The sequence below is a fragment of the Ochotona princeps genome, chromosome 25 (genome assembly GCF_030435755.1).
Source record: "Ochotona princeps isolate mOchPri1 chromosome 25, mOchPri1.hap1, whole genome shotgun sequence".
Classification (NCBI taxonomy): domain Eukaryota; kingdom Metazoa; phylum Chordata; class Mammalia; order Lagomorpha; family Ochotonidae; genus Ochotona; species Ochotona princeps.
The window spans coordinates 6753475-6897653 of NC_080856.1; the positions used below are offsets into that span (position 1 = coordinate 6753475).

The 144179-nt window shown below is 38.2% G+C and overlaps 1 protein-coding gene across 1 annotated transcript; it reads left to right on the top strand.

Moving 5' to 3' along the window:
* Positions 1–50815: 50815 nt before the first annotated feature.
* On the top strand, positions 50816–112181 carry SLC13A1 (solute carrier family 13 member 1). Its single transcript, XM_058681407.1, has 15 exons — positions 50816–50970; positions 63937–64065; positions 71983–72119; positions 74599–74786; positions 75378–75429; positions 75511–75562; positions 85704–85855; positions 90138–90257; positions 98142–98240; positions 98656–98757; positions 102942–103048; positions 104053–104162; positions 108209–108370; positions 109735–109872; positions 111913–112181. Exons 1-15 carry the CDS (start codon positions 50872–50874, stop codon positions 112048–112050), a joined length of 1785 nt encoding a protein of 594 aa, XP_058537390.1. The 5' UTR covers positions 50816–50871; the 3' UTR covers positions 112051–112181.
* The last annotated feature ends 31998 nt before the right edge of the window (positions 112182–144179 follow it).

Here is a 144179-nt window from a genome sequence, read left to right on the forward strand (position 1 = left end):
GAACTCTTTGTTTCAAAGAAGTGATGTCCCAAACATCAGACACCTGGTAATAACTTATCAGATGCTGTAGCAACACATAATGTGTTGTCTGGCAATAACTTCTAATTCTAATTGGAGTTGTACTGTCTACAACAGACCTTTAGATTATTTTCTTCATAAATTGTATACACATATTCATCTAGAGAAACTGCGTAATGGAGACTAGCGTGCCGAGAGGTGAAGAAACATTGCAGTGTGCATTTCTGCTCCTGAGTGACAAATGCACTCCCAATAAAACTGTTGAATGTGTCTTGACAATGGGATGGTGAATTTTCTACCGCTGTCTATACACACCATGTCATGACACACTTAAATGGAGGAATGATGGACTTGTGACTGTTGTTGAAGGGCTGTACTGTTGTAATGATATGAGGAAGGTCACTGAGGGGAGGGAGAATGGGGAGGGTGTAAGGGGTAGTCCCTGAATCTGTGTAATTGTATTATGAATAATAACAAAAAACTGACCAAAAAAGCTTCAACCTTACTTTTTCATTTAACAGAAATTTAATTGTCAGATTTTTTTGAAGTTTTATGAGAAACATAACAATTGTCCAGGGTAGTATCATTCTCATCTGTGTTGGCCAATAGTTACCTGCTAAATGGGACAATGTGGTGAGGACTCCAGTGCACTGATGGTGCTGGTAGAACTTATGAGCTATCACATGTGTGGAAATGATTCTGTACGGAAACCATGGTCTAAAGAGCTAATGTTCAGGTGAACCAGGGCAGAAGTAGATAGGGCTCCTTTGCTGAGGGAGAGCGTTAGCTCAAAGGAAAGACATACACTTTAATCAAGCGCTTCAATAATTTTGTGGTCATAATTGTGATAAATTCCTCAAAAGGGAGGAGTTACTTGCAAAGGAACTTTGTAAACGAATGAGCTGGTTGGTTGTTCCACTTCCAATTTAGCTCTCTGCTTAGAGTCTGGGAAAACTGCAAAGCAAAGCTCAAGTCCTTAGTCTCCAGCATAGATGTAGGTGGTCTGGGTGAAGCTCCTGGCTCCTGGCTTCCAATCAGCTCAGCTCTGGCCATTGTGACCATTTGGAGAATGAATTAACAGATAGAAGATACCTCTCTGTGTCTTGCTTTTTCTCTGTAAGCTGATCTTCCTTTGCTATGACCAACCTTTGCTTGGTAATCTTTTTTTTCCCCTCTTTCAATGGAATGTTTTTCCCTAGTTGAACTTCCCTTGAATAAATCCCACTCTGTTCTTCTAAGACCCTTTATCTCCTTCACTTGATGAACATTTAATATTTAGATCTCTGGCCTTAACCTTCACTTGCAAAGAACATGGAACCCACTAGTACCTATGTTTGGGTTACTGTTGCTTTCTAGGTTTTTGCTCACTGAATACCTTTGCTTAATACTGTTCACTTTTAGAGGACTACACATCTCCTTCCTGTTTTTATAAATTAAATCTCATTTTTGTTCATTTCTATCCTCATTTCTAAATATTTGGGGACATTTACATTTTCTTTCTTGCTGTATTAAGTTTATTTAACAACTTCAAATTTGCAATCACTGGCCAGTACAGATTTCAAAAAGTTTGTTTACTATTTCAGAACAGCAATAAAGACAAAGTCTGTTCTCTCCTCTTACCTCCTGCAAAATGTTGTTTACAGTTCTCTCGTCACTCCCAGACAAGCTTGCATATGTCAAGTTCTGTTCCTTTTCCCTAGCAGATCTGAGTGCCTGCAGGACAGAGAATGTGCAACTCTGTGTTTTCGATGGGGAGGAACATAATACTGGACACACACCAGTAGGCTGATCAATATGCCGAGTCCATCATTATGGGTATGTGCAGCGGGCTGTGCAGACAACTCCATAGAATCAGAAACATCCAACCCGAAGTGTAGCTTGTGGTTTTGAATTTTCTTCTTAATGTCTTTTAGCTGATGTTCACCACATGTGCAGATGAATTGGAACTGCCATCGCTCTCATAGACGAAGATGCTGTACTATGCCTTCTTTTAAGATTTATTTATTAGAAAGTCAGCTTTACAGAGAGACAGAAAGATCTTCTCACTCTAAGTGGTTTCAATAGCCAGAGCTGAGCCGATCCAAAGCCAGGAGCCAGGAACTTCTGGATTTCCCACAGATCCAGAAGGTTTTGGGTCCCAAGGCTTTGGGCCGTCCTTCACTGCTTTTCCCAGGCCACAAACAGGAAGCTGGATGGGAAGTGGAGCAGCTGGAACACAAACCAGCACCCATATGGGATCCTAGCACATGCAAGGTGAGGACTTTAGCTACCGTGCTAGGCTGGTACTGTGGCTTTTTAAAGTCCAGGCACAAGCTAAGTGCTACACCTGTTGTAATCATAACATGAACTTCCACGGGGAAGCATTTCTCACTTTTTGGTTGTGGATTTTTTTTCCCTAACTGGACAGATCTACCCTTGTGTTTAAGACTCTGATTCTTGTTGTTTCAAGCTATTTAAGTGTTTTCCCTTGGCATTTTCTAATTATTACATGAAACAACAGAAGCAGGTGTACAGGAGCAGTTTCCATCTTCTGTCTCATTTTGTCAGGAAGCCCAAAGGGACCGTGTTAGCCTAGAGGGATTTTTAATTTTCCACTCGTTTTCTGTGATAATGTGTTCTCTGATTTTGAACTAAAAGAATTGTGATGCAAAAAAGTAGAAAATATAAAAGATAAACAAAGAAGTAAAGATAGCTGTCACTTTTAATGTAGGGAATATAGTAATTATTTTAGGATCCCTTCCTTTTTAAATATAACAAATTACCTTATAAATTTTGTTTTAATTTCAAGTGATTAAATATTCTTCTATATATAATGCTCAATATTTGATTGTGTTTTGTTATTTTGATAGATAATGATATATTGCTGCAATTTGCTGGTTTTGGACATGAAGGACTTCTCTAAAATTCAGAGTCACATAAATATCTGTGCATACGTTCAAGCAAACTTTATCATTAGCAACTGAATGAACTAGCTTACGAATATGCACAGGGAACTTGGCTGGTGTGAATGGACTACTATGAGGTTTAAATGTTTGAAGATCTGCTGTTTCATTTATGTTTATGCTGTCCATTTGAAACTTCAAGAGTCTCTCCATCATTCTCTCTGGTGAGCTTTGATCTCACCCAGAAGCTTTTAGGCACCAAAACAATGACCCCATTTTGCACAACACCATGGTTAGGACTGTTCAAAGGACAGCTCTGTGCTAAGTTGTTGTTAGTGTGCCCAGAAAGGAAATGAACAAACCCCAATTGTGCAGATAGTGCTGTTGTAAGAGTGCCATAGCCATGATGTCTTTAGCACTAGATCCTGGTTGTGTATAAGATAAAAAGACAGAAGAAGACTAGGATAGATAAGGCACAGACTTACTTCCTTTGGAGACGCAGTATACAGAACTGCCCTGGAAGCTGTTACGAAATCAGGATTTTAGCACCTTTCACAATAATGTTCTTTCCTCTGTATATTCCCTTCATCCTCAAACCCAAGTGGCTGCTGGACTCTATCCACAATATTCACATTGTCAGAAGCAAGAAAGGAGGGGACTAGTTCTCCTTATTTTTTTGTTTTATAACTGAATTTAATGCTCATACAGAAAAGTGGCAATTCATGAATATGGATCAGTGCCATATGGCAAATGGAAGGAGCCACTTTGATAACTCACGGAACAGGACACGGCCAGGGACAGAAGCATTTCCTATGTCGCACTCAATCCACAGAACCCTTCATGCTTCCACTATGCCCACATTTACCATCAAACATCAAGTTTTCCTATTTCTTTTTTTAAAGATTTATTTATCGTTATTGGAAAGTTAGATATACAGAGAATAGCAGAGACAGACAGGAAGATTTTCTGTCCGATCCCTCACTCCCAAGCGGTCGCAAAGACTGGAGCTGAGCCAATACGAAGCCAGGAGCCAGGAGCTTCTTCTGGGTCTCCCATGTGAGTGCAGGGTCCCAAGGCTTTGGGCCGTCCTCAACTGCTTTCCCAGGCCACAAGGAGGGAGGTGGATGAGAAACAGGTGCACCAGGACACGAACCGGCACTCATATGTGATCCTGGCTCATTCAAAGAGAGAACTTTAACCACCAGGCTATGGCACCAGGCCCAAGTTTTCCTATTTGATTTTTTTTTAACATAAAACAGAAATGCAGAGTACATTTGGTATTAAATTTTTCATTATTTCTGTATGGTAATTCATGTTCTTTTATGGGGTTATTGTCCAAGGACTTTGAAAATGTCATTTTATTCTCTCCCAGATCCTGTTGTTCCTACTGAGACATCATGTCCAAATCTATTGCTGTAATTTTGAGATAATCTGCCACACTCCTGTAAAAACCCATTGTAATTCTGAAATAATGTGCCACCCTTCTCTTTGTTTTTGCTGTTGCACACTCTTATTACGAAATGTTCAGGATCTTTTAAATTGACCTTAGTCAAGTTTTGATTAATGAACTTTGAGTCTATGAACTGATAACTTTCCATTAGTTTTAGAAATTATGAGTTTTTATTTCTTTAAGATCGTTTCTACACATTCCTTCTCTCCTGCCCCATCTGTGTCTCCCATCAGTACACCTACTCTTCTTCCTTGTCTTCCTCACTTTTGTCCTTCTTTGTCTTCACCCATCTCCTCCATCTCGCCCTTACTCCCTTTCTTCTCTTCTCCTTTTTCGTCTTGTTTGCTGGCCATTCTACTGCATGCATTTAGTCTTTAGCTATGCACGAAACTATGCACAAAATTGTATTACTTCTCTTTAAAAAAATTTATTTTAAGTGTAAAGTTTCTGAGAGAAGGCAGAGGTTTTCTATCCACTGGTTCAATTCTCCAAAAAGCCACAATGGCCAGAGTTGAGTCACTCAAAAGCCAGGAGCTTCTTCTGGGTCTGCAAAGTGGGTGCTGAGGTGCAAGGACTTGAGCCATCCCCCACTCCCCTCACAGGCCACTACCACAGAACTGGACTGGAGGTGAAGCAGCCAGGACAACAACCTTTGCCCAGACAGAATCCAAGAACCTCAAATGGAGGCTTAGGCTACTATGCCACAGTGCCAGCCCCGCTGTTAATTCTTCAATTAAGGATTTAATATCAGTTATTTGACTTTCAGTTTAATATATTTTATTTGGTTATTTGTAGTAGCCTTTAGTTCAATTTCTTTACATTGTTTTTTATTTTGACATACTATGCATGGCTAATTTGTCAAAATAATTTGAATACTAGGATAATGTTATTTTGAGAAACACTATTTTCTTTTGCCAGGCAGCTAAGATTCTTAGACATCCTGCATCATTTACCAGTGAACAGTGGGGTGATCGGAAGCTTCGTTTCCTGTAACATCTGCTCTATTTTGTGCTCTTCTGTTCTCCTAAGGTGCCATTCTTTACTTTCCAAAACTAAGCTACAATGATTTACCAGAAATTCTCTTTTCAGAAGATCTTGCATTTCCATATTTATTCCTTTGTCTTGTAAGCGTGTTAAAACTCTGCTCGGCTTCTCAGCCAACTTTGCTTGAATGTACTGGGTCCAGTTCTAGATATCCGTCTGTTCTCCTACTGTCATGGTTTGGATGTGATTTATCTGCCCAAAGAATTATGTGTTGGAGGTACGATTCCCTGAGTTTCAAGTAACAGGATGCTTAAGCGGGGAGGCCTAGTGCAGGGGCCTCAAATCCTTCAGTGGCTCTGCCATTAAAAGGAATACCAGTCTCCTACCAGTCTCCTACCAGTCTCCGGAGTGTGTTCCGGAGAGAATGAATTGTTACAAAAGCCAGAAACTGACTCCTGAGTCACTCCTGCCACACCTGCCTCTGCTACCCTTGCCAGAGCCTGCACATTCCTTTTGGACTTTTTGCCTCCAAAACAGTGAGTTAAATAAAACTCTTTCTATAAAAAGTTACAATGCCTCAGGTGTGTCATTATTGTAATGAGTCTGATTCTGCTTCTCTTTCCTGTTCCCCTTCTTCATCCTTCAGTCCTAGCGACACTGGTGGTTTCCTATGCTTTATAACCATGAGGACTTAGCCATGCCCTTCTTATTGTCTTTCCTTAACCATCCTCCCAGTTTGGCAAGCATCCCCTTTCGTTACATACACAATCACTCCTTTGAATGTGCCGTCCGTTTCTTGCCATACGATACCCTGATAGAAAAAAGAGCCACAAGTGCTGTGCTCACTTGTTTTAGTTTCCTTCTTCTCTTGAATGTTGGCCTCATAAGTTCTTAACTGTCTTGTTCAATCTCCAGTGTCTCTGTTTTGTGAAACATGTTCATCTTCTCTGATTGCTTTCAGTGCCAGAGTTGTTTTGAACTACTTAGCCTATTTGTTTCCATGAATGGAATTCTACCAAGCCTGCTTTCTTCATAAAGGTTTATATTTATTTATTGGAAAGGTGAGTGCCCCCTCCCACCACACATACACACACACACACACACACACAGGGAAAAAGAGAGGGAGAGAGAGAGAGAGAGCGAGTGAGCGCTGGTCGGCTCTAGAGTCACCTCTGGAACCTTGGCCATCCAACAATGGGTGTACATTTACAGTGTTTCTCCTCTCTCTGGGGTTTTGGTGATCCTGGAAAAAGCCTTGGGGCAGGCACAGTTGTATGCATAGCAAGAGAGTCTACCACCACAAGACCCATGTTCTCACTACCAGACCATTTATACCGTTTTTTATACCCTCTCTCTCAAGCTTTCATTCCTCTCCAGGTGACACCCATCTCTTCAGATCCACATCAAATCCATATATTTAATTAAAAAATTCTTATTTTCCATACAAAATTGGAAGTTATCACTCTTTTTAAATATGTAAGCAATGACCCTTACTTCTGGAGTTCCAATTCCTGACATTGCCTAATACCTCTTACCTCAAGTTGGAATTCTAAGAAAGCCTTAATAAAATGAACAAGAAATAGGTGGCTTAGGCAAAACAAATTTGCTGTCTGGAGGTGATGAGCTAAAAATCCACCAGTTGGCAGGTGATTCCTCTTAAAGGTTATGAGAGAAGATGCTTTCCGGACTTGTCAGGGGCCCAGTTGTGTGTGTGTGTGTGTGTGTGTGTGTGTGTGTGCATCAAGGGACTTATTAATTGTGGCAAACCTAAAACTCAACAAATATCTAATGGATGTTTGCTACAAGCCAGAAACTTTGCTAGATATCACATATAAAATAATGAGTAAAACAAACAGAACACCTTGTATGATTTATACTTGCATTATAGAACTTTTTTTTAGCTCTGTCCTAAGCTTTTCTGTTTTTTTCTTTAAAATACTTACTGGCAAATAGAAAAGGAAAATACACTATAAACATAATTGAATTTCATGAATTGCCTTGAACAGCAATCATTACTCCTCAGTTATCTCTGTGTGAAAACTGCAAGGTAGGATCAGCACTTTAAATAACACGTGAACATAGTGGTCACTTAAAAACTGTTAGAAGATTGAAGAGTACACTGACAATATCAGAAAACAGCAATTAGCCAGGAGATTGAAAAGTGTGTACTGAATTAAGGGGAGCTGGAGTAAGTTGAAAGGATATAAGATATTTGGATATAAGTGCCAATATTTAAAGTTAGTTTATGAGGGCCTCCGGATTCATCTCTAAGTTGGGAAAATAAGAACACGTGTTCCTGTGTCACTGCCTGCTGTCTGGATTAAGAATTGTGATAAAAGCTTCTAATTACAGTGGTCAATGATACTTATGTTGCATTTAAATCAAAGTATTCACAGAGCCATCCTCTAACATAACTAATATTTTATTAAGAAATACAACATGTGTAACAGCCCATCTCTAATAGTAGGTGGAACAAGTGAGATCTATATTTATTCTTCAGAATGGAACCACAAAAAATATCTGATCCAGGCATAGGTTTCTTTAATGGGAGGAAGAGATGCTTAGTTGTTTGGAAAATGGTCCTTGCTGCTGAATTTGTGCCATCTCTGTCATCTCCATGGCAACAAACTCTGATGTGACCAACAGAGAAACTGGATGTAGACATCAAAAATAGCACAGATATATGGTCTTTGGAATTCAGAAAGTTACTAGCAGGAAGAAAAAAATGTGTTTCTGTGAGTATTTCTTCCTTCTCTGCTCTTAATGGGAAATTCTTCTGTGAAAGTTTCTTGTAACCATGACCCTTACATCTTTAATATTGCTTTTTTTGCTTATTAAAAAGTTGGTTCAGTGCAGAATAAAGTATTTTTAAGAAAGCAAAGTAGTGTAAGCTCATAATCCTTGACCCTGTTAAAGGAGGCAGGTGGATTTTCATTCAAGCCAGCATTCATAGGGCCCCACTTGCTTCTAAGACCACAAGACAGTAGCAGGTCTCACTAACCCTCAGGATTTGACTACCAAAGTCAGAGAACAAGGTCTTGTTGCGTCATTACCAAGTTGTTAATTCACTATTATAGTGTTTCCTGATTCATAGTGAAATAGAGTTAGCAGTCATTATGTACAGCTTATGGCATGCAATGTATTGTGTAAATATGCATGTGTATGTGTTTTCATTCATTTCATCATCACAAAAGTTGATAACGTAGCTTTTTAAAATTTATTCACTTTTAAAACAGGTATTTGTTTATTTTTTTGAAATTCAAAGCGACAAGAAAGAATGACAAAGAGGGTCAGGGACAAGGAGATCATCTATCCACTGGTTTGCTTCTTAAATGCCCACAACAGCCCAGGCTAGAGCAGAAGGAAGCCAGGACCGTGGGACTCCATCTGGGTCTCCCACACGAACGCCAGGGACTCAGGTCTTTGAGCCACCACCTACTTACTGCCTCCCAGCGAGTGCAGTAGCAAGACGTTTGTGTAGACAGTATTCAAACCAGGCACTCTGATATGGAATGTCCTAACTAGCAACTTAACTTGCATGTCATAATGCTCACATTAAAATACATATTATTATTATCCCCAAATTATGGATGAAAGAATTAAGATACAGAGTTCTGAAATGTGGCCCAAAATCACACAGAGGGAAATGTAAACCACTCCATTTGTATCCTTAAGCAGTTAATTTGGCTTCATCTCTGGATGGACAGCATCTAAGAGTTACTATACACAACACTGTAGCAATGTAATACAGTTCTATAATGCATGATAGACATAAATAATACACATAGAACTAGCACAGAGAACTTAAATGTAGAACTAGCTCAGAGAATGGGGATGAGAAATAGTTTTCTTGACTAGGAACAAGCAGGAACAGCAATGCATTATATTATGTTATAGCTCAGCTGGATTCCTCTGAAGTACTTTGCAAAAGCATTGGTGGCTAAATTCTTCAAAGCATGTTCTTGTGATAGGAAACACATGGATATGTTTACTCTTTTTATTTAGTTCTCACAATAAGCCCTTTCTGCTGAGCAAATGTGAATTTATGGAATTGTCCAGTAACTTTTATTTTAGACATTTGAATTAAGTTTGCAATATTAATAACCTAACACTTAATTCCTAGACTAATTACAAAGCCTACAAAGTGATAAAATAAAACTGAAGTTTACTTACACAAGTGCATAAATACTTCTGCAAACTCAAGCAACTTCATCTAATAGAGTAGCAAGTGATGGCGAAAATCAATCATGTGTGATACTGGTCCTGCCTCTGCTATATGACCTGGGGAGATAATTCACTCATTCCTGTGCATTTTGCTGCATCTATATATCAGAATTCACACAACTGGCAAACTATATCCATTTTCCATCTTACCTTTGGGTATTCATGGAGGAAAATCTCTAAGGAAGGCAGACACCACTCAAACACATGCCAAGTAACAGAGTCGGGAAAAGAATACAAAGTCTACCTCAGCTCCTGTGCAAGCACTTATAAACGGCGAGTGAATACTAACCTTTTTTCAGAGGACTTTCACCAATTGCTCTCCTGACTGCTGAGAAACTGACTAGTCCAATCATTCCAAGCTGTTCAGTCTTGCAGAGAGGATTACTTAAACTCATAAACTACCACGATTGATGACATCGTATACAATCAAGTTTCCTCATGAGCACTAGTTTTCTTATGAGCATGGGTGAGCTGATAACAAATATTTTTGTTGTTGTTAAGAATTTATTTGAAAGCTAATACTATAAAGAGACTGAATGAAAGAAATCTTCCACCTGCTGATTGACTTCACAAATGATGGCAAAAATATGCTGAGTCAGGAACTGCATTCTGTTCTCCACAGGTGTGGCAGGGACCCAAATGCTTGAATCATTTTTCCATGGCTTTCCCAGGCACATTAGCAAGGAGCTGGTTTACTGGTGGGACTAACAGAATTCCCACTGACACTCAAATATGATGCCAACATCATGCGCAGAAATTTAACCCACTGAATCACAAATTTTAAGCATGATAGAATCTTCAAATTTCAGAGCCAAAAAGAAAACTTAGAGATAATTTAGTCCAATCCCTCATTTTTTTTTCTCATGAGCAAAGTGAAGCACGGCATCCCATGGCAAATAAGGGAAAGATGAGAGGCAGCGTCAGAGAGGCTCCGTGCCATCTCACAGTGCCCGGAGCGCCCAGAGAAGAGCTGTGCAAAGAAAGGGAGCATGGCCTCTTAAAAAATGTGTTTTTCTTTTCTTTTTTTCATGTTTAGGCTTGGAAGACACTCTTCTGGCTGATGCATGATAGGGTCTCTTTTAGAGATGATTATTGTTCTGGAACTCAAGGAACTAGGAGATTACATTTCAGTTTGTTTCCTGGGGCCACATACCCAGAGATTGAGTCCTTACAAGAAATTTCCAAGTTGTTTCTTCACATGATTTGATTGCTTGGAAGGGAAAGGGGAATGTGCAAGAAATTTCGCTAAGGAATATCCTTTCTGTTTGCTTGTTTTGATCCTTTGATCTGACAATTGATACAGGCGCTTAGAGAGTGAAATTCTGCATGATTGGATTTACACAGATTCTCAAGCTTAGATCTCATTTGTGTAGATGTTTATTTTGTTTCTTTATAAGTTACTTGTGATGGAGAGGGGGGAGGAAGAGAGGGAGGAAGAGAGGGAGGAAGGGAGGGAGGGAAGAAGGGAAGGAGGGAGAGAGAGAGAGAAATCTTTCATCTGCTGCTTGACTCCCCCAAAGCATGTAATAGTAATAGCCAGGGCTAAGTCAGGAACCAAAAACTCAATCCTGGCTTCCCATGAGGGTAGAAAGGACCCACGTCCTTGAGTTACCACCTGTTGCCTCTCAGAGTGTGCATCAGCAGGAAGATGCAGTCAAATAGAGCCTGGGCTCAAACCAAGGATGCAGGTGCTCCAAGTGGCTCTTATCCACTGCATTAAACCCTTGTCTTAAGATAATGTTTACTTTGCTTTTTAAGTCCTTGTAATTCATGCCAGAAATTAGAGGTCATTTCATCTTGTTCTTATAAGTGTTCTGTGGTTTTTTTTAAAATAATTTCAAGACAAAATTGAGTCCCCAGAGTGTCATGCATTTTTGGTTATAAAAGTGTTAGCTAGAATTCTTGCATATTCTGCCTTTGGAACACACCACAATATGGCCTCTTCATTGGTTCCTTTGGCTTTCGCTCTATGCCCACTCCACCCTCTGCAGCCTTGGTGTTTCTGACATGGGTAAGCTGGGTTCTTTCCTTCCTCTGCCACCCCAACAGAGCATGTAATTGTACTTGACGTTTGCCACAGTGATTTCTCTGAGGCATACAATTTCATTCCTGATATTTGGGCAGTAATGAGGGATTTGGGCCCCTCTTTCAGAATCCATAGTACACTATCTTACAGGAGGATGAAGAAGAAATGAGTCCCACATTTAATGTTATGTACCAACTGCAGTGGAAAGAGTAAGAGTGAGACAATCCAGGGGAGAGACTCAATTTTAAGTTTGTTCACTTGCCTGCTGCTAGGTAAACAGGGCATGAGTCTAATTGCAACCTTAACTTTTTGGAAGCGCCCCAGAAAATGTATCCTAGGCTATTAAAGCACACCTGGAACTCATGAAATCAACCGCAATGCATTCATTTAGCTGCCTTGAAGGAGGTGGGGCTGAGTAAGAAGTGCTGCTAAATGTCTTTTCTTATTTTTCCAGAGTTCACTAGGTGTGTAATGCATATGTATGAGCAGAAATACATACATACACCTGTCCCCAAGTAATTGTATGGTCAGTTTGTAATTTGCTGTCTTTCTGCAGAAAGGAGCTTTTGGAATGAAGGTGTTAGCTATTTTCCATCTTAAGACAAGGTACTGGATGGAGTGCATCTCTTAACACAAAACTATTCAGCAGAGGTTTGCAGAAAGAAATCTGTACAAAGCTTGTAACCTCAGCATGTCCTTGACTCATTTGGAGCGTTTTTTATGGACTTTACAGAATGCCCACTTAAAGGCAAGATTTTCTATTTTTTTTATTTGATTTCGTTTTATGACATAGTTTCATAGGCTCTGGGATTCCCCCATCCCCTCCCTATGCCCTTCCCCATGGTGGATTCCTCCACATTGTTGCAGTAGTACAGTTCAGGACAAGGACTTTAGCCACTAGGCTATCACGTTGGGCCCTAATTTCTTTTTTTGTTTTTGTTTGCTGTAAGATTTATTTATGTATGTATTTATTGTAAAGCCAGAGAGAGGGAAGGATAGAGAGATCTCATATCTGTTTGTTCACTCCCCAGATGGCAGCAGTGTCCAGGGTTGGGCCAGGCTGAAGCCAGAAATCAGGAGCTCCGAGCTTTCCCAGGTCAGTTCAGGAATTTAAAGCCCTGAGTCATCCTTGACTGTTTCCCAAGCCATGTTAGCAGGAAGCTGGATTGAAAGTCGAGCTGCAGAGTCTCGAACCAGAGCCTATATGGGATGCTGGTGTTGCAACCAACAGCTTTATGCACTATGCCATATCACAAGACCCAAGAACTGAACTTCTGATGTACTAAACCAAATGAACCTGGCCCATTTTATTTTTTAGGTTCTTTGTCTTTTCGTACTTGTTATTTTTGCTGCTATTTAAAGTTTCTACATGTTGCCCCTTAATGTTTCTTAAAGTCCGTTTATAATCAAACTTGCTAGAAATTAGATTTAAAGTTAAAACTAACTGGTGGCTTAAATTAGAACTGACAGAATTCAGAAAATGTGCTCTGAATGTTTTCTATATTTTAAAAAATTCATGCAAAATTTTTCTTAGGACAGAAAATATTATGAGCAAAATAATTTTTAGTATTTCAGTATATATCTCTTATAGACCAAAATCAAGCCATTGCCAGGGCTACAGGCTTCTTTGGAATCTGCATAAATGAATTAACTCCAAAATTCCTTCAGGTTGCTCGCAGAAATTGGTTTCCTGGATTCACTCAGGGGAAAACTTGGCAGCCTTACTGTGAGGACACAGTAAGAAGTTGAAGTTTCCAGTTAACGGCTCTATGTGCCATCTTGGAAACACATCTTCCAGTTCTCCTTAAGCCTTCAGATGCCCTCAACAATGCTGAAATGTTGGTTGCTGTCTCCTCAGAGAATTCAAGTTAGAACCATTCGACAAAGCTTCTCTCACATTTATGATACTCACCCCTGCTCCAATATGAAAAACAAAATTTGTGGTGTTAATTTTTTAGGTTTGGTAATAATTTCTGGCTTAACAACAAATGTGACACTAGATGAAAAAATGGGCCAAAAAACCCCTCCTAAGCACACGGGAAAGCAAATCTGAAGATTAAGTGGTGGCAAGTCTAATTTAAGACACTCACAGAAGGTCTATATAGCTGAGAAGTGGAAGAGAAAGTTGCAAATCAAGCTGGTGAAGAAGGCAGGGCTGTGGTAAAGAGTCTGGGTATTATTCTTCAAGGACAGAATGGAAAGAGGAAATGCAATCAGAGAGTGAAGTTGACTTGACCACCATATAGAAAACAGATTGGGTATGGGTGGAGAGGACAGCAGACCAGAGTAAGGAAGCTACATTTTACCTAGATATCAAGGAACATATTACTAATATTGTGTTGGCTAACTATTCAGGTATGAGTCTATTGGAAGAGCAAATAACCAATATCACCAACGTTTGGTTCAAGTTTGATATCCAGCCTTAGTATTAGCAGCTTAAACTTGGGCTCCTGAGGAGGGCGGGGAGCGGTCCAACACTCAGCAGCTCAGTCCCTCAGAACATCATTTCCTCTGCTACCTCAGCGTCGGCCTCTGAACTTGGAATGACCACTCAGGTCACTGGGTTGTGGTGCATGTCTGTAGGCTTCATGCTAGCCACACACATTTTTACCTGTGATATTTTCTAGGAAAAGCTCAGAAAACCAGTACAAAGACTTATATGCAAACTGTGACTTTTACAAAAATCCAAGTTTTCATTGAACTTATTCTGCACTCGAAGATTTGAGTGATCCAATTGGAAGTCTAGAAAAATAGACACAAGGTGTGGTTCAGATAAGCAAAATATACATCCTAGAATGAACTTCAGTTTGTAGAAAGGATTCTAATGGTTTTAATCAAGAAACAATCTAGATAACAAAATAATAACTTGAAGTTACTTGACATGAGCAGCCAAAGCTTTTCAAATAGAACTGGCATTTTTCTATTGTCTAGTAACATTTATCGTTCAAATTTAATATTCATTTCTACAGGAATACCTGAATATTAGGCCCTTTTCCAAACCATCAGTTGTTTACATGAGGTAAAGATTCCTTGAGCTCTACATAAAATCATGGTTTTCTATTCCCCTGAAAATCATGATTTAAAGCCCCACCTCTAGAATCAACTGAGGAAGATGTCACCCATTTGCTAAGCAGTTTTGGAATAAGAACACTAGACCAATTGAGGGAATTCTTCATTTTTGTATATCAGAGATATTCTATCTGTTAACCTACAGAAAATAGCTTTGTTTGGGCACTAAACGTGATGATAACAGCAAGTGATTCTGGAAAGCCGTGGATGTCCTTTCCTTTCTAAATCTCTTTCAAATAAACCTAGATTGATTTTTTAATGCAAATAAAAATCAAGTCTTTTGCCCTATAGCAGTCTTCTTCAACAAGCTGACATTCACAGAGAATGCTTTGCTGTGCCCTTAGAATTTCAAACAAGTTATTAAGTCAGTGAAGTCAGCCCACAGGTGGAAGATAACATCCAATGGCCAGAAAATGATTTCTGCACTGAACTCCTATTGGTTAAGTGGTTTCTAACCCTCTGACCTGAAAGAGCTCAACTCTAGCTGCACATTAGAATCACCTAAGAAGCTCTGAAATATACTGACTCTCTGTCCAAATCCCAAATTAATTGGGTGGCATCTCTGGAAGAGGGCCTGGGAATAATTGTTTGGATACTCCTCAGATCATCCCCACGTCTGCTGCATGACCAACATGTTTCTACATTCAGGCACATAAATGTTATCTGCACGTTGTCTTCCAACCTGACCTGAGTCTTACAGATTCTGGAATTGGGAAATTTTGATGTAAGAAGGCTTCTATAAAGGGCACAAGGAAGTTGGAATTATCACTGCAATAAGCAGGTGCGTGCCCTGTGACTCCTTTGACAAACTAACGGAAACCACTCATCACATCTGAACAAAGCTGTCTCCTCAATAAGTGAAAGCTGCTTAGTTGTTATTCAGTGCTTCTTAACTGTGAAGACGCAGGACAGCCTCCTCAGAGGGACAGTGAGAGAGGAAACTCAGTAATTGCTTCCATTTGTGCCAGGTGCTGAGACACCTATGAATCACAGAAAGTGGGTGAATAAATAACAGCCACTCGGGAACTTGGCTTTTATTCAAAATCAGTTGTTCTGTAAACCATAATTGTGGGACAAAAGCAAGAGGCTGGAATTGTTGAGAGTCATCCTATACATCCCAATAGGAAGACACAGTTCCCCTAGTTGATGCAAGTACACACACACACACACACACACACACACACACACACACACACACTTTCCTATTTCTCTCTCACTCTAATATCTTCCTTCTTCCAGAACATTTCCATCTGAACAAATGATATAAATAACAGATAAAATATTCCTCTCCAAAGGAATACTTGAAACTAGTTGAGAATAAAAGTCACAACCAAATTGTATTTCCTGTCTGCCTGCTGTAACACAAATTAACATATGCAAATTGAGTAAAGATGAATTGGTTTTAACACATGGATGAAATAATATTCCTCCTCCTCCACCATCTTTTAATGCCTATTCTGTAACCGCCTAACACTTCTCAAAGTTATCATTTAAAGCAAGTTTTGCCTGGCTGAACCTGGTAAACGTCAGTGAATGTAAATGCTCAACATTTAGAATTTCTTGTACAGAAATATTCCTTCATTATATAAAACCATCACATTGTTATTTTGCCCGATGATACCATCATTCTCAAATACACTTGAGTGACAAAATGGTAGATTCATGCCCATCAATTTTTTTCCCGTATCTTTCCAAATCAAAGAGCTTTATGTGTTTACGTCTATCCAGGTAACACAGTAGGCTCAGACATTAGGTGAACATGCAAATATTATTTGTCATCTTGGTTTATCCCTGTAATCCATGCATTAAATTTAGTATTACCAAGATTTAACCACTTAGGTTGCACTGATCTGAATTTAATGTGTGCATCAAAGCCAATATTAAAGTGTAAAACTTTCAGTCACAAAAATAATGAGAAAAAAGTAAACCCAATGTAGAGAGGAGGGATAAAATATTCTTTTTTGACAAGCTGCTAATACATCTAGTTGTAATTTATTTGAATTAATTAAAAGAACACATCCAAATTGCAAGTACTTAAAATGATATTTTATCTACACACATTTTAAAGCAAGTATAGTTGGTGGGAACAACATGAAATATGGAATAGTAGTTTTAAGTATTCAAATGAATTTTTGAAAAGCGAGGTACTTCAAATGTTAGCAGCTTTAGGTCAAGATGCAATTATGAGTTAAATATTTTATCAGCCACTTATACAGAAACTGAGAAAGTCACTTAACATTTCAAAAGCCTCAGTACTCTAATACATTTGAAATAGATAGTACATGGTAGGTGTTGAAAACTGGCTAGTTATTATTAATGGCAGGGATTATTATGTCACATTCTATTGTTATAAAGTGATTTGATTTCCTATTGTAAGCCTGAGGGATAAGAAGTATGAACAGACAGGAGTCTAGATCTCAGCTGACATTTGAAAGATTCCTTAATAGTATTCATATGAATAAAATCTAAATTTGCCAGATACAAGTTCAGCATATCCAACTTAGAGCCAGTTGAGCGAGCATTAGACAACTGGCTAAAGCCAGTGAAGTTGAACTCACTGGTCAGGGTCTGCCTCACCCCAGCTTAAGGCACCATTCTACCATCCACCCAGTTACACAAGTAGAAACCTCCTGGGTCTTTCACTGTTTCTCACTCCTATCATTAACTCAGTTGTCATTGGTTACGTCTCTTCAACACATCTGCATGTTCTTCTCTCCCATCGTCTTATCCACATCATAGAAGGAATCCAGCATATCTTAGAACCACATGTACTTCTTTGCCTATCTTTCATTCTTCTACCCAAGTAGTTTCTTACATTTCTGACTGAAGAGTTACCTTACTTTCCTAGCAGTCTTCCCTTTAAGGCAGCAATGGCCCTTATCTTCCATTTCTTTAGAGGATGACTGCCAAATGATATCCTAGCACATCAGTTAGTTAGGTAAGCCTGTTTTGAGTACACTTTCATTGAATTCCAAAATTATTTGGGTTCCTGGTTAAATGTGTATGCAGTTAAACTGGTTTCACTCAAAACTAGTGGGGCCAATAATCATCCCATGTTGAAGTGCAGTTTCTAGTACTGGTTACTCCACTTACAGTGCAGCTTCCTGTTAATGTTCCTGAAAAGGTGCCAGAAGATTGCACAAGTACTAAGGTCCCTGCCACCCATGTGGGAGAAGCAGATGGAATACCTTGTCCTTCAGCTTCACCCCAGCTTGACTGTTAAGGCCATTTGGAGGAATGAATTAATGAATTGTAGCACTCTCTCTATATATCTCTCTTGTTCTTTCAAAGAAACAAATAATTAAAAAATTGAAAAATAGCAAAAAATTCTTAAAAAGACTATCTTTTATTTTTGGTGAGAAATCGGTAAGGGTGCTGAGGGAAGGAGGGAAATGATCAGCCTGAGGTTGTTAGAAGCTCCCTGAAAGGTCCTGCAGACAAAATCAAAACTCTCTGAGGTGGCTTCCCAGTCTCAGCTTCATTGGGTGTCAGTCAATTGATGCGATCACAGCTCTGCCTCCACATTCACACCACACACACACACACACACTCACACAAAACACACATAAACACCACACATGCATACATCACACCACACACGCTCACACATAACACATATTCATACCATACACACACATATACACACCATACACAACACAGAACAGACACATATACACACACCACACACAAACACGTACCCACACATTCAAAACACGCCACACACCATGCACACACATACACCACACTACACACACACATACACACAAACGGCACACACGTTCACACCACACACACACAGTTACTTGCACTCTGCTGGGTGCAACTCCCAAATTAACACAATGCAAGAGTGTACTTTTTGATCTGGGAGGATAAACAGGACAAAATACAGCACTGGGGAAAAACAAAAAAAAACATTAAACTCTCAGAAAACAGTTAAGGGACAAGCGACATCCTAAAGTTGTATTTTTGGGTAGATCGTCTTTGCCTCTCTTTTTTATTTGTACCACATCTCTGGAATAGGACTGGTGGGGATGTGTGTGTGAGGGAGATGGGGAAACAGGGAGGTTTTGAAGCAGACAAGTTAATTCCTTGAGCACAATTAGAATTTTAACAGCATCATGCTATTTTCTTCTCAGTCTCACGGCTGCGGCATAATGAAAATGAACAGCATCTCCCTAAGATCAAACAGTGAATGATTCAAGCTTAGTGCCTTATAAAATCAAGCTAATTTCCAACCCTGAGAAAAAAACAGGCCCTCCAAGGCTTGTGAATGAAAACTCGGTTCTGCTCACTTTAGCCCCTGTCTGCACTCGTACAAAAGCAAACAGTGTGGAAGGGGTAACTGTTTACTCTCCAGACAGCTGTCCAGCTCTCTGGGGCTCGGTGGCTCTGATGTGCCCGTGACGAGGATCACAGAGAGCTGCTCTCAAGCTTGGAGCCTGGCACGCGGGATGGTTTTCTCCCTGAGCTGTCATGGCAGCAGGCAAGGCAATTTGGCTGGATTGATTTCATCAGGAATTAGGCTATAATGCTGTTGAGTATCCTCACTCCCACAGAGAATGGGAGAGCATCCCAGCTCTTAATGGTTATTATCTTCATGGATGACTCTCAGTTTGTTCATTTCCTTTTCTGTACAATGAATCTGAGGGGTTGGCTTGAAGTTACATAGGAGAAGGCCATGCACAAGTTTCCCCAGCATTCAGCTCTCTGCTTTTTCCAAAAGGCAGTCAAATGCATTATGTGACTCTAGTTTTCTATTATTATTTGATGCATACAGAATTCACTTATGAAAGGGGCAAGTATTACATTACTGCTAATCAGTGTAATGATTTGCCATATCAATGGTTCTGCAGTGATAATTTAGACAGGAAGCTATAATTGTGACCTTCTGGGTGGAATCCAATAAAATAGTCTATAACAAATGGGTTGGGATGGGGATATGGTTAGTCAATTACTGAAAAGAAGTATTCATAGTCTGTAGCAATTACTTGAGTGGCTTTTGTTTATTCATAATAACACGCTTTACAAATGCAAACATTTCCCAGTAGGATAACATGTTAAGCTATTGATGACCACAGTAATTGTCACAGATTAATTTGTATTAAAAATATTTACATACTGTATGTTACCTGCTTCAGACTCTCGGTGGACAGATAATAACTCCACACCCTTTGATTTTTGGCACAGTTATGGACATTGATTTGGCTGGAGAACTCTTACATGTTTTCAGACTGAAATTATTTATGAGAGTGAATCAATCGTTAAGAACTAGCTGGCCCTTGTTTTCATGACTGGCCTCTTACGTCTTTTGTATTCAAACAGATCAACCTGATTACAATAAAGTAGCTTTCTTTCTATGATTTTTTTACTTTCATGCCTCCCTTCTTGTTTTTCTGAGTCATTATCATGATTTACAGTTATTTATGTGCTTGTTTTCTGTATGTCTCTGTTACCAAATTCAATTTCATGACATTCTAGGCACATTCATTTTGATAACTTCTGGATCCCAATCAGCTAGCACCATGTCTGGCACATAGTAGGTAGTCAATGAATATTTGTAGAATAGGTAAATAAACATATCAGAAGCAGAAATGTACTCTGTGGTAGAGATGTCACTTAGAACACTCACATGTGATGGTTAGGTTCTCACAGAACACTTAGAATCCACTCCTCACTCAGTTTCTTATACAGCTTCCCAATAACAAACACCCAGGAAGACAGCACGGGAAGGCATGAGTATCTGCTTCCCTTCCATCCACATGGGATATCTGGATTGTGTTCCTAGCTTCTAGATTTGGACTGACCCAGTCCAGCTTTTGCAGGCATTTGGGGAGTGAACCAGCAGGTAGGAAGGTAGAAAACCTCTCTCTCTTTTTTCTCCTCTCCCCCACCCTCTGTGTGTGTGTGTGTGTGTGTGTGTGTGTGTGTGTGTGTGTAGCTTTGCCTTTACCAACAAATTTTTAAGAATAACCAGATGAGTGAATAGGTGAGGGGGAGTTGAGAACAGCTAATAAGTGGGTAACTGTAAACCTCTGTTGGCCATTGAGGGAGGAACCCTAGAGTGGATAGTGTCAGGATAGTGTACAGCATGTTTAGGATTAAAACAGACATCTAAATCTGTACAATGATGTAGAATAGATATATGAGGATTATATTTTATAATAAACTATTACCTAGGTGTCCAAGATACAAATTGCTTATTCCAACATGTTGTAGTATGTTTGAAAAGGGATTAGCTAAGAACCATGGGTTTTTTCCTGTTTTCTCAGCCCAAGAAAAAGTTTTATATTTCTTGAGCTAATTAATTTATTAATTGGTCCAACAAATAATATTAAGCTTTCACTATCTTAGGTTCTAAAATATATGATGCTGAATAAAGGAATAAAGATTCCTAAATTTACTAGTTGCATTGCTGTATCCACAGGGAGAATAGATTTTTACCATCCTAAGAAAAGGGAAAAAAATCTACAATATTTCATTACACTTTTCTCTGAGAGTGAATTAATAATGCCAGTAATACGATGCAATATAACAACATACCATGAAAACTTACAAGGAAAAGTAAGAACAAAACATGGTATTTTCAAGTCTGCTTATGACTATCTTAAAGTATGAGAAATACATGTTTATACTCATGCGCCAGTTCTAAACCTCCACTTACTTATTTCTTCCTCATAGCAATGGCCTTGAGAGAATGGTATTATTATCATGCCTGTATCATAGAAAAACCAAGTGAAATACAAAAACTTAAGGAAACGTCCCATGTCACTGAGCCACTAAAGTCCAGGATTCCAACCAGGACAAGCTGGTTGCAGAATGTGCATTATACCAAGTCAGGAATCAGCTATGCCCTAAAGAACAGTGCTGTTCAGATCTGTATGAGAAATTCCAGTATTTCAGATGTGAACTCAGAACTTGGCTTCCTTCCTCTCCCATACATGGAAATCCAACCGAAGGGTTGTCCACCTCCAAGCCTCCTTGCCAGGATTAATGTCCAGGAATGCTCCGTTCCTTCTCTGGCTTGCACTATACACCCCATCCTATTACCTTTCTGTGAAACCCTGTTTGCCTCTTCTGCTTTCTTGCAGGATAAACTATCAAGGTATTCATGTGTGTTTTCTTTTTGTGAGTATAGGAAAACCCAAACCATTTGAACTTATATACTTCATTCACTTTATTTTTGTCACCCAGGCTTTTGGAAGATCTAGTTTTGAGGAGATTGCAATGTAGCTTATCCCAGGGACAGAAAAAGAGAAATTTTTGACCATGACATCAGGCTGGGAAGATGGAATAGGGTAATGCTAAACGCTGGAGAAGCTACAGAAGAATGAGTCCATAATGGACAGGGCTCCAGAGTTGATCCCTAGGAATATAGGACACGCCAAACCAAACAGAATGCCTCAACTGAGTCTTGTGTTCAAGTGTCATTATGTAGCAGCAAGCCTGAAGAGTTGCTTGTCTCCATCCAGAGATTCCAGCCAACCAGGATTTGGAGGTATCTCTTTTATACTTTTCTAATGAAAACATTTTGTTGAAATCAATGAAAATATACTGACATTAGTATATCATGCTTTTACTTTGCTTTGTTTTAATGGATATCTAATATATGCACATATTTATGAATAAAATATAATAATGTAACACATATGTAGAATATATAACAATGAAACTTAGGGTAATTTATCATTTCTGTATGTTGGAAAGCTTCAGACTTCTTCAGATATTTTGAAGTATATAATGAGTGGTTGTAGATCCCAGTTATTCTATCTGGCTGTAAAAAATCACATATTTAATGGGACTTTTAAGGATAGTTAAAATTTGAAGCTAAGCTTCTTTCTCTCCTCTCTCTGCTCTGTGGACTTATGTTGCTTGCATCTTTAACATGTTCTTAATCTTTTTAGTACATAATCTTATCCCACAAACACACATTTTTATACAAGAATATCCTTGAATTCAAAAAAGAGAATCTAAAAACCAAATGGTGGAGGTTGAAAAAGATTCATATGTGTACTCTGGGGTTCAAGATTGCTTGTATCTTAGATGTCTAAACTATAATATCCCTAGGTCCCTAAGTAGTTACAGATATGGGAAATAGGCTTATCAGAGATGCAACATTTTAGCTCAAGTTGGCATGATGAACTAAAGGAAGTCAGGAAGAGGATGAGAACTTGGCTGAAGTTGTGTTGAGGGATTGGCCTCCAGGGTGGTGGTCAGTTCTCATTTCAATTCCTTATATATTTATAAAGACCTTACTGTATATCATAATCTACATACAATGTTAATAATACAATATTAAATAATAAGGGTTGTCACTCCTATCCAAATATTGTATATTGATGGAAAATTCATAGTCTTCAAGATGGAAAGTTGGGGAATGTGACTATTTCAGTTGCTTTTTTTTGTTTGTTTGCTTATTTCTCCTGGATTTTTGGTTGTTTTCAGTATCACCTGCCTGGGTGTTTTTTCCTTCAAAAATCATTACAGCATTTAAACATTCAAGTCTGAGTAGAAACTGTGAATATAGTGTGTTATAAGCTAGATCTGTAATAGTGTGATTGGCTTTTTGAAGATTGGTCTTATAACCTGCCCATATTGGGCCCAGCGGTGTGGCCTAGCAGCTAAAGTTCTCGCCTTGAACGCACCAGCATCCCATATGGGCGCCGGTTCTAATCCCGGCAGCTCCACTTCCCATCCAGCTCCCTGCTTGTGGCCTGAGAAAGCAGTCGAGGACAGCCCAAAGCTTTGGGACCCTGCACCCGCGTGGGAGACCCAGAAGAGGTTCCAGGTTCCCGGCATCGGATTGGCGCGCACCGGCCTGTTGCGGCTCACTTGGGGAGTGAATCAACAGACAGAAGATCTTCCTCTCTGTCTCTCCTCCTCTCTGTATATTTGACTTTGTAATAAATAAATAAATCTTTAAAAAAAATAACCTGCCAATATCCTTGGAAGCTGCATAATTAAACAAAAGGGAAGTTCAAAAAGAAGTTGTTGATGAAGGACCACAATATAATAAAGACAATTCAGACAATGTAGCTGTTCTACTTAATTCTGTGTGTTCATGAGAGAATATTAGAGGCTAGACAATTTATTCAGAAAAAATGTTGGTTCACAGGTTTTAGTCTGGAATATCCAAGATCAAGAAGCTTCATCTGCTAAACATTATCTCACTACATCATCCCACAAGCATGAGTGTGAGACAACAGACTAGCCACCTCAAGCTTTTTCTTAACTGGGTTTAATCCATTTATGAAGAAGGAACACGCACAAACTAAACACGCCCCATTTGGGGCCATTTGGATAACTTGCTGCCATGAGGATTAAGTCTGGAACACATGCTTCTTAGTGAACAAGTCAAACCACAGCATCAGCTCTACAACTCTCCGATTGGTGGGCTTATTTATCCAGACCAAAAAATATTTTGTTACTAATTTAAAAACCTGGAGGCTTACATTTGGTCTTGATGATAATTCCCAACACTGGTAGCAAAGTTTAGATGGATTTTTACAAGAAGCTAACGAAAACACATGTCAGTCCTATCAAATTTTCCTTATGTTGTGATTGTGACAAATTTTTTGCCCCACTGAAAGCTTTAACTATCCCCACAGGCAACATTGATCGTGAGTGGGAAAATTGCAATTCCAACATGTTTTAGCAGGGATGACAGGGATAGGAATGGGGAGGCACAACAAAAGCTGTAGCTCATTTACTCTCATTATTGTTGATTTCATAGTAGGGGGATTGGAGTCAGGGCAGAACGGAGATGTGGAGAGAGGTAAGACATTTTTCAAAATTTAAAAGTTACTAGCTAAAAGTAAATGGCCTTTTGGCATTCTCTGAAGTAGACCGTTGTAAAAGAAAGATCATTTGTTTTCCTTTCACTTTTGGCATTATAAATGAATGCTCCCGTTAGGGAAATTGTATATGGAAACTCACGGAATTCATTGTTCTGCTCATTCTATGTGACAGGAATGAAAATGACTCTACAGAAAACAAGGCAGAATGAGTGGATTGTGTTTCTTAATGTTCCCAAGGAAAGTTTTTTCAAATGCCAATTTGATGGTCTATTAACAAAAAACTTTTTAAGCCCACATTGTGTTCTCGTAAAGCAATATGGTTGGAGAGTGAAAGACAAAGCTAATGATTCTTTGACACAAAAATGCCTGTTTTACTCTAAGTAGAGAACACAAGTCAATGACATTATTTTTCTAGATCTGATTTTTAACATCAAGGAGAAATTTAATATAAAAGGAATGACAGAAATAGAGGCAGGAGGAATATGAAGTTGGGATGCACATGCATTGATGCTTACAGACAGAAGCAAGTATGAGTAATGATCACAATCTGGACCTCCTAATACTGGATGAGAAGTTCACCTTTGATTTCCTAGACACTCTAGGAAGGTGTTTCACTTGTGAATAAATGCATATGAACCCATTATAACAGCACCAGTGAGCAAGTAACAATCACTAAATTCAGAATTAATAATTTGACATTACCATTTATGCTAGATAATGTAATTACAGACAATGTTAAGCTCTGGTCAGCTGTTAAGTGGTTTTATATTTCAAATCAATCTGGAAAAGGAGGAACACAGGCCTGTTAAATTGAACTGTTGAAAAACAGTTCACTAGAGAATTTCCTATGATAAATACAGATTTTGGTTATCAGTGGGCAAACACAGCCGAAGCCTGCTATTAGAACATATATTTTGTTTTACGTTGATTTTGACTGTATTTGGAAGACACACTCACATACATACACACGAGAGGGGTGGGGAGAGAGATACCACACTTTCCGATGCACCTCTCAAACGTTCACAGCAGCAGGTGCAGGGATAGGCCAAAGTGAGGAGCCAGGAATTCCATTCAGCTTGCTGATGTAAATGGCAGGGATCCAAACCCTTTAATTATCGTCCTTGCCTCCCAGAGTGCATAGTGCATAGATATAGGTTATCATTAGCAGGAAGCTGAATAAAAAATAGAGGCAGAACTCAATCCCAAGCCCCCTGTATGAGATCAGGTATCCACCAAAACTGGCTTCACCCACTATGCTACAACATCTGCCTTCCAGCACAAATATTAAAGGATACACTCTGGGTCACAAAAAAATGCTATGTTTTTGAATAAAAACAATTATATATACTCACAGGTAATTATAGAACTGCCCAGATTTGAGAGGAGTAGACAATTTTGCATTTCAGCTTGGCTGTATTTATTGAGCAGCCATTACTGTCTCACAACACTAATAGCAGAGAGCTTTTACTAGGAAATATCTATTTGGTGATTATTATGATGATTTTTATGCATTAGCTCATATAATTTTCCCAACAACCTTATAGGGTAAATGCTCGTATTATTGTTATTATGTTGCTTTTTAGGTTAGAAAAAATGCAACAAAAAAGTAGTTAAATATTTTGCATATTAAGACAGTAAGTGGTAAATTCCATGTTTAAACAAAAACATGTTGATTTCAGAACCTATTTTGTTCCATGATCAAGGATCCTACCTTATTACAGGTGAAGAACTCTAAGACAAGCAAATGGATTAGAAAAGTTGAGCCAATTAATAGCCAACTAAATAAATTCTATTGCCCATTTCCAGTTTTTATTCATATTAGGAACACAGAGTTATTGCAAAGAGTTTTAAAAATCATGTAAAACATAGAATGTTGTCTATTGGTTGACTAAATAATATGCTTCATAAATGTTCTGCTATAACAAATATACCTTAAAATTAAACTTTGTATAAAAAGTATACAATTCAAAATAGTTTATTTTCTCAATCCAAGAATATTTTTCTTGAAACTCTACTACTTTTTAAAAAAGATTTATTTATTTTTATTGAAAAGGTGGATGGATACACAGAGAGGAGGATCTTCCGTCTGATGGTTCACTCCCCAAGTGGCTGCAATGGCTGGAGCTGAGCCAATCCAAAGCCAGGAGCCAGGAGCTCTTATGGGTTTCCAACGCGGGTGCAGGGTCCCAAGGCCCTGGGCCATCCTCGACTGCTTTCCCAGGCCACAAGCAGGGAGCTGGATGGGAAGCGGGGCTGCCGGGACCAGAACCAGCGCCCATATGGGATCCCGGTGCGTTCAAGGTGAACACCTTAACCACTATGCTATCGCGCCGGGCCCGAAACTCTACTACTTTTGACTTCACGTGTGGCCAAGGGCAAGGAGAATACTAGGAAATCAATAAAAACTAGATGAATGGAATGCCAAGCAATAGAAAGAACACAGTTGAGGTTGACAAGAGTTGAGAAGACGTGTATGTTATTTTTGCACAGGGCTTCAGGTCTGCCCAGCTGATATGTGATTTTACAATAACACTCATGGTGGGAAAATAAGAACAGACCATTTCGGTGAGAAAAGAACTGTAGGAACCAACTGTGGAGTAACATGTCATCCAACCTGAGTAGGCGGATCACAAAAGAGATAATGACTGAAACATGAAAGGGCTGAAAATCAGAGAATAAAAATGGATGTTAAGAAAAACTACATAAGGAGTTAATAGCAGTCCAAACTGATAAAACATTATATTTGTGATGCTCTGGATAAAACATACCAACCATGGTAGGATCTGGCATTTACCTAGAGTGGGAACTATATAGGAAAGGGCAACTTCATTTTGAAGAGAGGAAATTGGAATGGTTTGTACAAAGAAAGAAAGAATTTTCTATAGAGACATACACTTTACCTAAGTTGTATATTCCCATCAATCATTTACAAGAAGCAAGAAGATGAGTAACCCTAAATATGCTTTCAAATAGCTTTGGGAAACTAGGGAACATAAATATGTTAGATTGTAATTTCTATTGTCAGTGGACAAAATGATGAAAAAAAAAGGATTAGCTCTGGGATATAACATTCTCAATTCATGCATCACATACATAACTTAAAAGCTTTTAAATGTGCCCTTAAGATAAGATTTATTTTTTATAGGTTTGGGGCTGAATCTGTGGAAAATCAAATGCAATATCTCATGGTGAGTCGTGAAACAATCTTAACTCTCGACATTAAGATAATGAGAAAGGAACTGAGGGGAAAAAATGAAGACATTGTTTGGGAAAACATGGGACCCTAAATACTAAGATGACACCATGTGGGAAGACCTTGTTAAACTTGGGGTCATTGAGCCCTTGAATGTTACTGTCTTTTGGTTAGTGGTATAGATATTTCAAGTCCCCAGTGTGTCTGCTCAGCTAAAGCAGCCCCATCCCTAATGACCTTTTGGTCCTGGTGGAAGTAGCCTCCTCGGTGCTACATATGTTCCCATCTCTGCGGGGATTGAAACTGCCTAAGAAAACAGCTTTCAGGGAAAATACTACTTCTCCCCAAAACTCACTCCTTTTACCCTTTTTTCCTTTGAAACATATAAGTAGACTTGGGCTCCAATGGACTTTTTTTAAATGCTTGTTTTATTTATTTAATAGGCCAAGTGACAGAGAAGCACTCTGGAAAAAAAATTAATTCCATCTGTTGGTTCACTTCCCAAACAGCCTTGTCTGGTAAGAATTGGGCCAGGCTTAGGGAGACTGCTGTTAGGAAGAGATTGTCATTTAAAATAACCTTACCCATTTTTGGTGGCCCAAAATGCGTATCTTTCACTAATAATTAAAAAATAAATGTACAAAGGAAGCTCCAGAATTCTCTTTTTCTAAGATTTCTTTAATTATAACAGAGAGAAAAGGAGAGACACAAAGAGAGAGATTTTCCATGTACCAATTCACTCCCCTGAATGCCTGTAACACTCAGGTTGAGACTAGGCCAAGCCCAAGTCCAGAACTCACCCACATGGGGGACAGGGATCTGAGTGCTTTGGCTCTGTTAGCTGCTTCCTCCCTGATGCGTTAGCAGGGCCCTGAATTGAAAGCTCACAGGGCTTAAACCAAATATTTCAATTAATGGGTACACCTACTGCATTATGTGCCTGCCTCATACCATCGATCTGTGAGGTATATACCCCATGGTAGTTCTTCTCTACAAGCTAGACCTTACAATGGAAACTGCAATAGCAAAATTGGAGAACTCAAATACAATGAAGGTAATTGAATCCTGGGTTGGCAAGAGTGAAGTGATAGCCCTCAACAGACAGAAGAAATGTGGAGGTAATTACTGTATAGACTTCTGATGTTGGTTAGTAATTATGTGGTTCAAGAAAGTGAAGTGAAATAAACAGTCAATTTCCTATTTGATCTGTGTAAGTAGTAAGTCCAGGTCAAGTGATCAGGTTGAGCTCAAACCATAAAAATAGAAAACACAGCTGACAGAAAATGTAGCTGACTGGAAAGCCTTGATGGGTGGGTGGCAATGCAAGCCTGTGGAAAGCTGGTCCTGCCATTATCTGAAGATAAATGTTCCCCTTTGGAAAGATAACTCTTGGTTTGTTACTGAGCCTTGGTAGAAACTGAATTCTTAACTGTGGATCACCATGGTACCATGAAACCTGAGCAATCTATCATGATCTGAGTGTTATCTGACTATCCATATGGTTTGTCATTAAAGGAAGCACTTAATCATCAAATGGCAGAAGTGTATATCTGATCAGGCCTGAGCAGGCTATGAAGGTCAAGTTGTTACATGAAGAAGTGGCATAAATTCCCACAAAGTCTTCTCTTGCTGTGTTGACTTCTCCCTCCCAGTCTGTGTGGGAGTTCCCTACTGCAATTGACAAAGGAAAGAAAGACACAGCCTGGTTGACAAGTGGTTTTGTGTGACATGCAGGCGCTATCTGAAAGTGGAAAGCTGCAGAAATACAGCCCCTTAGAGCATCCCTGAAAACCAGTGATGAAGGGAAGTTTTAAAGTAGTTGGGTGGAACTTCAGACAGTGACCCTGATTGTGTTCTTTATTTGGAAATAGAAACAGCCAAATATTTTATTATATACTGATTTATGTTTAAATAGATGTTTAAGAACCTGGGATGAACATTGATAGAAAAATTGGTGAAAAAGAAATTTGGGGAAGAAGTATGTGGATAGGCCTCTCTGAATGGGAAATACATTACAAAGATATTTGTGTTTCATGTGTGCACACTGAATAAGGAACTTGGCAGAAGAGGATTTTAATAATCGGGGATACTGAGCAGCGTATTTCCACAGCCTGATGAGCTCATGAACATGGTGGCTATGATGTAGGGATGAAATTTATGCATGAGCTCAGCAGTATGAATTCCACTCATCAAGTCTGATCTGCCACTGCAGAAAACACGGACTTCCAGTGAAGAGACCTACATGGTGTCTCCTGTGTGGCACCTTTACCTGGAGTCATCACCTGGCTACCTGGACTAGTTCCATCTTGAAAAGGGAACTGCTCTGTCTTTACTGTGATAGACGATCATTCTGAATATGAATTTGCCTTTCCCGCATGTAGTGCTTTTGACAAAACCACCATTCATGACGTATTACAGAAATGCTAACCACCGTTACCACATTCCACAGAACATTCAATGAGATCATCGAGCTCACTCACAACCAGGTGGAGGTAGCACTGGATGCATAGAATTCACTAGTCTTACCATTTTCAGCACTACGAAGTAGTTGTTTTGATAGAATGAGGGGATGGTTTCTTAAAACCTCAGTTATAAGTGTTAACACATTTCACAGCAATATAAATTTTAAAATGTTACCTCAAAAGCTTAAAAAGGGAAGGAAGAAGCGGAAAGGAAAGCAGAAGAGAATGATAGAGAAAGAGGGAGGTAGTGCAATTATATTGATAGAATTGTACATTGAATCTGTTAAAATTAATTTAAAAAATCATAACAAAAAACAAGAAATTAAGAAAGCTTAGTTACACTATTAGCAAGCTGGCAATAGCTTGCAAGATTGAGACAAGTTCCTACAGAAGGCTGACTATTCTTTGAATTCTTTTCCAACACATGATTCTATTTTTCTGATAACCAGAATGTATGGTCCAGCAACCAAGTAGCAGAAATGGGAGCAGTGCTACTTTCTACTGCAATGCCACTATCAAACATTTTGCTTTTTCCCTCCGAAAGTTTTTGCTTCGTTGGCCTGCAGACAAAGGACTGCTTCCACTGGTAAACATATTGAAACGGAACTCACAGCTTCTAAGCAGCCCTTGGGATTCCTCAGACCTGAGCCAAGAGGATGAGGAAGGAATTATGGTGTTTATTGAGGTTCTTAGTCTGATTTATCAAAAGAAAACTGGACTACAGCTGCAGAAAGGAGAAAAGGAAGAACATTCTGGAATACTGGAGATTCCTAGAGAGTCTCTTGGCTTCATCGTGGCCTGTGTTCAAACTCTGTGGAAAAGTGCAATGACAGAATCAAGGCAGAACTAAAATTGGACCAGAGTCTTCTGGAATGAAAAAATTTGAAGATTTATTTATTTTTATTGGAAAGTCAGATATACAGAAAGGAGAAGAGACAGAGAAGAAGATTTTCCATCCGCTGACCACTCCCCAAGTGGCTACAATGGCCAGAGCTGAGTTGATCCAAAGCCAGAAGCCAGGAGCTTCTTCTGGATCTCCCACGTGGGTGCAGGGTCCCAAGACTTTGGGCCGTCCTCCATTGCTTTCCAAGGCCACAGGCAGGGAGCTGGATGGAAAGCGGGGCTACCGAGACATGAACCAGCATCCATATGGGATCCTGGCAAGTACAAGTCTAGGACTTTAGCCACAAGGTTGTTGTGCCATGCCCATGAATGAACATTTGAATCACCTTTTCACACAAAGCTGAGGATCTTGTTTAAGACAAAGGGAATATAAAATGCAATGTAGACGAAACACTGTTATAAATACCAGCTTCACTAAGGGACCAGTTACTTTATATTTTTTGTTAATATGTTTGTGATATATATTCATATACTTCAATTAAGCAAATATTTTACCTTCCTTTCCTTTATTAGTCTCTTACCATGTAACATAAGATGTACCAGATTTATGTCACAGTATTTTTGTTCATTTTACTTCATTTACAAAATATAAAAAAAGGAATAAACATCACATAAGGACTTTCTTTTCTGCAAAATGGATTGGTGAATTCCAGTTATAGTCAGTATAGCTGTATCATGTTAGATATAATTGTGACTTTTAAAATTCTCCGTATTATTTGGAATTCAGAAGTGCTTAAGGAGAAATATTTGAGTGCCAAGTTGACAGGTCATGGACTTGTGGTGATTAATTTTATGTATAATTGGCTGGGCTTAAAGATAGATGGTTAAAATTTTTTTATATGTCTGTGAAAGTATGGAAGAGCTTAGCATTAGTGTCTGCAGACTGACCAAAGAAGCCCTGCCTTCCCCACAATGAACAGGCATCATTCAGTCTCATGAGGGCACGTCTGAACAGAATAGCGGAGAGGGGGAACAATTCATGACCTGAGACATCCATCTCCTGCTCTTGTACATCAGACCTCCGATGTCTTCAGCCTTCACATTCCAGGATTCAGGTCAGCGTTAACCCCGACCCTACTGGTTCTCAGGTCTTCAGTTTCATATGCGAAGTTAAAAAAATCAGCCTCCCTGGGGGAAATTAGACCATTGACTTATTTTTCTGATGGATTTTTAAAATATTTAATTATTATTTAGAAGATAGAACAAACTGTGTGTGTGTGTGTGTGTGTGTGAACACAGAGAAAGAGGGAGAGAGAGAGAGAGAGAGAGGAGAGAGAAGCAGAGTTAGAGAGGGAGGGAGAGAGGATCTTCCATTTGCTGGTTCACTCCCCATTTGGTCACAACAAAGGGGTTGGGAGCCAGAAACTGCATCTGGTTCTCCCACAGTACTTTCAGGAACCCGTGTCCATGGACCATCATCGAATGAATTCTGGGTATGTTAGCAGGAGCAGGATTGGAAATGGAGCAGCCCAGAATTGAATGACACTTCAATATAGAGCGTTAATGCTGAGCAGCAGCTTAACTCACTGGGATGCTATCACTTACTCCTACCCCTTTTCTGATTGCAAATGGCATATTGTAGAACTTCTTGGCCTCAAAATCATTTAAACAATTCCCACGAAAAATCTCTTCATATATGTATGTATGTGTATATATACATATATATATGTATACTCTGTTTCTCTGAGCAATCCTGACGCATAAGAATTAAGAAATGAATTTAGAGGTGTGAGGATAAGGACAATAAAATGAAGAGGAAAGTTGTAAATGAATTATTGGAGACGCACATACAATAAAGGTAGGTCTATCAGGGCAGCACAATATACTAAGTGAGGGACAGTTTATGGAAGTAGTAACAGTGATTGGAAAGGAGAATTTAAGTAAGTATTTAAGCTTGAAAATTTAAGAATTTAAATTTGAGAATTTAAGCTAGAAAACACAAGTGCTGCATATGAATATGGAGCATGGGGTCTACTACACTTAGTGTGTATCCTGACATCTTGAAATCCCATTCTTATTAGTCTGAATTGTCCAGAAACAGAGCCAAAACTAAATATATATGAATTGCAGAATGATGGAAGTGCTTCATATTACAAGCAGCTTCAGAAAAGAAAGTTTAAGAATGAAGACAAATGCATGTTTATAAAAGCAGAATAAATACTGCATTCAAAGTGTGAGCAGCGTATTTTATGCTCAGGAGCCCAGACTCAGGACATTAGCTATAAGTCCTGGATCCCAGGATGATGCTAGCAAAGGCATTCCTTGCCCTCCTCTTGGATTCTGTTGATGCTGCAGCACTAACCTTGCTCCCTAAATTAGACTACAGAGGATTCAGATGGGGCTTGCTCCTGATCTGAACTGGCTGCTTTGGTGAAATTTTTAGGTTTTGCTTCAGCTACCTGGAAGTGAACCTCGTCAGTCAATCAGCAAGTTTATACAGCATCCCTCTATATGGTCACCTCTATGTCAGGTGCCCTGTATGAGCTTCCAATTGAATATTGAGGCAAAACCTACCCCTATAAAATCATTAAAAAAATAATGAGGTCAAACTGGTTAGACCTCATTCTCAGTACAATAAAAATTCAGAGGAAGCAGAAATAAATGTGGGATAAGTAGCCAAAAAATCTAAAAATTATTATTATTGTAAGTAGCCATTATAACAATGGCTAGAATTTATTGAATATTAGCTGTGTACCATCTGCAAAGTACTGCGTAAAGCACTTTGTATGGCTTCTATTACTTAATTCCTACAACAATCAATTATTATTATTGCTACTTACAAAGAGAAAACAGCATGTTCTTATTGTTCCTACTTTATAACTAAGAATATTGGGTTTTAAAATGGTTATGTAATTCAGTCACCGTTTCAGAACTGACACTGCTGGAATCTTCCCATGAATTTAAGTTCGTCTGACTACAAATGAGCACACATTTTACCAGAATACATAATGCATTAGCTTGACCGCAGGATGCAGTACATAAAATCGGTCTTCAGATGTGTAGTTATATTCCACTGGGAAGGAGAAAAGAGGAAGGGCATTTCATCAACACAAATACATACACATGCACCAGATACAAGCAGGAGCACTATATCCATGATGAGTAGCAGGAAATGGCATAGCCAGAGAAGGAAATTTGTGCCTTAGAGAAATGGAAAGACTGGATTGTCCACTTTGCATAAATGTGTACTATGAAGCTTCATAAACCAAGGTGTGGAGCAGAAAGCTAGAATTAGATATGTTACATTTTAATATTGTAGAAATTAGAAAAATACTAGAGGGGCCAGCACTGTGGCATGGGTTAATTATTTGTTTGTGGGGCAGGCATCTGATATAGGTGCCAGTTCGAGTCCAAGCCACTCTACTTCTGATCTGGCTCCCTGTTGATGTGCCTGGATAAACAGAACATGGCTCAATTGCTTGGGTTTCTGCACCCACATGGGAGACTTGGAGGAAATGCTAGGCTATGGAGAGCAATAGTGTTTTGTTTTTGTTTTATTTTAAGATGTTTATTTTTATTGGCAAGGCAGAATGGCAGAGATAGAAGGAGAGACAGAGAAAGATTTCCATCCACTTGTTCACTCCACAAATAGCCATAATGGCCAGAGCTGAGCTGATCCAAAGCCAGGAGCCAGGATCTTATTCTGGGTCTCCCACGTGGGTGCAGGGTCCCAAGGCTTTAGGCCATCCTCGACTGCTTTCCCAGGCCACAAGCAGAGAGCCGGATGGGAAGTGGAGCAACAGAGACATGAACCAGCACTGACATGGAACCCCGGTGTCTTCAGGAGGAGGATTATTCATAGTGCTGGGCCATGTTAAGTGGCCCAAGATCAGAGTAGTGGAATGAGAGGACACAGTTTAGGACATGCTTTGCTTCAGTCATTGCCAGCTGTGTTCCTGAACACTTACAACATTCAAAACATCTCTTTAGACCTTGTGGGAATCACAGAGATGAAATGGTGGAATTCCTTCCCTCCAGCAGTTTGAAGCCTACTTCAGACTTAAGCTGGGGTTCTTAAGATTATGGGAATCAGGGCAAGGTGGAGCAGGGAAGATCTCTAAAGGAAGATCCACACATTCAAAGGAGACTGAACGTTCATTCATAATTTACTCTTTGAATGATTTAATTACTGTTTTGAGGACATATTTTATGCTATGCTTTGCAGGGGGAGTGGAGACCTGCATGTTTATACAGAATAGACACTAATAAAATAAATTAACAGGTAACAGCAACATGACTTGATCAGGGATATCTTCCTTGATAATATATCCTGAAATTGTGGAACACATAGGGATGAATCACATATATTATTCATATACACATACATCCATATATCACATATATCATTGCAGAGAAAAGTAATACCATATGGGGATTCTGTGTCTGATCACTGTGAAGAGTGAAAGGAAGACAAAAGTCACCGTACGTGGGCGGGACATGGCAGGGTCTGTAATTTTAGAGGAGGCTAGAGAGGGAATTAGGGAAAGACATACTAGTGATTTGTAGATCATTACACCATTATGTTTTTTCCCATGGGTAAGGGAAAATCAGTGCGTGGGCAGAGTGAGCTGTGATAGATCAGAGCTGCCGTGGTGTGGAGAACAGATTGGAAGACAGTAAGAATGAGTTGAGGAAGATCAATAGGAGACAAAATAGGTAGTTTAAACTAAGGTGGTGTGGGTTGTGCTGACAAGAGTGATGTAGAAAGCAATAAAAACATATTCAGTAGATAAAGCCAGAGAGATTTGAGAGGGTTTTGGACATTGAAGTGAAGAAGAGGATTTCAAGAAAAACACCTACACTTTACTTGTAAAACAGGATGAATTACGATACAGCCTCTGAGGAGGCTGTGTTCTGATGAGAAGATCATGGGTCTGTATAAAGTATTTGAAAAGTCCATGTAAAATTTGTACGGGAAGCTTTATAAATGGTTTTTCATTTAAGAGAGAGCTGTGCTCCAAACATATGTGCTTTTGAATCTGCCGTTGCAAAACTACAGAATGCCAGCTTAATTCCAATACATGCTGAAATTCTCATTGTAGGATCCTGTGGCTCAGTGGCCTAGTTGTAATCTATCTGATGCCAAACTCTGCCAGCAGATATCTTCGAGCAAGAGGAAGCACCAACACTGTTAACGCTTAGGGGTAGTAGACAGAAAAGGGGTACATTGGAAATATTTCTACCAGTTTTGTTTGAGAAATAATTAGTACTTATCATGGCTAACATGTGCTACTGAACAGTCCAGGAGTGGAAATTTGAATGACTCCGTGGTCCTTGGTAGATATTCATATGGATATGAGTTTATAAAACCTTATCCTAAAATATAGAAATCTCCAATTGTTTTCTGGCAAACAGAATAACAACACACTCCCCAATTTATTTGTACCTTGCCCAGTATTTTCCACTAGTTAAAGAAGTATATGTCCTGACCATTGATTTTTGGGAAAGCTTTACTTGTTCATGTTTTAAAAATATGATCCTATTCAGCTGTTCTATATTTGGGGCTAAAAAGAAATTTTAATGCTTGCTTTATTGATGTGTGTTTGTCTATTTTGTGTAACTAAATATTTATGGGCTTTAAGTCACAATAATTTCCAATCCTTGCCAACGTCATTGTACAATGCATTTTATGTGTGTTTGTTTTGATATTGGCATGAAGAAACCTATTGTGTCATCAGTCATACAAAAGTACCTGTTATACAATATTTGATAAGGATAATAAAAAACTATATTACCGCTCTATGCATTTGCTATAGTTAACATTTTACCATTACTTTAGAGTACACTCCTACTTATAAAGAAAACTTTATTGTGAAACAGTGTCCATTTAGGCCAGTTGCAGCCTCAGGCCAGTACAACACATAAATACCTCACTTCTCGTGCACATCATTTTCTCTTGTGCTGGAATAACTGCTCTTTTATTTTAATATCACCACAACCCCTAAGCATACAAAATCTGTCAATCGTATTAATAGTAAGCAGCTACCTAGAGTCAAAACCCATGAACACGGTTAAATGTGACTAATAGCGACAATGGTAGAAAAGCAGTGATAATTATGGTTGTGGGTCAGGAATGTCCCTTTCCATGAATAACCGTGATATTGATGACTAAAGACAAACTGATGGAAGCAGTTAAAGCATTTGATTAATTGAAGGCAGTGAGAGTTAAAAAAAAAAATGAAAAGGGCTAACATCCGATATGGAGAAACCTCCTCCACAAAAGAAAAGACAAAAGTATATTTCTTTCACCACCAGGACATTCACAGCCAAAGCAAATGTTTACTGCAGGACCTGTCTGTGATGTTGAATTTACTGTTAGCTCTTGTTGGTTTAAATTTTCCAAGAATCATTGTTGATTGCGTGTGAACTTGAATTGTGATTCTGTATGTGCTGAAGCGAAGGCAGTTGAAGGATGCTTGGAAACTCCATTTAAGCTGATCATGGACGATTACTTGCCAGAGCAAATCTGCAATATGGATGAAAATTCTACATCCTGGACACATGCCTGAAAGGAATTTTTTGGATGGGGAAAAGTCCAGGATGGGTTTGAAGGCCTTTACGTCTTGGAGAAAGTGGTGTAGGCTCAAGTTGAAAGCCTTCTTGATCTGGCACAGTGATTATCCAGGGTCTTCAAGTACCAGTACCCTAGGTAGATAAGCACCATAGAAGCAGGGAAAAGTCACGGGTAACCCAGCTCCCCATTCACATTGCCCGTCTGAAGTTTCATGCTGGCAAAATGGAGAAATACTATTTGGAAAACATAATATCTTTCAAGATTATGTTGTTGCTTGATAATGCTCCCCCAACAACCTCCTCTTATGGGTGGTCTTCAATTCTACATTAAAGTGCTGTTTCTCCCTCAAAGTACTAGTTCTTTGATCCAACCACTGTTAAAAGGATTCCTAAAAACTACTCACTAAAGAGGCCATCTGCCCAAATTATTGGTTTAACTGAGAAAGACACTGAGGAGACAATGATACAGTTCTCCGGGGATGAGAATCTCACTGACCATATTCAGAATCTTGGGTGCTCCACTTATGATGCAGCTCTCTGCTTATGACCTGGGAAAGCAGCACAGAATGGCTCAACATGCGAGACTACATTTTACCAATTCCTTTAGTGCTTTCCCTGGATTGTCCCTGACTCCACCTGGTGATCTCATTTAAGTATCCAGTCCTTCTTTAGATTTTAAACTCACCTCAACCTTTATTTCCCATTGGCAAAAGTTTGCATTTTTCATTGCGCCCTGAAAATCTTTGTTAACACCTTTCCCATTGCTGAAACTCTTTCTTTGGACTCTGCCCTCTGCTCATGTAGTCCCCTCCCATAATGAATGGTGAGAGCTGTGTGCCCTTCGTCTCTAGAGCAGCACACCTAGCCCAGGCTTTGATGTTTTCTGTGAACTTTACACATCACAAGTAAATGGATGAACAAAGGAATGCACATACATGCTATTTTTAGTTCTTCCGTAGTTACCTCTTTCAAGGTGTTTTGCCCATCCCGTTACAGACTGTTTCCTGCATCCATTCAACACCTTGGGGGCCGGCATCTCCAGCCTTGGCAGCAAGCTTTTCTCTGCAGACATCTTAGCACAGCTCCACAGTTCACAGTTCACAGTTCACGAGGTTGATTCAACCACCTCCTTCACTGCAAGCATTTCTGTCCTTCTCTCTGTTACTCCAGCAGACTTCACTGCCCCCTCCTTGGTGTCCACAATTCCTCTTAAAGAGATTTTAATCAGTCTCCACACCTGTTTTGTACTTGGGTTTACACGTTCTGATTTTGTGCACTATACTATAAGCTCTTTACAGGGAGTGATCATGTCTTATTAGTCCTTCAGCACTAACTAAACACTTGGAAAATTAAAAGATTCATGAAAGTATTCATAGATTTAATGCTTATTGTTTTTATTTTTTAATGGAAAGAATCACTTTGAATTTTTTTCCTGGTCTTTCCTCTCTTTCTCTCCTCTTGTCTTTTTCTATAAATATTCTTTCACTTAAAAAAGGAGTATTTCCAAAGGAAGTGGGATTTAAAACATAGAGTTTTTGTTTTTGTTTTGGGGGCTGGATGGAGAGATAGATGGGTAGATATACTGACATAATAGAAAAAAAATCCTACTTTGAAATTTGTAAGAGGCATGTAAATTAATCTAGTTGTGAGGGAGGCAGTTTGGATGTTCCTTTAAAAATTAAAAATTAAAACTACCACATGATTCTGTCATTCCCCATCTGGACATACACCCCAAAATATTTAATCACTTTCTTGAGGAACTGCCCTACCATGCTTGTTATAGCAGTATTTGAAAGAAAAAAGGTATGACCACCTAAATGTCTACCAAAGGATAAATCAATACAGTATGAAATTTGTATAAAACATATATTATATTTTATATAGTTTACACATTTTATATATTTACATACAATATATGTATATATACACATAAACATATACTGTATGTATGTATATTATATATACTGTCATATTCTCCAATGTTTAAGCATGGGAAATTGTTCCATTTGTGATAGAATGAATAAACCTGGAGGACAGTTCACTAAATTAAATAATACAAATACAAGCAGACAAATATCACAGATTCTCATTAAATGTGGAAATGAAATGGTCAAATAGTTAGAAGCAGAGAGCTAAACAGCAATTGTCAGAGATTAGGGAAACGGGAGATATTGGTCGAGGGATTAAGGCTTTATTTATGCAGGAGAATTAAGTCCTGTAGATTTAATGTAAGGGCTATTACTACAATTAACAATAATCTATACAGTACTTTTGAAACTGGCCCAAAAAATTGATCTTAAGCATTTCTACCGCACACACAGAGAGACATGAAATGGAAGATGTAGCATGATGAAGAGATGAATCATTTTAGTTGCAGTGATTATTTCACAATGCATATGTGTATCAAAAATCAAGTTGTTTGCTTTCCTATATAAAAATATTTATTTTAATTGTGCCGTAATAAATTTGGAGCAAAAAGAAAGAATTGGGAAAAATACATAACTTTTGCGTTTTTCAAAACATATTACTCACTTTATATAAATAAATAAAATTGATATAAAAAAGAAAGGAAGCTGCTTCTATGAATTATGATGTGCAAGTTTTTGTGCCAAAGGTGTGTTTTATCTCCCGTGGGGAATATACCTATGGGTTGGATTGCTGGGTCATTTGGTAAGTATATGATTAACCTTTTGAAGAATGACAGAACTATTTATCAAAGAGATTACACAATTTTTATTCCCTACCAGCAATGCACGAGGATTCTATTTTTCCACATTATTGCCAGCACCTGTTATTGTCTTTTTACTGTATCTACCATACAGTGTTAAGGAGTGGTATCTCATTCTGGCTTTTATTTGCTGTTCTCTCATAGTTAATGATCTTGAAACTTATGGGTTATTTGTGTTTCTTATTTCATTATTTTTCAAATATTTATTTATTTTAAAAGTAGAGCAATAGAGAAGGATTGGGGAGAGAGAGAGGGAGAGAGAGATCTTCCACCTACTGTTTCACTTCTCAAACGGCCACAACATCCAGGTCATGGCCAGGCTGAAATCTGGGACCAGGAGATTCCTCCAGCTTCCTATGCGAGTTCAGAGCCTGAGGACTTGGCCTAATCTTCTGTTCCTTTCCTAGGTATGTTAGCAAAGAGTTACATTGGAAGTGGAGCACCTGGGACTTGAACCGGTGCCCATACAAGATGCTGCTTTACAGACGCCATCTTTATGCACTATGCCTGTTCCTCAACTTCCTTTCTTTGTTACTACACAATTGACCCAGCACTAAGTGTTAACAAGACTATAATTTTCCTTCTCTGAATGTCTTTGGTTCTCTTGTCAAAGTAATTTTACTTTTCCCCCTAAGTAAATCTACTTTATTTATTTATTTACTTATTTATTTATTGCTTATATGTTAGTCCACTAGCTGTGCTTTGACCCTGATTAAAAATGTACATTCCCATATAATTAGTGAAAACTTGTGACAATGAAACCAATTCTGGAAATAAGTTAAACTCAATATCTTCCAGGACAAGCAATTACAACAAGTCTTTGGCTTTTGAGAAGAACACGTTTGTGTAAAACTCATTCTAAAGTTTCTTTATGTAGAATGGATTTCCTGTGGTCTTACCAGTGAATTATGCTAAAATTGTTTTATACAACCAATTCCTTAGTTAGCTGTTTGAACTGGCTTTCGGTAGTGCTTTGAGTATTTTTACTAGTATTTATTTTCATTTTTAGGAGAATCACATTCTCAGAGTAGACATTACCCAATATTTTTCATAGTTCTACAGTTAGAGCAAATTTTTAATGCATCCCTGAAACAAAAGATTCTTTTACTATGTATCAGATTTTAAAATCAAGACATAAGAGCTGAAAGATATGTGGGCTCACATAATGTAAACCTTTGATTTTTCAAGGACAGAATAGTGAAGTCCTCAAAGGTAAGGTTGTTTATCTGGAAGATGTTCACGCATTAGTAACCTCATAATGAGGAAAGGTGGTAGGGGACTACAGCCAAAAACTTGACAAAGTTGTATAATGGAAAGAAATTTAAAATTTGGAGTAACTACTGAGGTACAATACATATTTGAAGAAACTGTATTCTTAAGTAAACAATTGGTTGCTTCGTCAGTACAAAAGAATAGATTGCCCTAACAGCACTCCTAATTATATACTAGCTAAGCCAAGAGAAACGAGGCAGCAGGTTTGAGATGAAAACTGTCAGTCAAAGGTGCCTTAGAATAATAGCTAAATTTTAAGTAAAGGTCTTATGGCAGTGGGAAATGGAGAAGAGCAGATAAGTGCCATGAGTGTTTGAGACAGGTAGAGAATCTTAAAGTTAAGAGGGTCAAAATTAAATCATTAATACAATAGGATAAATTATATTAAATCTCAAATACATGCTGATATTTGGGGGAAGACGTGCCCATATTGATCACATTTTTCTTCAAAGGAAACCCAAAGTCCATCAATATGGCTTAGAATTCTTAGCAAGTGGGGCTGTTGACTCTAGATATTGCAAGCCTTTATTCAGTTTCTCACAACTGCAGTGTGTCAATGCAAAGCATTATTATCTCTTCTTTTTTATTACACTTACTTTCTGATGGATTGAGGTATAGCAGTGCAAATTAGCAGACAGGGTGAGCATAACGACCACGGAGCTGCCACAGGGACACCCAAAGGCACTGCAAGAAAAGGCTGAAATGCGGGTTTGCATGTAAACCTCTCTCAGTTGTCATGGTGTGAGTCATGTGATGCATTTGAGGTACTTCAGCATTGAACTTCGCAGACATTTTTTTGCGTATTTTTAAATAACTGACACATCATTAATTTCCTACTTTATTTTGAACTGTATTTTTTCTTTTGTCATTATGAGTCTTGCAGAAGGCAGCCGAGTCAAACTGCTAGCCATGAGCAAAACAATTTCTATAGAGAGGTGAGGAAGTGTTTAAACAAGAAGGTTGAGTCATCCATCCTTAGAGGATATTCAAGAATAAAGTGAGAAAGAAAGATCTCTTCAGCATGAATGTTTTATGGGGTTCTAGAATATAGTTCCCAATGGTTGTGTAATACCAAAAACAAAAACATCCAGAGTATCCCATTAGGCCAAGACTCTTGCCACTGGAATTTATGGCTATTTGTGTTAGGGTTAGGGACCATGAAAAGAGAGATTGTATGTAACAGAGCTGTCAGATTGTATTGCTTGCCAACAGTACTTCTCTTGTTCTCTCTGGGAGTTCTTGACTGCATGCTAGCTCTGTTCCCCCTGTCAAGGCTCAGTATCTTATTCACATTAATTCACTACAAGATATATTTTTGTTATAGTCCATTTCATTTTCCTTCTTCCTTTTAAAATCCTCACAAGTCAAACTTCTCCTGTTCACCACAACTTACTCAGCCAGAGCCAAAAGTGGAAATTAAGCTGTGTCCTCATGGCCTGCCAATTAATGTTGCTTAGTTGCAATACAATACAAATTGAGAAGAACTATTGTTCTGAAAATAGACCTCCTTTAATCTATGGCAAAAATGAAAGTCAAATGGGTTTTTCAGAGTGAAACTAGCATGTTTCTTCATAAGGTTGCGAGGCACACATTTCCTCCCTTTAAACCTTGAATTTACTTGGTAAGAAGCTGTTTTGAACCCTAGACTCCACATCATAAAAGAAGCCGTGTGGGTGAAGAATGGGGAATGCTGTCGCTATGCCAACAAAAAGGTGCTGCAAGAAGGCAACCTGGCCAAGTTTCTTTATTTATGCTAATAACATTGTGAAATATCCCACATTAGATAAAGAATAATTTCTGAAAAGCACAGGTCAGCTTGACAGTGAGCCAGATGGTGTCAAGTTTCTCCATTAGAAACTATGTTAAAGCTTTGCTGCCATTATCATCAGGGCAAGGCATTATTCCAGGAGATCATATTTTCTGAGAGAGAAAAATGCACATATTTAACTGTGAGCAGTGGTGAATCTATTTGCAGAATGGAGATGACCAGAGGAAAATGCCTATGCGGTCAGTGTCTTGAATCTCCCTTGCAATCCTGTGAATGAGTTTCAGACTGTGACTCATTCCCTGGGGAGGGCACGCCTAAATCAGCTGGGGCACACAAAAGTGCTGTGGGACAGGGGTCTGTTTTTCCCAGCTTGCACCTCTCTGTTGCCCAGGTGCCGTATCTTCTCAGAGCACCTTAGACTTTGCATTGCTGCCCAGGGCTGGCGTGATAGATGTGATGCGTGTAGGAGTCCCGGGGTTCACCTCTGAAAGCCCTTATCAGTTCTCACAAGGACTGTAGTACACACATCCAGACGTCTAAGAAATAACTGTGTCACAAGCTTTGTGGGTAAAGGTATGGGGAGAATCAATAGGAGGAGAAATAAAAAGTGTTCATAAAAATTTAGGGTAGCTTCATGAATTTCCCTTTCCTTCCTTCCTCCCTTCTTTTCTCTTTCCTTCCTTCTTCCACCTCTTATTCCCTTCCTCCCTCCCTCCTTTCTTTCTCCTTTTTGGTCATGTTTTTGACCTGCTTTATTTTTTCATGAACCCGTTCGTCCATCTATTTGCATATTTACTACCACTCCCACAACAGAAATGTTCCACTTCATTTGCATAACTTTCTCCCCCAACAGCAAATTTATTTGCAATAAAATAAGATGCAATATTAAAAGATGAATTTAAGAATACAAAATAGACAAATCTATTTTTTTCTCTAATGCTAAAATTGTCTGTTCAAAATAAGCACATCAGACTATAATCCGTAACACTTTCGCTAGGCTATTTTGTGAAAGAATATAAAATTTAGTGTGATAAAAACCATTTTGCCTTTTAGAGTATAATGTTATTTTAGAAAGAAATGGCCTATTATAAACTAAACACTATAACAGATCAATGACATCCCTTTAACCCACTTTACTGCTATAAAGAACATTAATTCTCTAAGGGTTACACATGATTAATCGATATTATGACCCAGAAACATTAAGGAGTTATTCACTTAAGTAAGCAACAATTCATTGTATTTATCTAAACTCCTAAAACCAGAGACTCCCTCTATCCCCCGCAAGAGGGAAAATGATGACCCTCCATAAATTCTGCATATCTTCCATTTTACTTATCTCTTCAAATAAATGTATTATAAATGTGAACGCTATTTACTCCCTCATCTGATGGTATGCTAAGGGTTCCAGTTCCCTTCTGTTTTACATCCTACCCACTTCTTCCCGCTTTTGGATTTTCATCTTTCGTCTTTCAGAAATACCAAGATCTAAAAGTGTCAAAGCTGAGTGGGGAGGAAATCGTTCCTCCTTAGCCCAGAGGAGAGTGTTATCAGCTTTGTACTGGCTCCTGGGCTAGGTAGTCTCGTAGTTGCTGTTTTCACTAGACATTTCAGAATTTGCTCCACTGCTCGGATTACAGATTCATGTCCTCGCATGCTAGGACATAGTTCAATACTTATTCAGTCAGTCATTTACTTTCACGGCACTGGAAAATGGTTACTGAAGTAGTGGTTAATAATAAACAATGCCAACTTAAGTGTCCAGAGATTTGTCTACGAAGCTACATCCTAGGGTAGATTATCTTATCCCATAATTGTTTTATTTTTTTTAAATTGATATAGTGAATCAGCGGGGAACTAGAAATTTCACTGTGTATATTATTTATATTTTTGCTTTCATGAGGATTCATATTTTTAAAGCATTAGAGAGGTGAGAATGAAGAAACTGACAGAATTAAGAAGTACCAAGATAGATGTTAGATGGAAGAAAAAAAACATAATCTCCGTTTTAGCAGTATGAAAGAATGGCTTGCAGCTCAGTTCATATATGGCACCCAGAGTATCCCCTTCAAAATACATGCCTCAAAGTAATGGAACTTAGGAAGACAAGCAAAACACACACACACACACACACACACACACATACAGATGTAACGAGAGATAAAGGGGGGGCACTGTGGTGAATTTCAGAAACAGGGCTGTTTAAAGCTGAAAATCAAGTGAAATGCAGACTTTTAGTGTAGCACGTAAGTCTGTTGGCAATGTCCTCACCTCCTACGGGAGTGCTTGGGTTCAGCTCATTGTTTCACTTTAAGGCTTCAGCTTTCTGCTCAAATATATCCTGGGACAGATCAGGTACTTGGGATCCTGACACCCACATGAAAGACCTGGACTGAGTTCCACAATTCTCATGCCACATGACTCAGCCCAAGTTGTTGCAGGTTATCTGAGCCAGTAAATGTTAGATTCCTGCCCCCTCATTTTTTAAAATAACTCTTTGAAAATGTAGTCATTTAAAAAACAAGTAACTGAAAAAACTGTCTTATGTTCTTTGACCAAAAGTTTCAGTTTCTCATTTATGTTGATCTGCCTAAGTTGGCATGCACTTTGAACTTTAAAAATAAAAATAGCAACACACAGCTGAAGCAAATGCACTTTTTTCAAAGAAAATGCACTCACACAGCTGGCTGTTTTCACCAACAGCAAAAGTATTTTGGCTAATGATGTTTTTTTTTTTCTTTCTTAAAAAATTTTTTTTAAAAAATATTTGTTTGAAAGGCAAAGTTAGAGAGAGGGAAATGCAGAGAGAAATAGAGATCTTCCACCTGCTGGTTCAGTCTCCAAATGGCCTTAACAGTTGGGAGTGGGCCAAGTAGAAGCCAGGAGCCAGGAGCCACAAGTTTCTTCTGGCTCTCCCTTGTGGGTACAAGGCCAAGCCCTGGGGCCAAGTTCCACAGCTTTCTCAGGCACATTGGCTGAGACAGCATAAACAGAACAGGCACTCTGAAAGTAGAACAGCTGGAACCTGAATGGGTTCCTACCAAACTGGCATCTATATGTGATGTTGGAACTGCAAGCCTGCAGCTCAACCTGCGTGCCAGCCCTAGCTGCTTTTTCTTTAACCTCTGTTAAAAAGGTGCACGGGGGCCAATGTTGTAGTATGGTGGGTAGAGCTGCTGTCCATAAGCAGACATCCCAGTGAATGATCTGGGGAAAGCTGAGGAGGATGCTCCAAGTGTTGTATCCCTGCCATCCAGAGACCTGGATGACGCTTCAGCATGGCTCAGTCTTGGCTATTAAGGCCATCTAGGGAATAAGGATGGAAGAGCATTCTCCTTTCTCTCTCTCTCTCTCAAATAAATAAACACATAAATAAATAAATAAATAAATAAATAAATAAATAAATAAATAAATAAATGTTTTTAAAGTGTGAACTGAATGTATACATTTTCTCATTGAGCATATTTCACATTGACAAGCTATATCTTTTTCCAAGCCTAAATATAAATTCTTCACTTGTCCACGATTCCATTTTCCAAAATTTCCACTACCCTGACCAATTACAACATGAAAATATGAAGTGGAAAATCCTAGAAATAATTCCTTAGTCTTAAATTGTGTGCCATTTTAAATGGTGAGATGAAATCTTAAATGAGAGTCCTCCAGCCAGCCTGCAACAGGTTATGTTGATTACCAGATTGATTGCTATCATTGCAACATCTATGTTCAAGCAACTCTTATTTTATTTACTTAATAATGCCAAAGTGCAAAAGTGGTATACTGGTGAGTATATTACTTACACTATTATCATTGTTCTACTTTGTTTTGCTTTCTTGTTAAACTCTTAACTGTGCCTACTTTGTAAATTAAACCTTACCATAGGAATGTGTGTATATGTAAACACACACCAGGTTTGGTAGTATCCAGTTTTAGGCAAATACTAGTGATTATGTATGCTACAAAAATAAGGAAAACTATTGTAATCAACTGACAGACTGCTCTTGAAAATCATACTGCACAAGTCACAAGCCTAACTGGTCCCCATTTATTTCCATCCAGAGGTGAAGATGAGAGAAGCTATTCACTGAGCATTGACTTGTACCAGAACTAGGGACATGAAGGATGCAAGAGAAGGTAGTATCTTCTATACTTGAAGATTTAATGATCTATTTGAAGATTTAAGATTTACATCTATAATTAAAACAGTACATAAGGTAAGTCAGTTTACCAGTTACTGAGTCAATGATTCTTAAATGTTAGTATGCATAGGGCCCGGCGGCGTGGCCTAGTGGCTAAAGTCCTCTCCTTGAACGCACCGGGTTCTCATATGAGTGCCGATTCTAATCCCAGCGGCCCCACTTTCCATTCAGCTCCCTTCTTGTGGCCTGGGAAAGCAGTCGAGGACGGTCCAAAGCCGTGAGACCCTGCACCCGCGTGGGAGACCCAGAAGAAGCTCTTGGCTCCTGGCTTCAAATCTGCTCACTCCTGGCCGTTGTGTTCACCTGGAGAGCGAATCAACAGACAGAAGATCTTCCTCTCTGTCTCTCCTCCTCTCTGTATATTTGACTGTGCAATAAAAATAGATAAATCTTAAAAAAAAAAACCTTAATTCATGGCATATTTTAAATAGCCTATTTAAGTTTCAGTTTCCAACCTACAACATTTCAACAGAATACAATCATACCTCTGAATTCAGGGGTAACTGGTCCCAGGAATTCCTGTAGATGTTGAAATGTGCAGACATTTAAGCTTTTTATATGAAAGTTCTTCAAAATGTCATATAAAAATGGAATTAAGTTTACCTTAATACAAGGAAAAAATTGGCAATACATGTGTATTTTTTTCACAATTCACCTTTTCCATGAACTTTCTGAGAATTTTCTCCACTCATGGAGCTTGATGAAATGTGAAGACGTGGGCCACTGGTCCAGAGCACTGGTAGTACGCACATATGTGCTTTGTATCAAGTTTAAAGAATATGCGAAACGCTCAATGTAAACTCCTCTGCAATAGTAAGCAACAAGGAATAAATAAACAATATTTAATTTTTTGTGTTTATTAAAACATATTTTAAATGATATGCCCCTAATTGCACAATGGTCTGGTTCTGTTAGATAAAACTTTTCACAAACATATTAATAGAGATTTATGTGTCTTGTGCAAAGAGGTAAAATTTGAAAATATCGGCTAATTTGTCTCAGACATGGGTAAGGTTGGTGATGTGAAGTGCTTCAAAGGATGCCTGTGATTTCTTTCTTTTTTTTTTTTAAAGATTTATTTATTTTGTTACAAAGTCAGATATACACAGAGGAGGAGAGACAGAGAGGAAGATCTTCCGTTCTATGATTCACTCCCCAAGTGAGCCGCAAAGGGCCGGTGCGCGCCGAACCGAAGCCAGGACCAGGAACCTCTTCCCCCGGGTCTCCCACGCGGGTGCAGGGTCCCAAGGCTTTGGGCCGTCCTCGACTGCTTTCCCAGGCCACAAGCAGGGAGCTGGATGGGAAGTGGAGCTGCCGGGATTAGAACCGGCGCCCATATGGGATCCTGGTGCATTCAAGGCGAGGACTTTAGCCACTAGGCCATGCTGCCGGGGCCCACTGTGATTTCTTTCATTTTCCCAAAGTCTCTAAGAGCTTCATTCCCAGAGGACTTGCCCAGTTCTTCAGCTGGTACCAGTCATCTACACTGTGTGTGACTTATGGTCTCAGATCTTTTGTTTCTGTGACAATGGGGAAGAAACTGCTGAGAAACAGGAGGTTGGCCCGACATGAAGAGAGGGTGGAGCCATTTGTATTTTGGGGTCTCCATGGAAGCCTGAAGTGGCAGGATCCTTGGGCCATAACAAGAGGGACTTGGAGGACATCATCAGGAGAGAATCTGGTAGCCTGGGAGAGCAAGTGGGGTCGGGGATGGCGCCACCTTGAAATGTCAGTGCTTCCAGGCACAAATGTCCGGCTGAACTGCCCTGTGCTCTACACCCAGAGGCTTCATTTCTATAAACTGTCACATAAATGCCTTTTTAGTTTCTGGTTTTATCTCACCAAGTAAAATCCTCTAAGATGAGAAAGTGAGGTTCAAATGATCTCACCAGGGGGCCTAAGGAAATTGGAGGACAGAAATGACTTTCTCAGAAAGTAGTTTGAAAAGAAAAATTGCAATGAACTGTACAGTCTTAGAAAAAAAGTGACAACTGGCTTGTGAATGTCAGTTCTCTTAATGTGTTTTTTAACCCTTTTTATTAGTATTATCTATTATCACAGTACTCCTATTAAAGTTATAATGATTCTCATTTAAGAAATTCAAAACACAATATGGCTATTTGTTTTGAAAGCTCCTTTTTCTGTAATTGTTCTGATTCATATAAGTCATTATGATACATCTTTACAAATACAGGGTTTTTTTTTCCTTAGAAAAAGTGCTTTCCTGGTTACATTAATACAAATGAGTGTTGCTGAAAGAATTATTTTCCTTGGCAGGAAAAGAAAGCTAACTTGCATCAATATGAATTAGAAATAATATTTAGCTGCTAACTACAGATTACATAAGAGTGATATAAACTGACTATAAATTATAGGGGGGTTGGGGATCGATGTGCATGTGTAATAGGTTCCTAGGGGAGATTTTTTTAGATGATTCAGTATCAAGCAAATGAGGAACCAATCAGAGAGTTTCAAAATACACCCTCCATATCACAACCACAGCAGTTTCCAGTTGTGCTCACATACTTATGCGTACATACACACACACACCTGCTGAAGGGCCCTAATAACTCACCTCTGTGCAAACTCCCTAATGATTGCATAGTCAGTGTCAGCATGATAGTATCAACTCAAGCCAGCAAAGGTCTTAAAGAGCAAGGCTTACGTAAGACTGTACTGTTACTTTAGGTTTCCTTTCAGAAATGGCAATAGAGTCCATTTTGCTATTTGCTTCCAAACAGAGAAAATCTACCTCATTATATTATCTGAGTTCAAGAAATGTAAAAGACTACCTCATTATATTATCTGAGTTCAAGAAATATACATATGGGGATATATATCAAGACCCCCCAAAAAATCCACTCCTTCACACTGTCATATACTAAAATATTCTTACTGTTAGAGTTTCTGTTCAATTTTCACACTGAACATATCTTTGTCTAGAATGGATGTTAGGGGTGATCTGTGGAGACTTGGCCCAGCCTCTACCACAGTGGGATCAGTACTCCTTCTAGGAAGTCTGTAATTCAGGAAGTCTCTAAAGGTAGGAGGGGCATCTGCAAACTCAGCCAACTTCACCGTCTCGCATCTCCTCGACTTATCCAGTCTATAATCCACGTAATGAGAACAAGCAGACAAGAGCAATCCTAGTTTTTATAAACCACATGATTAAATAGGCTTTGATTTTCCACAACCATTCTTGAGCTTATCTCTCCACTTTCATTGTGATAGTAAAGCAATAAAAAAATCAGATTTAATTTTAACTAATGTTGGTCAATCTGGGGAAGTGAGTGAAGATAATGGGCTGGAAAATATTAATCTGGGTTGGTTATTTAACATCAGCCTTATTTTGAGAAGGACACGATCAAAGACACTGGCTCTGGACCATGAAACTCCTCAGTTACATTTGGCTGTACCGCCGGTTACTTCTCATAGTTTTAACTGTGCTGGGCTTACTGCCACTTCCTCTCGTCCTCCGCAACAAGGTGGGTGAACCAGTAGCCTGGGCTGGTGGATTTCACGATTTATTCTGAATGCCCTGTATTTCTGCACTTCAATAGCCTGGCTCAGAACTGACCTTGTGGTAATACTTGGTTTGAAGACAGGAGGGCTCTGTTGTCGCTTGCCTTTACTTGTTAGTGTTGGTTGAATCTCAGTATGATTAACTCAGCGGATCGATTAGAATATTCAATCAAAATTGCTCCCTGTTTCTCATTTGATGAGAAGAGGAGAAAAGAAGTGTCACTCTTGCAAATTACCAACCTCCACCGAGCTTCTGCAGGTGGCCCAGCCCCTTCCCCTGAAAATAGGCAGCAACATGACAGACTTGGGAAGCAGGCAGAGGAAGAGTAGGGAGTCTCAGGACTTAGAAAAGGCTAATTTACTCTCAGCTCTGTGGTTTGGTGTGGGTCACAGGACTTTCTGGAAATTCAGAATCTTTGTGGGATAATAAGACATCGAAAGAAAATGACTTTTCTTGGATAACCAAAAAATGTAATTACTCATTGTATCATGTGCTGATAATTTTAGATATTTTTTTCATTTTGATATATTTCAGGACATTTTTCCATTTGCCTTTAAGAGCAGTCAGGCTCACAGGTCCAAAATAATAAAGTCCATGCAGTTTTAATCCCTTGGTAAAGTGACTGGAGTCAGCAAACACTTGATGAGCACTTTCTCCGCATCAGGCACAAGGGTCAGTGTGTAGCCAAAGGACAGGCCTTGGAGCCAGGCTTTCCCCTGCAGGGTCTAGATCTGCACCCACAAACTTCATGACCTGAGCAGATGGCTCACCACTCTGTCCTTCTATTTTCTTCCACAGAAGATGGGGTGACGAGGGGGCTTGCGGAGAGGACTTGGTGGATCAGCACACAAGGACTTGCAGGGAGCAGTGCTTGGCATGTAGACAATGGGGCAGTAAGGGTTTTCACGGGAATGCTGAGTCCACAGCTGGGCAGATTCCATTGTTCCATGTGTCAAATCCCTTCTCACAGTGGAAGAAGACCTTAGGGATGCTCTCAAAAACATGTTAGTCAAGATTATGTTACCCTGGATACAAACTGACATTAACCACAAGACGGTGGGCTCCAGCCTTGTTAGGCGTCTTTGCCTATGCTATGGGAGTGTGAAGGAAATTGATAGTCGACCATGTAAAGTCCTTTTGAATGACGTCCAGGTCTCCTCCACATGTAAAGTTGCTAGAGAACATTAGTGGGTTGTCTCCTGCCAGGTGCAACCGTCCACCGAGAGCATGGCAGACTGATCGGCTTCCCCACACTGCGTGGCAGGGCAGGAGTAAGTCTTCACCCCTTAGAGTTCAACACTGTGCAGGATTTCTAAGGAGAACAGCAGGCACACTCAGTGCTCAGGGCTTCCTTAAGTTTTATTTATTTATTTTTTAATTCTGTGTGGTTAATCCTCCTCTGCCCACCCTGCCATGCTCACCTCAGCTACTTCTGAGGACTCATGTGTATGTCTTGAATCTGCACCAAGTGAGATGTTTAAACCATAGAAACAAGTTCTCTTTGGAATTTCAGCCTAATCTGTTTTCAGGACTTACTATTTTTCCAGCTCCCAAGATCCAGAGAACATTATGGCTCATTCCTAAATGCCCATGTTTTGAAATATCTAGTCTTATCATAGATTTTTTTTATCATTATCATCTTACCTTTTTAGCTCTTTATTTTATACATTCATTTTGACACTTTATTGTATATTTTATTAAATACAGTTATATGGGCTCAGGGATTTCTCCTCCTCTTCCTCCCGACTGATTTCCCCTAAATTATTATTATAGCATAGTTCTTAAAAAACAGTCACAAAGAATGCAGTCACAAGACCATCATTTTGCTAAGACAATTAGATCATGATTATAAACCATCTATGCCATTCCTTCAACATTTAAATCATGCTGCTTTGATTGCGCTCCATAATTTTCTAAGAAAATGAACATATAAAATTTTTGAAAAAGAAAACAAACAAATAAATAAAAGGCAATTATTATAGCTACGAATTGCAACCATTTTTTTTTCCAAAATACTGTAACAAAAGTATATTAGGCCAATGCAAAACCAGTAGCTTGGCAACAAATTGCTTATGATGAACTGCATTGCCTTCTCTTTTATTCTAATCAGCTCACTTGTCAAAACTCAGTTAATGTTAATAGGAGAGGTTTTTCATACTTAAATAATGATACATTTTTTGTCCACTTCAAATACATGTTTGACCATTCAGTCCACTGATAATTAAAAAAAAGGATTAATCCAACTGCTGCTGATAATGAAAGCAATACACACATTTTTTTCCCGCAGAATATGGGCCATTGGATGGTGTCACGTTTAATCAGAGGCTTATTTTGACATTGTTACCAATCTACTTACTGTTAACTTTCTAGGTGCCCCAACTGGAGAGATCTGTGTTTCTAAAGGCACACTAAACCAGTAGCCTTCTTGTTCCTGTTTCCTTTAACTTATAGAATACTGCTGTCCTTCCCTCATTTGCAATTGTAAAAGCTGCAGGTCATTTTGGATTCTTCAGAAATCCGTAGACCCCTAAACTCAGGCTATACTGCGTTCTCAGTCTATACCCTTCTCAACCTCCTTCATTCTCACCACCTCCCACTCTCCATTCCTACTGGCATTGCTTATTCAGCCTGGCAATTTTCACACACTTTTTCTGAGTTTCCTGCAAGAGCTTGATTTTTAAAGGCCAAACTGGTCCTATTGTGCTCCAATTTTTAAAAAAAAATCTTAAAAAAAAAAACCCACTTTTTGATGGTTCCCTTTTGTCCACAGGAGGGCAAGTATCTAATCAAATATGAGTAGGTTCATAGATTCTTAATATTTGGGCATCTATTTGTCCTAACCACTACCTCCGAAAGCCCCAAGATCTACAAAGTTACTTCAAGAAGTTACTTCATGCAGGTGGCAAGTGTTTAGCTAATGATAAGACCCCTGCATCCCACTTTGGAGCACCTGGATGTGACATGGAGGTTCCTGTCAATGCAGACAGTGCAGACACTGGGGAAAAGAAGGTGTAAGTTTGTGGTAATGGTTCAAGTAACTGGGTTCCTGGGTTCCTGGGTTCCAACTCAGGCTGGAGACTCGGATTGGTCTCCCAGCAGTCAGTGCCTAGAACCAAGTTCTGCGTCTGCTTCTAACCGAGTTTCCTGCTAACCCATAGGCTAACAGGCAGTGCTTAAGTTCTTGCCACTTGCATAAGAGACCCGGATGGAGTTACTGGCTCCTGGTTTCATCCTGACCCAGTCCTGACTGTGTGGCCATTTGGGAAGAGAACAAGCAGATAATTCTCTTTGCCCCAGTTGCTATGCTTTTCAAGTAAATAAAAGTTTTAAAATATGATAGGTATTTTTGGTGTAAAAAAATTTGAAATCCATGCGTGGACTTTCTATCTTTAAGCTTTTCAATGAACTTCTTGAAAATCCCATCTATGGGTGGATTTCAAAAAATATCAGAACAAACTCTTTCACTTTCCATGAACTTTTCAAAACACTCTTGTACAAACCTGCGCAACACCGAAATCCTTAAATAAAAGTGATTCTTTGATAGTGCTCACTTTGCCTTATCCTGTGGCTCCTGAATTTGCAATTAAAAAACACGCATTCATATGAGATTGCTCTCATCCTGGATTGCAGAGTAATTCAGAAGGCTTTTTAAAAAAAATTTTGTGCAGTGCACAAGCTTTGAGTTTGGGGTTTCTAGTGTACACCAAGATGATAATATCAATGAACTGTATATTTCTGTCTTATTTTTTAAAAAGATTTGTTTATTTTATTTTATTGGAAAGGCACACACACACACAGAGAAGGAGATATTAAAGGAAAGATCTTCCACCTGCAGATTCACTCCCCAAGTGGCCACAATGACCAGAGCTAAGCTGATCTGAGCCAGGAGCCAGGAACCTCCTCTGGTCTCCCACATGTGCCTAGGGTCCTAAGGCTTGGGAGTATCCTTGACTGCTTTCCCAGACTGCAAGCAGGGAGCAGGATGGGAAGTGGAGCAGCTGGGACATGACCTGGCACCCAAGTGGGATTTCAGTGGATGCAAGGTAAGGACTTTAGCGACTAGGCTATCACACTGGGCCCTCTTATTTTTTTTTTTTATAAAAAAATCCATTTTATTTCTTGAAACTTAAAAGTGACAAAGAGGAGACAGAGAGATCCAGAGAAAAAGACATCTTCCATACTGTATTTTACTCCCTGGCCTGACAAAAGCTGGCAACCCAGATCTCCCAAGTGGATGACAGGATTCCAAGTATTGGGTCATCTTTGCTATTTTCCTAGGTGCCTTTGTAGGGAACTAGATCAGAAGCAGGACAGCTAGGCCCTGAACCAGGAGTGCAATAGGGGATGCCAGGTTCCCTAGTGGCTTACCTCACTGCAACTCAATACTTGTCTGTCTTAAAAATTTGCAGAAGACAGGATTTGAGAAAATCTTAAGTTTCTGGGGAGATGTAAATATTTTTACCCTGATAGAACTTTACAGAGTTAATGCATGTATCAAAGCAACACACAGTACTCATAAATATGTACAACGTTTGCATGACTATTAAAATTTTTTAAAATTAATTAAAAACACCTCCAAACTTTGAGATTGGGAAGCTTTGATGTGGCATATTTAGCCTGTTCTGAATTACTAAACATATTCTGAAAAATTTCCTGAGTGAACATGCTGCCCCCTGACTCATTTTCTCCACTGAAAAGTGAGCAAAACTCTCTCCAAGGTTTCACTGTCTCATATTCACCTAAGAGGCTTTTCAAGTTAATTTCAAAGTTAGAGTTGGAGGGAGAGAGGAAGCGATGGAGAGAGACAATCTTCATCAGCTGATTCACTCCCCAGACTGCAATAGCTCAACAGCTGGGCTTGGGCCAGGAGTTCCCTCTGGGTCTCTCTGTGGGTTCAGGCCACGGACCAGGAGGGGAATGCCAGCCTTACCACTATATCAGGCCCCTAAGGTAATTTTTAAAAACACAACCTCCTGTCAAAACACAGGAGGCCACATGCAGCAGGGCTCACAGGTGATTTTGAAGTTATTAATTGATAGACTACACTTTGCACCCTAATAGATGGTCAGGTTGCAAAACTAGATCATCTCTAGGGCTTTTTTTCCCTTTGCTCAGTGTTGGAGGGAGGCGTGAAATCATACAAGTTGGCTATTGCTTAAGTATGGAGGTTGAGTGAAAAGATGGCAAACATTGCCTAGTAATTGGCACAGTGGTGCCACCATTGCCTATCCCTGCGAACTACCCTGTGTAAAAATCACCACAGCAACGAAAATGTCGGTTATCTTTCCTTTTCTTTGTAGTTGAGTTCCTTTTCCATTCCATAGTGCAAACTGAAAACATTTCAAGGCATCCTAAACTTTATAATGAATATGGATTGAGTCTGAGTAATTATTGCCACATAGGAACAGGTGTATCATGAACCTTGCAAAACTCTTTACAGGCTGTGTCAAGTAATAATAATGCTTTCCTTGTAGCACACAGCCTTAAAATGTATGATTTTTCTCCTTTCTTAATTGCTTTCCATTCTCTTTAGAAAATCATTTGCAGTGAATGAGGCCTGTGAGTGGTCTTGCTTTTCTCACACTGTGCTGGAAGGAAATCATACCCACATACGTATCAATTCATCAGCCAAATTACTCCCTAATATCAGTCCATGTGTCATTAAAAAGGGGAGAAAAGGAGTGGAAAAAGCTACATTTTAAAGCCAAATTTATATTTCAGCTTCATCTGGAGCAATAATTTGAAAAGAGAACCAAGGTGATTTTTAAACAGAATCAGCTACATTTCCCAATGTAATTTGACAGTAAGAACTTTGTGAGGGAGAAAAAGTAATTATCCAAATTACCTAGTCATAGCTTTATTTGCCTTTTCTGCCTCTTCATCAGGCGCCCTGGCTGCTCTTATTTGAGGTGGTTAAATAACAGCAAAACTTTCACTTTGTTAAAGGGAGCCAGGGAAGTGTGAGGATGTCAGCTATGAGAACTAACTTGTGCAGGTAAACATTTTAGTTTTAGTTCCAGTGTGCTCCAAGAGGGGTGCAGGATATAGAGGAAATATAAGGATTTTTCCCCATGTCAGTGAGAGTCCAGTGCCAGACAAACAGAGAGGAAGAGGGAAAAGCGAACAAGGCAAAAAGAGACTCCTGCAGTGAGGAATCTTCTAGCTGGGACAGAGATTGTTTTATACAGATCCCAAGACATATAAATAAGAGCAATAGCAGAAAAGAACTTCATTCAGTCAACAATTATTACCCTCAGCATATATTCAGTTTCATGCAGAAGCTTCAGAAAGTTAATGGAAATAGAATGAAAAGTTTATTCGGTACCACACATTATTGATATCCATGAATAAGAACAATCTTTAAAGAATTCATGAAATACGGATACTACAATTCACTGTGCATGGATTTCAAAGGGGTTTTTTGATAAAATATGCTTATATCTTATTTTCATTTTTACATGAATCTTCTAGCGTGTCCTTGCCTCTGCCATCCACTGTTTAAGTGCAGCACAGGGAGCAGGGCAGTGAATTTTCAACCAAAATGTTCTCATGAGTTTTTATACTTGGATTGAATCCCAATGAACCATGCATTTTCTCACTGAGTCTTAGTTTGACATGGAATTATAATACCTACCGCATAAAATTTTGGTGAGAACTCAGCAATTTACTAAGAATACCACCTAGTATCAGATTTGGGTCTAGTCAGAACTCATGATAGAGTTTTATGCAATTAGAAATCACTCACCAGATCCCATCTCCACTTTAAATACAAAGAAAATAAATACTTTTGTGGATCTGAACAGGTCAGCAAAGCACACAGTGCATTTGAGGTGAGAACATGTGGTATAACATGCTTCCACATCATTCTGGGGTCAGAATCCATTCTGGGATCAAAATCCATTCTGAGGTTGGAATCAGGCTCATATCAGAAATTAAGAGCTTGCAAATAATTTTCACAAAGGTAGAAAAGATAAAGAGGACTAGACTGGTGGTTCAAAAAGCAGATTCCCCAGTCAGGAATGACCTCAACCAAACTACCCAGTCCCAGATGACTGGATCAGTGTTATCTCAGCAGCAAGAATCTGCTGGCTGTCAAGATAAGACTCATTTTGGAATAAGATTTATTCAGTCCTCAACTGAGACTGAGAACCAACAATAGGCAACTGTAACCTCATTAAATAAGGTAATATCTAGGACTTGACTATGAGGAAAAAAGACAGGGGTGTCCCCAGATTAAGACTATCATTCCAAAATTCAGAAAAAACACTAAGAGCCTAGGATTACCAAGGCAAGTTTTATAATGTGTAAAGTGGAGAAATGGCCACACCACTCCCAAACTTTATTGATAAACTGTAGAAAGTAAAAGGGTATGATAATTCTACAGGAACTCACTTCTTCAGAAGATTTATTTATTTGAAAGGCTGAGAGACAAAGAGAGGAGGAGTCAGACAGGAGAGGCAGAAAGGCCATTTATCTGCTGGCTTATCTGCAAAAGTTTGCAACAACCTGGGCTCGGTCAGACTGCAACTGGCAGCCAGGAAATCCAAGTGGGCCTCCCATATTGGTGGCAGGAGCCCAACTATTTGGGCTGTGTTCTGCTGCTTTCCTGGACACATGAGCAGAAAGTTGGATTGCAAGTGGAGCTGCTGGGACTTGAACTGGCTCTGTGTAGTAGAGGATGCTAACATTAAAACCAATGACATCACATGCTGTACCACAAAACAGTCCTCAAGACCTCATTTTCAAAAGGGGGCAGGAGAAGAGAAAGGGGGACTTTTCCAGATTGCTCATGTCATTATAAACTAGTGCAACTCTTTGGGTAGCAAATAGGAAAGATCTGGTGAGATTCAAATGGATTCCTTCCATTTGGAAATTTCACGATTTTCTATTCTGACATGGAAAATTTCTTTCCTATATTTATATGGAAGTAGACATGCAGTTCTCAACTTTATAATTTGAGGGTAGAAGGAATGACCGAAATAGCTACCAGCAGAAAAAAAATGAGATAATAAGCAGTAATAACAAGTCATACCAAGGAATGCTATATCCATTTAAGTTAATAATAAAGATTTATTATTATTATTTATTTTAGGGATGACAGGATGGGGTGGGAGGGATGGGGATAAGGATAGAGTAGGGGTAGAACCTCTCAGGCAGAGGGCAGAGGATTTGATATTAGGCTTCATCCCTGCTGAGCAGCGGGCAGAGTCCTCTTAGCAGCTTACTGGGGGGAACACAAAACACCACCAGGGCTCTGATAAGATGGGTGGGCAATGTTACAGCAAGGCTTGTTGGTGAAGTTCACAGGGCCTGGCCCAGACAGGTAACTGGGACAAAGCCCTGAAGAAGTGGTGATTAGAAGCTGTAATACCCATCTCTTCATTTCACTGGTATTCCAGAAGATTCTGAAGAGATGACTGCTCACAAACCTATGAGATCGTCCCCCACCATGTCTGATCTTGTACAGTCCTATGATCCTGTCTTGACAACTGCAAGACCCCATCCTTGGCTCAGGTATTACTAACACACAGCTCCTAGACAAGGACATGTTTTGCATTGCATAGAGCCCTTCTTAAGGCAACATCATTGCATCAAACATGTTAATCCTTTCAGATGGGATCAAAGATGTCGATCACTTTGTGTCAGCTATCTATCTCTTCATCAGGGTACTGAGCTTATGATGGGGCAAAGGACTAATTTTCTTTTTTTTTTTTTTTTTAAGATTTTATTATTATTGGAAAGCCGGATATACACAGAGGAGGAGAGACAGAGAGGAAGATCTTCCATCTGATGGTTCATTCCCCAAGTGAGCTGCAACAGGCTGGTGCGCGCCAATCCGATGCCGGGAACCTGGAACCTCTTCCGGGTCTCCCACGTGGGTGCAGTGTCCCAATGCATTGGGCCGTCCTCGACTGCTTTCCCAGGCCACAAGCAGGGAGCTGGATGGGAAGTGGAGCTGCCGGGATTAGAACCGGCGCCCATATGAGATCCCGGGGTGTTCAAGGCGAGGACTTCAGCCGCTAGGCCACGTCGCCGGGCCGAGGACTAATTTTCTAAGTAGGAAAGGTGACTGGCAGCTTTACCTAGGACAAAGAATGTTTCTGTAACCACACCCTTTCCCACCCATCCCTCCCCACCCACCTTCCCCACCCGGCAAGCCTTTTTTGGCTTTGACTGTTTAAAGAGGAGGATGGCCCAGCTGCAGAGGTAAGAATGAAACATGATTGCGGCGGTTCAGCCAGTTCTCTTTCCCAGCACTGACCCTGCAGCAGTTAGAAACTTGGATTGAGGAAGTAAGCGACCCCATTGGTATTCATTGTCAGGCAACCAATACAACATGTAGGGCAAACTTTTTCAAAAGGAAAGAATGATTGTCCTGCCAAAAACTTTAAGTCTGACCCAGAAAGATTACATAATAAATAAAAGAAATTGAAGTTAGAAAGTGTCACTGTGGTAAAGCCATCAACAGGAAGTTTATACAATTTATCAGCCAATGATGAATGAAAGGGGCTGATAATGTGAGGCTATCTTACAGCACAGAAGCAAAGCAGCTCTGTCCTGATTGGGAAATAGTCCTTCCTATTCATTAGAGAACATGTTAAAATCTTAGCATTCATGTTCACTCACAAAAGCCTCAAGCTAAACAGAACAATTTGGGACCAAAAGAACTCTGCTGGAAGCATCATATCACCTAATTTGAAGGTCTACTACAAACCTACAATAACCAAATCAATATGGTTCTGCCATAAAAACAAACAGACCAAGGGAGCAAAGCAGAAACCCCTGAAATAAAGCCACACACATTTTATAATCAACTGATTTTCAACAAAAGCACCAAGAACATACAATGGGGAAAAGATGGTCTCTTCAATTAGCAAGAATGGGAAAATTGGATATCTTCACGTAGAAGCACAAAATTAGATCCTTCTCTTTTGCCGTATATAAAAGTCAACTAAGAATCACTGAAAGACTTTAGTGTAAGACCTAAGACCTTGAAGCTACAAGATGAAAACATAGAGAAAATCTGCATGTTCTTGAACACTAATTGTTTTGGATATGACACAAAAACCCAAGTAACAAAAGCAAAAATAGGTAAATGAAATTATAGCAAACTAAAAGAGCTTCTATACCACAAAAGAAACAATCAAAGTCTAAAAAGACAATCTACCAAATGTAAGAAAATATTTATAATCTATACAATCTAGGAGGTTAATTTCCAAAACATATTGTAAGTAACTCAAATGATTAAATAGCAAGAAAGCAAGCTAACTTTAAAATGGGCAAAAGCTGGATATACATTTCGCACAAGAATATGAATAGCCAATATATCATTACAGAGCTGTAAGCTGAAACCACAAAGAGGCATCTAACCCTTGTGGAAAGAAGCATCACAAAAAGACAAAGGGTAACATGTGTTGGTGAGGAAGTGCCAAAAAGTCTGACACACTCTTGATGGAACTAGGGGCTTACTGGCACACTGCCTGGCTAACTAAACATCGTATGTTCAAACTCAGAAAGAGCCACCTGATGAGAACGCAAGATCAAAATCCAAATATCAAGAACCTGTTAGAAGATGACTGGAAATTGGAGTTGGTTTAAAAACAAAAAACAAACAAAACTGTGTGGAGGAAAGTCTACTCACCCAGTGAAGGTTGCCTTGAGTGAAAGATGAGGATTTTGAATTGTTTTCCATAAACAGCTGACAGTCATTAACTGGATTACTTAAAGTCAGAGCTGGTCAGGTTAAAATGAGAAAGAGGCCCAAGGAGGTCCTAGTATTTGAAATGCTATTTTTTATTTTGTCTCCCCAGTTCAGACTAGATTATGACTACCCTGCTAAATTAGACACATGTTGAAAACGGATTCTAGTACTTACGGCTGCTTATGTGTGATGTCTGGAATTAGCTAGCACATAGATTTGATGCTTTACTAAACTCTTTCAAAGTGGGGCTCCACATCATGAACAGGGTGGCTTGCCTTTGATGCTGGCCTGATGCAAGGGAGTGACAAAGTCAAAATAGATCCTTGGAAAAGTATTTGGTTGTGGAACAGCCCTGCATGTGGTGGAGACGCAGGTTGTAGGGGGAGGAGCAGATGTGAAAGGTAAAACCACAGGGGAATGGAATGGGGAGCATGACTGACTGAAGCAAAGCAGTAGATCAGTAGAAGGGTTCTTACAAACATGGTAAAATGAAGTCGGGGGTAAACCTTGTGATTCTCCAGTGGTCCTTATGCAGAGAAGACGTGGCATGCAGCCTTCTTCTACACCTGCACTTTAAATTCCCTAATTCTCTCTGGGGAAGTTTAGGACATGGAGGCAGACTGCGTAAAACTGGCAACATCAAAATGCCTTTACTCGGGCCCAGCGGGGTAGCCTAGTGGTTGAAGACCTCATCTTGCATGTACCAGGATCCCACATGGGTGCCGGTTCATCTCCTGGCTGCTCCACTTCCCATCCGGCTCACTGCTTGTGGCCTGGGAAAGCAGTAGAGGATGTTGCAAAGCCTTGGGACCCTGCACCCGCATGGGAGACCTGGAGGAGGCTCTGGGCTCCTGGCTTTGGATCGGCTCAGCTCTAGCCGTCCAGCCACTTGGGGATTGGGTCAGCTGATAGAAGATCTTCCTCTCTGTCTCTCCTCCTCTGTGTATATCCGACTTTCCAATAAAAATTTTAAAATCTTAGAAAAAATGCCTTTGTTCTTTCTTCTTTAAAAAGATAATCCTGGCATATTAAGAATCTCTTGGAGACCAGTGAGGACGTAGAGAACAAAACACGAAATCAATAGGACTCACCTTGAATCAGGTGAACCCGAGAGCAGAGGAACTAAGTAGGAATTACCTATTGTTAAATAAAAGACCTCATTAGACCCAAAAAGTAGTTTTTGTAAATTTTTGAAATGCAACTGAGCATTTGCAGGATAATTAGTGTGAAAGTAAGACAAAGCTATGAGGTTAATGTTAACCTTTACTGAACACCTAGTGCATTCCAAATAATTTCATATCAAGCTTATCTTTGTAAATCAAATATAACAGCATATCTCAACCCTTATTTATGATGCCCTGTTTGAAGCACAGTTTTATGCTAAGCTATGCAGCATATTGTACCAAAGGTCTCTTATTGAGTCTCTGTTATCCCCAGTAACTCCTGTCTTAATAAAGCAGTGAAGATGCCATTTGGCTTCTGTTCATGTTCCTTCGAGATTGTATTTGAACTCACATGCGTCGTAGCATTTAATACTGCCTTTTCCTTGAGTAAAAGTATGGCCAAAATTTTCCCTAAGTAGACATATTCCGCTTTAAGTTAGGAAGAGAGAAGGTGGGAAAACACATGTCCCATCCACCCAGGCTCCAAACAATGTAAAAATACAGTCACTTGAATTTAACGGATTCTGGCAGGATGGTGGGAAGACCATGCAATGTATCATATGCTATAAAAATAACTGGAAGAGAAGAACCAATAGGCTCCAATCACACAGAAAAGATAAGGAAATATAATGGTTAATTCTCAATATGATCAGATTATGCTGTGTATCTGTGTTGAAAAGTAGCATACCACTGAAAGCTGTACAATCCAAATTTTTTAAAGTTACAGAAAATTAAAGACATTTGCTTTGCCCCAGAAAAATGGCTATGCCCAGAGTATTTCTGTTCTGCAGCAGTGCTGTGTAGGTCAGTTGAAGCGTCAATATACCAAGAGAAGCACTAAGGAAATGTGAATGAAAATTAACTTATCAACATTTTTCCCATTTTTGTATTTTCATGCTTATTAAATATTGGCTCTTAGAATCCATAAGACATGGCCATTTACTGGAAACTCAAAAACGCACACAGAACCTCTTGCTTCCATTCAGCAAACGTGGATGGGATTTGAACAGTAATTTCCCCAGCCTCATCAGCTCCCCTTCTGGTTTCCCTCTCTTCCTTCCAGGAATCAGAATGTGCCTACACGCTCTTTGTTGTGGCCATATTTTGGATCACAGAGGCTCTTCCTCTCTCAGTGACAGCCTTTTTGCCAGGTTTAATGTTCCCTCTATTTGGGATCATGTCTTCTACAAAGGTAAGTTCTGTAAATATTTCTTATCATTATATCCTGTATGTTGTGTTGAGATTTCTATTGAGAAAATTGCTTCCTTCTTTTAAAATATTTGTTTATTCATTTTATTTCTATTGAGAGAATTCCTTCTATATTTTAAAAAACATTTGTTTATTCATTTTATTTGTTTTAAAGGCCAATAAACAGACCAATAGCTGTTTCTCTATGTGCTGGTCCACTCCGCAAGTGTTCACAAAAGCTAGGGCTGGGACGGGCTGAAGCTGGGAGCTGAGAATTCAATTTGGGTTTCCTTCATGGGTGCCAGGGCAGAGGTGTTTGAGCCATCAGCTGCTGTCTCCCAAGGTATACATTAGCTGGGATAGAGAACAGAGCCAGGACTCAAACCAGGACTAAAAGTTGTAGACATTGCCAGCAGCAATTTAAGCAGGGCTCCAACCACCAGCCACCAGAAGTAGCCTGGAAAGGCAGGAATAATCCTGTAAATAAGCCTTCCACAATGAGTCCTCTGGCCTCCCACCCTGGGATTTGCTTGAGCTCATCTTCAGGAATAATGACAGACTGTGCCTTTCTGCATCCCAGGAGACTGTAGGAGAAATCAGGGTCCATTCTTCCATTGCTGACATCCAGGAAAGGCGCCTCCCTCCCAGCAACAGGGCACCTGCGTCACACCCGGAGTGAGCTTCTTCTGTCCGTGGAATTTAGGTCCACAGCACTGAAAAAACAATTTCTGTTTTAAATGAAGAAAAGGCTTCCCTATTTTCCTTTCCAGAAACCTGCCATTTCAAAAGATAAAGCCAAATTAGGTTCCACACATATTTCCATTTTGTCCTTGCTGAGAGGAGATTGTTCCTGCTGGGAGCCATTTCTTACCTTGATACAATCTAAGGGTACCCACCTAAAGAAAATGGATTCCACTAGGAGCATAAAATGCATTGAAACCAGAATCTCTGTCTCCATGTGGTCTCGAGCCACCTAGAAAACAACCAATGCCAGATCCATGGCGGAAACCCGATCAGGAGAGAAGTCACATGTTTTGGACTCCTGCCTTCTGCCTGAGCACACGGTTGCTCTCTTAGGGTTCGGCTGTCTTTAATGTGAGTGGATATTCTTTTTTTTTTCTTTTGTCCTTTCATAATCTTTCTTGTTGGAGAAGCTGCTTCCTTCTTTATCTAGATCTGTATGTCATGCTGGAGCCAGTGTCGAAGCCCAAGTCCATCTTCTTACTGCTCAGCTTATTAGTCATTTCTTACTGCATTTCTCCTTTCCTGCTTATCCAGACTCTTCATTCTTGTCACTGCAGATTTGTAAGAGAGCATGACTAGGTCTATTCTCAGATCCTCATAGCCCAGACAGATGATGCCTTACTCCCCGCATGGAATAGGAGAACTGTACATGAAGCCATTGGTTAAATGTATCAGCATGCTATGACTGTCAATCAAAGGGATTTAAAAAAGGAATTTAAAAACTTCTCACAAACAGGATATCAAGGGGTTGGGGTAAAGTCACTGCTTGGGGCATGTCTTGCATCAGAATGCTTGGAATCCAATCCTGCCTTCATTTTTGACCCAGCTTCATATTAACGTGCATCGTGGGAAGGAAAAAGTGAAAGCCCAAGTGCCTGCTTCCATTTCACCTACGTTGGGGACTCAAATGGATTTCCTGGCTCCTTGTTTCAGCTTGGTCCAGCCCTGACTGCTACAAGCCATGGGAGTGAACCAGCACATGGAAAAATCTCTCACTCTCCTTGTCTCCCCCACTCGTTCTGTCACTCTGCCTTTCAAATAAAAATAATGAATATTTATAGCAATATCATGTAGCATTGCTAATCCCTGTCTTACTGACTTGGATAATTCTGTCTCCAGAAATAATGAAATTAAGTCATTACATATTGTCTCTCAAAATAACAATAAAATTGACTTTTCAAGAGGCAGAGGAGGAAGTAAGGTTCTTGGGAATCACACTGCATTTCTATAGCAAACTGCTTTGGGAGACAACAGGAGGAGAAAGGTACCCATGAAGACCTGGGTTTGTAAGACCTGCCGAAGACACACCTGTATGTCATAAGGGCAGCAGTCATTTGAGTATTTGGGGAATGATCACTGAAGAAGGTGGGGGCACCCCAGGGCAAAGATCTCAAGGTAATGAGTGAAGAGGAGAATGGGAGAATATCAGAAAGTAAAGTGTGGAGCGACTGGGAACAGAGTAGAATATTGCAAGATTTTAAATCTTTATTCTGATTTTGCTTTTATAAGATAAGGTAGTGGCTGATACTGAGAAACAAGGTAAGAAGAAAGATAGGGGAAAGTTATCTAGATGAGAAACCACAGAGATTCAAACCATGAACATGTGATTGATACATTTTAAGGAAAAAAAAAAAAACCACCACATGCTCATAAGTGATTGTATATGGCTTATGATCGGAAGAAGAGTCCAGAATGCCTCACGACTTTTGGACCTGCCAACTAGAAGAACAGAGTTGAGCTATCAAGTGAACTGGGAGAGATTACGAGTGTAGTCAGTAGGAAGGATCTGACACCTGGAGCTCAAAGCTGAACACACAGGTGTGAAATACCTGTTACACACCTAACTGAAGATGTTGGGTAAGCAATTGGAGACATACAAATTCAGAGTTCATCAGAAAAAAAATGCTGACTTAGGAACATAAACCTGAAAGATGGCATTTAAAAACCTCAAGATTTGATGACATCACTTAAAAAGTAAGTTAGGACAGAAAAGCCAAAAGAACAAAGAACTAAGTTCAGGATAAACACATCAAGAGGGAGGGAGAAAATACTTGAGGTAGGAGTTAAGAAGAAAAGACAGTTGAGGTAGGAGGAAATTAAGGAGGGCTTGGAATTCAAGACAGTAAATGTGTTAAGAATGGACTGTGATCATGCATGTCAAATCTGCCAATAGGTCAGGTAACATGGGAAGTTAGACACTGACTATTGCAGGACAGTGTTTGCTTTAGCAGGTAGGACACCTGTTAAGCTGCCCTCATCCTACATCACAGCACCTGAATTGAAGTCTTCTAATGCAGATGTGGAGAGGCAGCAGGTGGTGGCTAAGCAGCTGGGTCTCCATTACTTCTGTGGGAAGCCTGGCTCCTGGCTCCTGGCTCCTGGCTCCTGGCTCTGGCTTGGCTCAGCTCTGGTTGTCTCAGGCATTTGGGGAGTGAATCAGTGAATGTGTCTCTCTGTATCATCATCAAGAAATTTACTATTGGATTCAGCAAAATAATGTCAGTAAAACATAAAATAGCAAACCACTTTCTAAAAATAACTTGTGATTTAACTCACAAAGTTGATGTGAGGTACTATTTAACTTTTACAACTTTTTATTGATGTGTAGAAAGGTCATTCAACTGGTAAGTTACATACCCAAGAGTGAACCTAGGTTCTCTGATTGCAACAGTCTTTTTTTTTTTTCCTTAATAAAGTCCATTTGAGACAGAAATATCATTGATAGTGATCTTAATCTTGCAAATAGATTTAACATTTTACTAGGCATTTTAATTGACATGTAAATTTTGCGTCAAAAAGTTATATTAACTAGTATAACACTTTTCTTTCATTATCTCTTGGAAAAGTGGGCCATAAATAAATACATTTGCTTATGGGTAATGTTCTACAAAAACACCGACTCTGATGAAAACCAAACAGGGGAACTTCAGAAGAAAACAGAAAATGTGAGCTCCTTCAATAAAGGATTAGAACTTCTGATATTCCTGGAGTTCTGTCTATTTATTCACCTGCTAATACAATAATCTCCAACCCCCATCCACAAAGGGCATATTCTTTTTTTTTTTCTGAAGATTTATTTGTTTTTATTGGAAAGTCAGAGAGAAGGAGACACAGAAAAAGATCTGTCCGCTGATCTGCTCCCCAAGTGGCCACGATGGCCAGAGCTGAACTGATCTGAAGCCAGGAGCCAGGAACTTCTTCTGGGTCTCCCACGTGGGTGCAGGGTCCTAAGACTTTGGGCTGTCCTCGACTGCTTTCCCAGGCCACCAGCAGGGAGTTGGATGGGAAACAGTTGCCGGGATTAGAACTGGCATCCATATGAAATCCCGCTGCATGCAAGGAGAGGATTTTAGCCACTAGGTTACTGCTGGGGCCCACAAAAGGCATATTTTAAGACACCAAGATGATGCCTGATACTGCAGAGTACAAAATTTCATTTGCACTACACTTTTCCCTGCACACTCTGCAGCGTTGCCACATAGTACCAGAGTTAATCTGCCCTTACATGTTGTGTGTTCTGGTGCCTCCTTTGTATAACCATTCTTGTACTTTGCGACCATTAATAAGAGTTACTTAAGGGTCCAGTGCGGTAGCTTAGTGGCTAAAGTCCTTGCCCTGCACATGCCCTCAGGTGTCTGGTTTGAACCAGTGAACACATAGATATTGCATTTTCTATAAAAGAGGGGCAAGAGTAAGAACACATTTGAAGAATGGGTAGTGAAAGGGTAAGAGTGTTCATTTTGAATGACTTCAGTTGTGTCTATGCAAAATTTAAGTGGAAAGCTCTGCCTGGAAATAAAAATAAAAGTATCTGTCTGTGTATAAAGACTGTGGTGCCTTCAGAAGTCATTAAACAAATTAGAACTGAGTGTCTCCTATGCACATGCCAGATAAAAGTGGAATTCTTGACATTCCGCCATTGGGTAGGTATTCCACGGAGGTTCCTGGTGGAATGCCAGCATGCAACAGAAGGGCAGGGAGAACGATTTTTAACATGTGCAGTAGAAAAAAATCAGAGGCAGGAATAGAACAATGCAAAATTAAAATTATTCACAAGGTTGAAAACACTAGGAAATCAATGCATTTAAGTGATTCTTCCCTCTGTGTCAAGCTGCGCTGGATACCAAATAAGGAATCATACAACTGTCCTTCTCCTCATGGAGTGTGTAGCATAATAGCAAGACAGGTCACAACAAAACAAGCCTTACATGATGAGACTTTATAGAAGAAAGGAAACAGAACTCAGAAAAAGAGCAAAACCCTTTAAATGAATGCCAGATGTTTGAGAGTTAAAGGCAAAAATGGAAGAGCGTGTCTGTGTTCCTGTAACATTTTTGAGCATGGTAAACGCTATTTCAGTGCTGGAAAAACTGATAAACAGAAGAATGCATCTTATAAAAGTATTTTCTCTTACTCAGTTACTATCAAATACAGAGAGAAATATAAATCATGAGGAACAACTGACATTTTGTAAAGCATAAAGAAGGGGTCCAATGGCTTGCTATTAATTAAAGGGAATTATCAATTTTTATCCTTTATCAAAACCAAGTCAAGCTTGATAAGCTATGTTAGAAGTGTAAATATAATTGAATAGCAAAATCATTCTCAGAATTGATTTCCCTTTTCCTCTGAAGTCTGGGACAATAGAATCGCTTTATTCCAACTCTTCCAGTTCTCCTACCTTATTCGCTTTTTCAATGGAGCATTTTTCCTTACAAGCCTTTCAGTAAACATGGACTTGTGATTCAGTTTAACTGAACACTTCCCAAAGTCAATACACGAGGTGCTCTGCCTAAAAACTTCTACAAGCCAAAGTTTGTGTTTTTTAGTCTGAAAAATATATGCAGTTTACAGTACTCCACTCTAGAGATGATGATATGAATTATTACTTAAAGATTCTGGTAAAGCCTGGGAATAAGATATTTCTAGCATTTAGAAATCTATATTTTCTAAGATAAAGTGATCACAAAATTCTTTAAAAAAAAATGGTGCACCTAACATTTCACTTGATCTTAGCCAAAAGGCCAAGAAGTGATTTCTTTTTGTTGTTGTTGTTGTTGTTGTTACTTTCTTTTTTTTATTAATTCATTAATTACATTGTATTATGTGACACAGTTTCATAGGTACTTGGGTTCTACCCACCCCTCCCCAAACCCTCCCACCATGGTGGATTCCTCCACCTTGTTGCATAACCACAGCTCAAGTTCAAGCATATACCCCATTGCAAGCATATACCAAACTTAGAGTCCAGCATCTTATTGTCCAGTCAAGTTCATCAGTTTCTTAGGTATACCCTCTCTGGTTTGAAAACAGAGCCAGCAGAGTATCATCCCAGTCAATCAAAAGCTCCAACATACCATCAGCGAAAATTTCCATCACCATGGAATTAATTGACATAGTAATGAGTAACCAATATGTTAAGAGTAAATGCAAGTTCTTAACCACCTTCTGTGACCACCTCATTGACATTTCAATTTTGGTTTATACACAACATATAACATACATAACATAATATGTTATACATAACATCATATCATCTTAAATTAAAGCAAACATGTGGTATTTAACCTTTTGGGATTGGCTCATTTCCCTTAGCATTATGGTTTCCAGTTTGGCCCATTTGGCCACAAAGAACGCATTTTGTTTTGTTTAATAGCTGAGTAGTATTCCATGGAGTAGGTGAACCATAACTTTCTTATCCAATCCTCTGCTGATGGGCATTTTGGGTGCTTCCATGTTTTTGCAATTACTGATTGTGCTGCTATGAACATAGGAGTGCATGTTGGTTTCTCATAAAACAAGTGTTCTGGATATATTCCTAGGAGTGCTATTGCTGGATCATACGGTATGTTGATTTTGAGTTGTTTGAATGTTCTCCATACTGATTTCCATAGAGGCTGTACCAACCTGCAGCCCTACCAGCAGTGGAGTAGGGTTCTTTCTTCCCCACAACCTCGCCAACAAATGTTGTTGGTGCCTTTATTTATGTGGGCCAGTCTTACTGGCGTTAGGTGGTACCTCACTGATGTTTTAATTTGGATTTCCCTTATTGCCAGGGAACTTGAGCATTTTTTCATATGTTTATTTGCCATTTGGGTTTGTTCTTTTGTGAAGTGTTTGCCCATTTCTTGTGCCCACTTCTTGAGTGGCTTGGAACCCACACAGATACAGCCAAATAATCTTTGACAAAAGGACAAACGATAATCCTGGCAAATGGGAAGGTCTGTTCAATAAATGCTGTTGGGACAACTGGTTGATAGCCTGTAGAAACAAAAAGATAGACCCACATCTCTCACCATACACCAAGATCAAATCTAAATGGATAAAAGATCTAAACCTACATCCAGAAACCTTTAAACTTTTGGAAGACAATGTTGGAAATACTCTGCAAGATCTAGGGGTAGGTCCCTACTTCCTAAGAAGGACACCAAAAGCAGTAGAAATCGAGACCAGAATAAACAAATGGGACCTCATCAAACTGAGAAGCTACTGTACAGCAAAGGAAACAATCAATAAAGTAAAAAAGCAGCCCACAGAATGGGAGAAGATCTTCGCGCACTACATAGGCGATAGAGGGCTAATCTCCAGAATATACAAAGAACTATAAGAAGTGATTCCAACTAACATTTCAAAGTAGTCTTTGGAGAAATTGCTGTAAGATCTTGCTGGAAGTGTTTGGACATTGTGCTGGTCTCTGAATAGGTTAAACTGAAAATGATTATTTGTTTTAGAATTAACAATTTTGAAAACAAAATTCTTTTTTTTAAAAAAGGAATTACTCTGAAATAACCTATTAAGGTTATGATGAAGATACTGGCAGCACAGCACTTGATTTCAAACTCCCATATCTCACTTATCACCATAATCAAATGAGCTCTAGTTTATATGTGGAAAAATTAGAGGGTAGAAAATACTTGCCTGCTGTTATTCATATATGTAAAAATCCAGTATCTTGTGTACTATTTTTTCTATATGCATATTTTTTGTCTTGACATAACCCTCTCTGGGGCAGGAAACAGAACATAGTCAAATTGGTGTTCAAACACATCTACATTTCTCTCGAACAGATATTTTGCTGAAGGTCAAAGTTTGAAGCAGCAGTACAATGTCTTTCTTGTGCAATGCTGTCTCTCCCCGCCCCCAATGGAAATAATCCTGAGTACAATTGTAATTTCAGGTGGCATCTTCTTATTTCAAAGATTTTCACCTGCTCCTAGTTGGAGTCATCTGTTTAGCAACATCAATAGAGAAGTGGAATTTGCACAAGAGGATTGCTCTGAGAATGGTGATGATGGTGGGTGTGAACCCAGCATGGTAAGCACTGTGCCAACTGCTTCTAGCTGACATCCTGAAGACATGATTCTTATTCAGAACAAATAACGAAATAAGCAATGCACATCCAGGGACTTGCCTTTGCAAATATTCAAGTGCTATAAAGTGTTCTTGAATTATGAGAGGAGAAAAAAAAATGACTTCCTTTCACTGCAGGTCTAATTACGGGAAGGTTGAGTAAGAGTACACAATACTCTCACCCTGGGACTCAAAGATGAGAGAAGTCTTGAACTTAACACGTAAGACTACTATAGTTCAGAGCAGGCTTCCGTCCTACCATGTTTACTTGGACGTACACACTCAAAACCTGTTTAAAAGCTCGCTTCATCAACACAGAAGATGTTAATAATCAAAACAAAAAAATTACCGACAAAATACAAATGTTTGCAAAACTCCAAAGGTTTTCCGATTGAAATTAACTGCTGCAAAATTAAATAATCAGTTAAGAGATTTCAATAAAGAATGTGAACTCGCTCATTTGATTACTATTTTTAATCACTAAAAGTAAACTCTTTTGTTGTATTAGTTGTAATGTAATATTGTAATGTAAAGTTGAGTTTATTCTAATTCTTGTTAAGAAATGGATTTAAGTTTAAAAAGTGGAGAGTCATAATATTTTGCAGAATAGCATTTTGCTTTCATGACTTAGGTGGACCTTTCTTCAGTATATTTTTAATAAAATATACTGACTTCTATTGCATAAATTATTGTAGGGCATCACATCTGTTTTGATCATTTGCTGAACAAACTGTTCTGATAAACACACACACAAAAAAGTCCAGTGGCTTAGATGAACTAAATTTTATATAAACTTTGTTACTGAAAAAGTTTCAATATATGTGGACTGAAGACAGTTTATATTACAAATGTTGGCCAGTGCAGCTTGAGATTTTATTAAAATTTATCTCTTCTCTATGACCGTCTGCTCATTGGCCCCAGGGGTGGGGCAGTGCACTGTACAGAGGACAGGGGCCCGGTCCATCATGCCAATGAACAACTTTTAGTTTAAGGTGTTTACAATATTCAAAAGGTGATCTGATTTCAAACTATTTTTGCATACACTGATTATGCCTTAAATGGAGTGCTTCTAGTTTTTTGTTAGGAGCTATTTCTTGCTTAAATGGACATCTGTAAATAAATATCTAAAAAGTTTCATTTTGGTTTTTGAGTTTAAAACTTGTATTGACTTGTTCTTGTAGCCTATTGTAAAAAGGAATCAGAAACGACCAAAAATGCACTATATTAAACATATGCTTCTGTAGAGTTTTTAGTCTCTGACCTGAAAGAGATCACACTTTCTCATAGGTATGATTTTTTAAGTTTACAGCCGTGGCCTAAAATCCTGTGGTCTTAGGAATATTTAAAACATTTTTTATACTTATGCATGTATCCATTAAACCTGATTTAACCTTAGCACTTACGTGTTTATAATTTCAATTATAAAACAATTATGTTGGTACTTCATTTTTAAAAGATTTGGTTCGAAAGGGAAAGTTACACACAGAGAAAGTTGTGTGTGCGCGCGCACGCATACACACACACACACACACACACACACACACGGAGATATCGCCTGTTTGCTGGTTCACTCTCCAGATAGTTCAAAAGAATGCAACAGGCTAAAATCAGCAGCCTGATAGTTCAAGTCTCCCACATGGATACAAGGACCCAAGCACGTGACCACCACTCTTTGCTTTCCCATTAGCAGACAGCCATGTCAGAAGCGGAACAATGCCCTGGACTCAAACTGGTGCCCATATGAGATGCTGGCATCCCACACAGTGGCTTAACCTACCTCTCTGGAGTAAATACTCTGTCTATAAGAGAAAACCGTGTAATATCTCCTGTTCTTGACAACAAGAAAGTTGTCAGATCCAAAAGAGTGTCAACAACAGAATCCACAGGAAATTCTGAAATCCCATGTTAGCTTTTTTTTTTTTTCCTATCCACCATCTATTAAAGTAGAAGGGTTAAGGGGTAAAAAGAAGTTTCTACACTTGTCCATGTGCCTCTTCAGCACACATATCAATAAACAGAGATGTGACCGAACAATAAAATTAATTATTAGGAATTTGAATTGAAAGGCTAGTTGTATTCCATCACAATCATTTTCTAAAGATGATGTTGTAAAGAGAATTCAAGTATTGTCACAGTGTTTCCAGCTGTTATTGCACATGCCCAGTTGAGGTGATTGTAAGTTCCAACCTTTTGTCTGTTTTTGGAAAGATTTCATGATTGTCTAGGAGACACATCTCTTAAGAACCCCACACTTACATGTGTTCCATTGGTTTCCACCTGGCTGAATTTGTACTCAGGGTTCATCACTTGAGTGAAAACTTAACCTACTACCTGCTGAAAAACGTAATTGCCAAATCGCAAGCAATGGCTTCTTCACTTCAATAGGACAGAGTTAAGGAAGCTAGAGAGCACAGCTCCCACACTAAAGGCTCTCTCATTGCAGGCTCACATTGGGGTTCATGAGCAGTACTGCCTTCTTGTCTATGTGGCTTAGCAACACCTCTACTGCTGCCATGGTGATGCCCATTGTGGAGGCTGTAGCACAGCAGATCATCAATGCTGAAGCAGAAGCTGAGGCCACCCAGATGACTAATTTCAGTGGAGCTACCAACCACGGACTGGAAATTGATGGTATCGTGTGTTGATATAGCCACAATGGGGTGTAGTCATTTGGCCAATAGGTATTAAGTCAAGAATTCTGAGTTATATTTTGAATGAACTTGCTTCACATGCAATGTGTAAATTCAACCTTCCTCTTTCTGTAGTTCCCAAGATTTAAGCAAAACAACTACACTAGACAAATAGCTAACCTTAAATGAAGCATTGGATTTGTATTCTTTGGCATAAAGGAAGAATGTCTTTCCTATTCTCCAGCCAGTCTGATGGAACTATGTCTTCTATCTGTATCAATAGATACCCAGATTACTCATTCCTGAAGTGTCCTTTCCATATAACACTAGAAATCTTTAATTTCTGCATTCTGTTTGGCTGTAGCAACACATTTCACTGCAATAGTTTTTGGTTCTAGTGAACTGCTTTGATGATACAGTTAAAAACATGTTGGGAAAATTCATGCTTGTAAAGTACTTCGTTAAGATTAATGATAAGTCAGTTCAAAGTGAATTACTCTGTTTCCACTTTTCAGTAATGCAGATAACCATAAATACATACCTAAAGATACTTTTATTTAAAATTATTTTTCTTTTATTTAATATTTTACAGAAGCTGCTGTTGGGCATGAAACAAATGAGATGAAAGAGAAAACAAAATCAGGGTAAAGAATACAGATATTTTAATGAGGATTTTCCCAATCACATTTTAATGAAATTATAAATCTAGTCAATTTATTTTTCAGATACAGTGATGATGATGCAGGAAAGAATTCAAGCAAGATGGAGGTGGAAAAGGTATTTTACATCTGATTCTTTCTAGACCAGCACACATGAATTTATAGCCCAACTGCAGTTAAACATGCACACATTTTAAAATTTGTCACTGGTTTCTTATCAGTGTTTTCACTTGACAAAATCAAGGTGTGTCCTAATGGTTGGATGAATCTTTATGGATTTACTGAAGTAAATAAACTGCGTTAAGTTCTGTGAGAGGAACTACGTTAAGTTCTGAAATTAGCATCAATACTGTCTCCTTCAGCTAGAGTACAGGTGATGGGGATTAGCCAAGGCAATATACAGAGGTTCTCACACCATGGCTTCAATTTCTTGTTTTGATCTAACTGGTTTGATAGCCTGTTTTTATTAGCAGAATTTTGCCAGTTTCAGATTGTGATCTTAGATTAACTCCTATATTAACTTCCCTACTTCACCGTAGCAGCCCAGGACGACCTTTCTTTTCCCTACAAACACTAATATTATTTGGAGATTTCACAGGACTTTATGCTAGTCCAATTTCGAAACCTCCAGGCATTTTCAAATTCAAGAAATTAGAAAATCTGTATGCTTTCAATGAGAAAAATCTGCAATAATTTTCATTTTATTTGATATAATTTAGAGTTAATCAAAGGGAAAGTATTCTCTAACAAATTGCCTCTTACTTTTAGTTGGGTAGTGTTTACATTTGAAGTTGAAGTCCTTGCTGCTGAAAGTCAAATTCTAAAAACAAAGTAAGAGATGGCATATTTTTTTTTTTTTTTTACATTTTCTCCAAAAATTTAAACAGCCTTGTAAATGCAGTGGTAAGCCTATTTTCTAACATCAGAAACTAGGAGTATTGGTTCTGCCAGATAGGAAGCTACAAGTTCTAGAAACTCTGATCTCTGGGACAAATATAAGAAGATGTAATCAACTTAGAAGACAGTTACTGCGAATCAAATTTGTTCTCCGTGACTACTCTGCTTGGTGAAACTGGGCAGTGAAGACAAATCGCTCTGATCAGTCCCCACCTGCCACATTATAAGTACACGAGCCTCCTCTTCTTTGCCTGGCCCTATTCCTGGACAGAATAAAGGGAGATGGATGGGGCAGTCACCTTGAACCATAGGTTCAGGTGTTACAGCTGAAAGAGCAGACATAGAATGAATAAAATCATCCTGACTGAGGCACCATCACACCAGCCTCTCCCCCTCTGGTTGGCACTTCAGTGTTCCGGGTCTTTGTACTTATGATATATTTTATTACTTTTTTTTTTTTTGCTTTAGAACTGCTAAGATTTTCTTTCCTTGAAAAGTTGGATTTTGCAAAGAATTGATATATTCCTTCTCAAATTTAAGTGTTTCCTTATAAAAATTTATTTACTATCTATTGAGTTTTAAAGTGCTTACATCTCTTTGTTTTGAAGTTTCTGTTTTTGAAATTTTTTCTAAGTAATGTTGTTAAAATAGGTCTATTTCATTAATCTCATTTGTATTGTTGAAGAACTGACCGTCTCTGTTTCAAATGTATTCTAGCCTATTTGCTTGCTTTTCCCCTTCTTTGTTCAATACCCCTTTGCTAACTCTTTAATTAGACATCTGTCTTACTCATTTTGAGGATTCCCTCTTCTCCGGATTAAGGGACTTAGGGACATTAGACTTCTATTTCTTTAGCTATATTCCATATTTTTCATTTCTTTATGCTTTGACCCAACAGCTGCTTACAAATGTGTTTCAAATTCAAAGTAAATGAGACTTGTGCAGTTATATTTATTGTTTTTTAAGCTTAATTTTATTGTGGTTGGCTACTAGGTTCTTTCAATTCTTTAAAGCATTTGAGCTAGTAAGTGGTTAAACAGTGATACATTATTTTTCATGTAAAATTAGTCAGATATTTTCAACATATTGGGTTCAGTGTTTGCTAAAACATTGTCCGATCAGGTTTGCTAGCTGTACATTCACAATCTCTGTGATCTAATCAATTTGATCTGCCTAATTCAGTGATTCTGATGAAACTATTTTGTTAAAATTTCCCTCTGTGCAGTGGATAGCTCTTTTTTTTCCTAACAAGCCTGTCAGGTTTAGCTTCTATATGTTTAGGAGAAAATGTTATTTAGAGTTAGGCTGCAATCTTTCTGTATGTCTAATTACCCTTTTACAATTTTGTCATGCATTTCTTCATTTACAACAATTATATTTGGTTCTTAGAAATTTGTCTCATGTTATTAACAGTATCGTCCTTCTATAGGTTGGTACTTATCTGGCACATTTTCTATCCTTCCATTTCCAGCATTTTTGTGCTCTGATATTTGAAGTGCAACTCTTCTAAAAGCATATTGCCAGTGTTTATCAAAGTCGAAAACTTTTGCTTTTACCTGGCAAATTCCACCCATTTGATCTTTCTAGGCCATCTTACATTTAGAGTAACTTGTAAGGTCCACTCTTGATTTTCCCACAAATAATCTTTCAAATCTGTTTCCTGAATTCTTTTGCAATTGCTTTCTTTTTATTTATTTCATCCTAAACACACACTGCTGTATAGTTGTTCTATCTCTATTCTGTCTGTGATGGACCTGTTTCACTCTGATACAAGGCAGCTAGAGCTGCAATACAATGACACTTTAAACAAAGTGGTGGAAGTTTATATTTGTTTTTTCACAGTTCTGGAGGCTGGAAATCTGGGGTCGGGGTGCCAGTAGAGGGCTTCTGATGACAAGTGTCCTGTATGCCGTCACACTGTGTCCTCACACGGCATTTCTTCTATGCCTATGCACAAATCGTGCATTATAAGACTTTCAGTCTATGTGGTCTGGACCCCCACTGTTCTGAACTTATTGAACCAAAATTATGTCCTTAAAAGTTTTATCTCAAGCCATGTGGGTTTTTAGGGATTCAGCACAGCAATATTGAGAATGTAATTCAGTTCAAAATACTGTGCATAATCATATAAAAATAAAAAATATTCTACTTGCTTTGGTCCTCTTGAATAACACAAAGACTTTAGAATGTTTTGATTTGGGCCTTTCCTTTCTGCTCATATATTACTTTTCCCCAATTTTTCCTTTTTGTTTCCCTGTATTCTATTGAGCTTGATTTTTAAGTAGTATGAATGCTTATGTATTTTAAATAAATGTGTGGACTTATGTGCATATGAACTAGTATTTTTGTTCATCCTTGCTTCTTGCTTTGCAGACCTCATGTCTGAGGTTTTGCTTCTTCTTTCTGAAAATCTTCTGAATTTCCTCCAGAGCGTGCTTTCCGGCCATCAGCCCTGTTTTTGTTTACTGGACAGGTCTTTCTAACTCTTGAAATGCACTTTTTTGATCTAGACTGCTAGATCAATCATTATTTTTATTTGCATAAATACACGTGGTCTGTTTCACCTGTCACTGAGCTCAGTTAGCTGCCATCACGTTACCATTCCTTTATAGGTGGCCATTTCTTCTTGGTCACTTAAAAATTCCTGAATGTTCTCTGCACCTTGCATCTAGTACAGATAAGTAAATATTTCTCATGAATCCCTGTACAAGTCTTTTTCAGCAATTATTGAGAGATCTTAAGTGTTATTTCTCAATATTCAATTGTTTCATCTTAGTTATTAATTCTTTTGATTGACAATGAAATGCATGCTAAGTTTTTTTTTTTTTTGAGGTTTGCAATTTCTCTTTTTTCTTCCTCAGGGTCTTGACAGACTGCGTTATGAGTAACTCCAGATGTATCTTCCAGTTCATTAATATTCCTTTCAACTATGCCTGCTTTGTTTTTTGACTTTTCATTGTTTAAAATTAAGCCCTTTGAGATATAATATCTATAAACAGTATTTATCTCTTTTTAATTTAATGATTTTTAAAGTGTATACTTATAGTTTCAATGACCATGTAACTTTCAGCAGCCTTCAATGTTTTCAAAATGTAGAGAAGTCAGGGATAGAAAGAAAAACAATTGCTTAGCAAGAAAGTCAAAGGCCAAATTTTTTCTTTTTTTTTTTCCAAATATATTTAAAAGCCAGAAGGTGGGAGAAAGATATATAGATAATCGTCCATCTTCCCCAAATGCCCCAAACAGACAGGAAACAAAGTTGGGAACTCAGTGGCAGGAATTAATTAAATTATCACTGCTGTCTCTCAAAGTGCACATTAGCAGGAAGCTGAAGTTGGAAATCAAAGGCAGGCACTCAGAAACAACTTGTCTTAACCACAAGAACAAACATCCATTTTAAATCCCCACATCGCTTTCTCAACTCCACATGGATTCGATTGGCATGATTTGTAGAAGCAGTAAAATGAGACAAAGAGATCCCAGACTCAGCTGCAGGCTGTAAGAGGATGCCATGCAGAAAGCAGGTGCGGAGTGGAGGCTCAGGTGCGGAATGGAGGCTCAGGTGTGGAGTGTTGAAACACTCTGCATTACCTCATGCGTCCCAGTAGCAGGTTCTGGGTCCTCCAGGAATCAGTAGACAGAACACAGTCTGAACCTGTTTCTCTGGAGGATGCTCTCAGTACAAATGAAAAGATGAAAGCCTGTTGACTTCAGCATTTTCTTAAAAACAGCGAAGGAAAGACGGAAGGGAAGAAGGAAGGGAGGAAGGAAGGGAGAAAGGAAAGAAGGCAAAGGAAGAGGCCCAGTCAGGTGAAACCACTGTGAATTTCAAAGACAATCCTAGAATTCACGTGCAAAAGGCTAGGCAGCCTTTTCCTCTTTTTCATGAGCAGACAACCCAAGCCTCCTAGGCAACCTCGGGCCCGGAAGAGAGTCTCAAAGAAAAGGAAAACAGCGGAAACACAGAGGAAATAAAGATTGTGAGGAGATGAAAATACCAGAACAGAAAATGCCATTAATGTATTCAGAGGGATAAACACTGCAGCCACCAACGTGAGGTGCATTTTGCAAAGGAGAAACAAGATAAACTGCAGGATATGTAAATGCATATGGCATAAGTATAGACAAATCAAATATCTTTAAAATGGAAAATTAAGTTGAAAAAATATGAAAAGTAAGTGTAAGTCAACAGTAGGACTTTCAGGAAAAGAATCAACAAAACAGAGTAGAAAGACACGTCAAAAATTCAGGAAAATTTCCATAATGGAAAAATGCAATTTTCATGATTCAAAGACCTGCTTGGTCCCGGCACATTGGAGGAAACAGATCCACATAGGACAAATCTTTGAAATCTCTGAGATTTCAGAATACTGAGGACAAAGTTCATACAATCTTTCAAGGAGGTAGAAAAACTGATGCCTTTAAAGGAATCACAAATGCGAATGGCTGAACACATCTCCAGAGCAGCATTAGAAATTCAGAAGCAACCGCAGGAAAAAATGCCTTCAAGTTTTCGAGCAACATTGATTTTCAGCCTAGAAGGAAGGCACAGCCAAAGTGTCAATGAAATGAAAGCCGACTTAAGGTTAGATCCTCCTTGCAACTCCACAGAAAACACGGCTGGATTTAGGACAGGCAGCGAGGGCCTAGAGGAGACGCTGGGAAACACGCACAGTGGTAAAATGGCTGGTGTTGGTCATGCGTCCTATTACCAGATCGTTCCAAGAGAAGATTAAAACTTGAAAAAAGTTTGAAAAAAAAAACAAACCAAGCCTGTAGTGGAAGGGAGTTTTTTCTAACTCTGACAAAGGATAGGAGAAATGTGCATTACTTAGCTGTTAGTGTAGCTCTAGAAAACGTCCTAAAATATAAACACAGTTAAGATACAACCCTAACAGGGTGATGGAGACATTAACCGTGTGAGTTATGTTGAGTGAAGGAAGCTGTAAAAGATAGCTGCATTCTCAGCCTCTAAGGTGTTGAAAAATTGTGTGATACCTACAACTGAGAAGTCAGGGTGTAGCATGATATGAGCATTGTTAAAAATAAATCCAAATACATATTCAGACCCCAGCCGAAAGATGTTGAAACTGGCTATCTTGGACAAGCCAAATGTGTCTTGTGGGAACCAATGCTTTTACAACTGTCTTGTCAAAATTGTTAGATTATAAACAGAGGCTTTTATATCTTCATACCACACAGTGAGTTATCTTACAAGCCCTTTGAGGAAGCAGGTTTTGTCAATAATGACTGACTTGTGCATCTTTTAGCCCTAAAGGTTGGACACCTGTAACTTGCCCCGAAATCGAGAATCACTTCCACCAGGTGGCAGTAGCGAGTTACAGCTGACCTAAAGGATGTCTACTCTGCTTAGGGGTGTGATGGTGTCCTACGATTCTTTTGGTCATGAGCTAGTCGGACATTTGTTGTTCCTTGGAAGGGGATGTGGAAAGTATATCCAAAGAATCTTAGCCACCATACATATGCACAGACGAACTCGCGCATGACAGCACCAGGATTGAGTAAACATGACAGTTTACAATAGTAGTAAAATCTATATGAAATGTAATTAAGAGTAAAGACTCCAGGGTAGTTTTTAAACTTTATGTCCTGGAAAATCAAGATGATACAGAACATAGCTACAAGGGAACTGAGATACATGAATTCTTGTTTTAATCTGCAACAAACAGCCATGTCACATGGCTCTTCAGAAAAGTTGTCTGTTTATAATATCTCTACAACCCCGTCAAGAGCTGATGATTCTTTCATGGATTCATCTTGTAACTGCAGAAGACACAAAAACCATACATCTCTAACCTCATCAGCGAAAAATAACCCTTGTTAGAGTTTATTTTTCATCTCGGCCTTACTATTTCAAGGCACACACACACACACACACACCCTACATATGTATGAACTGTAAAATTTTAAATTGATTGTGCATATTTAATTTCACTTAAATGATATACTTAATAGGGTACAAATTCCATATCTTTATGTCAGAAGTCTGTTCCCCTTCAAAATGCTGCCGTGACAATGTCCTTAGTTCACTCCACTGTGACTGGCCCCTGGTCACTTTGTCCCTGAGCCTCCCAGCATCTTGTTTTTGTTGTCACTTTAGCTTTCGGGCTCCTCTTTTGTTTCCCAAGCTCACGGGATAAAACACACATGCACGTGTGTGCATAACAAATTCCTCCTCCACTCATAAAAACACGTGTGATGATCTCATGTCCTAATGCCTGTCCTCGGGATCAAGGTCTTACTTGCTTTCAGATAATTCAGATAATTATTCCAACTCCTCCTTACGCTGGGCTGAGGTCCTGGGTGTCAGGCTGAAACTATCCTCTGGAAGATTAATTTGCTGTGATAGCTCCCTTGCTTCTTACAATTCCTGTGTACCGGCTGATTCCATTAGTGGCACTTCTCATGATTTCCCAAGAGGTTTTTTTCTGCCCATGCCATCTGCAATGGCATTCTTCCTTTATCCCTTGTTTCACAAATATGTCTTTAGCTGGTCTAGCTGGTCATTCACTCCACAAAATTACACTAACCCTGCATGTGTAGAATTTATGTTCACTGAGGAAACGACACAAATTGTGCACCACCTGCCTGGCCCTGAAAGCAGTTCCACTGAACCATTAGTTTGACTGGCAACAATGTTAGTGTTACCACGCTCTGCAGGATTAGAATTGGCCCTAAATTATTAAGATCTTTCCAAACATCTATATCTATGTAAACGACTTACCTGCAGTAACATGAATGCATACTTTAAAGTCTTCATGTAGAAACAAACAATTGGTAAATCCATAAGGGATGACCTCTTTACTGGCTTGCTCTTCCATCTTTACCAATGCATTGTAATGATTGGTAGATATTCATACACATATCTAAATTTGGCTTTTGTATGAAATTTGGGTTTTTGTTTATTATACATTTGAAAGTTAATAGGCCAATGAGAAATTACATACATGAGGATACTTCAGAAAGTTCCTGGAAAATAATTTAAAATAAATTTATTTCAATACAAAACATCTGAAAATGTATGCAAAACATTTTCTGAGTGCTCACATTCCAGGAACTTTTCGAAGACCTTTTATAAACATGGGTGTCCATAAATCTTGTGCCAAAAGAAATTTAACTCTCAATTTCATATTCCATGAACATTTTAAGTTCCTTTTTATTATATTTAATTTTAATTCTTAGGCTTAGTTTAATATTGTCTAAATTATGCATCATTTGCTGGTTTGTTTGAAGTTTTTCCTACTGTCAAGTATTTAATACTTACGCCCTGAATTTCAGTTGTCATATTATGCCTCAGATTCTTTAAATTTATTTTAATATTTCACTTGCCTGGCATTTTCAGTGGAAAGATTCATTAGATGGGAAACGAAAATTACTGCTATGTAGAAAATATAAGGTGAAAAGGAGACATTTGTAAACTTACTTCTTTTGGGCAAAGAATAGATATCTCAAGAGGCTGACCTTTCAGTCGATTAGAAAGTAAAAAGCAAATTACACCCCGAGCCCTGACCCTGCCATGCCAAATGCCATGCCCACATACATGATGACTTTTCCCGAGTTGAATTTTCTTCCTTATCATGATTTTGCAAAGGGATCTCAGAGCCAGGTGCCACAGAGAGCACGCTTACCTATGCACAACAGTGCCATGTGTCCGTTTGCCCTGCAGTGAAAGGAAGACTTGTATATTGTTGGTGGGGATGTAAATTGACAGAGCCATTACGGGAAACGCATAGAAGTTCCTCCAAGCATTAAAAATAGAGCCGCAATTAGATCCACTTGGATATATAATGGTGCTTCAAAAAGTACATGGAAAAACGAGAAGTGAAATCAGTCTGCCAGTCAACTGTCTGCACTCCCACATTCACTGTGGTCGTATTCACAATCCCTAAGCACAGTGATTCTAAGTATCCACCAGCAAATGAGTGAATAGAGAAACTAGCATCTGGGTTACTCTAATAACCTCCGCACACTAATATCACAGCCTTAGGGAAAAAATCCAAATATATTATTACTTAAAGCATGAATACACAATAAGACAAGAGACTACAAATTGGCATAAATTTTTTAGATACCTTTAAATATTTTTAAAATGCAGCATGGATTGGATAGCTTGCAACAGATAAAGATATTGCTACAGTAATTCAGGGCAAAGATAACATTGACTTAAACCAAGGTGACAGCAATGGAGATGGAGCAGAGTTCAGTATGTTTAGGCAGATAAAACCGACAGAATTTGGTGAGATAAGGAAATGTTGTCAAGGACAACAAGCAATTGCGCAGGCGCTGAGGTCTGAGTTCTGATGCCAGACGGTGACGCATCAGGGTCCATGATTTTCAGGCCCTGTGATGGGTGGCTGTTTCTTAACCTCTCTGTTTTATCTGAGATCTCTATCTGTAAAATGTCATAATAATACTATCCACTTCCTTGGATACTGCTTATGTGGGTCACACAAGTCACTGGAGTAAATTTAGGGTCTTAAACTTTATGGTGAACATGAGGCCAAGAACTTTTCTCTACATAACAGAAGTCAGCTATTTCCCCAACCTCTTACCACACTGGTATCAACAGAGGAGAAAGGAAAGGGTTTCCTACTGGTTACAGTGAAATAGATATGAAGAAACCATCACTTTGCTTGGAGAATTTGATGTCTGCTCTAGACATTGAAGCAGTAAATTGTTCAGGTTTGAAGCACTCTTAATAAGATTAGAAAGTGAAAAGGTCATGGTAGAATCTGCTTATCCATGGAAGTTTTAGCTATATTTATACAGGCAGCATCACAGAAAAGCTTGTTTCATATTACCAAATGTAGGGACCATGTGGGAGAACTGGTGTTAACGATCATTTGAAAGGCAATGTTCTCTAAGAGGTCGTCTTGTCAGGGTAAATTGACTGCAGCTTAAAGAGACCAAATGGAGCATAACATACAGAGACACAGAGACCACAAGTGTGTCATAAGTAGCCGGGTGGAAGAGATGCATTAGCTCCACTACAAGGAGCAACAGTGTGATAATTAACAAATTGATCAGGGCCAGCACCTGTTGAGATAGCCTTTCATGGGTTATAGGTATTCAGCTTCTTCACATGTTTTTCCATGGCAAAGAAATCAAGCTCTCTGCCTTCTTCTATTGTAAAGGCGTCAATTCTATTATGTGGGCCCTATCCTCAAGGTCTAATTAATACTAGTTCACTTCATAAGTTCAAGGGTCTAAATATTATCACACTGAAGTTCAGGGCTTCACAGAATGGATTATGGGAGAGAGAAGTACAACAGATGTGCTTACTGCTTATTTTTACCACAATGACAGCTGTTTTCATAAAGGTTTTTGTTGTTGTTGAACAGAACTCAGGCACAGGAACCAAATATCGAACAAAGAAGAACCACATGATGTGTAAGCTCATGTGTTTATGCATCGCTTACTCTTCCACCATTGGCGGACTAACAACGATCACCGGGACCTCCACCAACTTAATCTTTGCCGAGCATTTCAATGTGTAAGTAGCGCTACTGGAGTGTGATGAAACAAGTGTAGACAAAGCTTACATATATGCAGGCAAGAGGTTATTAAAGTAATTTTGACTTTTTGACATATCAGGGAAGGCAAAGTGACATTCAAAAAGTGCTTGCTAGATCATTTACATTAATTATGTTAAGAACATATTCTATATATCCTTGCTGCAAACATGATACATAATGTATAATATGTTTAGATAGATATATAGATATAGATAGATAGATAAAACATAGACTCTAGGGTTAAAATATCTGTATTTAAATCTCAGCTTTTCTATTTACCAGTTAAATCATTCTGGACAAATTATGCAAGTTCTGCCACCCTTCCAGAAATAAATTAGGAAAGCAATCTCTCCTTTTTCTCAGTGTTTTCAGTTTTATGTAAAATAAATAGCACTCACAATTGTACATAATGCACAGCCTGTGCTCAGTAAAGGCTGATTATTATTACTTCAATTGAGGAAGCCGTTCTTCAGTGGATTAAGCATCAAACTAATGTCAGATACTCAAGGCTGCGTTCTTTAAAAAGTTTGCTTCTCAGAAGCAAGGCACCATTTATGTTCAAGAGAGGACTGTAGCTATGTGCTGTATCGCTGAATCACTGAAGAAAATTGTCCACACAACTTGCAGCAACCTTAAAGAAGTACATGCTGACAGTTGTGGATCAAATGAGAGCAAACAACACACAAAATCAAAGTACCAAAACTCTGTAAGAGTTTTTCTCTAGGAAGGGAGTGGAGTCGTCTTTGCATATTTTGCACAGTTTAGAATAGCATTCTGCAGATCGACTGGCATGGCCAAAGTGTAGAGAGGGGAACCAGTGAGGAGTCTGAGCTCAGCGCTGCTGGCTGGTGGAAGGCCCGTGCTGCTCACCCACCTCCACGAGCGCTGCTTCAGTGAAGGGAGGAAGACAGGGCAGAATTCACAGGAAGGGGGTGAAGAGCAGAAAGGGAAGGCAACGCATTCACGTTTACTTTTATTTTTGGTCAAGTTTGACAAACTAAGAAAGGAACAAGAATGAGATGTCATTTTAGTATTACCTTTGAGGACAGAATAGTAACAACAGGGACATGGATGCGTGAAATGACGGAAGCGAAGGATCGGGGGATAGAATGGCCTTACACGAGGACGCGTTAGAAGCAATGGTGGAGATGTTTAGGAAGCTGCAGCTTGCTTGGAGTTTCTCCTGGCCCTTTTTCCTCTCCTGAGATGCTCTTCCAGTGAGCATCTTACAATTACCTGTCTTACACGGCTGTTAAAAAGCAGCCAACTCGTGGTTCTGCTTGTAGATATTCTACCATCCAGAACTCTGTTAAATCATTTCCTTAATTACCATTTCTTCCTCTCTTGTCATACCCTACCTTTACAACTTCATAAACTTGTCTTCACATATAATACAACTAACTATCCTTGATGGCTGCAAGCTTATAAAGGCTGAGTAAATCATTATTTTATTCTTTTCACTCACTTTACTAGGGATAATTGTTTCTTTCATAGTAAAGTAGCTTTGATTCATCAATATCATGGAACACAGCAGCTATTATTGAAACCACACACAAACTATCTTCTGAATAAAGAATGGAAGATTATCAAAAGCATAGCTCTCTGATGATTAAAGTCACAGTATTCAATGCTAGATATAGAAAGCAACTTGCAAGACTGCTGCATTATCAAAGGCTAACACACTCAGGTTGCTAGTTCTGTGTTAAATAACGGCGTTCAATCCTTCCTTTATCCAAGGAGTTGTATCTGAGGCTCACCAGTGGTGCCTTAAACTACAAATAGTACAAACATTAATGTGCTCTACATTTTATGTCTATATTCATTGATAAAAATTAGTAAAGTACCTTCAGAATAATAACTAATAACAAAACAATCATAACGATAAAAGCCAATAGAATTTAATGTGAATGCCTGGCCCTGCCCTGGCTATTGTGGCCTTTCTGGAAGTGAACCAGCAGATGAACAACCTGTGAATCTGCTGTTCAAATAAATAAAAACCTTTAAATATATATACATACATACATTTATATCTGGCTGTAGTTGTAAAGATATGAGATATGAGAGAGAGAGAGAAAAAGTGAGAGAGAGAAGAGAACCAAAGATGGAGACGTTTTATATTTTTGGACAGCTGTTGACCATGTGTTTCTGAAACAAAGAAAATTAAACCATCGTTAAAGGACTATTGCACTATAGGTTCAGAAACCAAGGAGTGGAAAAGAAAAGTATTTGTAGTTGTCCTAAATGCAGAGTGTCTCCCCAGCCTATCCTCTTTTCTAATGAGCCAGGAAGGATGAAGTCAGTTGGCAGCTGTTGCCAGTTTCAACAGTTATCATGAACACCTGCAAAAACGAGCGCTAGTCTCAGAAATGATTCCTCTCACAAATACCATAGAAGAAATCTGGCCATTGCCGAGTTTGGACTTAAATCTATATTCAGTTTTTAAATCTACCTTGTATTAGTTCTTTCTTCTTCTTGAACTGTAAGTGTGTCTTGTCTGTTGGGCTGCCTAGGCTTGTATAACAAGGCAAGACTGGTAAAGTAGGTGAAAACAGTGTGTTTATGTTAATCTGAGAAAGGGAGTCAACTGATTCACATTAAGCTGTGTCAAAATTATTCTTACCAAACAAAAAGTTGTAAAACTGCCGGTTGCAAATTTGTCTTAAAGTTTCCCAAGCTGAAGGTGCCTTAGAATCATCCTCTCGTATCCAGCCTCACATTTAATGCAAAGCCATCTTGTTAATTGCAGAAAGAGAAAGGTGTTACTCATTTCCCTTTCTGGCACACAGTTAGGGGTAAGAAAGAAAGTCTAATATTTCATCTTTTTTTCTACTGATATGGTGGCCTGATAACAAAAGCATCTTCTTTCAAAATGTTTAAATAAAAGTTTGAGAAGTTTCATGTGATGTCCTTTAAAATATGCAGTTATCTGATACATTAGCATAGAAAGGACTAAATAGGAGCTAATAAGCCAATTAAGGAAACCATTTGGAATAAGTTTCTCTGTGGGTTAAATGCCAATGGATAACGTGAATTTAAGACAGCATTGAGTTGCTTAAACACGTTGCATATAAAATTTTCTTCCAAATAACAAATGAATGATTATTTCTGCATGATATAATAAAAAATTATGACTACATAGAATTCATCTGGTATTTAAACTACACTTTAGAATAATGAATAGAAGGTTGCCGAAAAACATACTTGTTGTCGTAATTTAGTTATTGCATGAGTTTTATAACTTGAAAATAACTCTGAAAACTGAGAAATAAAGGAAAAGTTGATATTTCCCACGGGAATTTAAAGTTTTTTTCTATTTATTTATTTATTTATTGGAAGGAAGACAGAAATAGATCAGGGAGGTAGAACTGATCTTCCACCTCCTGGTTCATTCCATAATTACAGCCAGAACCGGGCCAGTCTGTACCAGAGCCCAAAACTCAATCCAGGTCTCCTGTGTGGGTGATATGGACCCCATAACTTACACCATTTCCCACAGGCTGTATCAGAAGTAGAGGCAGAACTCCAAACCAGGAATTCCCTTATCAGAGGCAGACATCCCATGAAACACCTTTACTACTGCACTAAACACCAAGCCTCACAGAAATGTTTGTCATTATGGTTTGGAACAGACAATTTAACTGAGCCGTAAAACACCAACTAATTATGAAAAGAAAGGACTATTCTTTCTCGGGAGGATGGCTGTAATGCTGCAGGGTGGAAGAAAGGACAGATGAGAGATAACCTGGGCTGGGTGAGGTCTCCCCTAAGTGCCAGTGAAACCAGTTCTTAGTGAAATGGCACCAGTCAGTCCCATCGGTCAGCCTGGGTATCTTCCCTCTCTCCTACAGTGCTCACCTGAGCAGTAACACTAAACACACACTCACACACACACACACACTCACACTCCTTACTTGTGCATTTAATAGCTATCTACTTGCGTGCTAAGTTTTCCTTCCTTCCTTCTTTCCCTCCTTCCTTCCTTCCTTTTTTCCACAAGCACTTTAGATACTGAAAAAGGAGGCGAAAGTCGCAACAAATCGATTTTTGCTTTTGTGAGATGGAGTAATAGTTATGCAGTTAAAGAACCAAGATGGAGACAAGCAGTAAAACCAGCAACTTTTTTAAGGAGGAAGAAGGGTTTTCTTGTTGGTCTGCAGCACAGGAAAGACACAGACTTCTGCTTTGTCATTTCTTGCCAATGACAAACCAAAAGGACCGCATTTGTTCCTCTTGCCCTGGACATTTATCCTGTTTTCACAGACGTTACCCTGACTGTCACTGCATCAACTTTGGATCGTGGTTCCTGTCATCCTTCCCAGCTGCTATTATTCTTCTACTCTTGACCTGGATCTGGCTCCAGTGGCTTTTCCTAGGATTCAAGTAAGTAATTATCCCACATCAGTGGCTAATTCATACACTCTATATTCCAAGTTTGTAGTTCTTTACCTAGTACTTTTAACATCTGCCATGCATGCTGTATTTTCGTATTTTTCTTACTATAAAAGGGACAGACACAGATGCGTATTTTAGTTTTAAGAAGCAGAGACTTATCATGGGAATACAAGCAATGACTATAAACAATAATCTAGCAGAAAAATAACCACGTCACCCATATACAGTAAATTAACAGCAACCACAGGTCATCAATTATAGCAGCAGACCATTCATAAACATTGGTCAGACAAGGGATAAAGCAAAGTTTTACAAAAGTATATTTGCAGTGATGCTCATGCACAAAGATATTTGTTTTTCTTTTTTTTTGTTTTTGTAAAGATAAGTTAGAATCTTGCTGAAACAACATTTGTGTTGGAAGAGATTTGTAAAAAGCAGATACATGCAGGTAGCCTTTGAATTCTTCAGCCAGTGAGGTGTAAAAACACCAGCAGGACACAGTGGTTTAACAAGGGGACTTCCTTGGATTATTGCATGACTTTCAATTGTACCATGCAGGACTTTTTATTTCATGTAGATATTGAAGATGATGTCAGTTATGAAATGTGAAATATAATAAGAATTTGAGAATATGCTCTGTGGAAAACACTGGGTTAGGAAACAAGGGGCTAAAGATAAAATTTTAGCTTCCCATATGGTAGATAAGGAATCTTTTCAAGTCCTGATTTGCTTACTCAGTGCCTCCAAGTATAAAATGATAGAATTGACCCAGAAGACCAGTAAGATCACTGCCGGCACTATGATTCTAACATATTAGGCCAAGTCCAACACTGAGATATCCAGGTAAGAAATGATGATCAGTAAAGCACTCCTGATGCTGCCAGGGTATCAAATGCACATCATCAAGAGAATTTGGCACAGCACTTTGAGAACAGAGCTGGTGGTTCTTAAGTCTCAATGAATTACATGATTTAGATGACAGCCAGTTCTAAAACTTACGAAAGGTTCTTAAATTTGAAATGGAATATTACATTTTCAATTCATTTTTAATACTCCAAAATAAAGGGGAAGTAGCAATATGGTAAACCTTTGAGAATTTTCCCCCAAAAAACAGAACAACTCAAATTAATTTTTGTAGGATTTGGTTCAAATAATTTCAAGGACTTATGAAAACAACAGCATGTTATCCTGGAAGGCTGAAGTCAGCTATTTGTACTTCCTTTGAAAAACAAAATACTACCTATGGTTAGATGTGCTGTCATGCCCGTGCCCACATTTTCCAAGCCAGATAACATAAGGACTGACATTTCCCGCTCTTGATGACTCTTCCTGGTTTTTCTTTAGAACTGCCACAGTTTTATTAGAAGTAGAATGATGACTCTGACGATTCAAAATAAATTCTATCCAGATTGTGGGAACAGCATGTGGCAGTCCTCCTGCTGAAACCAATGTGTGGAATGTCACTGATTTCAGCAGGTGGGCACCTGGGTGGGGAGGCCAGCTGCAAACTAAATGCCCCTCCCAGGAAACCCAAGCTTTTGGGGGTTGACTCAACTGTACAGATAGCAATGGAGTCTCAAGTTGCTGGAGAAAGTGTCCAATTACAGACCCACCTTTGTTTTTATTTTCTATTTTGCTGCATATAATGACTGTATAAAAAAATATATAGCTAATCATTTTCAGATCTGCCACATTAAGAGGAGAAGTATAAACAAAGGGTAGATTTTAAAATGTACTGTTTATGAGGGGAAAATACTGTAAAGTACATGTCAAGCCAAGTCCATAAATCATGGCCAGTGGTGTGTTAAAACAATCCTCTTGTTGTCCACTATTGGTTAGACATGACACAACTTCATGCTCCAGCCAGTTTTTTATTGTCCTTTTCTGTCTGCCAGGGAGTTCACTTCCAGAGATTTTAGATCGACAAACAGAAATTATCAGATACTGCACTGGCAGGCTACCATACATTCTGATTAGTGTGTTGACTGTTAACACAGTTAACTCACCCATTATAAATGACCCCAGCATACTCATCTATCAGTGCCACAGAGCTTATTTAAATGGAGAGGGGGATGTGTTGTCATAAGCCTCATCACTTCCTTTGTGAGGGCATTAACCTCCATTTGTAACAAAGCCAATTTGGCTTTGACTTAAGTATTTATTCTCTGCAACCAAATTAACAAAGTACATAGTTGTCCTTGGAAAACAATTTCTAAATTACGCTTTTCACATCGTTTTCTCTTTTTAGAGATAGATTTCAAGGTAGATCATAGATTAGTTTCTTGTAATATTAGTATTTGTGTGTGACAATGGGTAAAATTCAAGACCAGCATTAGACAGTAAAGGAATCGAAATTATAAAAATATTTCCACAACTGCATACATCCAATTGTGTTTAGAATCAAGATATATGCATGACAATGATCATGGATGCATGTAATATGTGGCTTTATGTGAAGGAAGGTTAAGTAAGGTGTTCCAGGGATCATGTTCCTAAACGGGCAGCTACATGAACAGTTACTCATGACCCAAGTCACCTTCACAAGAGCAAAGGTGTCCATCTGAGCTCACAGTGCTGGGTTTTAGTATGAGAAGGTGAATGGAAGAATGCAGGAATGAAACAGCTGCCTAGAGCACCACTCTGCCATCTCTAAAATGTGCGGCATGGTGAGATCAAGGCCTCTCCTCTTTGCTAGAAGCATGAGAAGGAATTTGATCCTGGCTTTAAACTTGAGATAACAATTGAAAACAGTGTGCCAGATAAGGTGCCACATAGGCCCTGCCACCCAGCTCATACCTGCAGACTTCAGATTCTCCTTAGCCAGGCTATTCAGGGTGCATACATAACAATGCCATCAACATCCAGCAGACAATGGAAAAACTTTAGCTACTAAATGTAAGTCAGAAAAGATAACTTAGGGCCTTGCTTTGGTGATATTTGCCTAGTAGACAATAAACACCAAAGTCTCTATTGGACCATGGAATTCAGCTTCTCTGAGTTTCGCTGTGCCAGGTGGAGACCTGTGTTTCAAGACAAATCACTACCTGTCTTACATGGATCAGATGAACACTTCCAAAATGGCATAATTACTGGTAACTCAGACTCAGATGTGGTCCAGCTTAACACTAGTCTGGCAACCAAAGCTCTACTTTTCACCCCCTTCTCCTAATCTTGGGTCAGCAGCAAAGAACCACAAGGATAAGTTTTGGGACTCAGTAAGAAACCTGTATCAGTCAGAACCCAGTACCCTAGTTGTATGGATTCATTTTGACATGTGTTTTTGTTGGCTTTACATGGGTTCTGTGTGTACCTACAGGACTGCACAGGATCTACTGATTGTAGTAGCAAAGTGTGACCTCACTTATTACCCAATGAGGAAGAGAAAATGTTGATTTATTACTCTTGCCCCAACCTTGTGCAGATAACACGGAACCAGAAAATAATGCCTTGGGATTCAGTACTGTGAAGGTCCTAATGGTCACCATCCTTAAGCCAATGTCTGTGGACCTGCCTGTATCAAATGGAGTTTTTTGGCTCCACTTGGTCAGGTTTATATCATTCCCAACATCACCTAAAGCTGGTTGCCATAGTCTTGAGCTATCCATCATTTTTATTATCAAATAGGGCCTAAGCCCCAGAAGATACCTTTAGAAAGGGACTAGTTCTCGATAGGTCTATCTCCAGTTCATTCTGTAAAGCACACCAGCTGCAAATTCGAGGCAAATCAATGCTTGTGATGTCCTCTAGGTGTGAAAAGCTACTGATATGTCAGTAGGGGGTTTTACAGCAAACCTCCACTTGGGGTCCCGTCTTGTGTGAAACAGCAGAAGTGCCCACCAGCTCAGAGAAAATGAGTGAGTGATTGTAAATTCTGAAAGGATACCCACAAACAAACTCAAATTACAAAGACTAGAATAGCTAATCCTTCAATCCGCATGCCAATAAGCATGAAGAACTTTCAGGGAAGTATTACCTCACTCAGCAAGAAAAATAAAGTACCAGAAACCAACCATCTAGGCAGTGACATTTTCAAATGGTCAAATGAAGAAGTTAAAACACTTATTGCTATAAAATTTAAGAGCTACAAGAGAATAGAGAAATGATTGGATATTGCATTAGACTTGACAGACAATGGAAATAATTTTAAAAACTGAATAGAAATCATTCAACTGTGTAAGTAAACATTAAGTTGCAGTACAAGGCATCAATACTAGAATAGATTAGGTAGAAGAATCATTGCCTGTTTGAATACAGGCAATTTTAAAGTACATAGTCAGAGAAGCAAAAACATGAATCAAGAAGAATTAAGAAAATTTAATGAATATTGGGGCCTCACCAAAAGACCAAATATACTAGTAATTGGAACTCCAGTGGGTCTTGAGAATGTCATGGAAATAGAAAGCATATTCAAGGAGATAATGATTTAAAACTTCCCAGCCTAGAAAAAAATACTATTATTCAGGTATGGAAAAGTGAGCAGCAGATTCAACCCACTCAGGTTTGCCTCTAGATCCATTGTAATCAATTTCTCTAAGGTTAAAATAAAGAGGAGGCTCTCAAAGCTGAAAAAGTAAACAGCAACAGAAAATGGTATCAATTTTTGTCTGACTACAGACTTCTCAGCAAAAATTCTATAAGTTAGAAAGGATGAAACTTTGACAGCATACAATGGAAGAAACCTGCAAGCCAAAAATATTATACCCACCTAAATTGGAAGAGAACACACAGAAATGTAAAGACATCCATGTTCACGGATTGGCAGCATCATCATTGCAAATGTGTTGCTACCTGAAGTGCTTTACTGATCATAACTGCAATCATTTTTCCATGGCATTTTTCAAAGATATAGAGAATCCCTACCAAAATTTTGTGGAACCACAAAAGACCCTGAAGAGTCAAAGAATTCTTGCACAAAAAGAACAAAGCAGGAGGCATTCCACAACTTGACTTTAAATTAGAAAACTGCAGCAATTAAAACAGCAATGATATTGGCATTTAAAAAAACAGATGTATGGACCACTGGAACACAATAGTAAGCCTGGAAGTAAATGCATAAATACACAAATGACATTTGACAAAGGTGGCAAGAACATGCGTTGAAATAAGATCATTCATTTGGATAAATGGTACTGGGAAAATTGAGTGTCCACAAGGCAGAAAATTTAAACCACATCCCTACCCCTCATCAAGTACAAAAGGTCGACCTCAAATGAATTAGAGAACTAAATGTAAGAATTGAAACCATGAAGCTACTGGAAGAATGCACAGAGAGAACACTTCTGAATATTTCAAATATCCAAGAACTTTTTGAATCAAATCCCAAAAGTCCAGAAATCAAAAGCCAAAATATACAAACGGTATTTCATCAAACTAAAGAGCTGCTTCTTGGTAAAGAAAGCAATAAGCAGAATCCCTACTGAATGGGAGAAAATATTTGAAAGTTATACATTTGACAAGAGGCTAATAAACAGAATCTACAAGGGACCCAACTCAATAGCATAAGAACCCCCAAATAATTCAGTTTGAAAATAAGTGGTATACTGTCTACGGCCATGCCACCCTGAACGCGCCCAATCTCGTCTGATCTCGGAAGCTAAGCAGGGTCGGGCCTGGTTAGTACTTGGATGGGAAAATAAGTAGTATATGTAAAGGTATGTTTCAGAAAAAAAGACATAAAAATAGTCAAACAACATGAAAAAATGCACATCACTAATCTTTAGAGAAAAACAAATTAAAGCCACATTGAGAGATCAACTCAGCACAGTTACAACAGCTACCTAGTGTAAACAGATAAAAAAAAATGTTGACAAGGACATGGAGAAAGGAAATCACTGAGCATACATAAAATGGTTTTATATGAAATACAATCAATGTGGCAAACAATGGAGAGGGGCCTCGATAAATTAAAAATAGAACCACTATATGATTCAGCAATTTCACTCCTGGTGAATAATCCAAATACTACCAACCTATCAAGAAGAAAGTTGTGCTTCCATGTTTATTACAGTACTGATCACAATATCAAGAAATGAAAGCAATCAAATTAGCCATCCACTGGTTATTGGGTAGAAGAAATATGTGACATGCACATGGTGGAATAATATTCAGCTGTAAAAAGGATGGGATATTATTCTTTGCAACAACAAAGATGTAACTGGGGGTAATTAGGTTCAATGAAAAATGCCAAACATGGAAAGACAGGTACTATGTGACATCATTCATGTGTGGATCTCAAAAATTCATATCATAGAGGCTGAGAGTATAATAGTAGATCTGAACAGCTGAGAAGACTAGAAGAGGGAGTAATTGATGGGCAAAAAAGCAAATTAATGCCTATTAAATTGTTGCTAGATAGGGAAAAGAGTTCTGATGGGTCTATTGCACAATACGGTGATTATAGATAATAATCACATATTGGATGCTTCTCTCAATATTACATACTATATACACACATAGAAATAGTACATGATACCTCAAACATATAAACAATTTTTGTCAGATAAAATTTTAAAAATCACATTTATAAGACTTAATAAGCAAATATAATTACCTTAAAGTATTTTACTTGGAAATGTTGGTGGAAAATGTAACCCCACATGTTATGTGCAGTAGCCATACAGGGCATTGAACAGATCATTGGGTGCAGCAATTCACTCTAATTATCCCTTATTACATAGTACTCAAATGTCTAGCAAAAAAGGAATTGAGAAATTGGAAAGTTTTCCATTTCAGAGGGAATTAGAGTCAAACAAGATTGCATAGCAGAGTAATAAGAAAGAAAACAAGACAAAACAAAACATCATATGTATCTGTGTGATAGCTAACCTCTCCTAATGCCAGTCTTACTCTTTACTCCCTTATAAACACTTTAGTTTCCCCAGTGATTTTATACAAAAAGCTGTCTCTAGTTCCTGAGCTGCTCACAAACATTCAAGAGATAATCCATAGGAATTGTGTCCCTTTTTCATTTGCTTCTTCCTCAGGAGGTTTTTGGTTTTGTAATCTACATCTAGAGCAATGACTCACAAAAACTATTCAAAGTTTGGAAGTACCTGGACTTCCGGACAGAAAATTAGTCACAGGGGAAAGTAACCATAAAAACACACAGGTAAAAGCAATAAAGTGTGACAGGTACTGTTGCAAATAACCTGGAAGACTATTATTAGAACACAGGGGAGGAAAAACTTACAGAAAACACATAATAGAACTATTTTACTTCTGAATCTATACCTACTTTGGACTCTGATCATAGTCAATATATGTGATTTTCCCTGCCCATTGTGCAACTCGAGTTGGATACAGTTTGTGAAAATTGATGGATCTGGCATCAACTGTCTGAGAAATCTCCCAAAGATAATATTGAAAGTATTAAACAAATATTCACATTATATGCCACTGTTTGGCAATACCAGACCAAACAAATTATGTATGACACTGCCCCTGCCCGCCTAATAGTCGACTACATAACAGGTGGAAAGAAGTTATACATATCCAATGGCTAGCATCAACATATAACAAACGTATTTTCCTAGTTAAGGTCTGAGTATGTAATGCAGTATTTCTTAATGATGAGTGACATGTGACAAAAAGTCTAATAGTACAAAAGGACTTGGGAAAAAATGACCCATATAAGATGACATGGATAATATGCAATTAAAAGTAAGTAGTGAAACATGAGCAAGCCAGCTAAAAACAGGGAAAAAAAGAGAATAGGACCTTCAAGGAAGACAGAGGTGCCGTTCTGGTGGAATATGTAGATTCCCATTATCAATAGGAAGATTTACACTATTAAATTTTCACAGTAATTTCTTGCATAAAGCAGGATTGTGGTGAAGGAATGTCCTGATTAATAAACTTAATGGTTCTTTTCAGTTTTAAAGAGATGTTCAAATGTGGCAAAACCAAAACAGCCAAAGAAAAAGCTTGTGCTAATGTGATTAAGGAAGAATACCAAAAACTCGGGCCAATGAGGTATGTCCTTTCAGATGTATGCACATACACGAAAATGCATAGACATGTGCTGTTGAACCACAACTAGTTTCTTAGAAAAGAAAGGGAGGGAGGGAGGAAGAAAGGAAGAAAGGAAGGATGGTTATGTATAAGACATATACAACATGTGCTCAGATTCCCAAATTAGCTAAGATTTTGACTATAACATGGCAAAATACATACCAATATCTCACTAAAACCTGGCAATCTGGATGAGAAGAAGCTGAGAAATCCCACAGAGAAGCAAGGGCCTTTGCCGTGGGTACTGATGCTCTCCAATTGCTGGCCTATGCAGTCTCCACAGTGTTGAGAGCTCAGTCAAAATTGTGCCTGATTGCAGTTCAGGGTGTTTCTGAGTGAGAAAATAAGAACTGATAGCATTGGAATTTCTCCACAGGCCTCAAGAAATCGTGACCTTGGTTCTGTTTGTTGTGATGGCCCTGCTATGGTTTAGCAGAGAGCCCGGGTTTGTTTCTGGTTGGTCGTCACTTTTTTCAGAGTAAGTCTTTTTTTTTTTTTTTTTAATTATTTATTATTTAATTTCAGTAATTACATTGTATTATGTGACACAGTTACATAGATACTTGGGTTCTCCATTATGTTTACCAATCCTTCCTATTTCCCACTGTGCTTCTATCTTAGTTCCTATAAATCTGGAGAATTGAATTTTTTCTTTGCCTTGAATACATTTTGCAACTGTTTGGTGTGTGTGTGTGTGTGTGTGTGTGTGTGAGAGAGAGAGAGAGAGAGAGAGAGAGAGAGAGAGAGAGAGAGAGAGACCGAGAGACCGAGAGACCTGCAAAAGCCAGGGCTGCTCGGGGGCTGAATCCAGCAGCCAAGGCACCATTCAATGATTTCAGCAAGGTGGCAGGAATTCAATTACTTCAGTCTCCACCTCTTGCCCCTTAGCTTCTGCATTCACAGAAAGCTGGAGTTGGGAGAAGAGTCAGGAACTGAATCTAGATACTTGGATATCTTAACTGTTAGGCCAAAAGCTCTGCTCTGAAGAGAAAATTATAATTTCTAGCCTTTTCAGTTAAGGCAAAAAATCTCTGCTAAGACCACCAAAAGGGTAACCATGCAGCTAAAAGACAGGGCCCATTACACAAAGTGTTCCCCATCGTCTCAGAAGTAGCAAGGTATTCTGCAGATAGACCATCCTCTGTGGCAGTTACAAGTAGGAATTTGGGAACCACACTGCTTGGGGTCTAGTCACAGCTCTTCAGTTTAGGTAAGCCATGTCGTTCTCTGCTTTTTCTTTTGTGAAAAGAAGACATTAAGAAGCATTTAGAACAGCAGTTTACTTTCTATGCAAGGCATGTTATCTAAATGTGTATCTCATGAAATAAAGCTACTCAATGCCTCTTAATAATCTGATATGAATTCATTTTCTATATTTTAGCATCATATTTTTGCTTCTATGAGAACTATTTATTTGATTTAGTATTTTGGACTTTTAAAATTTATATACATTTTTATACTAATTCCCTTCAAAGTCAGATTAGCCCTTGTTTTAATCAAAGAATTTCTGGATAAGTAAGAAGACAGATTTTAAGAGCTAATGCTAAAAGCCAGGTCAGAACTAATTTTACCTCCTTTATCTTACATGTTAGTAGCTCTTACGGAATCATGTAAAGTGAAGAAGATTACAGCATAGATTTGTAAAATATGGACCCTCGTGCCTATCATAGAAATAATTTTAAGATTTGGGTTCCCAATTTGTTTTTCACTGAAATATCATTAACTCCTAAATCCAAGAAATATCTGAGTTGGGCTTCCTGCCACATAATTTTCTGCAAGCCTTCATGTATTTGGTGAATAAAACAGAATTTGGGGTCTCAATGTATTCAGCTCAGAGCTGATTTTGTGGCACAGCACGTTACTCTGCTAGCTGCAATGCTGACATCACATACAAGCACAAATTCAAGTCCAAACTGCTCCACTTTTGATCCAGTTTTCTGGTAAAATACCGTGAAAGCAATGGAAGATGGTCAAGTGCTTGGGCTCATGCATCCCTGATACGAGCTCCAATTGGAGTTCCAGGCTCCTGCTTAGAGCCAGTTCTGGCCATTGTCATCAGCTGGGACATGGGCAAAAGATAAGACTTCTCTGTTTCCCTCTCTCTATGGTTCTGCCTTTTGATAAGTAAATTTTTAGAATAAGTATTACTGTTTTTTCTAAGTATTCTGCCAACGAGAGTAAAGAAATTCCTTTCTTGCTGGCACAGAGCTTTCTGTTGTAGATACTACAAGCATGCTTTAACAGGCACGAAGTTTGAATCTAAATTTGTAGTGACTACACAAGTTAAGCAATGCCATGCGGTAGTACATTTTAAAAGATTAGCTTTTTAAAATATTTACTTATTATTTGAAAGAGAGGGAGAGAGAGTCACTTTCCAAATTCTCACAATAGCCAGACTAGGTCAAAATGTAGCTACAAAACCATAACTCCATTTAGAGTGAAAAGGAATTTAATACTTGATTAGTGTTTTGTGGTTTTAAAATGGAATCTAAAGCAACATAAAAATAATTATTCACCCTAATTCAAAATCCAATTCCTAACATTGTGAGTATGGAGAATCTTTCTCTAAACACCAATGTATAAGAATTAAATCAGACAATAGCTAATAAAAACTAGGCAGAAATCCCAGTAGGGAATTCAATTTAATCGGCTTCTAATTTCTGTTCTTTATTGGAGGAAAACAAAATTCAGGAGATGTTTTGTTTGCAGCAGAAAAACAAGGCGTGTGCTATGTGCAGATGCTCATGCGACCTAGAATTCTGAGAAAGAACAATAGTAAGAAGAACAAAGGGCTGAGAAGGGATAGGATTTGAAGATGTAAACTCACATAGCTAACAAAAGCTAATAGAAATTGCATAACTTTAATATTTGGCAATCTAAAGACAATCTAACTTTGTAATAAACTAAAAATAGAAGTAAATAAAAAATATGGAAAGTCTTGTGAGAACTAAATTATTTTAATATTTGTGCCTTGCTTGATATGTAAAATTTCAAACACCCAGAATTTTTGAAGCTAGTTTGGCATACCAAGATTCATAGCTACCACCTAAGGTTTTCATTCCATCTGTTTGAAACTGGAGTGAATTCAATGTGTCTTTTCACATAAAGCAAAATCAAGTTACATGGTGCCCAGTGTGGCAAAAAATCAACCAACAACTATAACTTAAAATCAGAAATAAGCAACAATAAAATTATAAGCATCAGCCACGTTTAAGCAATAAATTGCTGAGCTAGGTTTTTAGTCAAAGAAGTTTCCTTTAAAAACTATTCAATAAAGGGAGATAATATATTTCCTTAATTATTTGGTTTTTTGGTATAGGAACATAGACTCTCCTATAGCACTCAGCCACTACAGGGTTATTAAGGAGAGGTATACATTTTTCTTCTCAGGCTACACAAGTATATTCATTAATATTTCCAACTTTTAAAACAGGATTCACATTATTGATGCCCGTTTCATTTGTGTCTGGTCTCCAGGTGCTTCTTAGCTGTTTGGGCTCCTGGGAATCTGTCTCATTTGCTGGAACGGTCTAGTGATTCTAAGACCCCATCTGTTCCTGAATCATTCTCAATTTGTACAGTTATCATTTATGAGTACTGCACAAACCCCTCCAATAATTAATATACTTGATTGAGTTTCATAGGGTGCAAAGCATTACATGGGTCGATTTCATTTGTGTGACAAGGGACTGGCCTGTAACTGCAGAAGCAGGTGTTATATCCTAAGAAATAGATCAATTCCTTTTCACAATTTATAGTAGGGTCTTTGGAGACTCTGAAAACATCACTCCTTTCCTCAATTTAAGACATGTTATGAATCAAATATAGAGTGTTTTGTCTAGGCTAGCAATTATTTCAACTTCAATTCTCTAACAATTTCATTAAAAGCACTAGTTCAAAGAAAAACTGCTCAGCAGTTTTTTAAACTTATCTATGAGAAAAATTTGTCACAGTGTCCTAGTGTCTGCATAGTCTAATGAAATTAACTGGAAATATATAGAAACAGTGGACATGCAATTAGAGATTTTTAGTTCCAATGTGTTATGTCATTCAGTTAGTTAGATATTCGTAAGTTTTAACAAAAGTAAAAAGGGCTTCATTTGAAGTCTGAGAATTATAATTCTGTTCCTAGGAAGGCAGGGAAGATGGGAGCTTATATGGGCAAATGATGTCCTCCTACAAAGTTATAAAAATATTTTTGTGGGTCAACTTCTGCTGAAGTTGAGAGCAGGGACCATGTGATAAGTACAATATAAATAAATATCACTGTATATATATACACACACACAAATAAAATAAAATATATGTGTGTATATATGTCTATGAGGCCAGAATCCTCTAAGCTCTTAGTTTGTCTGTTGAGCCTCCGGACACAGTGCAGTGATCTTAAAGTGGTGGCACAAAAATTGCCCAGCCATTGCCTAACTGGTAAACAGACCAACAATGAGAAGCATGTTTTGGTATAGATTCCTGCCCATCAAGGAGGGGTCAGGAAACATGTAAAAATCCCAAGACCCTTCCTCAAAAGAAATCCATAAGTTTTAGATTATCTAAATACCTTATACAACCATTACTACTTATGTGCTACAACATAATCAACAAATGTTCCACACATAAGCTCTTAAAGAAACCTTTTTAATATGCACATTTTTTCTTTTTCAGGTACCCTGGTTTCGCTACAGATTCAACTGTTGCCTTACTTGTAGGAATCCTGTTCTTTATTATACCAGCTAAGAAACTGACTAAAACTACGCCTACAGGAAACATTGGTTGAGTATCATTTATAATTCTGGATTAATTAGACAAAAGAGCAAAAAGAGGGATACACAAGCACACACTCACATATAAGCTTTCTTCATTTTCAGTTCGCATTTAGAACAGAACAAAAGGCCATGTCAACATACTCTGTGACCTGGTATGCCCTGTTTCCACAGTGCAGTGATTTGTTCAGCCAGCATTTCTCCATCCACAAGAAGGATCCTCTTACTTTGCAAAACTGACTGGATTTTCTTATGCAGCAGTCGGGGTCCTGCTGTGAAAAACCTACTTCCCCTGCTATAGTCAGAATTTAGTTTACCATTGGCAAATACAGAAACAAGAAAATCATTGGTTCATGAGGAGCCTTTGGTAATAAATACCAATGATCTGAAAATGTGAGGAGCTTGAAGACAAACACCATTTACAGTCCAGTGGTATTCCTGTAGCACAACTAAAGTAATCCCACACCATAACCTAGAGTCACTATGTGAAAAAAAGTGAGCGAGAGTATTCAATGTGATTTACAAGACATGTAGAGAGGTCACATACCTCTGTTATCAGTGTTGAGAAATAGAGTCGTTTTGTAAAAGGAAAACTTGTGTCTGTATTGAACATGTGCAGACGTTTTGCATTATTATAACGGTAGACTGAAACAGCTATTTACAAATCACTTTATATTAAGGTTCATAAGTAGACTGGAGATGATTCAAAGTACATGGAAGTATCTCCACAGACGTCTTGAAAATTCCTTTCTACATAGGGGATGTGAGCATCCTGAGATTCAGGTATCTGCAGGCAGGACCTGGAACCAACCCCACAAAGATACTGAGGCACTACTGTATAATGCTTCACACAGGCTGAGCGGATATACTCAAAATTTTGGTGAAATCACTTTAAAATTAATACAGGGAGTGCACACTGAAAATATAATATAGGGACATTGTACGTTTTCTGTGAGAGTGTTTTTAAAAATCAGAGTTGAAAACAATATCTAAATGGGATTTTTGCTTTACAGTTGCTTTTGATTACGCTCCATTGATTACTTGGAAAGAATTCCAGAAATTCATGCCCTGGGACATAGCCATTCTTGTCGGTGGAGGGTTTGCCCTGGCAGATGGATGTGAGGTAATACTCTATGTATAAGACATTGGACAATTAACTGCAACTGTTCAGAGGAAGAATATAAGGATATTCAAGCTGTGGCATATTCACTTTTATCCTATCATTTTGTTTTGTTTTTAAGATTTATTTTTTATTGCAAAATCAGATATACAGAGAGGAGGAGAGAGAGAGAGAGATCTTCTGTCCAATGATTCACTCCCCAACTGACTGCAACAGTCAGTGCTACACTGATCTGAAGCCAGGAGCCAGGAGCCAGGAGCCAGGGTCTAGGCCAGGGTCTAGGCTACTGTGCCGGGCCCTATCCTATCATTTTAATGATACAGGGTTTAACAGCTGTGCTATGAGTTTACCATGCAGATAAGGCAAGTGCAAAGTCCAAGCATTTTTGTAGGGCCCAATAGTGTGGCCTAGTGGCTTAAGTCCTCACCTTGAATGTGCCAGGATCCCATATGGGTGCCGGTTCTAATCCCAGCAGCTCCACTTCCCATCTAGCTCCCTGCTTGTGGCATGGGAAGGCAGTCAAGGACGGCCCAAAGCTTTGGGACCCTGCACCCGTGTGGGAGACCCGGAAGAGGTTCCTGGTTCCTGGCTTCAGATCAGTGCAGCTCTGGCCGTTGTGGTCACTTGGGGAGTGAACCATCGGATGGAAGATCTTCCTCTGTCTCTCCTTCTCTCTGTGTATCTGACTTTGTAATAAAAATAAATAAATCTTAAAAAAATTTGTTTTGTAGACTCCAAGCATAAAACAATTTTTGTGCTGCAGTAGCATGAGAAAGAATACGAAGATTAAAAAAATTTAATTTGACATCTATGTTAGAAAAACTTTACATAAAATTAATATGTAAAGTGATTCTTAATGGAATATGTTTGTTTGTATATATGTTTACTTTATTTCCTGATGAGTTTAAGTAACTTAGCAGTAACTTAGAAATTGTATCGGTTCTTAATACCACAATTTGCTTGCCCCTCCCCCCAAATGGTAGAATTATAAGACAACTTATACTTTTTTAATGAAGTTAGGAGGAAAAAAAAAATGGTTTCTCATAATAAAGCATTCTCATTCTTACAAGCACTAGTGTGAATTGTGAGGAAATCAGAATTAGCAAGGCTGCCTGGCATTGTTATTAACTTGGCTTGTCTCTGTTCCCCCAGAATATTTGTCTATTCTGGACCATGAAACAGTCTGGAAAGCATTGGGAAGACCCTACAATAGCAGGATCTAATGCCATACAAATATGTGTGCACAATGCAATACGCTAGGTTCTGTAAGCTGCAGAATTAGGAAATCCATGGAGCAGAGTCTACCTTTCCACAGAGCCTGGCATAGATTTCCACAGCACATTCAAAATTATCCTATCCCCGAGTGACCATATTGATGCCATGAGGCTGGAAATAAATGCCTCTAGAGCCCGTTTTTGCAAAGATAGTTAAACAATCTACACTTTGTTCAATACTGTAACTAGTCTGGCAGTTTTCTGGAATCAGTAACCGTTCTGTTGGTGAACAGCGAGGTGATAGGTTACAATTCACCTCATAGTAATTGCCTTTATTTCAGGTGACTCACTTCTATCACTATTTGGTTGATTTCTTATGAGTCAGTAGTCACTTTCAAAATTCTATAAATGAATAATTCCTCCATTTCTCCTCTCACACAATCCTCAAAATGGTTCTCCTTGGTTAAACATGGAAGGGTCAACGCTTTTTTTCCTTTTTCTTCCTGTTTTTCATGAAATAGCTACATAGGTTCAGGGATTTCCCCTTCCACACTTTCCATTAATGCTAATACTACTGTTTTCTTTTTTAAATGTTTACTAAAACAGCAATAACTGAACAAAAATTTGTCAATTCATATTGAAAAGTCTAGCTAACACAGTGAATAGGCCCATAACTTACAGAAAATAGAAAGACTATATCTGAGGAGTAACTAGCTTTGGAGGAGTACAAAAATTAATAAAGGTGATATCTTTATTAATAAAGGTGGATTCCCAACACAACCATTAAATGTATCTTGACACTGCAATGCTGGGCTTTATAACCTTCTCTGTACCTATATTGTCAAGGTACCCTTAAACAGCACAATGATGGCCCTGTGACTGTTGTTGAGGGACTAAAGTATTGTTACAATGTAGGGGAAACAGTGGGGGGTGGGAGTGGAAGGGGAAATGCCTGAGGCTAAGCAACTGTATCATGAAAAACAAAGAATTTTTAAAAAGCAACAAAAAAGTGTGTGAGAAACTGTAGAAATGTTTAACATTCAGTAGAATTAGAAGTAAAGTTGGAACATAATCCAAAAATAGAACAAAAAGACAAAAGATGGTAAATATTTAAAAGAGATAAGAAAGTCTTAGCAGCAATTCAAAATACTCAATATTCATCTAGAGAAATTTCAGAGGGAAAAAGACAGAAATCACAGACAAGACCTGGAGATTTAGGGACGTCACTAAGTCTCTAAGTTACTACGTTACTGTTACTAAGTGACAGGAACTGAGAGTCCAATAACAGAGCATCTGATGAGTGATTTTGAAACCCCGGAGGTAAGAAATTGATTCCAATCACCTTCATAGAGGCAAAGCAACATGTGGTATAATCTTCCAAACATCTGATCATATATGGATAAACTCTTTCCTAAAGTACATGCACTCTACAATGAGTTTGTGCCAATTTGGCTTAAAAAATAGACAACATTTTTCCACCTGAGGTCATGATCAAATATAAGCTAAAATAGAAATAGAATACCTCTGTAATTTGTATGTATTGTAAATGTAAATATGTAAAGCACAACAGGGATCTGAGGAATTGCTTGTAATCAGAACTTTGTTAATGCCAGTCCCAGTTTGTCATGAACAAAAACTAGCAGCTCATTTAAATCTCACAAGAGGCTAAATTTTGCTCTTCCATTTGATAGATAAAAACAGAACATCTCATCTTACTGCAGCCAAAATCTCTGTCCCCTATACAATTAGATTTCTAAAGAACTGAACTGAAGATCCAGAAAATGGAACAATAAGTTAAAACTGCTGGAGGGGGGTCATTATTTCAGTTTTAGAATTTTGCAAATGTTAAACTTTTATGACAGTGTGAAAAAGAAAGTTATAAGGGGACAGCATCCAGCAGAGTAGTTGCAATACCTTCTGGGAAGCCCAGACCCCAGATCAGTGCCTGGTACTGACTTCCAACTCCAACCCAAATTTCCAACTCCAATCCAAATCCTGTATTTGATGGGTAATGCAAGAAACTGATCCCTTATGTAACTTGCTAGGAAGTCAGTGAAGAATGTCCAAATGTGTGTATTTGATGTATGATTAGAATATTATTTTAAAGATAACTATACGACTACCAATTTGTGTACTTAGATCTGCAAACAACTAGTAAAAGTCCAAGGTTTTTGTCTCTGGAGAATATAGCTTGAGGAAGGAAGAAGTGAATCTTAATGGCTGATATTTTGTTAAAGCTGCATATATTCTCTTCTTAGAATTCAAATTTCATTAAAAAGAAGTGTGGAAAGACAATTCCAACTTCCTAATTCATGTTGACAATGTTAAAAGAAGACTAAGTAGTAGTGTGTCCACATTAAACTGCCTGGATATTCAAAATCACAGAGATGTGAGAGATTTAAATTATAGTTTAGAGGGCCTGGCATGGTAGCCTAGTGGCTAAAGTCCTCGCCTTACATGTGCAAGGAACCCATGGGCACCAGTTTGTGTCCCAGCTGTTCTACTTCCCATTCATCTCCCTGCCTGTTTCCTCAGAAAGCCTTGGGACCCTGCACATAAAAGACCTGTGAGAAGCTCCTGGCTCCTGGCTTCGGATTGGTTCAGCTCCAGCCATTGTGGCCATTTGGGGAGTGAACCAGTGGATGGAAGATCTTTCTCTCTGTCTCCTCTTTGTACATCTGCCTCTGTAATACAAATTAGTAAATCTTAAAAAGTTAATTATTTAGAAACTGAGTTCTCACAGCAAATAATGTCGTCTTGCACTAAAATTATGTCTAGATGTCTAGTTAGATTGGAATATTAATGAGTAACAAAAATTCTAAACTTTTTTTTTAGGTCTCTGGACTGTCTAAGTGGATAGGAGAGAAACTGACTCCTCTAGGCTCACTACCAATTTGGTTGATAATTCTGATATCATCACTCCTTGTCACATCTCTGACAGAGGTAGCTAGCAATCCAGCTACCATTACTCTCCTCTTCCCAATATTAGCTCCATTGGTGAGTGTCTCATTTCTCCGTTTATAATCTCTTCCTCAGTGTAATTTTCTCCATAGGAATGCAGATTCTCACAACGTGTCATGGAATCTTTTATTTATTTATTTATTTATTTATTTTGCCTAAATGGATTTTTCTACTAGAAACTTAGAGAGCAGTTTTCATTTGCATTAATAGCTGTTTAGGAAATATTGGCTTGAGAACTATTTTCTACCAGATCCAAGTGCCGTATTCTTCAGTGAAAGCTTCTCCTAATCCCTGTCCCGCTTTTTTCGTTTGCAAATAAGTGACAGCATTAAATTCCAACTGTAAGGCTGGAGGTGCCGTTGTTTCCTGGCAAATCTCATATTCAGATCGCTAACACTCACTTATCTCCCCCAGTAACGTTGTGATTGAATTGCTGAGATGTGCTTCATAGAACTGATTTGCGAATGAAGGATAAGTTGAACTTGCACTTCAGCTTTAAGTAGCTTAGACACAGTTCATTATTGCCCAGGGACAAATGGAAAAAGTCAGAAGTGGGTTTGCTGTTAGAGAAGGAGAAAAGCTGTTTTTTCTCCTCCCACCTCTAGAGCAATTACAAGGAAACAGTTAGCTTTGAGTTAAATGTTTTCCTTTTGGGACAGATGAGTTTGCTGAAAAGAAAGCACTTCAAATTAAGAACTGCCTTTCTGGAAATGCTCTGCCTACCCGCTCAGGGGACTGCTAGAGCTGCTGCTTCAATTTAGAAAACTAAATGTAGGATGTTTATATTGGTAAAATATCATTGAAGGTTTCTCTGCCTTTTTCCCCATAAGATGATACAGTTACCAAAATGTGTGAAGAATACTGGTAACACTTTCGCGATACTCCTTAAGCAAACATTAAATTAAAGATTACAGAAGCAGGAAAGTTGATGCCAGAATTAGACACATAATGAAAGGCCATCGAGGCTCTTCTATAGCTTGTCAGCCTTGTACTTGATAAATTAGTCTCTATGGGTCTCAGTTTTCTCATCTGCTACTTGAGGTTCTAGCAGCCATTTCATAATATATAATAAATATATATCTCATATATTTATTTAGTGTAATGTATTATGTATAAACATATTAATAACACCACAGCATATAACACCAAATGGGTAAACAGCAATTGCCCTTTTGTTTCTGAAATAAGTGTTATCTTACTTCCTAAATAAATCAGACTGTATTGTTTAAATAAGCAACGATGGCCAGATAAGAGGAAAAATTCTGGAAATTGTTCAAGTCAAAACTACATCTAGTCATATAATTTTATAATCCTTGAAGAGCTAATGGTAACAAATGTGTTCATTTGTTGATAACTACCCTCAACATTTTATTCTGATTCTTTTTACTCTTCTTGGACAGTCTGAAGCCATTCACGTCAACCCTCTGTACATCATGCTACCAGCTACTCTCTGTACTTCATTTGCTTTTCTCCTACCAGTTGCAAACCCACCCAACGCTATTGTGTTTTCATATGGTCATCTGACAGTCATTGACATGGTGAGTTGCTAAAAGAATACTATTCGATAGGATCACAGTGTGTGTGTGTGTGTGTGTGTGTGTGTGTGAGAGAGAGAGAGAGAGAGAGAGAGAGAGAGAGAGAGAGAGAGAGAGAGAGAGAGAGAGATGTCTGGAATTGTATCTCTTTTACACACCAATCATGTGCATGGCCTGACTACAGCTTCCGAGGTTGTGCATAAATGACTACAGGATCATTTTTCAGAGTGACAGGCAGAAGTGAATGTGTCATTAGAATTTATGCCACAAATGCAGAGTTCAAACATCCGCTCTAGACAAAGGAGAGGAGCACACAGTTTAAACTCCACATGTCAGGATCAAGATCCAACTTGACCTCAGCAGAAGAGACAAACAGGGATAAAAATATATCAGTCAAGCAGTAGCCATTCGAAAGGCAGTATTTTTGATATGATTCTAATATATACACCTGAGGGGAAAGCATTAGCAAGTAATAATAGAAATTCTAGAGACAAAACATGTGAATATTTTGGCAAAATACAGAAATAGTGACAGTTAAGAACTGGTTTCAGAATATTTTAATCTTTCCTCCAATATTCATCACCAACATCTAAATGAAACAAAGTAAGAATAATCAAGGTAAATTGTTTGAACTTGATGTACAAGAACAGATGTATGGTAAATGCTAACTCCCTTGCTTCCATAATGATTGCTGTCCCTTGCCACATGAAAATCCCGTTACCAGGCACAATGAGACAAATGTTGCTTATTCTTCCTCACATGTGGAATCTAAGTAAAATACCAGTGCATAAAATAGTGATGACTGCAGGCTGGAAATGGTGGCCAGCAGGAGGCAGAACAGGCACCCAGAGTGAGCTAGAAGGAATAGTTTATAACATGCTATGGTTCAGCAGGATGACAATACTTCACAATAATACATTTTCAATTTTCTGAAGAACTGAAAGAGAGGAGCTGAACACTTTTAAACCCAAAGTAGTAGATACGCAAATTGAAATGTGAATCACTCTAATTCGATTGGTACATGTTTTACACATGTGTTGAAATCCCACACTGTATCCCTATACATAGTTATGACATATTAATAAGAACAAATAAAAGTTCTAGCACTTCCTCTATGCAGAAGTCCCACAATATCCAAACAGAATGTACTTAATACAATGTATGCAGTACTGTGTGTGTGAAGGGCTTCAGAAAATTCATGGAAAATGGAATTTTAAAATAATGAATAATTTCCATGAAGCCTTCAAAAGTCCTTCATATTGAAAACAACAAAAGATTCTGATATAAACGAGTGGCTTGTGTGGACAAAGAAGAGCTTCCATAGAAGCATAACGAGGTGGCTTTCATTTGCCTTGGGACTCCCTGTTTCAATGCAGACCATGTGGGAGCACACAAACTTTCATATTTGCACCATGTAGTATCTGTCACAATTACTCAGTTCTGCCAATGTACTAGCAAGGAGGGCAAAGACAATGTGTAAACAAATGTGTGGTTTTAGGCCAACAAAACTTGGCTTACAAAAACAGATCATGGGCAATAGCTGGGCAACCTCTATTTTAATAAGACAAAAACAGTCTGACACTTGTTTAGTGGATATTAGAGTGATTATGTAAGAGTTAGAAAAGTGAGAACTCCAAAAAATAACAGAACTGGCATTATGAAATCTCATGAACAGACTATAGGTGGGAGAATAAATCAATGATGACATTGAGATTATTACTTATAGGGTTATTATATGGTGTCTTAATGCAAAACCATTGAAATATAAAATTACAAAACTCTTGTTTTGACTTCACATGAAATGACCAATTCCTAAGGAAATTTTTCTCTAACCAGAACAATTTAGGAATACTCATAAGGGGAATCTGAGGTCGTCCACCCAAGTGATGTATAGCTGGGAGCAGAATCAAAGAAGCATCTCTAGTTTCATGACACTAGTGAAGGTGCTTGTAAAGGCACATAACACTTTTCTCATCAGTGTTTGGATTCCCCTCCAGATTTTTTTTAAAGGGGTAGACTCATGTTTCTTTCTTTCTGTTCTAGGTTAAAGCTGGACTTGGTGCTAATATTGTGGGTGTGGCAGTGGTGATGCTTGGCGTTTCCACCTGGATGGTACCCATGTTTGACCTTCACACCTACCCTTCGTGGGCTCCTCCAATTACTAATGCGACAATGCCATGATAAGAGAAGTCCTGTCTCATGGACTTTGGGGAACCATTAAGAATTCAATGTAAAATGTGGCTCTGGGTGACTGATGATACCCTTAAGGGAGATTTGGCATCGTTGCTACAATACCAGCACCCAAAACCTGCTGTCTCGACTCAGAGCCCATTTTTCTCTTGATGCACAATGACAGAACATCTGCAGCACTTCACTGAAAAGCATGAGGTTGAGTTTTTGATCAGGACTGCCTGCATCTTACTTCATCTGAAGTACATATAATTTATTACTTGTTCTTCACTGAGAGTTGGCCATTAATTTTGCCCTAGAATTGGAGTCCAGTGAAACATTTCAAACCATAATTTATTGTTTTAGAAGCTTCCCTTAAAGTAAAAACTAGAAAATAAAGTATATTTGTTAATTAGATACTTGGATAAATCATTCCTGTAGAGTTATTCAAGGAGATTTGCTGAATGACAAAAGTCATAGTTCAATACAAATGAAATGTGCATTTCTATTCGTATTATTATTTGAAGTATATACATGCACATGTGTGCATTTACATAAAACCTATGCACAGTTTTATGATTTTCCATGAGCTTTTGGAAGCATCCCACGCATGCATAGACATTTTCAGTTTTTCATGCACAGTTTTAAGTATCTTCCTAGTACAAGTATGAAAAATGAAAGTAAAGTAGTATGTAATTCCACGATTATGTCAGAGTCCACTAGAAAGTAGAAAACTAATAGATAAACCTTAATTCATGCTTGAATCTAAGGGCAGATTAGTATAAATAATTCTTTTATGAGTTCAGGACACGAAGCAACATTTTTTTTTTTTGCAATGCTGACAAGGCTTGTTATGATTTGCACTATTTGTACAGTGTATTTAGAAAGGAAAGTCAAATGCTGTAAAACTGTTAACACATTTTATATATGTGTAAACAAATTGTTTTGTGTATTTTAGAAATACATGATTTCATATTTATAAAATGGTGATACAAAACATTAAATGAATTATCCTATATTCAAAAATATAAAAAGTCATATAATGCCATTGTATCAACATTGAATAAAATATCAGATGTAAATTAAGAATAATAATTAAAACAACATATTTACAAAGGCAAAAACTGACTCTTAGGCAAATGAAAAGCAAACAATAATACCCCAATATTCGAACAAAAGGAGAATGAAAGCATCCTTGTACTACTAAGAAAGTAAAAATGGATAAGGTCTACAGGCATTTCAGAATTATATGAGAGGAAAAAATGTAGACTGTAAATAAAATACACTTCACAGGAAAAAAAAACAAATGTTAGATCACAACAATTCTCATGCTAAAAACAAAATAAGGTCAAAAAACCACTTTGGGTATTTTTCTTCTTCGTAAAGTATCAGTATGGACATTGTCGAATCAGTTTGTTAGTTTTCTAGCAAATATGATCATTCATGCAATTGTTCTTGAAACATTAGCAAGAACATATTGTATATTTAAAAGTTAGCAATAATTTATTGTATATTTAAAAGCAAGTGAAAGAAGAAATTTTGAATATGGGTAAATGCCTAAGTTGTCAGGTCAGTTTTTCTGGCTTGATCATTACACATTGTATGTGGATATCAAAATATCACACTGTTCTTTGTATATGCCTGCAACTATAATGTGTTTTAAAAGAAGGTTTTGAAAATGATGTTTCTTTCAAAATTGCATGTGGTGAATTTACGGTAGAAATATATTCATTTTCACTAATTAGTCAATGAAATGTCAACCATTTTTCAAAGAAAAATGTATTTGCTTAAACCTAGAATATAATATTTCAGTTTTGTGTGACTCTTGTGTGTTCATGTTGTTTATTTCTTCCTTTCCCTATCATGTGTAATGCATCTATTTATGACCCATAGTATTAAAAACACTTCTGCTTTTTTATCATTAATCTCTGATAAATTATATTATATGATAGATACATTTTAATTATGAAAAATGAAATGACTTTACAAATTATAATGAGTAAGTTTTGGTTTCAGGAAAATAATATAAACATTGTTGCTTGAGTAATTTTAATGAATTACTTTCAAAAGCTGCCAGCTGGGTGCAAAAAATAATAGATAAAACATAGTCAAAGCTTGTGTAACTGAGCCATCAACTTCTTTTGTTACATCTTTATTCTTGGCTAATATATCGTGAATGACTTAGTTTACCCATTTTACCTTTGTTCCATTTACATCCAAGCCTTCAAAGCTATTTTTGTATGAAGGTGGCATACTGTCTTGGAAAGTTTCTAAAAGGCAGCCCTCAACAGATAATCAGACAAATCTTTGTCGTCCCACTCTGTGGTAGATTGTGTTTTTGTTATTCTCTTGATCATTACTTAAAGGTTAACTAGAACTCTTTGTCACTTTAAATTCCAGCATCTTACTTAGGACTGGATCTGTCTAGATAATAGTAGCAATTGGGGTAAGTGCCTATTTACTGTCTGCTGCTGTGAGCACTTGGCAGGTCTCCTGGCATTCCGAATCCTTCAATCACTCCAGCTGCTGTTCTGGCAGCATCTGGGGAACTCAGATTTCCTGGCTCTTACATACAAGCAGTGGTTTCATCTGACTTGGAGTACAAGGCTTTGTCCTCCCCTTGTTGGCCTAGGAGTTAGGGATGCACAATTCTATCAATGAACATCATTAACAAAAATGGACAAAACAACATCATAGCACTCTGGTTGGGTATTGATATGTGTGCAATGTATTATTACATTTTAAAGATTTTTATCAGGTACAACACTGTTTTTCTGCAATAAATAAATGTTTGATAAAAACCATTCTGAGTGGACAATCTTGTTCCAAAATTGTATTGGTTTGTTTTATGAATATTATGTTTTCTTGAGTGCATAGATTTTATCAAAGTGAATAATTTTAAGATTTATTTTTTTAAAAGATAAAATTTATTTGAAAGATCAAATGGTCAGAAAGAGAAATATCTTCCATCCACTGGTTTATTTCCCTAAATCCCTACAATAGCCAAAGCTGGACCAGACTGAATTCATGAGTCTTTAAGTCAACCTGGGTCTCCCATATAGGTGGCAAGTGCCCACATTCTTGAACCATCTTCCACTATGTCAGACACACATTAGCAGGAATGTTGGGCACCCTGGACTTGAACCAGCATTTCAATATGGAATGCCAGCATCACAGAAGGGAGTTTAACCAACTGTACTGCAATACCAACTTCTAAATGTTGTTTTTCTTCTTTAAAAACTTTCTATTTTTAGTGGGGAAGTGGATTTTACTAGGAATTAAGAGTGAAACCAAATAAATGGGGTCAGTTTGTGCGTTTAACACAAACCAAAAGGAAAATGTTAAGAAAAGCTAGTACTGAGTAATGCCTGCCTTGTATTCTTAAATGAAGCACTTTAGTTAAAAAAATATTTTTTTAAACAAGTTTGGGAGATGGAAATATGTAAACAATAGGATGGCTTTGTAGAGAGAAAAAAAAGATTAGTCCAGGAGTAAGCAGTGAAAATAGCATATAATCTAGGCAGCATTTTAAAATTAAATATTTAGATGTATTTATAAATGTGGGAGTTTTTATTTGCCTAGAAAGAAAAATGACATTGATTCTTTTTAAGAAAAGGAATGAAGAGATATTCACTATTAATACTATTGTGGTATAGGTTCCAGGGAAACAGAACCTTTCTGAGGTCCAACAACAAGAAGAGACTGTGTGATCTTGGTCATTGAACTGCCAGAAAGTAACAGAAGTCATTGAAAGAAAAAGGAGCATAAGAAAGGAACCAAAGATTTCAACAAGAACTGAGAATGCTAACTGCTAAATGCCCCCCTCCTCTCCTCTCTAAGACATACCCATTTTTATTAGAAAGGTAAATTTACAGAGAGAAGGAGAGACACATACATACACAAAGAGAGAAAGGGAGAGAGAGAGAGATTATCCATCAGTGGTTCAATCCTCAAATGGCTGCAACGGCCAGAGCTGAGCCAATCTGGAGCCAGGAGCTTCTTCAAATCTCCCACACTGGTGCAGGGTCCCAAGGACTTAGGTCATCATGCATTGCTTTCCCAGACCATAAGCAGAGAGCTGGATGAAAAGTGGAGCAGCCAAGATACAAACCGGCACCCATAAGGGATCCTGACGCTAGATGGTGGAGTATTAGCCTGTTGAGTCACAGCACTAGCCCCATGCTAATCCCTTTTAACAAGTATAGAGTATAAATAGAAGACAAAGTTGTCATTTAGAAAATCAGTGGGAACCACATAGTTAGGATCTCAAAGGACTGTGCCCAGTGACAATATAAACTAGGCAAAGATTCATTCTAAGGAGGGAACCAGATAACTCTTATGTTTGGCATTGCAGTGTGTGGGAGGGTGCATGAGGGATGCTTACTCTGAAACAATATTTTAGAACAATTCTGAGTTTGTAGTATTCCCAAGAACCTGGGAAAAGAAGAAAGACTTTCAACCTTGCACTCAAGAAATTACTACACTGGACTGAGAACTGTGGCCCAGCAGGTTAAGCCACCACAGCTATCACCAGCATTCCATACTGCAGTGCCAGCTTGAGTGAAAACTGCTCTGCTTCATGTGCTCACACATGGGAAAGCTGCAAAAGATGGTCTGTGTCTGAGCCCCTTCCATTCATGTGGGAGGCTTGGGTACAATGCCAGGGTCCTGACTTCAGGTGGGTTCAGTGCTAGGTGTAGCCTGCATTTGTGGAGTGAACCAACTCCTGGAAGATCTGTTTTCCTCTCTGTTTCCTTCTGCTTTTCAAATAATTATATTAATCTTTAGAATAAAATCTTCCAGTAGGAATTCAGACCTAAAGACACTGAGGTTTCAAAATCTTATGTGTTTTTGCAGTGTTTGATTAGGGCAAAAACAGGAAAAAAAAAAAATAAGCAGCAAGAGATTTCCATGTGATATCTGAAAAAATATCTAATAGAAATATTTTGAGATGCAGAGATTAAATAATAAATACAACAAATGTAGATGTCAATTCTTTCCAATTTTATCAATCTAAAGTATTTTCATTCAAAAATCCCGACTTACTTTGAAGTTGTATGTGTATGTGACAAGCTAGTTTCAAAATATTTATAAAAAGGAAATGCCCAGAATAGACCTATTAAAGCTCTATTAAAGAACACTTTTAATGGTTTCATGGTTTAATCTTTAAACCAGAACACAATTTTTGTCACAACAAGCTTTTCAACAGGGAATAAATACACACGTACCCTACCAGATGACACATTCTCTGCTTCCTACTCTACATTTTTAGCTCCTCTCTATTCCACATCCTGTTGGAAAGTGGAAACAAAAACAGAGTATTAAACAAAGTATGTGGTTTTATTTTCTTCCAAGTTGGTCTTGTAGCTTCACATACACTAAAGAATGCTTAAGATAGGCCTAGCTAAAGTGGAAAACAAACCATTGTTTGGAGTAGTACATGTTCATATGATCTGAGGCTGAGCACAGGAGCATATCCATGCCCCACCACTCACAGCCCACATGTTCTCAGATGCATCCCTGACCTCTCTATGGTGCAGTTTCCTCATCCTAAAATGGAATGCTAACAGTACAAGATTACTTGTGTAGTGTTATGAGGGTAAATGAGTTAATGCACACAAACCCCCAGAGCATTGGTCAGCCATAGTAAAACTCACTATTAGTGGTAGTGTTAATTATTAAATTAATGTTCTAATTGTTACATTATTACTATTTCTGAGCACATTACACAGAAGTGATTGCCCACATACAATCATTAATCTTGGTAAAAATTTTTAAGAGACTCCATGGGGATTTCAGTAAAATCCTAAATAAGATTAAGTCAGATATATCCACGTGATAAAATGACAAGTAACACTGTCAATGAGGGAAATGCAAAACAAAATCTCAATGAGGTATCATCTCACTGTAGTTGAAATAGCTGTTTAAAAAGGAAAAAAATTAACAAATGCTGGAGAGGATGTAAAGAAAAGGAAAACCTTAAACACTGTTGATGAAAACGCAAATTGGAACAGCTACCTTAGAGAACAGCTTAAGGGTTCCTCAATAAACTAAAAACAGATTTGCCATATGGCACAGCTATTCTTGATATGTAGCTGTAGGAAATGAAATCAGTATATGAAAAAGATACCTGCACTCCCTAATTTACTGTAACATTATTCACAATTTTCAAGATACAGAATTAATCTAAATGTCCAATACTTGATTTGTATGAATTAAAATTGTGTCTATAAAGAATGGAATATAAAAACACATAAAAAGACTGAAATTTGTTGGGCCAGGCATGATGACTCAGAGGCTAAATCCTTGCCTTGCACGTGCCAGGATCCAGTATGGATGCCAGTTGGTGTCCCACTTCTCTTCCAGCTCCCTGCTTGTGTCCTGGGTAAGCAGCGGAGAATGGCCCCAAGTCTTGGGATCCTAGACCTATATAGGAGACCAGAAGAAGCTTCTGAGTCCTAGCTTTGGATTATCTCAGCTCTGACCAACGTGTCCACTTAGGGAGTGAACCAGCGGATGGAAGATCTTTGTCTCTCCTTCTGTATATAAATCTGCCTTTCCAATAAAAATACAGAAATCTTAAAAAAAAAAATAAAAGGAATGAAATTGTCACAAGTGCAATGAAGCGAGTGGATTAAAAGTTCATTGTTAAGTGATGTAAGTCAAACATAAAAGAAAAAGCACCATATGTTCCCTCTCACACGCTAAAAAAGAAAAAAGAAGAAGAAGATAATTGATCTGAACACAGAATAGTAATTACAAGTGCCTGAGAACAAAACAGAAGAAGGGATGCGGACCAGTTGGACAGCAGAGACCAAAGCATGATCAGACAGCAGTAACAAGTTCCAGTGTTTCATAGCACAGTCCTGTTCTAAGAGTTTCTGCTTATGCATTATATTCTGTATAAACAACTGGAGAAAAGGCACCCAGAGATTTCAAATCTCAAGAAAACATAAGGAAAAGGAAAGACTAGTTGCCTGGATTCTTTAGGTTTTTCTGTATATAAACAGATAAATATTGTACTACATCCCCTAAAAAATATACAAGCATTGCACATTAATCAAAAAATTTTAATAATAAATTTAAAAACCACTAGATAAGTATATTTTGTTTCAGTCAGAAGGGTTACTCCAAGCATATAAACCCCAAGCAGAGATTTACAAAAGATTCTTTAGTTTGTATCCAATTAATCCTTGGTGAAGAGAGAATGCTGGAAGCAAAAGAATAAACACTGTATTTATGTACATAGTAAATCTTCATTTATATACTTCAGCCTGTAAAACATGGGGAAATTTGGATTCTATAGAATACTAAACAAAGGTGGTATTTATTGGAGTAAGTGTTGATGAGACTGAACCTCTTTTTCACTAAATGGTCTTTTAGTTTTCACTTCAAAGATTTTTAAGTAGTTCAATGTCCCCCATGTTGTCAGGGCTCCCTTGAGCATTCTTTGCAGGGCTGCTGATGAAGCCAGGTTGTTGGAGTTCCTGACACCTGCTGTGCTGAACTTGACCTCTGACCTCCCATCAATGCCAAGTATACAACTGGGTCGCCGAGTCAGACTGTATGTCTTTGTAGTTATTGTTCTGTGTAGAGTACACGTTGAAAATGATCAGAATATCAGAAATGTCATGTAGCCTTGTCTTCTTGTATAATAAGCAATATTTCCATTATTTTTCTTACTTTTTTATTCTAATTGCTTCGTTTTGGTTCTTTTTGATTTAGCTCACCCTCTTTTTTGACACATTGTCTTTTTTTTTTTTTTTTAAGAGCTGCAAATGTGTTGGATTTCTCAGAATGGACAGATACTGTATTTACCTGTCTCTAAAAATATTGGGTTCCTGTTCAAAGAAATTACAAGCAAAAACTTATCTATATCTGTATATTTAACAATCTGGGAAAATATGTTCAAAAGAAAAAAACACTTGAAACAGAAATGAAGGTATGTTATATTTTCTGCATTTTTTTCAAACTCTAAGTCATCCTAAAAGAACTTGAGAAGAATTTTGATAAAGTGGCTTATTATAGAATGCAAGGCAAGCTCTGAAAACAGGACTTGTGGTTGCCCTAACTATTGACTGTCATTAATCTTTTAGTTTGGAAAACTCCAGCTCTGCAGCTTTCCATTTATTAAATTTTGGGCTTCTACACTATCATCCAGGGTCGGTCTTACACTTTCTCAGAGGTCTTAAGGACTTGTATCACTGTGGGTAATGTACAATAAACTCTATGCTGCAGGTGAACATTTCTGTGGCTAGATCAGAAATCCAACAAGCTCTTGTCATAATCTGTAAGTTGACTTGGAGTGAGTTTACATTCCGATGTCAGTTTGAATCTTCTCCCTAAAGACATCACATGCATTTATTTAGCTTTTCTTTCATTTCTCACAGCAATATTGTGAGACTGTAATTTTCAGAAAAGTCATTCCTATATATACTTATCCATCCCTGTTCCATAATTTTGATGCAATTTTACCTTGTTGCTTAATGTTTTTTGTTAGATCACTTGTTAGCTCCAATTTCTGTTGGATTATAGCTAGTATTTAGAAACATAATTCATTTTGGTCCCAGAGCCATGGCTCAGTTGCTATCCTTGCCTTGTAACCCAGGATCCCATATGGGTGCCAGTTCCCATCCTGGCTACTCACTTCCCACCCAGCTCCCTGCTTGTGGCCTGGGAGAGTTGTAGAGGATGGCCTAAAGCCTTGAGATCCTGCGCCCCTGTTGGAAACTCAGAAGAAACTCCTGGCTCCAGGTTCCTGGATTCGGATTGGTTCAGTTCCAGCTGTTGCAGCCACTTGGGGAGTGGGCCAGCAGACAGATCTTTTTCTCTGTATCTCCTTCTCTCTGTAAACCTACCTTTCCAGTAAAAAATAATCTTTTTAAAGAAGGAATATGATGCATTTTGATGAACTAATGATAAATCCTGCACCCTTCCTACACTTCTTGGATCTGAATGTTTTATTTGTCAATTTCACAGGATTTCCTGTGTAAACAATGGTATTTCTGTGAATAAAGTCAATAATATTTCTTCCTTTCCAATTTGGATCCTTTTAATCTTTTATTGCCTTAAGACATCCATGCCTTTTTCTTTCTTTGAGTAGCTAATCATTTTGTCATCATTAATTATGAACGTTACCGGTGGGATTTTCATAGAGGCTCTTTATCAAATTGAGGGAATGTTACTGTGTCTAGGTGGCTGAGAGCTTTAAATCAGCTCGATGTTAGAATTGTAAAATGCCTTTTCTGCATCATTTGAAGTCATCTTATGCTTTTCTTTTCCAATCTGTCAACTTGCTGAATTGCATTAAGCCAACTTTGAACGCAATACTTTGAATTATGAGTATTATATAGATTGCTAGCTCTTATTTTCTAAAATGTATTTATTAAATAATTGAAACATCAGCGTTTAGTATGGACAGTGATATATAGCTTTCATTTCTTCCCTAACTTTTTGGTGGAGGAGGGTTGAATGTTGTTGCTATTCAATATTAGAATAATCTTTTCATTTAGTTTATTAACTTCTTTACTGTAATTTTTGGGGTATTTGAGGTTTCTCAGTATCAATTTAACTTATAGTTATCATCTCATGTATGAGACATCATCAAAAATTTAATAAAATGCATATTATAAAAAAACTATGCATGCATATAGTTTTTTGCAAAAAAAAATGTTTTTCTCAAAAATAAATTCATACTAACTGATCACAGCCTATCTGAATAGGATCTATATAAGACACTAAGAAGTGAGAGTTTGAGAAGAACCCCTGTCAGAATAACAGGAATTCTACTAAAATCGAAGCAAGAATAAATATTGAATGTGAAATCAAATATCAAATATGAAAAATAAGAAACCACACATTGCCCCTACTTGCTTTATAACCTTTATAAATGCTTGTCTATTGCAGAATTATCATTCTTTCAGCTTCTGTAAGTTTGCAAAAAGACCTCTATGTGACTTTATACAAGACAGTGTTTTTCTCCTAATAATTTGAAGATTTTTCCAAATTTTCTAGTTTATTTTCTTTCTGATAAGATACAGTTATACTTCTTGTCTTGCTTTTCTATATGTAGTATGTTTTATTTTCCCTAGCTACTTTTAGCATTTTTCTTTGTAGCTGATTCATACACCTTAAATAAAAGGTATATATGTAATTTCCTAACAATTTTGTGTCTTTGGTGTTCATTAAGCTTTGACGTATTTATGGTTGTTTTAAAATACAGTTGTTTTATAGCCTGCTCTGAGGCATGGTGGGCTAAACTTCTGCCTGTGGCAGAGACATCCTGTATAGGCACCCATTTATGTCCCACCCTGCTCTCTGCTTTTGGCCTGGGAAATCACAGATGGATGGCTCAAGTTCCTGGGCCTCTCTGCCCATGTGAGAGACTTGGAAGAAGCTTCTGGCTCCTGGCTTCTGGTTGAGCTCAGTTCCAACTGTTGCTGCCATCTGGGGAGGGCAAAAGGTACAAATGATGATGTGTGAATCCAGTTATTTGAAAATAATAAGCTTGACTTAAAATAATAGCTTTCATTGTACTGGGAATAGAACTAATTAGGTGACTGCAATCAGCAGTGTATGTATAGGCTAATATGGGTGACAGACTGAGCTGGACTCTGCACTGGCTAGCACATACATGGGTCAAGTCTGGGGTCTCCTCTGGTGAAGTTTCTTTGGGGACTTCCTCCATGAACTGGACCACAGGGTAAGTCACAGGATCTATAGCCTGATGTGGAAATCACATGTCAGAATTGAGCCTCCTCAGTGGCCATCCCACATCCCCAGGTACTGAGGCAGTTGGGCTACTGGGAGCAACTCTCTCCTTTTCCCCACCCCTCCCCCAGATATGGAAAGAAAAGGAGATTGGAGACAACTAACTGTCTCATCCTCTTTCCCCCATTCCTCGACCCTTCCCATCCTAATCAGTGGTGCACTTGGGCATGCCTCCTTCTCAATTATGTAAACATCATCAAAATAAAACAGTTTTTTTAAAAAAAAGAAATGTTAGTTCCAGTTACCCCTAGAACAACAATGGACCTGTTTCTTTCTTTAAAATTTGAAAGACAAAGGCAGGCAGACAGAGACATAGTCAGGAGACTGGCACTCAATCCTTGTCCTCCCATGTGAGTGGCTGAGACTGAGTGACTTGACCCATCATTACCTGCAACCTCCCAGCAGGCATCTGTGCTCCTCGGCAGCTGGAAGCAAAAGAACTGATCCTTGCACACAGCAAAACCAAGAGAGCATGTGGACATACCACGTAGCATCCACCACAGCACAGCTCCCTCCTGATTTTTATTCTTCACAATCTATCTGCTTTTCACGCGTGATCAGAATGACTGATGATGGAACATCTTCCTAAAGCACTCAGCCGAGCGGAGTGTGGATTGAAAGGATGTATTATGCTATATAATTACATGTTCCCAAGTTATTTTTAACATTGCCCATTTTTATTAGTTTAAGTGCCTTCTAGGAGGCAAATCGATGATATCAAAATTATCAAAGAGCCATCAGTAATACTTATAACTCCTCTCCATGAAGAAATGTTAGCTTGTAAATGAGATTTTCCAAAAACTGTTTACTTAGAATGCTAGTTCTTATTCCTTAGAAAAATGTAATGATTTGATAATATGCTCTCTTTTGTTCACATTTCCTGTAAGAGTGCATAAAGGATTTTTGAGAGACTTAGAAAATCAGCTACCCTCACTCTCATTCAGAGGTTTGAGTTGCTCATAGGCTGATTCTATTGAAAGAACAAGGCTCTGAAGTTTAAATCCTAGTTTTTCAAAAAAGTTCACTATTGTCATAAATATTCCCATCACGCTAAAGAAAACAAATGAAAATTGACAATGGTGTTCTGGAGAACATAACTGATTCCACTTTTTCATTTTATGTATAAAGATAAGTACCTACCAATCCTTGACTATGAAAAAAACCTCACTGCTTAATTCTAAAGAATGTGTGACTAAATGGTTTTTGAACGTTTCCAGTGGAGTTTGAAAAATCTAGAGTGGAATACAAAATTTGAAGATTTTTCTTTCTTTGTTTCTTTTTTCCTCTTTTTTCTTTTTTTCTCTTCTTATTTGAAAAATACTTATTTCTATTGGAAAGTCAGTTTTACAGACAAGGACATCCAGAGAGAAAGGTTTTCCATCTGCTGATTCATTCCCCAAGTGGCCTCCACGGCCACAGCTGAGCTGAGCTGAGCTGATTTGAAGCCAGGAGCTTCTTTCAGGTGTTCCATGCGGGTACAGGGTCCCAAGGCTATGGGCCATCCTCTTTTACTTTTCCAGGCCATTGGCAGGGAGCTGGAATGGAAGTGGAGCATCTGGGACATGAACTGGCACCCATATAGGATCCTGGTGTACACAAGGCAAGGACTTACTGATTTCTTGTAAGGGTGAGATAAAGAGATTTTTGCAGACTATTATCTCACTTTACATTACATTTAGGTTATTTGCCAGAACACTACTGTCTAATGTAAGAGCTCATGCCTGGTCTGGAAGTGAGAAATATGAGGGCTTGAGCATTACTATTTTCTAGTAGCTTCTTTAATTTCTCAGGCTCCCGAGGCTCTGTCAAGTGTCTTGGTGGTAGTGGTGGAGTCTTTAGAATCAGAAGGAACAATGCTTGCATTTAGTTTTTAGGAATCACTTTGTCACAGCCTTATTATTTCTAAAACACGCTTTTGCTTACATGCATCACTGCTTTGGTGAAAGACAAACGTGAAATTTTAAAATCCTTGTTTTGAATTATTTTGAAAATTTCTTCCATTCAATTTTTTTGATGTCTAATTGGCAGAGTGTATATATTAAGGATTTACAGTTGGATGATTTGATACATGTTCACAGCATGTAGTGATGACCATGACCACAGCAGAATTAATCAGCACATCATTACCGCCCCTGTTGCTATTTGTTCATGTCATAACTGAATGCTTGTGTCCTTTGAACCACATCTCCCAGACTAAAAGCTTGGTAGCAGCTGTCTTCTCTGCTTCTGCAAGTTCACCTTTTTAACATTACATAGATGAGACCGCCAGGTATGTGTTCTGTGTCTGGTTAGTTTTGGTTATTATCCCAGCCGTTCTACTGAGCCTGGCCTTTTGAAAGTATGTAACAGTCAAGCAGTTGAATCCTGGCACCTGCCTGAGAGACCTGGATGAAGTTTCAAAATTCCAGGTTCAGTCTGGACAGTCCTGGACAGTCTTGGATACTTGGGCATTAGGAGAGTAAAGCAGCATATGGGATAGCTCTGTCTATATCTGTGTTTCTCTATCTGCCTTTCAAATGAAGTGAATAAATCAACAAATAAAAAATCCACCTCTGATCCAGATCAGCCAGGACTTAAACTGGTTCCCACATGTGATTCTGGCATCATGTTCATGCTTTAGCCACCAAACCACAACACTGACACATAAACAGGATTTTAAAAGTAGAGGAAAACAAGTATAGGAAAGATACGTGCATGTAGCAGAAATAATACATCAGGCAGTTAAATGTGATACAATAAATGGGACATTTAAAAATATTTATCTAAATGGCTTGGAGACAGATAGAGCTCACTAACATTTTTGTTAATGTGGTGACATAGAAAATTCTGCTTGTTTTGGAGTACATTAGCATAATAAATAGGAGACTGAGCTCTTTAGGAGACTGAGTTCTTTCTTACAATTTCTTACAACAAAACTCTGCAGAAGAGTAACAAATGCCATGAAACAAATCCTACTTCTTGCAATGACCTGGGATGAGGTGAGTTTGAGTGTAGTGAGCACCGAAGAGAAAGGGCAGAGTAAACAAAACAAAACAAATGCCACATTGTAGTTTAGCAGTCAAGTGTCTAGTTGGCTTAGTAGTAAGTAAGAGAATATTTTTTTAAATGTCACTGAAAATGCATATTATAAAAAACTGTACGTAAGTTTCAATGCTTTTACCTTTCTTTTAAATGATTATTTATTTTCTTATTTGTAAGGCAAAGCAACAGATATAGAAATGGAAAGAAAAAGAAACAGAGAGGTTTCCTATTTACTGAATCACTCTCCAAATGGCCAAGGCAAAACAAGTGTGGGAACTCCATCTACCTCTGTTGTTTGGACTACAAGGGATGAAGCACTTAGGGCTTCTTCTTCAGTTTTATCCAGGCACACCAGCAGGAAGCTGGCCAGAAAGCAGAGCTGCTGTGCAGGGACTCACACTGCTACTCCAATCAATGACATCTGTAACACAAATAGAAGCTATTCCACCATCCCACATTATTTTAATTCCATTTTTCTACAAATTTTTGAAGTGATCATGTACATATTTAAGAATGCCTTTCACAGTCCTCAGAATAATTCCATACAAAAACCTTTCAATTTTTTAACTAAATATTTCAAATTCATTTTCAAAACAAAAACAGAAACAATATCGATATAGTAACCATTCTAGGTAGCCATTGGGCAATTGTTTAAAAGCAGTGACAATTTTTTAACAGTTTTTCATATCTTTTTCCTAATGAGGAAAGTAATCCTTTAAGCCCACAAACTGGTTACTGTCACCTATTTTCACATGGATAACCACTAGTCTGAATTTGGTATATATTCCCATTCATCCACGATTTTGTAATTTTTCACTTTTATGAACTTATATAAACAAACTTAGTATTGATTTTAGGGTGCCTTTGAAGTTTTGAATAATTTGTTATTCTATGGGTGTATTTTTATAGTCTATTTTTTCTTAGTAGCCATATTCATGTAGATAGGCCTAACATCCCATCTTAATCTCCCAATAGTACTAGGTGTTACATTTAAAAATTTTAACTCATTTTGTACTTATTTGAGAAGTAAAGGAATAGAGAAAGAGTTTCCTTGGAACAAAAGCTTTATATTGATGCAGTAAAATGTATGTACATGCCTTATGCTTTAGCATTTACATTTTTGCCTTTTTGTTATTGTTCTTGTAGCACTGCTCTGTACAGCTTACTTTAGAAATACCTCCCTGTCCCAAAGTCATGGGACAATTTTTCTTGTATTTTGTAGTAATGTGGATATCTGAAAATAGCTTATAATTTTTCTCCTTTGTCCTTTTCTCATTTCACCGTCAAGATTAACCAGTGGTATTTTGCAAGTTAAATATCTCTTCCACCTTTTCTGTTCTCTAGAAACATTTATTTTAGATGTGCATTGTTCTGATCATTTCATATTGTATGTACATTCTGAAGTGGCATTCCACATCTCCAAAACATGTACAATTACTGTGTAAATTAAAGGTGAAACTATTAAAGAAAATACTTGTCTAGACAAGAATAACAAAGGCAATTATGCATTTAATTCTCATGAGTATCACTTGAGTTCAGCTAACTAGACATGTGCTGATACATCTAAAATTTTTCGTCTATAGGAATTAAATAGCTACTCATAAAAGGACAAAATTTCTACCACCAGTAGGCATCTTAAATGAAAACAAATATAAGCTTCATTGAAAGGAGCATGTCTAAGAAATCTGAAACAACATGATTTGTATATAATGCTGTCTGCTGCATGTGTTGTGTGTGCCACTTGCTGCAGTCAGCAATTAGCTGACTTGTAGTCGTATATCCAATATGCATTTTTCTTTTGTACTACGTTTGCTCTGTTCTCATTTCACATCTTTTAATGAGAGGTGACAGTTTTATTTTTATAGGTCCCCCACTGGTTTTATGTTACCAGTGCTATCGTCAGCAGAGCACTCTTCCACCCAGCTACACTTACTGTGGGATTCCAAACAGGGTTCAAGTGATTTCTATGCCCAGTGCTTGCCTCCCTCTCCAACAAACCTAATCTCTGTTATCCCATCTGTTCTTGCTGTGGCACAGCATGTGCCACTGATTTATATTACTCAGATTTCTGTTCCTCCTCACATTCTTTTTCTTTTTTTTTCTGGATCTGATAAGGGGTTGCTTGAAGAACATTTCTTGGAGACTTTAACTGACAACTGTCCATTTCTATCACTGCTATTTCAGAGAAAAATATTTCTCCTTTCATGAGAGGAGCTTTCCCCATTTATTTTCTTCACTGATGTTGGGAATCATCAACATGAAGACTTCTAAATGGACAATGCTTTCACAAGATCTCAGACTCAAAGTTGCATTGGATCTCACCTTAACAAAAAGAGAATAGTCCACACGTATGGCTTACTGTGTACCACACATGATTCTAGAAAGTTTATATGAGCTCACATCCTTCGAACATAAATATTTTAGACTCGAATCTTTTTTCTACAGTAAAATAGACTATTTATCTTTCCAATTTGTTTAAGGTGGAAAATAAGTTTGATTCAGATTGATTGTTAGCAGAGTTAGTGAGAAAATTGTTCAGCATTTTTCTGTTGCTTTTTTGTTAAATTAAGATGTGCACAACACATTACATTTGCATAATCTCATTGTTACTTACACAGACTGTGGAAGAAATATGCAAAATCAGCCTAATGTAATGTATTATTTGTTCTTTACACTTAAGCCTTTGCCACTGACTGTGGTATATTATAAGTGATCCTTGGAATTACTTCATGATTACCTTTCTCCATTCATTTGGTGCTGTTTACAAAAGCTGTGTTTTCTGTCTTTGCATATGCATTTAACAATTTTTGCCAACATACAAATAGACGATGTTCAGAATATACGAGATAGGATCTGATATTACTTCTTCATGCCAACTAAAATCTCCAAAGGACAACTGTCTCCGGACGTCTGATGATGTACTTGCACTTCCTTTCTTTAGCTCCATAATACATTGTCACAGAGCCAAGAGTTTTCTAGATTTGACTGTCATGCTTTCTATCTTGGGCAAGAACTCCTTCCTGTTAATCAGCCCATAATATGTGTTTAATCTTCAGCCAATATTTGTTCCACTTCCAGTCACTTAAAGTATAATGAATAGAATGGGGTACTTCCACCAGCCACTACTGAGAGAAATATGTAAAGCACACAATCAAATCATACAATGCTTAACCTGCATTCAAATCTCCTCTTCCAGGAAATCCTGGTTTCTGGTACCCATTTGCTCACCTTGAGGAATCAGCTTACTAGTTTGTCTTTGGATAGTGCATTATATTTCTCCATTTCATATAGGTCAGTGTTTCCCCAAGCATGATACTATCTGCATTTTAGTTTAAATGAGTTATTTTTGTGAGAAGTCTGCTCTGTGAATTGTTGGAAGTTCAGCAGTATCCCTGGCCTCCACCTATCCGGTGCCAGATGCCTCCCTGTACTGTGACAACCAAAAATAAACCCAGGCATTGCCAAATGTGCCTGGGGAGCACATTTGGGAAGCAAAAGTTCCCCCAGCAGAGAACCACTGATGTATATTTAATTACTTGTGTAGTATATCTACTTATAACTTTAGGATATATAAATTTAATACACAGAAAATAAATAACTACAGAAGCCATGGGTGTTAATTATATATAACAGCATCTGCTATGTATTTCACAAAAATACAACGTATTTTTAAATTAATCAGACTGGCAAACATATTAAATAACTTAGAACATAGTAATAATGCAAATATGACAAAGAATGTTACATGATGGTCACCAGACAGCATTCAGCTGTCAGCATTTTGCATTATGGTGACTGAAATGCATTATTTAATCTTTCACTCAACAATTTTGAAGTCATTATTCTGCTCTAAAAACTGCAGAGAGCAAGATATGCACAAAAGAAAAAACAGAGTTCTTGACTTCAGATACAATGCTGTGTGACAAAAAGTTTTCCTAAAGAAAGAATTCTCATAAACTTAGACATCTAGACATAGTTTTAAGTAGACATTTAAAAAAGTTTCATTGAGCACTGTCATTGTTCCAAAGTTTCCTAAACTACTGCATTTTTTCCAGGCATACCAAAACCAAAACCTGACTAATTTTAATCAGTGAAAGAGTGTTGTTAGTTATTGAATTATTAAGCAGATTCCCTTCCACCTTTTGCATTGTATTCAAATTAAATTAATAAAATTTTTCCACTTAACATTTTAGCGGTCTGCTTTTACATCTAATAAAAATGATTTGAATTTTTAATATGTTCATGTTCACACATTTCATCAACTTATGTCTTTCTCTTAGATGTATCATAATACATGCAATGCACTCCATTACAATAAATGCTTATGATTTTTTTCTTAGACTGTGTCCTGACTCATTTGTGTTCTCCCCACTTTATTAATTCAGTTCGTGTTGTAGTAACAGATGGCTTGATACTGAATAGTTTACAAGGAACAGAAATTTATTGACCCACAGTTCTGGGCTCAAGATCAAAGTGCCAGCACCCACTGAGGGTCTTCTTGCTGCAAGATACGAAGGCAGATTATGACAGCGTGAAAGAGTGCAGAGAGGGCTCAGGAGCAGGCATGGTGGCGTAGTGAATAACGTCGGTGCTTTCAGCACAGGTAACCTATGTGGACACCAACTCAGATTCCTGGCTACTCTACTTCCCACCCCGCTCTCTGCTAACCGCCTGGAAAAAGCAGCAGAATATGGCTCACATTCAATATTCAATATTGGGCCCCTACCATCCACATGCAATACCCAGATTCAGCTTGGCTCAGTACTGGCTATTGTAGCCATCTGAGGGATGAAACAGCAGTGATATGTGTGTGTGTGTGTGTGTGTGTGTGTGTGTGTGTGTGTGTGTGTGTGTTCTTTTCTCTGTATGTCTGACTTTCAGAGCAAATAAATCATTAAAAAAAAATACAAGAAATGGGCCCGGTGCAGTAGTCTAGCAGCTAAAGTCCTCATTTTGCATGCACTGGGATTCCATATGGGCACCTGTTCTAAACCCAGAAGCCCTGCTCCCCATCCTGCTCACTACTTGTTTCCTGGGAAAGCAAAGATGGCCCAAACCCTTAGGACTCTGCCCCCATGTGGGAGGTCCAAAAGAGGCTTCTGGCTCCTGGCTTTGGATTGGCACAGCTCCAGCCATTGCGACCATTTGGGGAGTGAATTAGAGGATGGGAGATCTTCCTCTCTGTCTCTCCTCTCTGTATATCTGCTTTCACAGTAAAAATAAAATAAATCTTTAAAAAATGTAAGAACTAAACCAGTTCTTTCATAATTAACCCACTTCCACAATAACATTGTTAATCCATTCATGAGTGCCCTCATGCCCAAATACTTCTAAGTCATCATTTCTAATACTATTACATGGGAGAAGTTTCTACCACATGTTTTTTTCAGGGACATGTCTGAAACTGTAGTGCAAAGGCCAGTGTCATGCCACAGTGGGTTGAACCCATTATCTTCAACCCTGGCATCCCATATGGGTGCAGGTTGAAGTTCCAGCTGTTTTACTTCTGATCCAGCTACACACCAATATAACTGAGAAAGCAGCAGAAGATGGCACAAATGCTTGGATCCTGCACTCATATGGGAAGTCCAAATGAAGTTCCCTGTCTTCAACTTGATCCAGCCCCAGCCACTGTGGCCGTCTGGGAAGCGAACTAATGATGAAAGATAGATTCTCTCTCCCTCTTCCTCCTGCTCTCTGTAACTCTACTTTCAAATAAATAAATAATGGAGTTGGTATGGTGGCATAGCATACTAATCCTTAGCTCACGATGCCAGCATCCCATTTGGGTGTCCATTCATATCCTGGCTGCTATAATTATGATGCTGCTTCCTGTTAATGCCTGGAAAGCAGTGGAGGTTGGTCCAAGTTCTTCGGCCCCTGCACCTATGTGGGAAACCCAAAAGAAGTTCCTAGCTTCCCGCTTTGGATGGGCACAGTTCTGGCCATTGTGGCCATTTGGGAGTTTACCAGACTAAGATCTGGCTTCCTAGGCACATGATTTTTCCCGAGACATAGAGGAGAAACCCTTAGAAACTTCTTTCTAGCGAGACACCTTCTCATATTCACACATCACAGGATATATTTTGGTAAGAATCAAAGACTTTATTTTCACTCTCAACCCTCCCCAACCCCTAGTCTGACTTTTACACTAACACTTTCTTTTTTAAGATAAAAAACTTATTTAAATCTCAGTTTTAAAATGTGGCATGAGTCATGTTTATTTTGACACCAATAGCCAGAAGATGTCACATAAATAAAAATTCCTGCATTTGAACTCTGCTCTAAGCTGGTTAATAGAAACGGATGAATTTCTTCTGAATGGGAATTAGCTCTCTTCCCTGCCATTGTAACACCTGTCCTAAAAGAACAACTGTCTGCAGAAAACATTCTCTATCATCACCCAAGCGGAAAACACATTAAAACTGAGCTTTCTATTGTAGGAATCAAGGGATCCAACAAATCAGACATAATAAAATGTAAAAATTGGAGGATGGTTTATTTAAAGAGATTGGGGGAAAGCTAGTGCACATTCACAGGTGAATGTGGGTAACAATTGTTTACACCCAAGTTTGGTGGCTCCCTTTACCAGACAGAGAGTGATGCTCTAATTGGATGTACACATTTGGTGCAGTTTGAGTAGTTACAGTGTACTTGGTAACCTCTAGGAAGTTTTCCTGGCACTTCCAATGGAGCTTAGCATACAATTCGATGTCATGGGGTCATATACAAGAGAAGTAAGTTCAGGTGTACTGTGGAAAAATGGACGTACCACATCAGCAAAGAAGGGGTGGACTGCATCACAGTGCAAAGAGACAACTACAAGCACCTCAGCTCCTTTATTCCTGAATTAGCTCACTACCTAGACCCTATCACCTTCCCCATTCAGTGATCTTCATTTCTTAGCATTCATCCTCCAGGTCTCAGTTGTGATTTATACCTCAAACTTGGACAGATTGTTCTCCAGGGTATTGGGGAGTTCTCTGTCAGCTGCCACCCAAACTTACCAAAAATTTTGAATTGAATTTTCCTATTTATTCCATGTCTATGAGTCACAGGACTTTTTTTTTTATTTAAGAAATGTAGGGGTGGGATGTTCAGTATTATTTGTGTTCTTGTGAAAGGAAATTCTATTCCATGGCGTTAATGGACACAGATTACAACTTTCACAAAAATGATTTGGCCAATTGTTGCTTTGGACAGCCACATCCCATCAATGAGCATCTCTACTTGAATGCTGGCTGTTCACGGATCCAGCTTCCTAGAGGACCTCCTGGGAGGCAGGAGGTGATGGATCCAATTCTTGAGTCTCTGCCATCAATATGGAAGACACACAATGAATTCTGAGCCCCTGGCTTTGACCTGGCCTAGCCCCATCTCAAGCAGTATAAATGAAATAAGCCAACAATCACTCTCCTTCTCAAATTAATTAATTTTGAGGAAAAATCTTGCTTTTCCACATTAAGCATTTTGTTACAGCCACCTAGCCTGAAAAAAATCACGCAGTTCCTCCCTGAGCAAGTAAGCTTGGAGTTATCATGGTTTATACTTGGAGAGCATGATGGTTTTATTTTCTTTGCCTCTTCCTGAGTAACATTTGTATCAATGTGTTGTTTTATCATCATTTATCTATTCTTCCATAGTTTTGAGGTTTTATTTAGGGAACATAAAGGTATTTTCTACTTTCTTTTGTGGGGTGGGTTGCGGAGGGGTGCTGCTTCTCTGTGTGGTATCATCTTTTCTTTGCTTTTATTTTGCTAGAGACTTTTCCTTCAGTTATTTATCCAGCCCATAGCCCATGCTGCCTTTCTGCTTGGTATCACTAACACTCAAATTCTCTGCTTGGTATAATTACACTCGGACCTTTGTTGAAAACTGGCTAATTAGAAGCCAGAGTGTCTATGCCTCAAGAAGTATGAAGCACTTCCTAAGGAGTCCCCTTGTTTTTTCTTTGCATGTTGCTGCTGTTTCTGAGAGTAATTAAGCAGATTTAGCAGTTCTATTCAGCAGAATGTCTTTACTGTGTCTCCGACGTGGGTGACACCTACTCCTAGTTGCTGCCAGTTACAAGTCTGAATGCCATTTTATATTCCCTTGAAGTTTTCCATGCAACACTGGAATAAATAACTGCTCATTCTTCCCACTCAAGTTTACATGAAAGTCTTGTAATTTGCTTTTTTATTTTTTTGAAATATAATTTAAAATGCTACAGCAAAAGCACCTTTCATGCCTCATAGAAGTTGGTGTGTGTGTGTGTGTGTGTGTATCTTCATATGAGTATATTGCTGATTTGTGGAGCAACTTACATTTTAATCATATTTGGAAACTTTTATTACAGGTTTCCCCTCATCTTTGTGGCTCCTGCTGGTCCATCTTACATAATCTACATACTACTGCAGCAGGTTTCTGAGTTCCTTTATAAATATGACAACTGTTGAAAGCAGACATTGTTCTATCCAAGGCCTACTGTGGAAATGAAAATCAAAACTACATTTGAAGAAGTCTGCATAAAAATTATTTATACAGTCTTTAACCTAGTAAAGATATGAGTCTTTCATCTTGCTAGGGACAGCAAAATCTGCAATGGTGACATCTTGGATATGCCACAATTTTGCTAAGTCCAGGATATCCTAATTATGAAACAAACTCTTTCATGAACCTGTTAGCCCCTGTCAGTTCCAATCGATTTTGGAAAGTCTGTTTCTCTGAGCCATCTCCCCAGTCAATTGCATCTCAAGTCCCTCTGCCCTTTGGTAGCCTGCCTTGCAAGCCTGCAGCTGTGTAGCCAGGGGTTGAGTGGTATTTGAGAGTGGCAATATAAAAAGTTCATGTTGTTGATATTTTAAAAGTTGAAATCTGTATGACCAGAGACAAAACTTGAACAGCTTACTTAGGAAAAAAAAGCTGTTCTGTGAAAATAACCTTATTGGATACTATTTGTATCTTGAGGGGAAAAATTACACAAATTCTGTCAGCTGCTGTGGTCCGGGATCTAATGAACTGTTTATCATCCAGCAGGCCCTAAAATGAATGGTAAAATCATTTCAAAAAAAAATTTTTACCTTTAATATTTACATTATCACCACAGAACCAAACTCCATATAATATTTTATTGAATAGATTTTCTAATAAATATAGAGAAAATTAATTTTTCTATTAAGGTCTGCCAAATAAAAGTAAACTAAAGATGCTGAGTGAAAAATAAAGTTTCTAGTCTATCTGAAGTGTTACATCAAGTAACTTCTGTTGTATACAACCATTAAATTTTTAAAATATTGTGATGTTCCTCATTATGTGTTCAAAAAAACCACAGAAGTCCCAGCGTGGTAACTTAGTGGCTAAAGTCTTCACCTTGCACACACTGGGATCCCATATAGGCATGGTTCCTAATCCTGACAGCCTCGCTTCCCATCCAGCTCCGTGCTTGCAGCCTGGGAAAGCAGTTGAGGATGGTCCAAAGCCTTGGGACCCTGCACCCATGTGGGAGATCCAGAGGAGGCTCCTGACTTCTGGTGTTGGATTGGCGCAGCTCTGACCATTGTGGTCACTTGGGCAGTGAATCAACGGACAGAAGATCTTCCTTCTTCCTCTGTTTCTCCTCTCTGTGTGTCTGATATTCCAATAAAACAAATAAATCTGTTTTTTTAAGAACCATAGAAACAGATGAGATTATAATCACTTTCACTGATTTGGGTCATGAGTTCCAGAGTTTATTCACCACCAGTTTGTCTCCAGTGTTTCTGCTGCAGAAGGATACTGTGGCCTCACCCTCAGTGATCTTGGTGCCTGCTTGGCAGAAGACACCCGAGACCTGCCCTATATTTTGATATTACTAAAGAGGAGATGAGACACTTTAATTGGCCTGGGGAGGGGCTTTAAAACAACCAAGCTATTCTTTCTAAAGGGGAAAAGAAGAGGGAAGTCTGAATATTAGCTTGTACAGTTTTATTCTATGACGTATTTAAGCCTAAGCTAAAGTCCTCTCTTTTCTTTCATATGTTTGCCATTCCAATATATTACTTTTTTTTCCTTTTCAAGATGTATTTATTTTTATTGGAAAGGCAGATTTTATAGAGGGAAGGAGACACACAGAATGATTTTCCAATGCTGGTTCACTCCCCAAGTGGTTGCAATGGCCAGTGCTGAGTCAGTTTAAATCCAGGAACCAGGAACCTCCTCCAGCTCTCCCACCTGAGTGAGGAATCCCAAGGTTTTGGGTCATCTGTCACTGCTTTCAAGGCCACAGGCATGGAAGCTGGATGGGAAGTAGAGCAGCCAGCACATGCACCAGCACCCATATGGGACCCCAGCATTAGCAAAACAAGGGTTAGCCAACTGAGCCATCACACTAGGCCCTCCAATATATTTTCTTACATTTAATCTATCCAAATTTATGCAGGACTTTTATTTTTAGCTGAACATATGGCAAAGACAAACTAGAAAGAGAAATTAACAATGAGCCATTTCATTTTAGATCTAAAGGTCCAAGATAAACTCCTTTTGTACATGTATGAGAGCTCTTTGAGCTGACCAGTTAAGGATCATGAGGATCCAAGAGCCTGCAAAGGGTGATATGCCACAGAAACAGTACGCTTCTGATACCAAAACGGAAGTACAAAAAGATGATTTATAATCTGCTGCTGATGTAAAAATAAGGTGGAAGTTATTACAATGCAATAATTCTTGATCATTCTAAGGATGTAGAAAGTATGGGGAGAGATACTAAAAGCCAATATTTTTGCTTCCCAAAGTGTTTGAGTTCAGTAGCATTTTATTCATCCAAATACCACATTTCTGGCAACCTCCCACTCTTCTGGCATATAATAGATGCTCTGCAAATACTTTGGGAATTGGTTTTTAAAATGACAATAATAAAACACTGAGTCCACCAGGAAAAGAAGCTTTCTTTTGAGCCTGAGATAAAAAGCCAATTGATTTTAAATGATATGGAGTTTTTTTTTTAATTTAAGAAATTTGGCTATCTGTGTACTATGATTACAGGAAACAGACTTGCAGCAAGACCAGTAAGACTGCTTTGCTAAAAGCTGATGTTTAGAAAGAACAGCTGATTTAAGATGCAGCCCAGGAAAAAAAAATAGATTTTCATTGGCTTCAGAATAAAACTGCAATATTTGAAATGTATCCCTGGGACCTGTTTGCATAAGAATTATATTATATTCAGAATCTTGTGCTTAAGTAACAGAATATCTAACACACGTTAATAAGATGTGCCTTAGATACCCAAAGAGCCTGCACAGTCTAGTGAATAAATGTTGAGTGGTGATTATTTTAAAATTTGGGGAAGCAAACCATTTTCTGAGAGAGTGAAATAGATTAAAATTAATATCGTTTTTTTCCCAATGAAATTAAGACTAATGATAATAGAGAAGAAATGTCCTCACTATGTTCCTCCTGAAACCTGCTCCTAATTGCCACACTTCTTCCTTACCAGCAATGGATTGAGTACCAGTCAATGCTAGCTGCTGACTCCTGGGGGCTTCTGAAGCATGCATGCTGGCTGTGTAATTAAAAGTCTGCGAGAGGAAGCAACTGTCAGCTCAAGCCTTACCTCTTACTGCTGGATGTCTGTCAATGCAAGGATTTATTTTTTAATACAAAAAAGTGTCAGTTGACATCTGAAATAATTTTTTCATGATTCAAACAAACATTGAATTTCTCACAACAACAAAAAATACAACATTGCTTTGAAAGCAACTCCTTTCATTGTGAAGAATATTTGACATAAGACTTCAGAGGGAATCATAGATGTTGCATATTGCCATGACATAAATGAAGGAATGCATTCACACACATATACACATGTAAATATATATGCACATGTATGCCTCAGGTCTAAATTCCTTACTATATCTGTTCTTATGAGCACAAAAACATTCTTAGTAGGAAAATATCATGAGATTTAATTGCAAAGAATGTGTTTATTCATTGAGCTTTTTAAATTAGATTTAACAATTTTCTCTTTTTTAATCCAAAAGGCAGAGATGCAGAAAAGAGACAGCGAGACCTTTCCGCAAATGCCTGCTACAGCCAGAGTAGAGTCACCTCCGCGTCAGGAGCCCAGAACTCAACCTGAGTAGCAGGGACCTGGAGCACTTGAGCCCTCATTTACTTTTCTACATGCACATTAGCAGAAAGATGGATCAGAAACAGAGAAATCAGGATGCAAATGTTGGCCCTCCGGTATGGGATGTGGGTTTAACTACGACAGCAAATGCTTGCCTCTTTTTGAGTTTTCACACATGATTAAACAATGAAGAACCTACACTGACTTCATGCCAAACAATGGGACATGAGATGAAAATATAGTGGGCTCTCAAAATCTACCAGTTCTATATCCACAGATGAAACCTAACACAGATGAAACATGTTGAAGAAATAATTTTCAATAACTGAACATGTACAAACTTACTGTTGCTATTTGTGAAACAATGCAATGTAATGATATCACTTATACTGCATTAAGTGCTATAATTAGTCTAGAAATGACTTAAAGAATACAGGAAGATATGTGTAGGTTATATGCAAATATTATGCTTTTTATATAAGGAAGGGACTAGAACTCAAAGTAGGCATTCATGGAGCTTGGTATTCATAATATTCCTAGAATCAGTTCCCTATGTATGTTGAAGAGTATATACATCTTGTCATTAAAAAATAGATCTATTTTATTTTTATTTGAAAGGTAGAGTTACAAAGAGAAGGAAAAACAGAGAGACAGAGAGAGATCTTCCATTTGTTAGTTTACTACCCAAATGGTCACAACAGTCAGGTCTCGGACAAGTCAAAGCCAAGAGCTTGGACTCTATTGCAGTCTCCTATTTGGTAGCAAGGGACACAAGTACTTGGACCATCAAGTGCTGCTTTCTCAAGAGCAATTGGGAAGAAGCTGGATCAGAAGTGGAGCAGGTGGGACTTAACTCTGTGCTCTTACATTGAACACCAGCATCAAAGGGTTTGCTTAACTTGTTGTGCCACAACAATGGTCCCTTATTTCATTTCTTGTCCCATCTACCAACTGAGGCTATAGTCCTTGTAGGTTTCTGTCAGGGGTGTCTGGGAGCCCTGTGAATCTCCCTTACCTTCTCAAACAATTCTAAGTCTGCAAGGCTGCCTCACAGCTCTACCACAACCTCCTATTCCTTGAGTTTTCCCTGGAAAGAATCTCAGCGGACAGCGTTCTCACAGGACTGCTGCTGCTGCCCCTTTGTGTATGTTCTTCCAGAGGGTGGTTGGTCAGTTCTTTCGTGCACATCCCTTCTCCCCTAGGTTTGACTGAATATGCATCACCTTAATTTGCCTTCTCCTTCTCTTCCACTTCCAACTGAGCCTTCCTTTGAGTTCTTTCTTTTCTGTTAGGGTTAGGATTAGGGAACTTCTTCAAATGTTTTCAAAGGATGGGTATCCTCTTCACATTCATTTCTTCAATATGCTTTTTTTGAGATATTTAAACTTTACAGTGCATCATTGAAATAGGTATGCAGAAAGATGGGCAGTGATAAGATGCAAAGCTACTTCTCTTGCTAAACTAGATGAGTTTCAGGAGAGTGTATACTTGTGATTATATCTAAAACATACTTTCATGAATTGTCTGTGGATGACTTTCATTATAACCCTTAAAATCAATAATTCCATCTTTACTTCCCAGTTTTATGAATATACCTACTGGCCTATTTGAGGAGTACACTCAAGAAATCCAGTTAATGTTAACAAATCCAGTTAATGTTAAAGATCACTCAGTTGCTAAAGAAAGAGGCACATGTTAATTATTTTTTTCCAAAGGCAGTGAAATAAATTGCTAAATTTTGATTCCACTCACCTAGAGGTCAGGATTACTAAAGACGATAAACTCCATTACTATTTCTTGCACATCAAACAATATATTTTTGAACTTCTGACACATCTAAAGAGCTATCAAAGCACTGTGCATCATTAAAAGAATATATAATCGCTTGTCATGTAGTTTGGGGAAAGATTCATTTTAACGCATCAAAAATACATATGCATACATATCTGTACACATACCTAGGCAAATACACAAAATTATAAATACACAACATTGTAATGTGGACATTATATAAATTTTATATTCTAAATTAGAATTGGCAGTTGGAAATTTAGAATTGGAAATTTTACACTTTTTAAAGCTTCCATTCAACCTTTAGGCAAGACCATAGACTTATAGTTGTGTAGAGACCATTTTCACAGGGTTCAATCTTTTGTCATAAAATTTTTATGTAGCTTGACAAAATTGACTAGTTGTGACCTTGTCACTGATGTATGACTTCCATACTCTTTTGAGATAATAACACAGTTTATTGAAATGCATTCTGATTTGTTGTTTTATTTGCTTCTATAATAGAAACTGCATGCATCTGGTAAACTACTCAAAAGGTAAACTGTGAACAGTGAAAGAAAATTCTTTTTCTGTTCCCTGACCAATAGACCCTTTCTTCTGAGGCAATAATTTTACCAGTTTCTGTAGGACCTCAAGAGAAATATTAGGCCTTTATAAGCTGTATGTGCATATTATGCATCTTAAATTGCAGCATGGTAAAACCACTTTTTTCTATCCAGTTTATTAAATACTGTATAGTGGCTGTTTTTTCTATCAATACAAATAAAATTAATATTGCATAACGCATTTATTCAGTCCTTTATTTGGGAACACTTACCTGTGTTTCAACTTTTGCTCGTTTAAGCAATACTTTAGCAAATTTTCATGTGTATATATATATACAGATATATGTCATACCATACATGACATATATCTGTATATATATGTATATGTATATGTCATTTCACATGTGAGCTCAAATTGCTATGTTAAGTAGAAATAGAAAAAAGACATTGAGAACTTGCTAAATGAAATAACAGTTGGTAATTTCCCAGGTCATAGAAGAGACATGAACATCCATATACAAGAAGCTCAACGAACACCAAGCAGAATCAAATACCAATGACTTTTTCCAGGTATTTTGTAGTCAAATTGTCAACATTAGACAAGGAGCAAATTCTATTAAGAACAAGAGAGAAGTATCAAGTTAGACATAAAAGAAAGCCAATTAGAATTGCAGTAGACTGCTGAGTGGAAAATCACACAGGCCAGAGGCAGGCAGATGATATTCTGAGGGATTTAAAAGAAAAAAAAAAACAACTTCTAGCCAAGAATATTACATTCACTGAGGTATCCTTTAAAGATGAAAGAGAAAGGGGGTATTTTACAGATCAATGAAAACAGCAAAGTCACTACTACCAGACCAGCCTTACAAGAAATTCTGAAGGCTTTCACTACATGAGAACTAAACATAAAAACACATACCATCACCAAATTCAGTATCAGGTTGAATCAGTATTCAATGAAATGAAGTGTCTTAGCTCTTACCTTGCAGTGCTAATCTTAAATATAAGTGGTTAAATTCTCCAACCAAAAACATTAGGTTGGCTAAATGGATAAAAATATAAGACCCCATTACATGTTGTCTACAAATATTTCATTTTGCGAACAGAGACTGAGATTGAAAGAACAGAAAATGAAATATAAGGCAAATGAAAACCAAAAATGAGAAGGAGTAGCTGTCCTGGTATCAGATAATATAAGCTGTAAGTAAAAAGGAAAAAAAAAATGTTACAGGGAAATCTCGTGATAGAGGAGGTACACATTTCATGATGTTGTAAATTTCCATGTTTCTTCCTGTTGTTAAAGTTGTGTAGTGGCTTTTCATTGGAGGGGATAATATTCTGCCAGCTCTACATTCTGACCAAGGATGGTCTCCCAATGAAACTTGAACTTATCTGGACAATAAGACACTGGGTTCTCTGCATGGTCCATGCCCACAATGAAGGAATCACAACTGGCTATGAACTGTACTATTGTAACAATATGGAAGAATTCAATATGGGAGAGGGCTAGGGAGGGGTTAGGGGAAATCCCAGAACCTATGGAACTGTGTCATAAAATGAAATAATAATTAATAAAAATAAAAAAGAAACAGGAGGTACAGCTCCAGATGTGCTTCATGGAAAAAGTTAGACAAGACCTTCTCTACTGCCAAATTTTGAAGCCAACAGTTTGAAGAAAAGCTGTTGGGGTTTCTTGGTTTGCTGGTTTGGGTCCTGGCTGCTCCACTTGGGACCCAGCTCTCTGCTGATGTGCTTGTGAGGGCAGCAGAGGGTGACCTGAGTGTTTGAACCTCTACCACACATGTGAGGACCCAGATGGAGTTACTGACTTTTGGATCCAACCTAGCCTCAGCCACTGTGGCCATTTAGGGGTGAGTCTGCTCACGGAAGGCCTCTCAACCTCTCTCTGTCACTCTGCCTTCCAAATAAAGTAAATACTAAAAAAGAGATTTATCTCCTTCTTGCACTTCATGGCAAAATAAATTTGTTAAAGGATTTACAGAGGTGCTTATATGTTATTGTGAATAACTTGTTCCTTACTGAATTTAAGATGAGCTTGTGTTTATGTGTGAATACATATACACACTGCTGAAACTGTGACATGTCTTCCGATAAAACATGTTTTATGGCTTCATTTGGCAGTGCTCTATATTATGATGTAGTTCTACTGCTAAAAGCATTGTAGATAAAATGAAATACAGCAATCAGGAATTATATGTGGTACACTGGAATGATTAGTGATGATTTAAAAACGAATTAATTATCATGGTCTTTGGCATAAAATCTGGCCTGCATTCAAATCCCTTTGTGACCAGCAGTGACTTCCTGTCTCTAAGGCTTGGTCCGTGCTCCTTGCCTCATATCAAGCCTCAGCAAATTCGACTCTTATAAAAAGACTGAGATGGTACCTTGTATCTTCTCATATTATAAAAGACTAAAATTAGAAATCAACAAGGACATAGAGTACTCATAAGCATTTGGAAATTAAACAACATGCTATTGAATGAGGAATGGGTCATTGAAGAAGTTGAAAAGGAAAATAAAAACTTTCTTGAACTAAATGACAATGAAAACACAATATATCAAAACCTGTGGGATACAACAAAAGCAGTTTTCAGAGACAAGTTTAGAACATTAAGCATTTGCAATTAAAAAAGAGCAATGTCTCAAATTAAAGATCTAATGATGTACCTTTAAGACTTAGAAAAACAAGAACAAAACAATCCTAAAATCAGCAGGAGGTGAGGAATATTAAGGATCAGACCAGAAACAGATGAAATCAACACGAAAGATCAACAAAATTAAAAAGTTAGCTTTTTGAGAAAATAAACCAAGTAGATAAACTTAACCAGTCTAAAAAAAAGAAAAAAAAATTCAAGTAAACATAATCAGAAATGAAAAAAGAGACGTTACAATTGACAGCACTGAAATACACAGGATTATAAGAAACTGCTATGGAGACTTATATGCTAATAAACTGAAAAATCTCAAACAAATGGATAAATTCCTGGCTACATATTATCTACCAAGATTAATCAAGGAAGATATTGACAGCTTAAACAGATTCATAGCAAGAAATATCACTGAAGCAGTAATCAAAATGTCCCATCAAGGAAAAATTCAGGACCTAATGGCTTCTAAATTCTACAAAACATTCAAAGAGAAAGTGACAGTACTGTTCAAACTATCAAAAATATTGAACAGGTTGGAACCCTGCCAAACTGTTTTTATGAAGCGATCATCACTTTGACACCAAAAACAAGCAGGGAGCCTTCCAAATGAAAACTACAGATATATCTCCTTAATGAACATTAGATACAAATTTTTTTTACAAGTTATTACTAAATCAAACCCAGAACACACAAAAAGGATCATACATCACAATCAAGTGGGATTTATACCAGAAATGCCAGCATGTCTCAGTATTGACAAATCAAGAAACATCCTAAATCACATCAACAAAATGAAGAACAAAAATCATTTCAAAATGCATGGAAATCATTTGATACAATTTGACACCTCTTCTTGATAAAAACTCTAAAATTAGATATTGAAGGAACATTCCTTAACATTATAAAATCTGTATATTATAAACCAATAGCCAATATTATACGTAATGAAGAATAGTTGAATGTGTTTCCCCTCAGATCTGGAACAAGACAAGGATGTCTACTTTTGCTAGTCTTCATCATGTAGTACTGAAAGTTTCAGCAGAACAATTAGGAAGGAGAAAGAAACAGGGAGCATCAAAGTTGGAAAAGAAGAAATCAAATAAAAAATGTTTACAGATGACATGATGTTTTATGTTTATATGCTCAATTAAAAAGCTCACAGGATTGATAAACCAATTCAATAAAGTTACAGGTTAGAAAAACAATATTTAAAACAGTAGGTTTTTATTTGCTAATGATGAACCCACTGAAAGAGTA

Bases quoted from the DNA above. Each gene is read 5' to 3' on its own strand.
- SLC13A1 (XM_058681407.1), top strand. From the start codon at position 50,872: ATGAAACTCCTCAGTTACATTTGGCTGTACCGCCGGTTACTTCTCATA. The intron at 74,787-75,377 runs GTATCGTGTGTT...AATATTTTACAG, and splicing joins CCACGGACTGGAAATTGATG to AAGCTGCTGTTGGGCATGAA. The intron at 108,371-109,734 runs GTGAGTGTCTCA...CTTCTTGGACAG, and splicing joins TCCCAATATTAGCTCCATTG to TCTGAAGCCATTCACGTCAA.